The sequence below is a fragment of the Stegodyphus dumicola genome, chromosome 10 (assembly GCF_044657685.1).
Source record: "Stegodyphus dumicola isolate Sdum_Otavi_A_Nest chromosome 10, ASM4465768v1".
NCBI classification, from domain to species: domain Eukaryota; kingdom Metazoa; phylum Arthropoda; class Arachnida; order Araneae; family Eresidae; genus Stegodyphus; species Stegodyphus dumicola.
This window is the reverse complement of record NC_140777.1, coordinates 176257971-176371030: the sequence shown is the minus strand read 5'-3', so window position 1 is coordinate 176371030 and position 113060 is coordinate 176257971. Positions and strand designations below refer to the sequence as shown.

The 113060-nt window shown below is 32.9% G+C and overlaps 1 protein-coding gene across 3 annotated transcripts; it reads right to left on the bottom strand.

Moving 5' to 3' along the window:
• Positions 1-1561: 1561 nt before the first annotated feature.
• LOC118199281 (uncharacterized) lies at positions 1562-89446 on the bottom strand. 3 transcript variants are annotated; one of them, XM_085825911.1, is made up of 11 exons: positions 89189-89446; positions 70882-70935; positions 65091-67265; positions 58318-58596; positions 53574-54197; positions 38908-39100; positions 37298-37456; positions 29725-29909; positions 16633-16800; positions 16428-16521; positions 1562-2939 (listed from the first exon to the last, which is right to left on the bottom strand). In XM_085825911.1, exons 1-11 carry the CDS (start codon positions 89249-89251, stop codon positions 2914-2916), a joined length of 4020 nt encoding a protein of 1339 aa, XP_085682037.1. In that variant the 5' UTR covers positions 89252-89446; the 3' UTR covers positions 1562-2913. The 3 variants fall into 3 exon arrangements, with proteins under 3 accessions (XP_085682037.1, XP_085682036.1, XP_035226988.1); XM_085825910.1 differs by lacking the exon at positions 1562-2939 and adding an exon at positions 10286-16331 and having other exon boundaries at positions 70882-70951; XM_035371097.2 differs by lacking the exon at positions 1562-2939 and adding an exon at positions 10286-16331.
• Between the last annotated feature and the right edge of the window lie 23614 nt (positions 89447-113060).

The window sequence follows — 113060 nt, the reverse complement described above, 5'->3', positions numbered from 1 at the left end:
GATATCTGCGTCGGTGGATTTTCTCTTGTTTAACTTTAGAAACAGTGCGAGGTATTCTTTTAAGATCAGAGCAAGTCTGTGATTTCTTTCAAGAGTTATCTTTTCGTTCAACGATTTAACTATAGAGACATCAGAAACAGTACGTACTTACTCCGGGTATTTGTTTAAGATCAAGGCAAGAGTTTCTTTTTATGTAGAAGTAATGATTGATGGTTTTTCCCTTAGCAATAATATGTTACACTTCGAAATTTTAGTACCATAAATTTCTTAGCGTTTTTACTATGAAATAGGAATATTTCTTTTTAAATAATACTATTCCATAATTATCTTTCAATGCGCAAAAATTCTCCTTCAATCAACAGCTTGTTTACATGCGACATTTTGAAAGAAGAACAAGTTTGATGATAATTCAGATGATAGTTCTCATTTCAAATAATAATCTGTTGCCAGAATGTTTTACTCCAAAACAATTTTTTTTTAAATTCTTTATCGAAATCATTCTAAAAATATCTAAACACCTTCCGTATATAGATTAAAAAAATTACGAAACTTCTCATGAAATAGTTAGCGATTTAAAGTATGAAGTAAATTTTTTATGTGGAAGCGTGGTAACTGACGGAGAGATTACAAAGTAAGAAAGAGACATTACGCACACATGCTCCCACAAAGTTTTTAAATCAAATTCAAGAAAGGTGTTGGCAAAACATTTACCTTAAAACATATTTCAGTGAAGCATTTAGGATTGTGGTAAGTAAGTTATTTTAAGAGAGATGAACTGAAATTGATTATGAAAAAACTCACAATTTAAAAAATAACTGAGAACATCTGCTAAAAAAGTAGAAATCGGGCATCTAATATTGAACCTAACTTATTTTAGAAGTACTTTGCACAAATAGAAGATGTACCTTATTAAAGGCCAAACCAAAATTATTAATTAGCTTTAAAATGCATTGTAGGTGAACATCTAGAACCTATTAGGCTTTCCTGAGCAAGAGAAGTGAAGAATCAGTTATGCTGTCACATTTCAGGGGTTCAAACCATGGATCTTCCATTTGTTAGATGGGCATGCTATCAATTATACCCTGAAAGCATGTATGAGGGAATGCATTAATTCCTTAAAAACTTATAGCCGAAGTCAAAATAAATGTCACATATCACTTCCATTTTTCCAAACATCATTGTGTTCTGTAGATGAAACAAGCCGGCTAATATACAAGTTATTTATATTAAAGGTACTCTTTTCGGTACAATCGGGCACAGATAACCAGTCAGTGAAACGCCATTCAAATTTGGTGCACAACATGGTACGAATATGAAACAGATTAATAATAAAAAACATATATGACAAAAGAAAGTATTTACCAAAAACCGCTCTGCCAGATAAGGTCATGCTAGTTCGACCTGGATAATTTCTTCTGCTTATCAAGTGCTACTACTTTAACGGTAAGAATGCCATTCTTGTACTTACTGACATCTCAAAAATTTTGGAAAAGATGGTATCGGAGAAAGAATCAATGTGATGCATATTTCATCGATTTTGAGGACACAGATACTGATCACATTTTATTTAACAAGTTTCATTTATTCAAGTAAACAATTATTTACTACCACAAAAGTTACATAACAAGTTGAAACAGCCACAGTTTAACAATATTGTGAAAATACTCCAGGTTTAGAGAGTATTTTGTTATTCTACAGTCACAGTTGCAACACAAAGTCGTTTTAAAGGATACTGCACAAGGTAATTCCTCTAAAAGTAATCAGTATTTAGAGTTGAAATCTGGAGATACAGCTCTTGGATGATCTGACGTACTCCAAATGCATGGCATAACTGCGAACCTTAAAAATACAGATCACAGGAAGGTTCACACACCCACACACCCAAACGGGAGATTCTGGCAGGTTTACGCGCTGTGCGACGGCGCCATTTCAAAAGAACTCCAAACTGAAACCAGCTTTATAATGCATGATTCAGATTATTCAGTTATTTATACTATGACTACGATGTAAAGTATATTCATATTTATTAGACATTCTGAATTTCATGTCCTTTAGTTAATTTCATTTTGCAGTTGTGTTATACAAGCTGAGAAAATCCTAAGTAGTGAATTAAAGCTTTAATTTATCACAGTACTTTTAAACACAATACATGTAACTGTGCGAATACACCTGAAAATATTCATGTAATACAAAATTAAATAAATGTTAACTGATTAAACATTACATGAATCTTCATATATAATCCTACAAATATCTACAATAAATTAAGATATTTCAGATGAAGAATTTAATAAGAACGCTGAAAATCACTGAGGGTGGGAGAATGAAGTTTGCACAGTTAAAGTTTCACTAATTCAATAAATTTAATTTAGTTATTACTCGGATAAAAAGAAATAAAGAAACACTTTCATAAGTAAAGACTAAAAAACTTAATAACCGGGTTACTGGAAAATGTAACGGAAATCCGAAAGAATTGCCGGCTATGTCACGGTAATAAAATATAAATTACCACTTAATATTTTTATGAAATGATGAGATTCATTCACATATATGGAAAATGATAACTATATAGAATTGTCCCTGAGGTATATCTTCATCTATTCACCAAGATAAAGTCCCTATTTATCGAAAATTACAGTTGCAATAACAGAAGTTTACCTTATGGACATTTCTAAAGATCACAGTTTTGATAGTCTATTTTTCTTGGAATAAAATCAGCGATTTGAGTCAGTAATTTAATCGGTTATCGCAGACCTTTACGTCGATAACTTGGAAAGCATTTAATCAGATTTAACTCTCTGGAACAGTTTAAGGCAGGAGGCAGTCGGTACCGTTTTATATCAGAAGTGCTGAGGTGAAGCTGCTACAGTAGCAATTTCCTGATTGGTGTATTGTCCATTTTGCTTGCTCGAATCAAAAAAAATCTGCATTCAGTGAACCTGAAACAAGAGTAATTTTCATATGTGTATCAAATAAGAAAACTCACCGTTAAACAGCTTACAAATAATTATTTGTGGCAAAATACATGATACACGGAATTGGTTAGGTTAACTGATGAAGGCAACTATCTGCTTATAGACAGAGATGCCTTCGTGGAGGACTTTTTACGGACACTGGCTCGCATCCACGTTACACATGAGGAAAATCATGAAAACCCACTATGCAGCAAGCCCGTTTGACGGGATGCGATCCCAGGTCGAAGTACCAGTATTCAGCGACTTTACCACTCGACCGCTAGTGGGTCTGACACGTATGGCATTAGAAACATAGTTTAGTAGTTAGAGTACTAGAGAAAACGTTTATAAGAATTACTAATTAGGTATATTAAAAATTATGTCAATTAAATTAATTATATCTTTTATATATATTATTAAAAAGAAGGAAAAGCAAAGGATTTTGCACCGAAATATGAAATAAATGGCATAAGAAACATCCTTTGTTAAGTACAATAATGCTGCAAAAATTTATACAGGGTGGACAAAATAAAATTGGCCCCGAAAATGTGTATAATTCTGGCACTAAATTTACGCTTGATAATGAATAAAATTGCGCTGTGGAACAGAGTCCGTTTCGTGCCATTTTGTCACTAAGTTTCTCACTGAATACTTTGCAGGAGGTTTTTGTCAAGGCATTTCCATTTTTAAACTGTTGCGCAAACAGTTCAACGCAAGTTTTTCACAAATTGTGTTTCGCATAACCCTCAGTAATGAACCTGTTTTGTTTTATCCGCAGAACAATTTTTTTTTTTTTTTTTTTTTTTTTTTTTTTTTTTTTTTTTTGTATTCAACTTATCACTAAACAACGTCTGTTACAATTTCTAATGATCTTTTTGATGTAGAGTAAATTTTCAAGAAACTGCAAAAACACTTTTCCAAGCCAGTTTTATTTTGGTCATCCTATAATAATCAATAGCACCTATTATACATTAAATGTATTTTAAATAACATAAGTATGATATATTACTAAGAAAAAAGATTCGTATTAAAAAGAAAGGTAGTTATTGCTTTTAAATTAATATTCAGTTTGTTAAACAATTCACTTACAATTTGAAAAAGAACTTAAGTGACATCAAATGACAGGCCAGATTTTTGCTAGACCACATAAAAGATCTTATTTATAGCTTGTGCAACGGTCGCACTTGCCAAGTTGTGTGGATAACAAATGAAATGGTAGCAATACAAAGTATTATAATACAACAAGCCCAAATAATTTGGAAAGACTATTCTAAAATCAAAAATTAAATAAAGATATAAATTATAAAGAGCACTTTTTCATTTTTTAATGACACGGTTTGTTAAAAGTGATAATTTGAATGATAAATTAGAGATTTTATAATTGATACAATGATAACATTTTTCTAAATCGCATAAACGGCACAGTGGCATAATGACTCTAAAAATTTGGCAAGATTTCATTACACAAATTTCTGTCAAAAAATTATCTTTCAATTAGGGAAGTAGTGATAATTTCACTTTCTACAGTATAATCTAAAATATTTTCGAATACTCCAAATTCAAAATGAAAAAAAAAGTCGCTCAATATATTTAATACACTAAAAAGTAAATGTAATATTAAAATAGCTGAAATCATGTTCTAGCATACATAACTAGGAAGAGGAAACCAGTCTGATGAAAAGTGCAGGTCATAAAATCTAAAAACGGATAAAATAACAATGTGTTAAAATATATATCTTAATGTACACTGAAAAAGTGAAACATTATGACCATCTATCTAACAATTTTTGGCTTATCCTTAGCTTACACAACAGGTTCGAGCAGGAATGGACTGGCTGAGCTTGTGCCCGCAAGCAGAATATACCGAATGTGAAGCCACAGGTCCGTTAGTTTGCATAAATTACGCGGCGGTGGATAATGAGCTCGAAGAAGCCATTCCACAGATGGTCAAATGGATTGAGGTCTGGGGAATTAAGCAGCCAGGAAAGTAGTTGAGGCTTTGTGGCATTGTCCTACTGGAAAAAAATCCATCACCAAAGTAGACACAATGAATGAATGTAATTAGTTCGCAATAGCATTCATGTTATCCATAACTTTCATGATTTTGCTACGGCAACTACATGACCTAGGGCTAACCATGTAAACGTCCTCCGCCAGCAAAACTCAACCACCACCGGTTTGGGTTATACCTGGCGTACCTTTACGAATTTCGGCGCTGCAACTGATATGATGAAAGAGTACTGAGTTTTGTCAGACTAGAAAACACGTTTGCACTGTTCAATGGTCGAATGACGATGCCCACATCCCCACTGCCATCAAAACGGCGATGGCGTGGTGTCAACAACGAAACCTTGGTAATCGATCATAAAGAGAAAAAAATGGTGGAGAGAGAAGAAGACCGAACAGAAAAAATATGTGTGGTGTCAACATGTAACTGGCGGTATTCTAAAAATGATAATTACATTATTTCTTATTTAGTAAAATAAAACGTTCGAAAAAGAATTGTTCTGTACTTACGGGTTCGTAATGAATTGAATGCACACAAAACGGATGATAGCTTGGTAAAAATTATTTTTCCAAAAGAAACGCTGTACAGTTCTGCAACTTTCCACAAATGTACTCGTACAGTTCTTCTCTGTATGACACAAAGCACAAGCAGTAGTTAGCATCTCAAACAACTAAGAACGTTAAACAAAGTGCAAAGTGCATCTAAAGAGACAGAAACTCTCAATACTCAACCGTCACAGCCTCTTGATCAGGGTATAAAGCATTTTCTCCCTACTTTCTGCATGCCTTTGTGGTATAATGGGTTAGGTTAGGTTATTTACGGCAAAGCCTCGAGGGAGGCCTAAGGGGAGGGATGCCTTCGTGGAGGACTTTCTAAGGGAAACTGGCTCGTATACACGTTACACATGGGGAAAACCACGAAAACACCCATGCAGCCAGCCCGTTCGCGGGATTCGAACCTCGGACCCAACTACCAGTGTTCAGCGCTCGGCCGCTGGTGGGCATGTGGTATAATGGGAAGCATACTCGAAGCACATTCCAGGGTTCGAGTCTTCGGGAGGGCATTGCACATATTTCACCTCTTCTGATTCAAAAACCTAATGATTCTACAAGGGATAGGATGCGCTTCACGCTGTATCGGGTCTTCATCTTCTCCGTCGACATGTTGACTCGCTCTCGTGCAAAATTGTGCATTACTTCAAATCGCACCTGGAGAACTTAAATGTACTCCTCGGGTCATGATGGCTTAGAAAGGCCGCCGTCTTTTGGAGGGCGACCAAACAAGGGATCACAAGGCAGACGAAGGTCTTGATTGAAGAACATCTGAGATGGGGAATACCTGGTAGTCTCGTGAGGTATTTCGCTGGTAGTCTTGTCCCAGTCCTGTTGGTTTCTGGAAACCACCAACGAGAGTTTATTAAGGATGGTTTGATTAAATATCTCGACCATGCCGTCAGACTGAAGATGTAAAGGTGTTTGGGTTTTGTCGATGCTGAGTAGTTTGCAGTGTTCCTTAATTACAGCGGATGCAAAATTTCTGCCTTGATCGGAATATAACTGAAATAGCACTCCAAACCTGGAAATGCAATGCTGTATCTTTACTTTTGCTACCGTGACAGCTTCCTGATCAGGAATAGGATACGCTTCAGGCCACTTGATAAAGTAATGAATGACAACAAGGATGTATTTATTGCCATCAGCAATTCGTGGCAAAGGTACCATGATGTCAAAGGCGATGCGTTCGAAAGGCGCTCCTACACTGTAATGTTGCAGCTTCCCTTGGCTGCGTCTTTTCGGTTCTTTCCGACTCGCACAGGCATCACAAGATGGGCACCACTTTTGCACGTCAGCCCTTGCATTACTTCAGTAAAAGCGCTCTCGAACTCTGTGTAAAGTCTTGATTATTCCGAAGTGGCCTCCTATGGGACTGCTAGGCAGTTCTTTAAGGAAGCTCGAGATCCGAGATCTTGGAAATAATAACTGCCGTTGGAATGCTTTTCGATCATTCGATTTGAACATCAGCTTCAAGAATCAGTTTCGAATATGGAGTGAATTCCACAATGTCGCTGTCTTCTAACTGGTATTTGACTTCTTCGAAACTGCAGTGGTCTGGGTCAGATGATACTGAATTTTTAATCTGACATACTTGACAGGTATTTCGTTTCGATCCTGGAACAATATTGGCAGCTTTCTGGGCATAGTCTTATAGACATGGCGTCGGTGTTTTCACGTGATGGTTATTTCAATTAACGGATAGTAATGTCATATTCCTAGAGTTTCTGTATTCACGTGGCTATTTGGCATTCGGGATTCTTTAAATTTAACGGCCAAGTAAGTCATCGATGCATGATTTGTGCGGAGCAGGAATTTTCTGGCCTAGAGATAGTGGAAATGTTTTACGGTTATAACTACGGCAAGCAACTCTTTTCGGATGACACATTAATTTCTCTCCGGTTTAGATAGACATTTGCTCCAGTATACTATGACACATTCTTGAGATATAACAGCACTGACACTCTTATTGCTCGCATTTGTGCCAAGAATAAATAGTTTGTCCAGCTGTGGACACGTCAAGATTTTCGCAGTTGCCAAAGAATTCTTCAGTTTGTACAATGCATCTTCACATTCTCTTGTCCACAAGAACTTCTGTTTGCTGTCTGCCAGCTTGTGAAGGAAGGTAAGTCCTTCCCAAATCTCCTATAATAGGTGCAAAGTCCCAAGAAACTTCTTAGCTGATACAAATTTTCGGGGCATCTTCAATTTTTAACTGGGGACACATTTTTTAGATTTGTACACATACCTTCGGCAGAGATGACATGTCCGAAGTAAGTAACTTCATGTCTGAACAATTTACATTTAGCAGGACTTAACTTTAGATTGGCTTCCTTCAATTTCTGAAGCACCTTCTTAATATTTGTTAAACGCTCTTCAAAACTTTTCCCGGCGAAACTTCGAAACTGCAGTGGGCGAAAGGTAGGATACACATTGTATAATCCACACGGAACCATCTTCAATTGTCAAAATTCTTATCTGGTAATAAACACCGTCTTTTCCCGGTTACCAGGGGTTCGTCAGAAATTTGTTAGATACTCGGGGGCTTACCGGTTTATTATTATGTCAGAAGAAAAAGATCATGAGGATCTTTTTCTTCGAACATCTTCTTTCTTCGAAGGGCTTCTTTCTTTCTTCGAAAGGGCTGCATCTCTGAAAAGTAATGCTTTTATGTATAGTGACACTACAAAGGTACTTTATGTTATGAATTGCTGCCATCAATTCAGATAATAAATTTAGAAAATAGTATTCTCAAATGTCCATTTTAGAAGCAGAAATCGAAGCAAAGCCTGTAGAACTGACCAATCACTGAGGAGTTCCTTGAACTATGGGGTTGAGCGTGAGCCACCTCCAGTTTGATGAATGTCAGACAAAGACTCACTGAATATGGCTGGGATATGCTGTGTCAGTCCCCATATTCACTAGACCTTGCCTCCTCAGATTTTCATCTCTTCAGACCAATTCAAAATTCCCCGAATGGCCTGGAATTCACTTCTTTGGAGATCGCCAAACAGCAGCTTGATAATTTCGTCATGAATGAACCTATAATATTTAGATATTTAAAAAAAGTGATTTTCCAGCTGCCAGAGAGATAGCAAAATAATGCTTATGTGATTCAATGAAATTTTCTTATGTTTTCGTACTGCTTCATTTCTATTTCACATTTTTAAAAAATGCAGAAATTTTTATATGACCTGATATATATCATGTATTATTCAGTACATTAAGTTTTGAACTTGGGAATGCTTTCAGTTAAAAATAATATACTGATGTTTATGAAAATTGCAACACTGAAGAAATCAACTGAACAGTCATGTGAGGCATATAAACAAAAGCTTGTTCATTATCTGGATGCTTTATTTCAACAGTCACTACGTTAAAACTGTCAACATGAAAGAGCTCCACATAAACAAATAATAGATTACCAATAAATTCAAATTATCAGCCTAGTTGAAGAAGGATTTTCACACCTTAACATTATTGCTCATATAGGATATGATGTCTTGACAATGATGGAAAAAATGTAGCAGAATCCACAGGCATCTCGTCCACATGACAGTGAAGAATTGCACGGCTTGTTCTCAGATGCTAGAACAGTACTATAGCACTGCTGCAGGTGTGGCATTATTTATTTCCTGAATCCTATAGAATCTGTTGTATAAAAGACTGTACCTAAATATTTCTTTGTAGAGGATTTCCTTAACCATGAACCATTAATGACTCAGGTTACAATGGTACAAGAACATAGACAGTGGTGTGCAAATTATTTACTGACTGATTCTTAATTTAATCTGAACTAGAATATGGTTATATGTCCATAATATTTCTGTAATACCTGAACATCTTCCAACATACATTCTAGAATGCTACACTAAATGAATCAGAAATGTGAGAGAAAGGGCTGCGAGTGGTTAATTAGGCATCTTGATTGTTATAAATTGCATTGTATGTCAATATAAGAATTGCCTCTCAACAACCATATTATCATGGAAATTGTAGAAGCTAAACTCATACATTTTCTTAAGGGCTCTTTGGCGCTATCTCTACATATAATAAAAGAAAGAATCTGTGTGTGTGTCTTTCGTTCATGCTGCGCATAAGCTAATAGACCAACAGCTACGAAATTTGGTACATAGGTGCATCTAGACAAGAGCCAGTGCACCTCGAAGCGATTTTTTCGAAATTCGAATTTTTTTTATTTTATGTTTTGTGAAGAAATCACGTCGTTTTGAGACATAATGGGCTATAGGAAATCAAGATTTTACTCTACACACTCCATTTTCACATTGTCATGAAACGTAGCCACTTAGCTATTTTACGAACTTAAAATAAATTTCGTGTTTCAATAAATCGATTAAATACGAATTTATTTAACAAAGGGAGCTTAACACATTTTCAACGGGTTTTTTTCTAAAAAGTTTATTTTTAAAAATGTACAGTTTATTTTTCTTCGATTTTTGGACATGTTAAACATTCATCCTTGCGACTGCTTTTACAAAAGGAAATTTGGAAAAATGATAATATTTTGTATTTTTAAAAAAAAATTTAAATGAAGCTTCCGAGTATACTTCTCACATCTTTAAAAATGTGATTTTGGCAATAATTTTCCTGTCTTATTGTTGTTGATAGATTTTTGATGAAATCACATCATTTTGAATAGTTTCATTCTTTTAGAAATAGGGGTTTGGCAACAATGTTTCATACTATTCTTTATGTCACTGTTTTTAAGAGATTGGCATATTTCGTTGTCATTTTTAGATATATATAATACATTTTTATTGATTTTTTTTTTTTTTTTTTTTTTTTTTTTTTGATAAAGTTGTTCTGCAGAGTAAAATTCTGCACGGAATTTTATGTTTTTTGAGTTGCTTTCATGCTATTTTTTGCTTATTTCACTGTTTGTAAGATATTGAAAAGTTTTGCATGATTTTTTTTTCAACGGAAAATTGGTTAATTTTTTAATTAGGATAATTAATATTTGTATTAAGGGATAGCTTATTCCATTGTAATTTTTTTCGCTTGAAAATATAAGATAAAATATTAATTATACTTTGCTTTTCAGAATTTTTTGCATTCCTTTATATTATTTATTGCTCATTTCACTGTCTTTAAGATACTGAAAAGTTTTGAGTGATTTTTTTAGGAAACAAAGTTCTTAACCTTCTTTATATATTTGAATTCTTAAGATTTTGAAAAGGGAAGTTGGTTAATTTATGTATTAGGATAATTAATATTTGTATTACGGGATATTGCTTATTTCATTGTAATTTTGTTATATGTAATAACTTTTTTTTGTGTGAAGTTGTTCTGCAGAGTAAAATTCTATGCAGTTTTTAAATTTAACGTTTGGTTACCCTTCAGCCATTTTTCCGGTACTTAAAAGCCAGACAAAGGCTGGCAGTGAAGCCACTAGTTATTAAATTAAATCATGCTTGTATTGTCTAGGTCCTTAGTATAGTTATTTCACGGTAGATCTAAAAGCGAAATTAATTATTTGAAATTCATTCACATACTAGTAATAATCTGAAGTTTGGAAGTTATTGACTGAAGCAACATGCCGAAAAATATAAATTTATTATACTCTTTCAAAAAGTGTAAACACATGTAGAAGGGAAAGTACTTTTGTCAAATATTTTACAGTAACTTAACAAGTTACTGCATAATACTTTTAATATGCTTCAGAGAATCAAATATATAAATTGTCATTCCATAAAAATTCTTACCCGGCCTTCATTTCTGCAACCATTGGTCCATATGTACTCCCAGTTACAAAAATGTTTTAAATGACACAAAAATTCATGCTTTTATATTTTTTTATTTAAAAAAAATTGTATCGAATATGAAATAACTTTTTGCATGTTTCTGCAAACCTTATACCAATATTTAAAAATATACTGTTTTCATTATACAAAATAAAACACAAAAAGTTTTACACTTGCAAAATAAAAGCTGTAACGAGATATTTAATTTCAAAATTTGCTTTGAGGGGGTCAGTCATAAATTTCAATAATTGGAGGTGTTTTTTTCCCCCTCTTTAAATGTCATTCAATGACTTAGTAGTGTCTTTGTTAATAATTTTGTTACATCTCATATGCCAAACGAATTTTTACACAATTTTTAAGTTTCCAAAGTCAAAAAATATATTATTAATATTTTAATAAATTTTTATTACTTTAGAATCATCTGGTACTAATAAAAAATTTCATTAAAGTGCAAATATTTTTCATTTTTAGTTAATGCAAATAATATTAAGAATTGGTTACATGCAACTGCCACAGTTTTCTAGAAATGAATTGTATAAGATTCTATCAATAAGATATAAATTTTGAAAAATTTTATACTGATCAATATTTTTCAAAATAAACTGCACAGAAATGCTCATCACACAGTTTCTTGACATAAGAAGTCTTTTTCCACAAAATATTTTATTTTTAGTTACATACAAACACAAATATTTCGCTCTTCAATTTCTGCACAAAGCCTGAATATTATTCCTGATTTTAATATGAAATACCTCAGTCAAAATTTGTCATACAGAAGTCAAAGATTTTGTATTTTAGTTTTTTTAACAAGTACAAAATTTCCCTTAACATAAGTATAGGGACCGCAGGAGGATGTAAAAAACTGTATTTTGCATTTTATATAATTTTTTTTAAATATAAAAATACAAAAACATGAATCTTTTTTGTCCTTCAAAATATTTTTATATTTGGAACTCTATGACCAACAGCAGTGAAAATGGAGACAAGGTATATGATACAACATATTAAGTTTTTAATATTTTATATTATTTTGAGGATTAACATATTAAAAACATATTAAGTTTGTAGTAGTTAAGAGCTCTGTAAATGAAAGTATGAACTAATAAAAAATACTGCGATCTTTTAGAAGGTATTCAGTATTTCAATATTATGCATATATTCCACGTGTTGATTCCTAGCACAATACAGTTACCAGAGCGTTTTCTATTTTGAAAACAATTTACAAAAAGAAACACAGAATGTCAGAATAATATAAATATTTTATTTCTTATACATATAAATTTAAATGATTACAAACATTTTACTTCTTTGCACATATATATTACAGAAATGCTCATTTAAAAAATACAAATGTCTTGAAAACAACACATGACTATGTCAGTTAAATATATTTACAAGTAGAAACTAAACATAAAAACTCATCACAATTATGCAAATTATCCAGACTTCTCTGAGTGATGTCACTGGAACTATCTAAGTTTGTGCATTTCTCATATAACTGCAGAAATAATAACTTCTCTTATATCTTATTTATAGAAACAGTTGATGGTCCTTCACACCAACACTGCTGATTTGTTAAGTACTTTGATTTTTCATTTTTCAAGTAACCTCCTTTTATATGCAGTATTAATTAAAATGAATGACTATTTTCATAGCATTTGTTTAGTTTCCCTTAAAAAAAGTTTCTTTTCCTCAGTAATTTGCTTTTTTCTCAATTAACTTTTATGGATTTGTTACACTGAACTACTTTGCATGCTAATCATTCCATATGCTATTGTGACTGATTATTCAGTTGTACAGATCTGAATTATTAAACTGGACCATCTCTAAGACTGAAACTTTTATGAAGATTAATATGGCAATTCTAGAGATTAATATGTTTGCACAATAATTGTAAATTAGACAACTAATTCATATAGATATATAATCTTTAGCATTTAAGTATCTGACCATTACGTATCATAAATAACAAAATAAGGAATGAATATTTTGTGACTTATTTTTTATTGTTGTTACCAAAATCTTAATCACCTGGCAATGGTTTGCCAAATATTATTGAATACAGGTATTCATTTATTAAATAAAAATAATTAAATTATTTTTATTGTGATATTACAAACACATAATTAACAATATATAGCCAATAGATGTATAAAGGTTAAGAACCACCTTAGGACTACATACTAAAGAAGAATTTAGGAAACAATTTTCAGATGTGAAGGAACCACAGTAAAATTGCAGATAATTTAAAGAAAAGAGGTAACAGGAAACAAGTATTCTATGTGACTACATGACAAAAAATTAAACCAATCAATTAAAATAAAAGGAAACCAGCAAGCAATGAACAACTTGACTGCATATATGAAAAATATCTTCATAAAGAGAAAATCTTGATATTATCATTTCATTGAGCCAACCGAAGTAGAATGAAATACTCACATGAAAAAAAAAGGGGATTGAAATAATGTAATAAATACTTTTTTACTTTTATTTTATTTACTTTGCATAACAGCATTTTTTAACAAATGTTCATTGAAAAGCATAAAAGCAAACTATAAAATGTTAAAATATTCTGTTCAAATTCTTAGGACCTAAACTAATGCTCTTTTCTTTAGAAATGGTTTTCTTAACTATGCATAAACAGGAAAAAAAAAAAAAAGTAAATACACTATCTTAATAATTTGTATCATAGCATTTCCAAAGCTTTTTCTAAGGAGTAAAAATGATAATCTGTGGGGTGGGGGACAGACTTCTTTCAATAACATTTTATATTTTGCATAAATTTAGCAATAAAAACAAATGTGTTTCTTTTCTCATTAATAATCAGAAAAATAATCTTCTACTTTAAATAAACACCATTATTTATTTTAAACTTCAATGAGAAATACAATTTTTACCTCACAATGCCTCTTCACCTTTTTCTCAACTTTAAGCTTTGGTTGATAAACACTGCAAGTTTTGTAAGGTGCTGCTATAATTTACACAAGCATACAATTTTTATGCCTGTACTTCCATGTACTATATAGCCACAATATATCTAAATTACACCAAACCTTGTTATTAGGAAAGTGAGAATATGCAAATAGTTCCTTTCCTAATTCATAGCACAGAACACTATCACAATTCTCTTAATTGAAATTAAACCACTTTAATTACTTTGGGCACTTTTAAAATTATCTACGTATTCAAAAGCTTCATAAATATTGCTGAAAAATTGGAGTTTGAAGTTCTTAACAAATGTGGAAAAAACTACAAAGCATCTGATTTAGACAATGTGGTTAAAAATCATAATTATGAATTGCTAACTGTCATTTAGATTCAGCTGATTAGATGCAATGTCAGAAACATCTACATGAAAATTATTTTTTCTTAATAAATCTTTCAATGTATTACTTTTAATATATTGACAAGAAGTCTATTTCTTAAATCAATCCAACTGTACATCATCAAATAATTTTTTTTTAATTCTGCAAAGCGTATATACAAATCTTATATATTTATATACACATTTAGTCATCATAATACAATTTACAGGTATATCAAAAGCCATTTTTGAAAATTAAAACATTCATTTAACATCCTATTTAGAGCTTTTTGCTAATATTAACAAACAATATTACATATTTCAAAGAACCAAGGGATGGCAAAAATAAGAAACTTGATAACGATTACCATCTTTTGCTCACAGAGCATCTTTTAATGTTTTTTTTCAACAATAAAACAACCTCAATGCAAATTATAAAAAAAGAAAATTAACTAGATGCATTCAAATTAAACTTATTGGATCTATAATATTTATAAGAGCTTGATTTACCTCACAGGCAAAACATTTACAGCAATTATAAGAAAATAATATGTAATTTTTTTTTAAATGATAAAAGAAGATAGTTGTAAAGAAAATAGGAAAAGATATATAACATTTGGTCTTTAAATGTATGTTTTTCTTTGCATATGCTCAATACATTTAATCTCATACTTTCACCTCCCCCCCCTTTTTTTTTAATTCTTCTAGAATAATATATGTTATGTGACATAATAATAAGCAATTTCTATTATCAAATAAAAGAAATCTGACATTTTCTTTAGTTTAAAGCAACCTATGGTGAAACCCAAATTTTTAAACACATACATACCACATTATTACATATTTTATTACAATCTGTTAAGATTAATAAGGATGCAGGGAAAACTTCATTCTTCAAAATTTTCTTGAATTGCAAAGAATTGAGTTCAACATCCTCAAACGGTTATATTTTTAATTCCTGAATCAGTTTGGAAATACTATCATATATAATATTATGAAAATTTAACTTAAATCTAACAAAACACTAAAAAATAATAATAAATCCATGAATCTTACTATACACTTATAAAACATCCTCTTAATTTTACTATAACTCTTTTAACATGTAATATAAAATTCTTCAAACTTTTTACAAAATAAATGTTGGATCTATTAAGGAATACAATATACATATTTAAAAACACTTCAATCACAGAAACAAACAATTTGTAATAAACAGAATTTTACTATTAGACATTCGATGTGTGTTATTATTTCCTAAAACAAAATAATGTTGACTGAAGGACAGAAATTTATACTTCAAATAGTTCATATGTTTGCATTTGGTGCATGTTAAAAGTGATTTATGAATTATAAAAATAGAAGTACCTCTTTGATAAAAGTCAAAATGACAATGTAATATATATACATATTAAGAAGACTGAAGGAGTTGTTCTGGTGAAGGTAAATCAGAACTGCTATCACTCTCCTCATTAATAACAACTGGTTGCTTAGTTTCTTTTGTATGTTTTAACTTTTCACTTAATGCACTTTTTAAATCCTTAACAACAACTGGTTGCATAGCTTCATTTGAGTGTGTTAGTTTTTCACTTAATGCACTTTTATAATTCTGCATATTATCTCTTTTTAAATCAGATGAACATTTTAAGTCTCCAGAATTACAGTCAGGCTCAGTAGATGCATCAGAACTGATATACACCATTTCGTTGCAAACTATTCCCTGCTTTTTGAGACTGGGAAATTCATCACTGCCTGAAATTTTTTTTTGTTTTAGTTAAGAAATATGGAAAATAATATCCAGATAATTTTGTTTAATTATTTTAAATTAATAATAAAATTAATACTAACCAGAAGAATTGGGATCAGTATCAGGTAAATCAGTTGACTTGATTAACTCCATTGTTTCTTGATTATTATATTCAAATCCTTCGGATAATCTGACCTATTTTAAAAAAGAATTTGAGTTAAAAGCAATTATATATTTATTAAAAAATTATACAATAAATATACTTCTAATAAATTTAAAATTATGGAGAAAGGACAAATGGTGTACCTCTGCAGGCATTTTTTGTAGATCAGTACCAACATCTACCTTTTTAATATTCGAATCAGAAATAACAGTCTCTATCTTTTTTGATACATCTGTTTCTTTTTCTGAATGTTCATCATCAGATTCCAATTCTGAAGCCTCAGGTTGTTTTTCAGCATATTTATCAATTATCTGTTGGATGAGAGAGAAACAAAATTATTTCATTCTTATCATAAATAAACAATCAGTTTAAAAAAATGAATCAATTTAAAGCATTTACAAAATTTGCCCAGCACATGCCTTAGAACTATCATTAATTGAAGCTCTAATTTTATGATACAGCCAAATTCCTCTATAATGATCTCCCGTTCGCAATATAATACGTGAACCTTTTGGCTCTACCCAGTTTCCGATTGACTTAGTCCTATTTTATGAATGAACCGCCAAGAGCCAAAAAAAAACTGGATATAATGAACTGTATGGATGCCCTCAATTGAAATGGTTTTTGAACTTTTTACATTTTTCTAAGAATTTCTGCACGTTTAAAAAAAAAAGAACTAATTGTTAGAATTATCCACATTCCATCCATACAGAAAAACAACTTCGTGTTATTTTTCTTTTATTCTCATCCCACTTTTCTCTGTGTTCTAAGCAAAGACTGCAAGACAGTCTAGAAGAACAAGAATAAAATAAACACATCTTAGGACACTATATGGTGTAAAACCAAAAACGTATTCAAATTCTTTGTCTCCAGACAGAACTCTATACAAGGCTGATTTGTGTGTGTGTGTGTTTTTTTTTTCCTTTTCTTTGTGTATGATTTCATTGTATTATTGAAAATTAATGTTATTACTTACACTTTTGGCTTTTTTTACTTACGATTTGTAAGTCTTGTGTGATACTTTGTGGTGCACGAGAATTTCTTTTCTTTTTCTTTTCTTTCTTTTTTAAAAAAAAAGAGCCTGATTTTCTGATGGAAATTTTGAAATTTTCACCTTTCAAAAAAAAGAGAACGTCATGAAGCTTACAAGCTTGCAATTTTACAATTTGTTCTTTTTTTAGGGAATGACAGACTTTTTAATCTTTTGTTTGAGTATAAATGCTCTCAATATTCTTTCTCCAAATAGGAATTTTGCATTCTGTAGATCTTTTGCTACACATTCCCCCCAATAAATGTTACTGAAGCTTTGGTCTCCAACCATACATATGCAAACTACTTTAACTACTTTAGGAACTTTTAAAATTACTTATTATTTAGTATTCAGAAGTTTCACAAATATTACTGAAAAATGGGAGTTCTTCAAAGATGTTCACTGAAAAGTTCTTCACAGATGTGTGTGGGGGGGGGGGGGGAACTATAAAGCATCTGATTTAGATAATGTGTCAGAGATCACATTATGAACTGTTATTTAGATTTAGATGATTAGTTGCAATGTCAGAAACCTCTACATGAAAATTCTTTATTCTCATTAAAGCTTTCAATGTATTAGTTATAATATATTGGCAAGAAGTATATTTCTTATCTAAAAATTTGCATATAAGTTGAGAAAGATGAAACAAACAGGACTGAAGAATCACTGCTGAAACAGTTTGCCATTTAGAGAAACCATATCAGCCAATATCTGGACAAATGTCAATGCTTTTGCCAAAAGATTAGAAAAGAAAGAATAACAAATTTAAAACCAGTGCATAATAATAATTATTGCAATTTAATCTTAATATGATTTTTTAATTAAGATTTATTTACACTTCTTTTGGTAGCTATGACAATGTTTATCAGTTTTTTCTTCATTCATCATTTAGTTTTTTGTATACTTTTGTAAGATAATCTGGCTTTCTATCAGATTGGCTATAGCAAACTAAACTTCAGGTCCCTTAAAAGTTTGTTATAGTGGGGTTCACTGTAGTTTTAATACAGTTGGAAATTTTAAATGCACCTGTGAAAACTTTCCATTTAAGGATTTTCTCCTTCTCCTCCTCCTCATTCAAAAAACTGGAAAATGGCCACTGTTGTAAAGACCATTCCAAAGAATGTTGTAAAGAAGAAATGATGGAAATGTTGTAAAGAAGAAAGATGATGAAACAATAGCAATACTGATAGCATGAAAAGTCCTTATAGGCTGATGGAAGTACGTATTTTATTCACACTGAGAAGACCAATGATCTTCAATCATTTGCTTGATTTGTCTACTTTAAGGATTTGTATCCTTACTTTCTCAAAACTGTCTTTTTAGCATGAACATTAGCTGCTAAAGAGTCTTGTATTATTAGAAGGTTCTAGCAGCTGCTACACAAGATTATCTGAATCTTGTGGATCAATCTGCATATTGGAAGACAGGTAAATAGAATAAACTGAAAGTAAGATACCTGATTTTTATCTGGACAGCAATAGCTTGGACGTTTATTGTTAAAAGATGCAAACTGGAAGTATAATCAAGTGAGGTAAGAACACCAATGTCCCCACTGACATACTTGCCACAAGTAATATCTTTCCACATAAAACGGAACCTCTGAAATTTAAGACACTGTTGACGTTTCAGTAGAGTTTCTTGCATTGCCAAGCACACACAGTTATAGATATTGAGCCAACCTTTCACATGAGATTTTGGTGAAAGCTTCGGTAGTTCCGTGAAATGAGGGTGTTTATTTTTTTAGAGCTGTTTTTAGTTTTACGTGGCAGTGAATGCTTCGAAATAACTAGCTCCTCTTCCACGTCCATTTCAAAATCTAGATACTCTGAGATAATACTCTAAAAAGAAGCTTGTATTTTGATAATTTGAAGATTTTAGAATAGTCAATAGTCTTATTTCGGTTCTATTTTCTGTTTTCATTTTCTTTATTTCTTTGTTATTTGGTGGCTTTTCTACGTTTTTTGCATTACTTTTGGTAGCCAATTTTGGATTGCCTGACTCTTTTGAATTTAAAATTGAGTACCTACTGAAATTAACAATTACTAAACTTTACTAATTTTGTTGCATTGGCATAAGATAAATTTTTGTGTGGCTATATATCTCTACTAATTTTCTTGTTTCTGCAAATGTGATAGTTTTAGTTATGTTTATTGCTTGTACTTTCTTTTCAGATTTCCACTTTATTCATAGCTGGGAAAGAGCTGAGTGCTCCCCTTTGCGGCACCCACATAGTGCACTGGTGATGCAATTATCACTGTTGTGGTACTCAACAGAGCAATAATCACATGTAAGTTTGCTATGGCAGGACATTTCCAAATCCCCAAAAAACTAGCACTGCAAGCATCGCAAAGGGTATGGTCTGGCAGGGCAGTACAAATACCCACCCATAATACTTTTCAACAGATCAGGCAAACTGAAGATCAGGTTCACATGCTTTGTATTGATTAATTGGCTTCTTTATGCACCTTGATATTCATAGACATTCTAGTCATACAATTCAAAGACTATTTCCTCTCCCAATATGAAGAGAGGAAGCCAATCTCGAAGATACAATACGACAAAAATTTAAGTGTTTTAAATGCTGATACTTTAATGTCAACTTACCAAAACATTTCTGGTATCAGGAGTATAACAGAAATGGTTTTAGAGAAGGTTTTCCAAATACATCTGTTTGGTGGTCCTTTGATTAATCTTGTAGAAGACTATATAGGGTTAGTCAAAATGAATGTCCCAATTTCATAGGTGTACTATGCAAAATGTAATAAATGTATTCGTTAAAACAGGGTTTGTACACATTTCTGCACATGGAAATTAAGTACTTTTAACCCCTTACTCATCGTGCCCATGTCTCATACAGGCAACGAATACGAATAAATTTTCTCACGTCCGTGTCTCACATGGGATCTGCTTTTGCAATAAGAAGGTCAAAGAATACCAATTTTTATCGTGCCCGTATCAATTCTATTTACACAGATGGCAGCACAATACTTGTAAGTTGATTAGATAACAGTAGTATGTAAATTCAGACTATTTTTTCCGTTAGAACATATTTTGAAAGGATGCAGTTTCAGTGCTCATCGCTTTTTCGTGTTTAATGTTTGTAAAATGAGAATTCAAGTGAACAAGAGGATTTAAGTCTTGAAGAATCGGGAAGTGATTCAGAAGGAAGCTTTTTTTCAGATGCTTTTGATTCTGAAGTATTGGATTTTGAAGATAGTGACGATCCAGCACATTTTTTACCAGGGCTCCAATGGAACCAAATTATGTCGGATGTCCCAGATATTTGTCATCCACGTTTTCAGTTCATATTGTTGTCTGAAGTGAATATTTCATTTCAAACCAGTGCAGTGATTTTACAATATTATGAACACTTTATAAATGATGAAATAGTGGATGTAATTGTAAAAGGAACTAATCGTTATGCTGAGCAATCAGGTAATATTGTTGGGAAAAGAAAACTGAAAGGCAGAATAAAATGGAAACCCGTATCGGCACGTGAAATCTATTTGCTCCTTGCACTTTCAGTTTTACAAGGTATTGTAAAAAAATCTGAAGAAAGCATGTATTGGACTAAGAAAACATCAGTAGAAACTCCTCTTTTGCATAAGATAATGTCATATAATCGATACTGTGAAATCAAAAAATACTTGCATTTTGTGAACAATGATTTATGATCCAGAAAATCATCCTAACCAGAAACTCTACAAAATTTGGCCTATCTGTGAGCATTTGAATAAAGTATATCAAAAAACAATTACTCCAGAAAGAGATATTACCATAGATGAAACCTGATGTCACACAAAGGACATTTATCATGGCGCTAATACATACCCTTGAAAAAAGCAAAATTTGTTATCAAAACATACATGCTAAGCGAATCTAGTTTTGGTTATATATGGTTATTTATCATATATACCGAGAAAGGTACTTTGTTTCATCCTAAATTTCGATCTCTCTTGGTACCTTCAACAAAGTTGTTATGACTCTGATGATGCCATTATTGAAACAACGTTACTGCATCACCTTAGATAATTATTATACTTCACCAGAATTATATATCCTTTTGACTTATCAAACAGATGTGGTTGGAACTGTTAGACAAAACAAAAAAGATTTACCTTTAGCTTTGAAAAATAAAAAATTAAAAACTGGCGAAGTTATATCATTTAGATGCAGCAAAATCCTCGCTCTCAAATGTAAAAGCAAAAAGGAAGTAACTATGTTATCATCTTTTCATCATTCTGACACTGTCGAAGTAAAGACCAAAAGTAAAAAACTGAAAATAAAACCAAAGGGTAATTGACTACAATAAAACAATGGGAGGTGTGGATCTTATAGATCAGTATCGTTCTAGTTATCAAGTAGCAAGAAACGGTAGGGAAAAATATTATAAAAAAATATTCTTTCACTTTTTAAACCAAGACGTTTTCAATACTTTTTAAGTTAATATAAATGTAGGTGGAAAAAAGTCACATCTAAAGTTTAGACTGGATTTAATCGATGAAATAATTGACAAATACCATACTTTTATCAGTTTTTCAAGACAAGGTCGTCCATCAAGTGAAACGCCATAAAATTGTTTATTTCAACAACTTTTTTTAGAACCTATATCACCTACAGAAAAAAAAAAAAAGAAAACCCTTCCAGAGAATGTAAAGTGTGTTCATCAAAGAAGAATGCAAATGGAAAACGAATTAGGAGACAAAAGAGATATTATTGTAAAGATTGCAATGTAGGACTGTGCATACCATGTTTCGAAATTTACCATACCCAGAAAAATTATTAATTTTTGAAAAAAATATTACACTATTATTTATGTTGAATAAAATCTTTACCATTTGCAGATAATAGTATGCGTTATTTAAACGTACGTGATTTTTCTCTCTCCAAAATTTACATGTAATCTTAAAGGCCTGCATTGAAGCTTTTCTGTCTACTTGGGTGTAAGAGGAACACCAAATATAAAGTAAAACAAGGTAAGTTAATAAACAATTTTACATATTTAAAAAAACTGTTAACTTTAATAAAAAATATAGTGTTTTTTATATGAATTTATTTTAAATTTCATAATCATTAAAAAACATTAATTAAATAATTGATGATCTTTGAGTAAATTTTGTGACGAGAAAGGGGTTAAGGACGATTCATGAAAAAAAATAAGGACCTATGAGCAAATGGGAAATGAATAAATTCAAATAAAAATATTATTCTATGCCTGAATTTCACTTTTGTAAAACCATCCTAAAAATAAAATAGATCCCTAAGTAGTATGCATTATCACTAAACATAAATTAATTAGCATACTTGTTAATAAGTTTGAGAATAAAATAAACTTTATGCAAGTAGCATTAAATATTTTACACTTATAATAGTTGGACAATATTTGGAAGACGATAAGTGACATTTACGTTTTACTACTAGTTAGCTTTATGTTGATTTTTTATGTCTTATTTTGTCACACTCTTGGTCAGTCTAGAGGGTTAGTAAATAGTAGGTATAAGATTTTATGTCAAGCGGCATAGGTTAAAATGACAAGTAAGATCATAATCAGCATGATTCATAACAAAAGACTGAATGTTGTCACCGCTGCTGATTGTCCAGAGAGAGACATGCTGATTCGAACAGACCTGAAAGGCCTGATGTAGGCACGGTTGGCAAGTTTTGAAATTTAATCAGGCCCTGTTTGATGCAGTTAGCTTTGTGTACAGTTCCGAAGGTTGTAACCCAGTTAATATACTTTAAAGTCCCAATAAACCATTAAAGCACCAGAGCTGATAAGTTGTTTTGTATTATTTTAAATCTCACTAGATGCAAAAAATAAGTTTCACTTGAATTTTTATATTTTTGTGTTTTACCTCGTGACCACAGTGAGTATTAAACTCTCTTTAATATGTAAAGATAATTTTTAAGGGTAAGCAGTTAACTGTAAATTATTAAATTACGTAATTAGATAACCTTAGTCATCATGGATTTACATGGCCACTATTAAATTTTATTTTTTAACAATATTTGTTAAAAAAGCCCTTTTAAAATCATAATCTAATAGAATTTCACAGTATAAAATACGTTTAATTTATGACATTGATTCTTAAATGATATTAGGATAATTACACATTAAAAGCTACAAAACATTTATGTTTTGAAACAACACCACTCAACAAAATATTTATCCATAATTTTAATTTGAAGCCTTTCCAAACATTTTGGCTAGTTTATATCGAATTCTTTCTCTTTAAGCATCTTTTCTAACAATGGGAGATTTGTCTCAATACGCAAACCAATGCTATCACTAGTTTCTGCGTACTTTATCTCCTAACTTATCAACCTCTCCACAATGTACCTATGAGGGTTTACTTGATCTGGTAAAGGTTAAATAGTCCCAAACCCCAGACAGATGTGAAGCAAATTATTGCTATGTCTGAAAGTAACTACAATATCAGACAAAGGTTTAAATAAGCCTTTTATTTAAAAAGAACTTAGAACATAAAGGCACGTTCTGATGCTAACAAAATCAATTACAGCTCACAGCGACGTAATTAAACAAGAGCAGTCACATTCAAATCAAAATGTGGACTAGTGGTCAAAGATTATACAATTTAATTTTCATTTAATCTGGCTCAGTAACTCTTATCATTTGAGGAAATCGAAATGGGAAATTATAGTTAAGGCTGAACTCATAAATAATTAGGTAATTTACATAATAATAACTGCACATATCTTTGAAGAATAATTTTCTTTGTGTATTCAGTTTCTTTCTTCAACACGTTTCCTTTTCATTTTAGAATTTTGGGATTTAATTAAGGATTTCTGTTATTCTAATAAACTCTAAATGCATTTAGAATATATAAAGTGTGAAAAAAAGCTTATTTTATTTCTTTAGTAATATAAATATTCAGAAGAAATATAAAATATATATAGCCGGTTACAGAGCAGGTGTGGTAGAATTTTTAGAATTTACTGACACACAGAACAACAAAATCTAGAAATGGAAAAACTCTTAGAATTTAGGTGGTGTTGTGTGGTGTATTTAATTATGGCAAAGCACACTAGGGCTATCTGCCTAAAGGCAAGGATGCGTTCGTGGAGGACTTTCTAAGGGAAACTGGCTCATATACATGTTACACATGGGGAAAACCACGAAAACACCCATGCAGCCAGCCCGTTCGCGGGATTCGAACTTCGGACCGAAGTACCAGTGTTCAGCGACTTTACCGCTCGGCTGCTAGTGGGCCCTTTAGAATTTAGAGCAGGCATTGGAAGCAGAATTTAAAAAGGCACTAGGCAGCAGAATTTAGGATTCACAGAGATTGCATCAGGTGGGAAAATGCCTAGTGCCCACTCTGTGTATGATGCACTAAGGTATATTAGATGAAACAAGACATATTAGATGAATCTTTTAAATTGTAAGTTTTCTATTTCTTTATTAATAAAAAAATCCCTGCCCAAGTTGATAAGATTAGAAGCATTTTTGATATTTTTCATGCTTGCGTCTAGCGAAAAGTAGTGAAAATAAAGGGAAGATAAACAAACATGTTAAGAAAAAGATTCTAGTATCAGGAGTAAAACATTCAAATATTATGTTTTCATTGTTCTTCCAGACATTCTCCAAAAAGTAAGAAATTCATCGCAAACATTCTGTAAAATACATGCATTACGTGTATTGCCATGCATTACGTGTATTGCCATGGAGATATTTTTCATTTTGCCACATATTTCTCGAATCTTCTAGAATCGTGGATCTATAAATCTTGCCTTCAAATCCTTCTAAACTTTCCAAGCTGCAATGTCTAAAATGCTAAAGAAAAATTATCCACCAATACCAATTCTGTAACAGCAAAATGCCAGAAATATTTTGGGGGAAAAAAAAAAAAAAAAAAAGGGAAAAAGTGCAAAATTAATTTTGTAGAGGAAACTGAAGCATTTTCTGAGAATTTTGAATATTCTGAGACAATTAAACGCTTACTATGAAAAAATTAAAAAGAAGACATTTTTAATTAATTACATAGCTAATTTTGCTTTTGCTAAGAGCTGTTTTGTAAGTTATGCTTTATATCATTATACCTTGTTTATTTTTCAGATTCAAAATATTGTATAAAAAGTTGCCAAAATGAAACTTTATAATATGACAGCAAAAAATAAAAATGTTTTAATGTTATTTTTTAAATATAATTTCAATATGTTACCATTATTTTAGTGAAATTTATCAATGTTATGATGTTTTAAAAAAATCGTAGAAAAATTTTCAGATCTCGGATTTAAAAATATTCTATAGAAACTGATCTTAAAATCGCCAAAATGTTGACAAGTCGCTAAATTTAGAAATGTTTAATAAAAGAATTCACATCCCCAAAAGCGAAAGCTTGTTTAAGAGCTCTTTTTTAGACGAGCTCTTTAAAAAGCTTTTGCTTAAACAAGCTTTATTAGAAAAAATGAATTTTGAAATGCTTATGTTTCACTTCTTGCTTAGAAACTCGAGTATTGCATCATTTATATCAGAAATAGAAACAAATTATAACCCATGAACCTATTCAAAAGATAACCATATATGTCAGTGAATCCCCAAAAATACTCCTCCAAAATGCTAATCACACTCAAAATGGCAGTCATAAAAAAAGACAGAAATTTCAGATGATTAAAATTAAGGACCTTCTGCTGATTCTGGCCAAAATTTAGGACTTTTAAAAACCAAAAATCGATTCCAAAAAATCTAAGGACTCTTAAGGACCGCACGAACACTGTTCAAAGGAAAAGCATAATTCAGGTATTCAACTATATATCTTTTTTTTTTTTTTTTTTTTTTTTTTTTTGTAAAATAACATACATCAATACTTAATTAGATATTTTAAAGTTTATGGTCTTTGAATTATTTCATTTTGTAATTTTCTTAATTGAATCAATCAGTGAATTGCCAAATGACCAAAAATCAGTGAATCACCAAAAATGCAGGGTGTTTCAAAAAGAATACATGTATTACAAAGTGTTATTTTCTCTACACTATTGATCACTGCACCTCGGCTCAGCTATTGGCGAAACGAATACATAGTCTAGTTTATATTAATAGCCGCTAGATGTCAGTTGTCTTCTGTTTTGCGTGGTAACCATCACATGTTTAAAATGGCTACTCTGCAGGAGAAATCATTTTGTGTTCTCGAGTTTGCGAAGTGCAATTCCGTGATTACAGTGCAAAGACATTTCAAGTTCAGGTACCAAAGTGATCATTCGAATGGGTGGAACATTCGCAGATGGTATTGACAGTTTGTAAATACAGGATGTGAGGAAAGAGTTCTGGCCGCCCTCGTGTTCCCGATGAAAATGTTGCACAAATTCAAACTGCTTTCCAATCTAGCCCTTCAAAATCAACTCGTCGTGCCAGTCGTGAGTTTCAATTGCCTACAACAACAATTTGGCATGTTTTGAGATGTTGGTTGGTTAACTTGTTACAGGCTCTACATCCTGATGACAAACGCAAATGTCCTGATGGCAAATGCATTTTGTAACGAGATTACTGATGCTATTGACAATGATAATACTTTCGCACAACCCATCGTGTTCAGTGATGAAGCGACTTTTCATGTGCAGTCACCGCACAGGACGGAGGTTTTGCATCGCTAAGCCCAATTTTATAAAAAAAATCAGAAAAAAAAAAGTTCCACTTCTAGTATCATAATTTTTGGTATCATTTTAGATTATTACTTAAGCTCTTATGTATGTTTAAATTAGCACTTAATAACCTTTTCTTTTCTTTATTTTACATGATAATATATTTAAAAAATTGCTTACCTTGTAAAATACTTTTCGGAAGCGCTATTCAAATCATTCCAAAATTTTAATTGACAAAATCCATCAATAAAGTTTAAGATTAATAAAACAACACAATACAGACTATTTACAGTAAGAAGTAACAAAATTTAAAATGAAGACTGAGTGTGGTAAATCTCAAAGCACAAAGAAGTATCACTTTTTAACTCTTGGAAAAAGTGACACTTTCAAACTCTTTAGAAAATGAATCATCACTCTCATCTGTGTTAGTAAATGGTTCATTAACGAGTGTATTCTTCCTCTGATAAGTAGTGCTTTTGTGCCATAATAGACTGTATGTGAGGCTTTCCGAAATAAAAAGAGAAGGACCTGAAATATACCTGAAGGCAATGCAAAATGTAAAAGAACTTCACATAGTAACCCTAAAAGACCATACATGGTAGAGAAAAAAATGGAATAAAAAAAGGAATTGGATATAAATCAGACAGGCGAATGTTTACATTAGCATGCCCCAATTTAAAGAGCCCATTTCTGTTTACACTTTCCCTCCCCCCACCAGCACAACAGTAGATAAGTGCAATACCAAAGTCAGGCAGAATATATCAAACTCAAGGGCAGGAACCTAAAACTGCGTTCATTTCAAAAGTAGTGGACATAGAATGCCATCCTAGTGGCCTTCGGAAAAATCTTCCAGCTTAAAATGTGTATACGCATCACCCGTCCTCTGAATGCAATCTCTAGTGATGCGTGGATGGGATGCCCAGCTGTAAGAAACTTACTTATGGAATGCATATATGGGACACCCATCCAGAAAGGGTTAATACAAATTAAATGAAACAGAAAAATCAAACAAACGTTATGTAATCATTAATCTGACAGAAAACAGAAATACATCTGATTTTCATCCTTTACGAAGCAAATAGACTAGATAAGTAATCTTAAGAAAGAAATTTACGAGGGTTGGAACTTTAATAGTGGCAACACAGCTGAAAAAACGCTACGCATCAAAACCAAAGAATATCGCGTGTACCACACGTAAACTACATACCTACCTTACCTCTCAGCAAAAAGACTCGTCCTGCCTACTTCACGCGCATGCGGAGTGAGTGACGCAAAGAACGGATCCTTGTATTAGCTCGCGGTCTAAAGTAAGTGTTGTTAGGATGTTTTCAAAACAAGAACAACGATGTTGGATAAAAATTAAATGTGCCAGAGGTCGTACAGCACGACAGTGTCATCAAGGGCTTCAAGAGGCTTGCGAGGAATCTGCATTGCCTTACAGAACCGTAGCAAGATGAGTGAAAGCATTCAATGAAGGACGGCAAAACGTGGCAGACATGCTGCGGCCAGGTCGTCCGAGTGTCAGCGATGCAGACGTGCAAGCTGTTGCCTCACTAATGTACAGTGATCGCCATCAAACGATTCGTCAGCTGGCCGGACAAACCGGATTAGCGCATACGACTGTGCTGCACATTCTGAAGGAATGCCTGTCCATGAGAAAAATTGCTTCACGATGGGTTCCATATCAATTGACGGAAATGCAGAAATGGCTACGATACGATGCTGCCCGAACCCACCTGGAGCGCTATGAGCGCGAAGGAGATGCTTTTTTACGCCGTATCATTACGCTGGATGAGACTTGGACCCGATCGTACCAGCCAGAACTGAAACGCCAATCAAACGAATGGCGTCATCACGGGTCACCACGACTTTCGAAATTTCGTCAGAACCTCAGCAATGTGAAAGTTATGGTGATTCTCTTGTACGACAGTGATGGTGTCATCCTAACGCATACCGTTTCCCCACAGCAGACCGTCAATGCACAGTATTACTGCTCATTTTTGGAGCACAATCTCCGACCAGCTTTGAGAAAAAACCGGTGACACTTTCTGCAGAATGCTCCTCTCATTTTGCATGACAATGCTCGGCCGCATGCAGCGCAAGCTGTGACTGATTTGTTCAAGCGATGGGGCTGGGAATTGCTTTACCATCCACCATACTCCCCAGATCTAAGCTCTTGTGACTATGACTTAATTCCTAAGATGAAGGAACCACTTCGTGGCACTCGCTTCCAAACTGTTCCTGAGATTCTTGCGCCAGTAGACCGGTCCATTCAAACTATCAACAAAACAGGCGCTGCTACAGGTATTCTGCGACTTCCACATTGTTGGAAACGGGTTGTACACAATGCTGGCGACTATATTGAAGGATTGTAAAACATGGTGACATGAGTCACTTTTGTATTCCTTGTAAATAAATAGTTGCCACTATTAAAGTTCCAACCCTCGTATTAAAATACACATAATAATTAAAAATTCACAGTTTGACTAAAAGTTGTATACTTAAAAAAATTAATAAATAAATAAAAAAAATATTAAATAATCAGGTTTTAAAGAAATATCCAATTAGCTTCAGTTTTTGAATAGTATAATAAGAAACTACACACCTCAGCAATCCTTTTTTCACCAGCTGCAATACTCAAACTCAACTTTTCCTTCAATGTCTCATCATGTTCAGCTGGATCATTTGCTAGATCTATATTATCTGTGAGATAGCATCCCAAAACTTGTTCATCATCTCGTTCTCTTCTGGCCTTTAATTCCAAAACCACATCTTGAAAAACTTTTTTTGCTTAAATAAAAATTTTGCAGTCATTAATCTTTCTATTATACCTCTTTCCATGTGCATTTAATTCATGTAAATAACCATAATATGGGGGGAAGGTGCTTTAGAAATAAACATTTTAATAAGAATCACATAAAAACAAAAAGAGATTAAAAACAAGATACATACAGATAAGCAAATCTTATTTAAAGCCATTTTGCCTCTGACCACAGATGTAGCATGTATAGTGGGTACTGCTGAATAAAATAAATCACTGTTATAAAATCAACCACCTTTTTAAAATCAAAACCCAAGGAACAAATTCAAATGAATATCATTATAAAATATGCACTTAATAAAAATAAACCAATGCTACTGCTAATAAAACCAATGCTACTGCTTAAAAAAAATTTAATTTCTTTCAAAATTCTAAAATCAAAAGCCCAAATTTGTCTTACAAGTTAGTGATTTTGTTTAAAGTCGATTCACTTTTGTATGTGGATGTGCGAATGCTAGAATTTTCTTATCTGGAATCATCAAAAACTCCAAGTCTGTGTTTCAAGGCCTGTGATTTCATTCAAGATTGATTCACTTTTACAGGTGGAGCAGCAAAAGCTAGAATTTTCTTATCTAGACCAATCATGTGTGGACATTTGTCAGAACTGGCTCAGACCAGTTGGGGGAAAGAGGAAACATACAAAAAGACATGGGAAAGAATCTGTACAAAAAAACTGTCTTTTTCTACTCACACAGTATATTCCGTTCACTCATCCACATCTCGCTTTTGTTGTTTGGTTGTGCCTCAAAATGTCCAAATGTAAGGACTTAGGCTTAGAAGATGAAGAAGAACTGTTGATGCAATACGATGCTTTACAAAATGCAGCCAATATGAAACTTCTGTACAGCTTGGAATTTCACAATCTGCATTAAGTACATTGTTGAAAAGAAAGGAGGCAATTTCGGATGAACATATGGCAAGTGCAAATGTCTCACGTAAGTGGAAAGTCTATCGATGCAGAAAACTGCCCTTTTGAGGTAGTTTCAAAATGCTGGAAGAAGAATGCCACAATGTCGTGAGAAATCTGTATCAAAAGGCAACAGAATTCGCCAAAATGTGGGGAGAGGAATTTGTCCTCACTGTTCGATGGCTCTTAAGATGAAAAGAAACAAACAGTATCGTTTTCAGAAAATTACATGGACAGAAATAAGATGCAGACTTTAATAAAGCCAATAATTGAATAGAAAAGAACTTAGCTGGACTTCTGCAAGAATACAGACAGCATCAAAATTTTAACACTGATAAGACTGGTCTTTATATATCAAGGCCTATGACAGCATTCTTGAATGTTTAAAAATGAGTCGTCATCTGGCTGTAAAACAATTAAACAACATATTACTGTGCTATTAACGATTAATGTGGACAAACAGTTAAAAAGAGTCCATTACTCATTGGTTCAAGGTAAAACCCACGTTGTCTGAAGAGCATATAGCCTGTGACTTATTACAACAATAAAAATGTTTGGATGACATGTAATATTTTTAGTGATTTTCTTACGAAGTAGGATAAAGAACTTTTAGCAAGCAAAGTAGCACTCTTGTTACATAACTCTGTTGCCCATACAACTGATCTCTCGTTGAAGAATATAAAATTAGTTTTCCTTTCTCCTAACACGACTCCCATTCTTCAGCCTCTTGAATGCTCTTATCAGGGTGTTATAAGAGCATTCAAGAGTCATTACAGGAATCAAGTGGTTCAAAATGTTATTAATTAAATTGATATAACTGATGCAGTTTATTTTTCTAAAGAAACTATGAAGTCAATTTCTCTCTTAGATGCCATGCATATTATTTTAAATGCGTGGGATGAAGTAACTTTTCAAACGATTTCAAATTGTTTTAAAAAAGCCTGCTTCCATCCAAAGCAAATTTCTGGAAACTCTGAAAATATGCCAGAAGACAATGACGATGAATGATGAGACTTTCCTCGAAAGCTAGAGAATCGACAGAAATATCCAGACTTGCTATGAAAAAGACATATAGAGATCATCAAAGTTATCAAAGAAAACAAAAGAATAAATGAAAATGAAAAACCTCGATCCTGTACCAACAGCAGCAGAGTCTCAACAAACGTTGAACATTTTGAGAAGAACGCTCGAACTTAAAGCTACAAGCTATACAGAAAGTTCGAAGCAATGTTGTATCTTGGAGACTGCCATTGAAAAGCTACTAACAAGAAATATGCAATGAACTCGAATGGGTAAATTTTTAAATAATGTTTGATATGCTTACATATTGTATTAATCTGTGTAACACATTGAAATAATTTACAGTTTTTCTGGATTAAGAAGGCTTTTGTCATTCATGGGAAAAAATACCGAAAAGTTTTATAAAAAAAAAAAAAAGTGTACATAACTTACATATTAAACAACATATCAAAAAAAGAGTATTAATCTCAATAAATAGGCCGTATCCAAGGAGAGAGAGTATTAATCTCAACATTTGGACAGTATCCAAGGAGAGAGAGGTTCAGGTATGCACACATTTAATTCATAAATATTTATTAAAATTTTATATAAAATACGTCTACTTTAAAAAATTTTATTTTCACACACCTCTAAAATATCCAACCTTATATCCCTCCCTGAAACGAAATTCTGTATGCCCCAGTATCGCATATAAAATTCAACCACTTTATACAATCAAATAAGGTTGGAATGGACGTGATCATATTAAGCGGTACCCACTTTAGATTTGCGTGCACAAACACTCGATTTAATTCTCTACTTAAAAGACCATATTCACAAATTGTTGTGACTATTATGGAAATGCTCTACAACTCCCATACATGGATTCATGACATGGAAAACCAGGATTTTCTCAAGTAACAATGATTCTGCTTCAAGACAATGTATTACCATACATTGCTGCTCTGTACCACTAGCAAAAGTATCTAAAATTGACAGGACAGAACAAACAAACAAAACCTTGTATCGATTGCGGTCTTAAGTAGCATGTGACTATTGAGTATTCTCAATACCAAAAGATACCCTAGCTCTTTAAATGAGGAAGCAAAAACTGCCACAGCTGCAGTGCTAAAAAGGTGGTCCTAAAAGAGTAATTCCATTCATGTTTTTGAGCTATCCAGAGCCTCAGGTGACTTTAAACAAAATAATTCACAATTTTCCAATCACACCTTGCATGTAACAAAATTAATATAAAACTTTAAAAAATTTATTTAATTCATTGTAGGCAATGAAGCTCTTATACTCAGATAAAACTGCGTATAAGAATATATCTTTTCCTTACCAGATAATCATAATACATTACACAGTGGTCTTCAAACTTCATCAACTTGAGGAATAGAATTATAATGTTTTTCAGGCAACCCCATCCTACCCTTAGAAGAATATATTTTAAAATAATATTTAAAGTACATCAATATGTAATAGGTACTTTATATAAAAATAATTTAAAAAAAGTATTGTATTGAAAAAAATTAACATAAAATTAATTTAATTTACTCTTTAATCTCATACACTCGTGTTCCAGGTGTCTCCAACTCTTGCATTATATTTAGTGATAGGGGTGTGCTTGCATTTTTTGCACAGATTGTTCAAGTCTAGCTCTATTGATGTTATCTGCAGTTGCATTTCATGTTCTACATTTAATTTGTTTCTATATCTTGTTTATATTGCCACATGCATTGAGAAAGAATTTTCACTTAACTACATTGTTCCATATAGAATTAAAATATTAATATGTATTAGTGTAAGAAACTTCTAGGTATTCTGCATGAATCTAAAACTAAAATTTTAGGAGCTGCTCCTGTTTAAATTTAGATGTTGAATCTGTTGATATGTTGTTCCCTTTCCTTCACTGGCATACATTTGATTTATCAGAGAACTCAAGTGGATTTTTTATCCAGTTATGCTTCGTTTTTTGCTTCTAGGAAATATTCTCTTACAATTTTCTTCAATCGAAAAAGGTGCTGTTTTGTATAAATTTTAATACTCTCATTTAAATTCAATTCATTTTCCATTAGAAAACTGTTTAGTTTTGCAAAGCATAGCATGTCATTCTATTTGACGTATGATGTTAAGATTTAAAACTAATTTGTAGCTAAATACATCTTTATGTTTTTTAGTTAATGTCAACTAGTGTGAATGCTTTACAGTTTTCTTCCCAAATTTTTATTTTGACTTGTGGAACCTTAGGGTTTGATTCGGGGAACACCAGATTTCCACAGAACACAGTTTGAAGACCACTATATTACAGCATTTCATAAAATAACAATTCTGAAAGGGAAGTCAAATTTGCTCCTTCCTTTTTAAACAGCTTTTTGGTGTTATATAAATAAGTTTTAAAAAGGTAATACTCATAATACCACTTTTTATAAAGATGAAAAATGCACATTTTAAAAAATTCTGCAAACATCTTTTTAAATTATTCACTTTCATAGACTTTGATATTATTTTTATTAACATATAGTTATATTACTTCAGAAGGTTAACAGCTTTATAATTTTAATTTGGCTTTATTTATTATTTTTTCGGTCTAAGCTTCACTTTGTTGACTAAATTTATATAAATTAGTAATTAAAGAGACAAAGTTAAGAAAATACAGTATTATGTTATTGATTTAGTTCTCACTTTGATAAGAAGTTCCTAATCCCAGTCCCACATATGCTTGCCTTAGTAGACTTTATTTATGACTGATTTAAAATAAAAAAATATCCTGGATGGGAAAATAATTAAATTACTTTATATGGGAAAAGTTTAGTGGTTAAATATATAAGTTTTTCATTTACAGAATATAGTTCAATATGATAATCTGCATTTATCAGTCTACACATCTCAAATGGCTTTTAGCTGGTAAATGTAAATGGTTTTGAATGAAAACAAAATGGAACATAGAAAGAAGAAATAAAGCAGAATATTCTTTATAACACATAAAGCACTGGAGATAGCCTAAAATGCAATTCATGCGTGCAAAAAAAATTACACCGGCAGCTGTATAGAACTTTAATAAATGTTTTGAAGACAATGGAACTTAATATATTGCAAATTTTCAAAAAGTTCACATTTATGAATTTCATCGGGAAAAAATTACTGTTGTCAGTGATAAGAATATGCAAATATCAAACATTATGACCCAAAATTACATACGCCTAAAAATATGCAAATAAGCACAGAGATAAAAATAACTCATTTCAAAAGTTACAATGCATAAGAAATATTTCTAAATGACATTTGCAATGACTATGGATTACATAAGCCTCATTATGGTCCAAATAAAATTATTTTAAATGCTGGGGAATTTGAGACTGGAACATCCAATAAGAAAGTTGCAAATCTATTTCCAGAAACAATTTCAAATAAGTAGGACAGACAGCCAGAAACCTATTTAAAGCATACTTGCTAGCATCATGAGAGCAAAAATCAGAAGGTTTCTAGAAAAAATTCAGAAATGCAAGCAAAATATAAAATAACAAAGAACTACAGCCCAGCCTTGTATTACTATATAAAGAAAGACAGATACCCTGTAATAAGTGTGAAAGTGAAGATTCACAGTTGCTACTGAAAGAGGAATAATTTGCCAATCTTTGCAGAATGGAAGGGCAAGGATGTTCATTTTTTCAATGGTAAATCTGGCAGCTAAGTTGCTCCAAACAGTTGGTTGTCCTAAATTGAAATATATTTGATAATGTTTTGAGATGTCTTTCAAAGAACCATTTATGTCAATAAATATCATTGCTGCCCTTCTATAGGAAAAAAAGCAGCTACAACCCAGTAATTTAGGTAGGCAATCACAATCCAGTGACCTAAATCATCATACTTAAAAGAGAGAATGTTGAAGTGAAGCTCATGTTAAAGTATGAGAAGTTCATATTCTGTATTACGAGGGCCATCCAGGAAGTAGATTACGTTTCCGTCTGTGTCCGCTAGGGGCGGGGCTAGCGCGGCCATCTTGGGGTCAGAGTGTTGCGCAGCTCAGTCTGCATCTAGCCGTGCTAGTGAGAGGTTCGTGCTGTGCTCCGTTCAGATACTGTGACGGTTTGAAATGTCTGCGTTAATTGAAAATCCCGCGAGCTGCGAGGTGCGCTCAGTAATAAGGTTTCTGACTGCAAAAAACTGTAAACCGATAGAAATCTATCGGCAGCTTCGTGAAGTGTATGGGGACAACATTATCACTGAAGGTGGAGTGCGTCAGTGGGTCATAAGATTTCAAAATGGCCGAACCAATGTTCACGACGAAGATCGAAGTGGGAGACCCAGCATAGTGACCGCCGAACTTCTTGAAAAAGGTCGATGCTAAAGTCCGTGAAAATCGAAATTTCACAATAACGGAACTTTCTTTGAGTTTTCCACAAATTTCGCAAAGTTTGTTGCACGAAATCATCAGCGAAAAGCTTGGTTACCACAAGTTTTGTGCAAGATGGAAGGCAAGAAGAGGTAACGAAGTGGTTGAAGGCGCAGGCGGCCGAATTTTTCGACGAAGGAATTTCCAAGCTCGTACATCGCTACGATAAATGCCTTAATTTGTATGGTGACTATGTAGAAAAGTAGTATTTGAGTGTGGCTTTCATCTGTATATAATAAAATTTGTTTCCTATACTTTGTTTATTTTTTTATTCCAAAACGTAATCTACTTTCTGGATAGCCCTCGTACTTTTGAGCTTTTATATAATGAATATTGAAAATTAGCCAAATTTTGTGAAGCAGGCACTAAGGAGTTAAAATATGTCTAAATAATATAATACATATATATTTAAATATATATAATATAAATAATATAACATATTTAAAATATATCTAAATAATTCTTTTTAATTTTGTTATATTTAAAAAATTTCAACTGACTACCTTTATCAAATTTGGATTCAGTATAAGCAAAGCATTTTTACTACACCAAATTTACTGCTATAATGCTTAACGTTGCAGAAGGCAGTGTAAATATAAAAATAAGAATTTTATTAATTTGGTTTTGAATAAAAATGAGGTATATTTATTTTAATACTTTAGAGTAACTATCTTTGAAGCATTAAAATAAACTCAAATTTCACATGGATTGAATGCAGGATATGAAAGCAACTGTGCAGCTGAAATATATATTTTTAACAAAAAAAAAAAAAATTAATTAAACTTTTAAATTTCACTTACTAAATATTTGTCAAAACACATATAAATAATAATAATAATCATGCAAATGAAAAAAATTCACTTTATTTTTGTCTCAAATCTATGAACACAGTCTATGAGCACAGTATTTATAACAAATACATAACTGAAATGCATTCATTGACCATGTAAAATAACTTCAGGGGCCAGATGGGGGCCCTTATGCTGCTAGTTTGAGATCACTACTTTAGAAGACATAAGTTTATAAATGGAAAACATATTTAAAAGTCTACATACCTAATTTAGTGACAAAAGGTTCATCTAAACCTAAAAACTCAGTATCATTAATATTTTTCACAAGCTTATAAATCTCAATATAATTCGGAAATTTTTCCGAAGGTTTTCGTTTATTGATCATCTTTTCAACCGCATGATTTAGACATGTGTACCTTGAACCTATAAAAAAAGGTGGAAATATTAATAGCATGGTCAATTAATAGAGAGATACATTTAATAACTGCTTCCCAATAACATTTGAACTAACTCATTGTAACAGAAATTAATCATATCAATCACTAATTCTTTCTGTCAGAATCAGCTCCAAGGCAACAATTTTTGGAAGGCTCTAAATAAGTTAATTCACAAGTGACAAATAAATGAAGGCATATTTTGCTTTTAATTACTAATATGTTTAATTTATAACAGATGCCCAAAATACTGCAGCCAGATCTGCTTCCTGTGAGTTAAGTTGTTTTTTCATATGATATTATTACTTATGATAAAATCAAAGTTATGAAGTTACCAAATTACATTTCAGAACTCTCATCAGAAGTTTAAAAAAAAAACTGTACTATATAAAGAGCATTATAAAAATTAATTCAATATCAGATATGCCTCCGTTTATATGCCTTGGTTTCAATACTTGTAAAAAGACATCCTTTCTAACTTCTTATGTAGATCATAATGTTGTATCAATTGTTAATGCAACAACAATAACTACAAAATAAAATATGCAAATCCTTTTAAGAAATTATTTGCCAATAAAACTTATAAAGCCAAGGAGCACAAATTTTCAAACAGATTTTTTACTAAATTCTAAAATGGCTCACATTTTTACAGTTAAATGATACACATAAACGTGCTTGATAAAACAATGCACAATATCTATTCTAAAGATTATTAAAATTGCAATCTATGTATGTCCAAATCTGATATTAATGTTTTTAAACCAACAGGCAGTAAACTAGCCAATGTAGGTTTGACATAATCAATCAGCCAGTACATAAGCTTTTTCTCCACTGCCAATTTCCTGGTAGCCAATATAATTTGGCCACATAATTAGCTACTAGGATATTCCAACAACATATTTATAAGACTATGCCAGAATTTTCCAGTTAAACAAACAGAATTACTAAGATATAAAATAGGTTTCCTGTTTGTTAATCAAGTGTCATAAAATGAAAGTCAAATTCAAAATAATTCTAGGAAGCAATTTGCTATAATTTTATTAGCATTAATCATTATAATTATTATAATCTTTATAAAAGTTTTTTATAAATATTTTATTGCATTTATAAATTATAGGTCCAAAGCTCATACAGAAAAATGAGGTTCAAAATGCTAAATCTTTGTTTCATATGAAGAGCATGCATAGATACTAAATTTCATTCCTAAATTAATATTTGCTCAAAAAATCCTTCACTCTCTAGAAAGTTATAAAAATCTGGTTAATGGAGTAAATGCCTAAAATGCCAAGCTGGAAAAGATTCTTTTTAATTGTAGACAGGAATGCATTTTAGACATGAAAAATACAGCACATACACTTTTATGCATTTACATGCCGGGCCTTTAAATGCAGTTGCAAGAATATTCCATAATAATTTTTTTATACTAAATATATAACTAACCTTCATATTTGAAAGTTTTTTCCATTTCTCTTCCAGTTCGTCGAGATCGCTGTTTTATTTTACAAAGCTCATTCCAAACTTTATTAAATTTCTGCTTATACTTATCTTCCATAATATATGTTGAATCTTCATCATCCAGATCCTCTAAAGAAAGTTCCTTTGTCTGAAGTTTACGAATTTTTTTATCTAAGTGCTGCAAAATACATAAAATACATGCTTTTATTTAATCAATAACATATATAAAGATACACATAAATGTAGCAAACTCTCCAACTTTTTATTTTCATCATTCTTCAATTTAATAAAATCTCCCACTTTTTAATTTTCACCCTTTACTAATGAAAATGTTTTTTCCCAGTAATAAATGAAACTTATATTGTGGAAATTTCAGTCCTCACCCCCCTAGCATTATTTTTCTTAATAAATTTTATTTTATACGATTTATCTTAGTTTATTGTAGACATCTGTAGAACTTTATATGAAGATTTATGTACTATTTAATCAGTTAATATTTATTTAATTTTACATGAAGATACGTTTATGTTATTTACTTAATTTTATATGAAGATATTGTTACGAAATGTACAGGCGCGGTGAGATGGGGAAGCCATCAAAGGAGTTCCCCTCAAAGGAGTTTTAGGGTTGCCATAAAATGGCACCAGAAAAAGAAGGGTTGCCACATTTGGCGAAAAATCGACCATTTGGCGACATGCCATGGGCAGATGGAAAACCTTCTGGAACGAATTCTTACCGGTTTAGTCCAGAATGTTCTCGAACCCAAGCCGAAAGCTATATAAACCCTGCTGGTCCACAGTCACTGAGTGTATATGCCTCGTCTAGCGATCTGATAGTCAGTCATTGAGCGAGTGTCTCGAAGTCTAGCGAGAGAGACTTTTAGTGTATCGCGAATTAGTGCATCGTTGAGTTTTGTCTTAGACTGTGCTGAGTCGAGAACTATACTCTTGTGTATCGTCGAGTGCATCACGAGTTGTAGCGTGGAGAGTACGTGGAGTTCTGAGAACGACCAAGCAGAGTCGGGAGCTGTACTCAACAACAACTGGTGTCAGAAAAGAAAAACGCAACAATTGGTATCAGAAGTGGTATTTAAGGGTGAATGCCAGTGACAAGAGCGATGGAAGAACAATTAAGACGCTTGTGACTGCCTTTGCTGCAATCCAAGAAAAGATGGAAGCTGGACAGAAAAAGATGGAAGCTGGACAGGAAGAGATGAAAGCCAGACAGAAAGAGATGAAAGTCGGACAGGAGGAGATAAAGAGCGAAATAAAAGCCATTCAAGAAAAGATGCAAGAGAAATTCGAACAGATGGAAGTGGAACAAGAAAAGATTAAAAGCGAGATCATGGAGCTTAGAGAGGATACCGGAGCAAAAATAGCAGCTGTGGAAGAATGATTTGAAGAAAAATTGAGAGAATTCCGGAAAGAAGTACATGTTTCGAAAGAAAACCGGACTGAGCCCAACGAAGCTGAAGATTTCAAGGTTCCCCCAGTGTACTCTCATATGTTAATCAAACCCAAGCACATACGATGGAAAATCCTCATGGAGTGTATTTAAGACCCAGTTTTCCATCGTGGCGGAAAATAACAAGTGGGACTCCTCCATGAAGGCTTCGCAGTTGGCTGCGTCACTCCGAGGAGATGCTGCAGACATCTTAGGGGTCCTCTCCAAAGACCAGATTTCAAACTTCAATACCCTCTTGAATGCTCTGGAAATGAGATTCCGGGAAAAGTGTGCGAAGGGCTGTAGCCGTCTGCAGTTGAAATCTCGCCAGCAGAAAATCACGGAAAGCCTTCATGAACTGGCGACTGACATCGAGAGGCTGGCGCATCAAGCATATCCGGACCGTCCACCTGATGTCCATCAAAATCTAGCCTTGATGCATTTCGTCGATACCGTTAAGGATGTGGAAATTCAGAGAGCTCTCAGATGAGCAGATCTGAAAGACCTAAAATCTGCCTTGGTCTACGCTATGAAGTTCGAGTCAGCTCAACAAGTGACTCAAAGAGATCGACATCCTGTTAGAGCAGCTCAACAAGTGACTCAAAGAGATCGACATCCTGTTTAGAGCAGCTCAAAATCCAAATTTTGATGATCCAAATTTTGATGTCTCGAAATTAAAAAAAGAAATAAGAGAGATTTGGGAGGCGTTAAGAAGACCTAATAAGAACAATACTGGGAAGAAAATCGTTAAGTGCTGGAACTGTGGATCGGAAGGACATCTCAGCAGGAACCGTCACGTGAATCAAGACTGGGAGAAAGCTCCCGCGAAAGAAAACCAGGGAAACTAAAGTGTGGCAATTTCACGGGGCGGAGGTTGTCAGGCAAATATGCAGTTCCTCTGAAAGTTCTTCAAATCTCTTCAATGAGCGGTGGAGATAACGGACTGTTCGTTGAAGGATACATGAATACGCATCCTTGTAAAATGATCATAGATATAGGAGCAAATGTAACCATCATAAGAACAGATGTAGCTCGAAAATTGAGCGAAACGTTGCGCTGGACTCCGCCCTGTGTGACTTTGCAAACAATGACAGGTGGTAAGATTCCCATTGAAGGTAAAATTAACATCATCATTACCTTCGGGAATGAGACCTACCAGCACTTAGCTTTCGTCGCTAACATTGCAGATGAATTAATACTCGGACTGGACTTTTTGCGGAAGTACGACTTTACGTTGGACTTTAAACATAACGAAATGCACTCTGCAAAAGAAGATATAACTATGTTTGAAATGAAGAGCAACATTCCCTCAGCTCACCAAGTAACAACAAAAACAGATGTCACCATCCCTCCGATGACTGAATTATTAACAGCCGGCTCCATAGAAAAGAATAGCTTCAGATTTGGACTAATTGAATACCCTGAAAATAGCCCAAGAGAGGTATTAGTGGCCTCCTCATTACTAGATCTTTCGAAAGATTTCATTCCTGTGAGAGTGATGAATGTTAGTCACAAACCAAGAAACATCCAAAAGGGTGAAGTGATAGCAGCATGCACTCCAGTTACTTGCGTTTACAAAGCCCCACTTGAAATTTCGACTAAGGCAACTAGGAAATTAATAGAAGAACTTCTGCAGAGTGCAAATTTAAACCCATGAACAAAGATGTGCAGCAGAGAAAACAATTAAAGAATTTGAAGATCTAATATTTTCTAGGTCATCCAGAGATGTTGGCCGCACAAAATTGACGCAACATCAAATTGATACGGGGGATCACTCTCCGATAAAGCAGCATCCCAGACGTTTACCATTCACAAAACAGGAAGAGGTTAGAAATCTTCTGAAGGAGATGCAAGAAAATGATATCATCGAACCATCCACAAGTCCATGGGCATCTCCTATATTTCTCGTCTGAAAGAAAGATGCCTCGACAAGATTTTGTGTCGACTACCGGAGACTAAATAATGTCATTAAGAAAGACAGTTACCCTCTTCCCAGGATTGACGATACTCTAGACACAGGACACAAGTGGTTTTCCAGCCTGGACCTCAAGAGTGGATACTGCCAAGTGGAAATTCATCAGGGAGAAAACTGGTTGACTACCGGTCAAGGACTCTGGCAGTTCAAAGTTATGCCTTTTGTACTCTGTAATGCCCCTGCAACGCTTGAACACCTGATGGAGACAGTGCTTTGTGGTCTATCTTAGGCCCATATCACACGGCGTTTGTTTCATACGAACAACTGTTTCGGACAATTTTTCTGCCTGGTTTACTACTGAAAGAAAGACGTGCGACTTTTTCCTTCCTTTCGAAAAAAGTTGCAAATTGTTCGTTTTCAACCAATCAGCTATCAGCGCCGAATGCTGTTAGCTTGTTTGTAATGGACAACCAGTTTTCCCTGTGTTAACCCCAAAGTGAGCTATGGTGATTGGCTGTTGTGGTGACAAAGCAGAAAAATTGTTCCAAACAGTTGTTCTTTCGAAACAAACCGACGTGTGATAGCAGCCTTACGAATCCTATCTGGTCTACTTAGACGACATCATTATAGTGGGACGCACTTTCAAGGAACATCTAGAAAATATCAGGAAGGTGTTCCAGAAATTGAGAGATGCCAGCCTTAAACTGAGTCCTTCGAAATGCAAGTTGTTCCACAGTAAAGTTACCTATCTCAGGCCCGTCATCTCTGCTGAAGGTGTCCGCACAAATCCAGAAAAGGTGTCGGCAGTTAAGGACTGGGAACATCCTGTGGATATTCATCAACTACGGAGCTTCCTGGGACTCTGTACTTATTACAGAAGATTCGTGAAGGGGTTCTCCAACATCGCAAGGCCTCTGCATAAATTAACAGAAGGTAAACAAAAATTCGTATGGACTGAGGATTGCGAGAAGTCCTTTAATCAGTTCAAGGTGGCATTAACATCTACGCCCGTGCTCGCGTATCCCCAGACCGACAAACAATTTATATTAGACATAGATGCAAGCAACGAAAGTGTGAGAGCTGTCCTTTCTCAAATGCTTAATGGTCAAGAGTGAGTAATAGCCTATTGGAGCAAATGCTTGTCCAAAGCAAAAAGGAATTATTGCATCACCAGTAAAGAATTGCTTGCTATCGTAAAAGCCATACAACATTTCCATCATTATCTCTATGGCAGAAAATTCTCATTGCGAACCGACCATGCTTCTCTAACCTGGCTACTGAATGTCAAAAATCCTGAAAGACAAATAGCCAGATGGATTCAAAGACTGCAGGAATATGACTTTGAGATAAAACATCGTAAATGCTCCTTCCACGGAAATGCAGATGCTTTATCCAGGAAGCCTTATCTTGCACACTGCAGCCATTGTTCAAGAGCTGAGGCTAAGTACGGGTTGGCGAATCCGAGTATCTGGCAGGTAACATCTTCAACACCAAATGATCCAGATCCATGGAGTGATGAAAAAGTTAGAGAAGACCAATCAGCGGATCCTGACATTAGGCCAATAATAGAACTGAAGGAATCCTCCAGTACAAAACCCAAGTGGCAAGACATTTCCATTTTCAGTCCTGCAACTAAAAGGTACTGGGCTCTCTGGGATTCACTCCACTTCCAAAATGAAGTCTTATATCGACTATGGGAAAGCGACGATGGAACTAATAAGAGATGGTAGCTGGTGCTTCCTCGAAACCGAATACCTGATGTTTTGAAGGAAATACACATCAGCTCAACAGGAGGGCATTTCGGCTGTATGAAGACACTAAACAAGGTACGATAGCACTTCATCTGGAGTTCGGCGAGAAATGATGTTGAGAAGTGGTGCCGATCTTGTGATGCTTGTGCAGCCAGGAAAGGAGGGACGTAGCCATGGAAGGCTGCAGCAATACAATGTATAGGAGCGCCTTTAGAGCGAATTACCCTCGACATGCTTGGACCTTTTCCACGGAACACGGATGTTAAAAAATACATCCTCATTATCATGGATTACTTTACGAAGTGGCCCGAAGCTTACCCAGTTCCAGGTCAAGAGGCTGTCACGACAGCTGAAGTTCTGTTACAGAATTGGGTGTCCAGATTTGGGACGCCCCGCCCTCCAGATTCCTTCCGACCAAGGCAGGAACTTCACTTTAGCTGTGTTCAAGGGACTCTGCGACTTGTTGGAAATCAAGAAAACGCAGACGACCCCGCTACATCTGCAGTCTGATGGCATGGTGGAGAGATTTAACCGTACAATCCTGAGCCACCTCTCGCTCATGGTTTCCAAAAACCAAGAAGAAAGGGATCGCAAGCTGCCCCTGTTCCTGCTTGCTTACCGTAGTGCCATCCACGAAAGCACCAGCTATTCTCCATCACAGATGCTCTTCGATTGCGATCTCCGTCTGCCAAGTGACCTGCTTTTCGACCGCCCTCCGGATGTACATTCCTCACCTGAGGAGTACGTGCAAGACCTCAAGGCCTGGTTGGAAACAGTACACAAGTTTGCTCGAGTGTGGATCAACATCTCGACAGACAGGATGAAGAAGAGATACGATGCAAGAGCCACCGAACATCAATTCCAGGAAAATGACAAGGTTTGGCTGTGGAATCCAAGTCATCGTAAGGGCGTTTCTCCCAAACTGCAGTCGCATTGGGAGGATCCCTACACAGTCCTTAACAGATTGAACAACGTTGTGATACGGATCAATAAATTCCCCAATTCCAAACCCAAGGTCGTTCATTATGACAGATTAGCCCCATACTATGGCCATAGTACTCAGTGCTTCTCATTCTTAGGGGTACCCATAATTCTTGTGCATGAATTTTCTTACTTAGTTTCTGTGTAAAGTTTGTATGTAGTGTAAATGTTTCTTTAGTTATGTTATTTGTTTGTATCGAATTATGCTTCTGACCAACGATTGTACTGCCTGGGATGTCCATTTGGCAACAAAATTGGCTATATGCCATGGATGGAGAACCTTCTGGAATGAATTCTTACCGGTTTAGCCCAGAATGTTCTTGAACACAAGCCAAAAGCTATATAAACCCTGCTTGTCCGCAGTCACTGAGTGTGTGTGCCTCATCTAGTGAGCTGATAGTCAGTCATTGAGCGAGTGTCTCGAAGTCTAGCGCTGAGTTGGTCGTCGAGTGCAACGAGAAAGTCTTTTAGTGTATCGTGAATTAATGCATCGTCGAGTTTTGTCTTAGACTGTAACCCACAAAATGGTACATATCATGCTTGAAAGTACTTTGACAGATTAAAGCTTTCCTTCCCTGCCTTGCCCAGATTTCCTCAGTTTAAAAGGGCAAGACACAAAATGAAATTGACTAACTAAAAAATATAAAATTTAGACAATCTAATTAAATATTATTGTATTTTACATCAGAATCATATTATACATAGTTGAATAACCTAAATTGGTGGTATTCAGATCTTATGGCAGTGCAACCCCATCAAAATTGCAAATAACCTCAAAAAACAATTTTGTGATCCCAATCAGAGCATCAAACCTTAGTTATATAGCAGAAATTCATATTTTTAAAGATTTTTATCCATCTTGTGAACCTGCTACAAATTTTTGTAACCCACAGTATGAATACCATCGATTTAAATCATGTATACTGATGTTAATTTGATGTACTTTTGAAATGGCACCATCACATAGCAAAGAAAATTCCTGGTTTTTTGTATTTCAAGGTTGAGAGTTATAATAAAAAAGACCATATAAAACCTATTTTTTGAAAGTCTAAAAGCACTCGGAATTACTAAAAAAATCCAGCTAATGATAGCATATTTAAAATGTAATACAAAAATTAATTACTAATTAGTGATGCATTTTTCATTTATGCACTGTTTCATCTTTGTTGTTGTTCATCACTGTTCATGTTAATAAAGTATTTCATTTATACAAGACTGTATTATATTTTTAAAAATTATTTTTTACACAGTCTTGTATAAAAACTCATTTATACAAGATTGTGTTATATTTTGTTCCTGTTATGACTCCATCAACATTTCATTTTGCACCTCAAATACATTTTTCAGAAGTATTTCTTTGATTTGGATGTTGCATATGGGGATAAAGGGGAGGGGTGATGTGGGATATCTCAGAGAGTTACAGATGCCTATATGCAGTTATGTAAGGAAGATGTCACTTAAAGGGATGGAGTAAACAATAAAGTGTACCGACCAAAGTAAGTCTGCTGTAGAAAGAAATTTTATTGCTGTGCTCATTTGGAAAATAAATTTTACCTTGGCTGTTATGTGTCCTCTGAGTTGTCTTTAATGTTAAAATGATGAAACAAATGGCACTAAAAGAGTGCCATTCAAAGAGACTATTTGATAAGAATACAAGACTTACCACAGTAAAATACTGTATATTCTTGCAGTTTTTATGATACAATAGATTCTGATTGTAGAAAAATAGAAAAGCAGGTTCAGCTTTGGAGAAAAGCTGATTCAAAGAAGTTGCATATCTAAGGCAAAAATTTACCAAGATCATGGACATCTTCTGGAAGTTTTTCATTCAACATGCTGCATCAAATACTTCAGTAAATGGCAAAAGAAAAAGCATTAGCAATATATTGGCTTATGACACTGACTGCCATAATGATAGGCACGGGTTCAAATTCCAGAAAAAGCATAGATGTTTGTAAGTGCATAGCGCCTGAGTGATGACAGGGCAATCAAAATAACCAGAGAGCTGAAAGTCCTCTCGAGAGACTGTGGTAAGGGAAGAAGGATAGCAGAGCCTCGGACTGCCCTCCCCAGTTGTTCTTCAAAATTAGGGTGAAATTGCACAGTTGGTATGGTGGAAAACTGCATGACCAATGGTGAAATTTTGGTGTCCTGCCCACTTCTGTCTGTACCTGTCATGGCCTAAGTAGAAAATCCAAAGATATTTTAGCTAACTTTAATGAGAAATAGTTCAAGAAATTATCCAACAAAAGTAAGAAATATCAGCTGAAAGACATTGCAATCTTTAAAAGTAATTGACAGCAGAGACAAGAAAAACTTGCTTCACTATTTTTCTCTAATTTACATGCAAATGCTAAAGAAATGAAAAAAATATGATTCCTTTAGTTATGGTAAAGCCAAGACATTCAAAGTTTTGAAATTGTGTCATTATGATACAAAATAAACAAAGCATAAACAAAATTAGATAACTTTTATAGAATGACTCAAGAAAATGGACAAAGGGACGAGAAGGAAAAATCATAATGGACAAAGGGATGAGAAGGAAAAATCACAATAGACAAAGGGATGAGATGAAAATAATCATCAAATTTTATTTTTATAGATTAGTGTCGACCCATTCACAACTGGTTGTTTAAAAAATATGAAATTTTCTTCTCTAAACTGTATGAATGCACAGAGGCTTTCAGAACTAAGAATAATCTAAAATTTAAAAAATACACTATAGCAGTGGTTCTCAATCTTTTGAATAATGCACACCATCTAAAAACTTTAGCACCACTACTACATTTTGCAATGATTATTTTTCAGTTTCTCTATAGAAATATTTTTAAAAAAATATATTTTGCCATTTGCACAACCTATTGGCTGTTAGTATTAAATATGCACACATAAAAAATATTAGATTAAAAATTGGTTACAATTTTAATTATCAAAATTTAGGTTATAATACTTTAATTCTAAAATTTAGTGTGAAATTTGGGCCCATTTAAAAGAGATCAATTTCTTTATGTCTGTCTTATTTCCCAGCGGGAAATAAGACAGACATAAAGAAATTTAAAAGAAAAGAAATTTAGACATAAAGCTATTTATTATTGAACCATAAACTGGGATCTACTTTTAATTTTGTTCTGTATTTATTCTTCAAATATAACATGGTAGAAAATCCTTGTTCACACAAATAGGTTGTGCAAAAAGACAATAAAAATTTAATAGCTTTCTTTGAAATGCCTTTAAATTCTTTTTTTTGGGGGGGGGGAGGTCAGCCAAAAGTTAACAAGTGTGTTATTTTTTTAAATCTTCAGTTAATGTTTGATCACAGGAAATTTCTATAAATTGTTTTTTTCTTCACAAGATAAAATTTCAGGTACATTTGAACAAAATGGATTTCTAATCCAATATTCTTTTTCATAATCTTCAGGAAAATACATATTGAAATTACTTATCAATGAAAAACAATGATTTTTAATCTTGAATCGTAATTCTTTTATTTTCAAATTATTTTTGGTTAGAACACTTTCTAAAAGTGGTAAAAAGCTTAAAATATTATTAGCCAATTCTTTGATAATCAGTTCGAGCTTTTTTATCATTAGATTTATTTTATCCCTAATGATACTTTTCCTTATAATCACTTTTTTAAATAACACTTTTCCTTATAATCCTAAATTTAATTAATTTAACTTTCCAAAAATATCAGCTAAATATGGTAAATGCACCAACCATAATTCACTAAATAAACACTTTTGCAATTCAAATTTTGAATCACAGAAGAAAATTTGAATTTCGGATCCAAGTTCAAAAAGACGATTTAAACGTTGCCTCTGGACAACCACCTTACTTTGGAATATAAAATATTTCATGTTCATTGCCCATCTTCTGCCATAAAATCAAAAATATTCTTGAATTTTAAGCTTGGATTTTAATAAAATTAACTATTTTCACAGCTTGATTCAAAATAATTTTCAGATTTTCGGGGATTATTTTAGTTACTAAAGCTTCACGAAGAATGGAGTAGTGAGTAAATTTAGTTTGAGGTGCAACTTTTTTATTTGAGAAATAACACGGAATGTTTTCCTGTTAAAACCTGAGCTCTGTCACTGAACATTTTCCAAGGAATATCATTCTCAGACCTAACACTGTCAATTACTTTGAAAATTTCATTTGCTGTTGCTCTATCATGAACAGATTGATAAAATAAACACTCTTAGGCAATTTGTTAACCTTCTTCGAAATGTACGTAAACTAATAATTGAACAAGGTTCATTATATCATCCAATTGCAATGCAAAATACTCACTGTGTTTTATTTTCTGAATAAATGTATCTTTTATGGAATTTGCCATTTCATGAATTTGTCATTTTACTGTACCATTCGATAACAAAATTTTATTAAGTTCATTAGCTGAATGGGCTGGCTGCATGCTTTTCATGACTTCCCCAAGTGCAACATGAATATGAGCAACTTTCCTTTCAAAAAGTGTGCCACAAAGCCATTCTTCAATTAGGCACATAGCCTCCATGTGATTAGCCATATTTAATTAACCAATCAACCTAATTTATGTACAGTTTCTAAAGTAAAACCAGAAACTCACAGAAGTGTAGTTAGTTATCCAATCGGGAGGATTATGATAGATACACTGCCAGTGGTTGAATTACCAATGTCACTTAATTTGTACATTTTGGCAGAGTTGATAGAAAGAGTAGAAATTCAGGTATTAAAATTTTGATTGATATAATTAGCAATATATCACAAAAGGGGAACCTTTTTTCAAATCTTGACAAATCATAATTTGACTTTTAAAAATCTTTTATTCTAAATCCTATTAATTTAGAAGTCAAACAACAAAAATCAGCGTTATATTTGCAAATCTTCACAGTTAAAAAATTGGGAAAACACTTACTGAAAAAACCATACAATCACAAAATGGCGAACCATGTGGTGTGTTTGCCATTTTGTGATTGTATAAGTTTCAGTAAGTGTTTTTTCAGTTTTTTAACTGTGAAAATTAACAAATATAATGCTGATTTTTGTTGTTTGATTTCCAAATTAATACTTGTTCAGCATGTTTTTTTATCTTATCTAAATCTGATGTTTACATAAATATATTTTGCTTTGAAAAACATCATCTTTGATGAAGTTCAAGGCACTTTCAAATGTAAAACCCAATTACGAAGAGCTTTATTATGAGAAGAAGAATGTTTAAGAACTTTATTATGCAGTAAAGGCCACAAAATCTCTTTGGACATAAAACAGCTTTTAAAAAAAAAATTGTTTTTGTTTTGTTGTTGTCTTTGCTATATACTGAAAAGAACATAAAAATCTTATACAGTCAAAAGTCTTTAATCCGGACTCGTCGGGACTTCGCCGATTCCAGATTATCGGTTTTTCCGGATTATAGATCATCAATTTAAATCTGGTAAGATGGCATGCAGAAATTATTAAATTAAAAATATGAAACGATAATTTATGAAATAAAGAGCAATTATAATCTAAAGGGTATCAAAATTTACAAAAATAAAGCTTGATATTTATTTGTTTACTTTATTAAACATTTCTTTCAATGCACGCATGTGTAAAGCATACATTACGCATAGTCGATTATGCTAAAATTTTGAAACCCAATTTTTTTAAAACTACTCAGGTGAAACTTAGCACTTTGGCATAATTTGAGGTATAGGATTGAAATATATAGATATGTGCGTATGTGTAAAAGATTATATTAGCAGCTTAAATTCCCTTCTATGTTCTAAAAATAGTAACCTCTATTTGCACTGCCTCATTTCGAGACTACTCTATGTCATATGATTCTTACGTAATTCTAATGATGTAAATGGAACTAAAACTCAAACAGCCAATAGTAATTTTACAGCAATATTAAATATACAATCAAAATGCATTGAGAACCAAAACTAACTCAGTCTGAATTAAAATTTCTCCATGAACATAATGCACTTGCTTTCTATGCTTTGTCTCGGCTACACTGCAGTCTGTATGCTCCTTCTTTCTTATTGCAAATTAAATTTCTTTGGAATAGGCACAATTAATGCACCAACTTCATTGTGGCTGCAACATGTTTACTTAAATAAAAGTTGAATTAAATATACCTGGACTGCCAAATTTCTTATTCATAGTGGATCGGCGTTTCAGCATTCTACGACACCAACATTCCCACTGTTCATTATGGATTCAACCGCCTGTGTTCTACTACAGAATCTATTACATATATATGTTATGGTGAAACACCGAAATCTGGAGAATGTCAACATTCACATAGTCTCTTGGTGTAGGTCCGAAATATTTTCCAAATACTCTTATTTCTGACTTACCCCGGTCAATGTCGACATTCACCATGTACTAATGGTGAATGTTGAGCATATAACAATATTATATTTACTTCTCCGTAATTCAGTCGCGAATAAACGCACTTGAAACTTGAAATAAGAACTTAAGAAGATGAGAACCTAAAACACACAATACATTCAAAATGAGAAAGGAAAATAATAGAAGTTAAAAACTTATTTAATTATACAGTACGTTCTAAATGAGAAAATAAAATGACAGTAATAAAAAACTTACTAAACTATGTGATTCAAATCTTATTTATTGCAACAACTTAAACTATTATGGCGCTTTATGACCTCTCTTTACGACTTTCACCAGAGCATATCTGTGATTGTCGGCATACACCGGTGAGGGTCTGAATATACAAGAATGTAGTAAAATATTCGGTCTTTCACCGACATATTTGGTGAATGTTGATATTCTCCGGTGAAAGTCGACATTCTCCAATTTCGGTCTTTCACGGTAACATATATATAAAATGGTACATCATTTCAGAAAAAGTTCCATTTTGTGTCAAAATAGATATGTTATATATATTTTATATGTATTTTAACTCACCCTTTCGAGATATGAAAAACATGGCTCAGTAGAACAAGATATATAAAACTGTCCCATCTTCCCCCCTGAATGTATATTTTCATCTGAAATATCTTAAAACATAAGTCTAAGAATTATTTATTTTTTGTTAGCCTTGTTTAAAAACTCTTTGCACTTCCGTACACAGTATTTTTTTCCTATCATCACATGCACTTGAATATACATCAATTGTTGGTGGTACTTATTGTTTTGCTAGACATCTCAGAAATAAAAAGGACACTTTATGATTTGCTTTACAATTGATAAACTACAGCAGTTTCTTGAGCAAAATGGACTTTTTTAGAAAGTTATTTCTGTACTTAAATGATTTACCATTTTGTATTTTTTAACACACAAATATATTTTTTGCATATATTGTGAATTTTGCCTATATAATTAAGATCATTTCTTCTAATTTAAGACGTAGTTCAAAATTATGCTATACTGATGCACAAATTATTACGGATTTCAGAAAAAGTTGTTAAAGCATACACTGCTATGATTAAGATTGTTTTATTATACACTAAAGTGTATACATTAAAGTGATATTTCTAAATAAAAGACTTAAATTGATTTATATATTAAGCAATATTAATACATTTAAATATTTATCAAGTTACAAAAATAGTTATGATGCAACCCACAATGTTACCAAAAAGTATTTACATAGTAACCTAGATATGGGAATGGCACACGTCTGTTTAACCACACATGGATTTGCACTTTTGAAAGTTAACCATCATTTTTCTCATTCGTGTTTCCTTTTGTATGAAGTACATTTGTTTTTCTTGTAACAGGATTGTTGTAACAGGATGTAAGTTATCTCCTTTTTGATAATTCAGTATTTTAATGTGTGTGAAGATTATTACTTTTTTGTTATGCTTAAGTTAAGCAAAATTATCCTATTTTATTAAATAAAGATTTCGTAGTTAACTTTTTGACTTATGAATCTTTAATGAAAACTGTGCTTGAGGAAACGTACTCATTACGTCTTCAGTGCTAATGCACAATCCAAATATCTTGCTTCAAATCAGTTTCCTTAGTAATAACCCGATTTGTCCTCTTAATTTCCCATTCAAATCATCTTTTTTTTTTTTTTTTTTTTTTTTTTTTTTTTTTTTTTCCCGATGTAAATTACTAAATAACTTTATTAAAATAACAATAAAAATAAATTAGCAAAAATTAAAATAAATTAGAAAAATAAGCAGTCTAAAGACTAAAACAAACATGTAAAACTTAAAGTACATGTAACATAAGAAATTTAAAATTAAAGAATAAAATTAACTAAACTTAACATTAAATTTATTACACAAATGAAATAATATCATAAGTCAACATCTCTAAAGGGGGGACGCACAGAATTTATTTAGATGAAAGGCATTTAAAATATGTTCCCATTTCTATTTATTGAATGATATATAACAAATTTAATTCCATTAAAAAACTGTTTGCACAATGCAGATGAAAAAACTTTAGTTAACTATGCACAGGACGATTTAAAAACATTTCATAATATTTTGCACAAGATAGATTTCTCCGATCCCTTTTTTAAGTTATGTTTTATTTTCAAAAATTTTAACATAAAATTAAGTTTATAAAAGAAAAACAGATAATTTAAGTATTTAATAATAAAAGAAAAAACTCACATGAAGTAGCCTCTCCAGTCTTTTGACTTGAAGTTCTTGACGGGCATCAGCATCAAGTTTAGAATTTTTTGAATCAGATTTATTGTTTTTTTGCTCTTTAGATGTATCAGCCTGAAAATTACTAATCTCTGACACAGCACTGAAGTTTCTGGAACGATCTTGTTCACTGGTGCTTAGCTCAATAAATATTTCCTTTGTTGTAGAACAGTCTGGTTTCTCAGACTCAATTATTAGATTCTTTTGCAAGTTTTGTCCAACTTCAGTAAAATTATTTGAAGTTGAAGAACTGATTTTATTCCCATATTGATCTAATGATACACTAGATGAATTTTGATTGGAAGCATTTATTTTAATTGCTTCAGCTGTTGATTTATGATCAGCAGCACTATTAATATTCTTTTTCTGCTTATGGGCTTTTAATTCAAGTTGCAAATAATTAAGATGCACAAATACCTTATCGGAGTCTTTTATAATGTTTTCTCTGGTTAAGGTTATAAGGTCGCTAAATTCATTACTGATCACAAAATTCTGATGAGCATAATTTAAATGTTTGAGCAAGTTGTTCTGGATTTTTTTTTCCTCATCTTCTGTTAGTTTCATATACGGTTTGCAAAACTCTAAAAGCTGAAAGGAAATAAATTACATCAGTCAGAATTTCAGTTGCACTAAATTGAAATTATGCAGCTATATTAATGCCTTAAATTTTCTATCTGGTCATTTAAAAGTGTTCTATCACACATGTTAATGATTCACTTACCAGTTTTAAAAAAAATCGCAGTTTTTATGGGATGTTTCAGTTTTACATAAAGGATAATTATAGTTGACAACCTTAAAAGAAAACACAAAGAAATGTGGAGGTTGTCACACTACGAGGCAGCACCATTTCAAAGGAATTCCTAATTGACTTAAATTCACTTTATAATGCATGATTCAGGTTACTGAACTATTTATAATATAATTGTCACTATAAAATATATTATCATTTAATAAGATATTTTAAATTTATGTTATTTGAGTAATTTCATTATTAATATTCTTAATAACTAATCATAATTTTTAATAATTCTTAATTTTTTTAACATTCTTACACTTTCATACTGAGGAAATCCCAAATTGAAGAAGGAAAGCTTTAATTTAATTAAAGTACTTTTAAAATGATGAAAATAAAATTAATAATCAACATCCATAATACTTGCATGGATAAACTTTATAATATACCATATACTAAAGTAAAACAAAATTAAACACAAATATTAACCAATTAAACATTAATTCAGTCTTCATATCATAAGTTCTATCAACGTCTACAGTGGATTGAGACAATTCAGATCAAATGAAATTTTAATACAAAAAAATAATAATAATAATAATATAAATCAAATTTAATAGGTAAAATATCATAAAATGTGATTAAAAAATAATACAATTTAAATAAAATAAATCTGCAATTCACTAGATGTGGGGGAATGCAATTCGTACAATTTTAAGTTTTATTAATTCAATAAATTTCATTTATCATAGGAAAACAATTTTCTTAGTAAAAACTAAAAAATATAAGCCAGGATACCTGACAATCTACTGAGAGATGTGTTAAAAACCAGGAGAGTTGGCAACTATGGGATATATACACACAAAAATCATGGAAGTGTTTCATTTTTAATTTAAATGCAATCAAAAGTAAATATAACTAATCAAAACATAGAACCCCGCATATGATAAAAATGAACAGTTAAACAGGGAAGTACAAGTTTGGTTCATAAATGTCTATGAAAGTGTGAAATACTTTAAAGAATCACTAAAATCTGGACAAACTAATGCTACTAATAATTACATTTTGACTAAGTTATGAAGAATCAAACCTTTCTAATACACACATAATATAGCCAATTAATTTTCAATGACAGACAAAATTGCATCTAACCAGCTCCAAGCAATAAATAAAATTCTGATAAATGGATTCCCATCAATTTATTCAGGATCAATAAACAGCAAAATTTAGTAATTTGTTCTGTTTTGCTCTAATAGCATGAAAGGGAAACATTATTCAATTGAATTACAAGTTATAAAGAAAAATAAATTCTTTTATGATAATACTCATTTATCTAGATGATTGTAATCAAAACAGCAAATCCTTCAATCTTAAAAGGTTTACCATGTTACTTTTTGGAGTTGTAACACACTATGGTAGACTATACTCAAATACTATAATCTACAAAAGAATGCACACTAAACTACGAGGGTGAGTCCTCTAGTTTTCCCCAGGAAATCAAACAGCAGTGGGGGAAGAAGACAGCAGTAGAACACAAAAGACATCCAAACACCGTTGGGTGTCATTCAACTGCGATTAAGCATATGGCACTTTGGAAAAGCCTGTGCAAAACGGAGACGAGTCTCTCCTCTCAGACTGGTCCCAGTAGATATAGAGAGAAGGTGCATTTTGAATTTGTGGTCAAAAATGGAAGTGAGAGTGGCTGTCCGCTATGAATGGACATGTGGAGTATCGGGAGTAGAAATCCATAACTGCCTCGTCTATGGGTCAGATGTGATATCGAAAGAAATGGTGCGGAGATGGTACCACAGATTCAGTGAGGGATGTCAGCAGGTGCTAGACAAACAGAGACTTGGACGGACGTGCATGGGCACTACGAACGAAAAATGTCAGGATGGTGGATGGCATGATTAAAGTGATCACCACCGATGAAGTCGCGGAAAAATTTGTAATTGGACATGCACGAGCTCATAAGATCATTCCCGACATTCTTCGATACCAGAAAGTGTCAGCACGATGGGATGCCCTGACAACTGACTACGCACCACATGGAACAACACATGGCAGCCAGCTTGGAACATCTCGTGCATTACCATCGTGATGGCAATGAATTTCTGTTTCAGATTGTGATGAGGGATGAAATGTTGGCAATCATTTCAAGTACGAATCGAAAGCTGCATCTATGGAGTGAAAATATCCATCATCACCGGTCTGAAAAAAGCTCAAACAATTCCTTCTGCAGGTAAAGTGCTCTTCGTAGCTTTCTGGGATGCCCAAGGAGTTTTGTTGTTGGACGTTTTGGAGGTTGGAACCATCAATGCTATGCAGTACTGTCACACCCTGTAGAAAGTGAAAGTGGCTATTAAAAAAAAAGTCGGTATTCTGATGCTGGATGATAATGTGAGACCACACTCAGCAACAGCAACGCAAAACTGTACTGAAACTGTTCGTTGAGACTTGACCATCTGCCATACAGTCCTGATCTTGCACCTGGAGACTCTCATCTGTTTCTGGCTTTGAAGAAGAATCTTTGCGAAAGGCACTTTGGAAGCAATGCTGTAGTCAGACAAGTCGTTCAATGCTTCTTCTGTATGCAGAGCGTTGGGTAAGTTTTTTTTTTTTTTTTTTTTTTTTTAAATAAAGTTACGTTTTCTCATATTTTTTTGTCTTTCATACACACCTCTGTCCACGGTCGTCGGGGGAAACTTATTTTTGTACTCTTCCTCATACAACCATTACTTAATTAAAAGGAAAGAAAAATAATTCGTAAGCCTTAATACAGTTATCTCTCCCAAAACCTCACCAATGGAATATAATTTTTCCATTTATTAGACAGTCATGTGTAACAGATAGCTCATTATGAAAGGCTCTTGGAACAAGAATTGGTACAATTTCTTTTTACCGCAAACTTCAGAATGGCATTTTTATATGGCCAAAATACTAATAAGATGCTATGCATTTTAGTAAAATTCATTTTAAACAGCAAAGCTGTTTTGTAGGGAATAAAAAAAAATATTTGTACTATAAATTTGTTCATACAGCAAAATGCTGACAATAGCCTATTATATGCCAATAAACTTGCTATATCCAGAAGAAAATAAATTAAACAAATTTATCAAAATCCTTAATTCCTATATTTTGTCAAAACATGAAAAAAATTAAGTAATACTACAAAGAAAATCCATGTGGTCACTGCATGACTTTTTTACATGGGCTATTAAATTATACACATTTTTTTGCTGTATTTCAAATAAATTTATTTCCCTGAATTATTTCAACTTAATTAACCTATTTGTCAAGAAAAGTTGAAAATGACATAAAAAAACAGCAAATTTTGAAATTAAATATTCCAGTCAATTTTTATTATATGGAAGACAGGCTTCTTATAATTTTATTTTTTCATGACGAGTATAAATCTTTACCAAATTTGAGTATAGGAAACAGGAAATCGCATTAAAACTTAGATCTCATTATTTGTTGAAAATTATTTTTTTTTTTTTTTTTTTAATTTGACATTGCTAAAACATGAATAACATTTTAAACACTTCTATAACTGGAAGTATATAACAACAATTAACAACTGCAAAAATGTTTGGGACTGCCAACTGCAATAAAAAAAAGGAGGTACATAACTAGATGTTATAGCAGTTCCATATACAAAATATTAACATTCCTATGGATAGACTAAGTTATGAAAGATACATACGTACATAATTAGGTATGCACAAAAAATTCCCTTTTAATTCATTTTATAATCTGTTTCAGAAAAATGAGTCCTTTATTCTATCCAAACAAACAAAAGCCACATACACATACCCCCCCCCCAAAAAAAAGAGCCAATGGATGGGGAATTATCAAAATGGACATTTCCTTTGAAATATAATATGCGAAATTTTTTGTGATTACAATATTAGCTTTACTTCATACAAGGAAATAAAGATAATATAAAATATGAACCTTTACAAATTTACAAACCTTTACAAATTTTCCCTTGTTATCTACAGGAAATTTACATGAATTCTCAGTTGGCTCTTTTTTCTTTTGCTCCGCAACTAGCTTTCCATTACATAAAACATTATTTGGGTTAGTTATACACTTCCTAGGATCATCTTCAACATCTGAAGTACTTCTTTTTCGTTTCAGTGAAAGTTTCGTTGAAGTAGCTGGGTTATTTATACACTCCTTTGTATCATCTTCAATATCCAAAGCACTAGAGCTTTTCTTTCGTTCTAGTGAAAGTTTAGTTGAAATAGCCTAAATCAAATAACAAAATAATTACTACAAACTTTATTTCAAAATGACAAAATTTTTATCAAAAATGTATAAAAGTAACAGTTCTGGAATTTAAAAATAAATATTAGTTAAGATTAAAATAATTCTATCTAAAAAAAAATAGACAGTTTGTCAAAAATTATCAAATACACTATAATTTGATTTTTAGAGCAGTATTAATTTAACAGTGGATAAAATATAATTAACAATCTAAATTTGAATTAATCACCACAAAAGTTGATATAATTACAGAGATTAGCATAAAATTCTTTCTAATATGCCCTTTTTACCCATAATATGTACATCTATAAAAACGGGATGCTTCTTAGAATCCCTGTTTTCTTCCCTTCTAACTCCTTCATTCTAAAGATACCACTGTTTTTCAAATCTAATTACTGCTATCCCTCAACTCCTTTTGAAAATGAAGTATTTCTAGTCCTTCCAGAAGTGAAACTATTATTGAAGTTACTTATGATTCTTAGATTTGCCATTAATAAGATGCAATATCATTATGCTAAATAAAAATCATTCACTCCAAAACTAGCAATCTTAAACCACAAGCCATGGTAAATATTGTGAGCTAAACATGTTTTAAAGTAGAAACATTTCATATGTGAGATTTTGACAAAGGAACAAAGGTGAATTTTACATTTTCTAAGTGATGAAGATTAAATTCTTCAGGAAAAGAAATGATCTGTAGTAAAAGAATTCATTTACATAATCACAATTATATTCTACAACAGAGATTTATTTTGAATATATTGTTAGAAGTTGCCACTGCTATTTCAGGCTACATTTCAAGCCAATTATAACATTCTTGTGACAACCGCTACCCCTTTAGTATAAAAATACTGGAACTGTTAACTTCCATTATGACCAGAACTAAAAATACTATATTGCTGGCAAATCAGAATAGCAAGTGTTAAGTAAATCAATGGTTTTTCTAACGGGTACTAGTGTAAAACTAATTTAGAGCAACAAAACCTCATGACTAATCAGGACGTAACTACTATATCTAATTTGAAAAAAAAAAAAAGAGAGAGAGAGAGCTACTCATACTAGATTATTTCAAAATCTAAAACTATTCTTCAGACCTTTGAAAGCTGTAAAAAAAAAATTACTTTTTTTTTTTTTTTTACCTTTATATTCTTTATCGACAAAATTATATCTTTATAATGTACATTTCTCTATAAAAAAAAGTAAAAGAAAAACTGTTTATATGTGCTCTATTTTAATTATTTTCACTTATCTTTTACGTCGTAGCTAATAATTTTTTTTAAATGACCTGAAATCCAACTCTAAAATCTGTATAACCACAGGTCATACAATCTTATGGCCGATGCAACTAGTATGACTGCAATTGGGCAGCAAAATTTACCGGTACCAAATTTTTAGAATTAAAGGAACCATTGAGCGGTATAATTTACAAGCCAGAGCTTGCACAAGGCAGCAAAATGTCTAGCACCTGCCTTGTATGTTGTATAGATTTTTTTTTTATCCTTCCCTGTATTAATTAGTTAAAAATTATTTGAATTGAATGAGCTAAAATCATAGCTTGAAAATAAAACCTTCATTGTAAAAATATATTTCAATCATTACTAGAAAGGAAGATAATGTGTTAATTAAAACTATGTGTAGTTCTGTAAGATGCACTATACATACATTTGTCCCCTTGCCAAATTAAAGTATTTTCAAAACTGAAAATCAGTGGAAAAGAAATCGTAACTGTTTTTTTCATTCTTAAATGCATTTTGGTTGCCCCAAAATATTTAGACATGAATATTAGCAACAGGAAAGTAATACACTGCTATATATACAAAAGCACAAGAAAATGGAACAAAAACTATCAATCCTCCCCTCCTTAGTTCATTGCATTAACCTTTTATTTGTTATATTCAGCATAAGGGGTTCTAATTAAAAACAAAATGGGGGGAGGGAAATTATAAAAAAGTATGGGTCTCCTCTCTATAAATGCATGTTAATAATACAGAAAGATGATGTCACACAGATTAGCTTTGAACAATGCAAAAGCTTTTTTTTTTTTTTCAATGTCTCAACTTCTCTACATATCAGCCTATAATGAAAATAAATACGATTTTTGATAAAATATTTTAATTCCAGGTAATGACATAACCAGTATTAAAAAATATACAAAAATACAGTATAATCTTTCTTAACCGTCAACAATGGAACCTTGCCAATTCTGGATAAGAGATTTTTTCAGATAATTGAACATATACGCCTAGAACTTACTTCTTTGTGTTTTATGATGCCACCTGTAGAAATTGTGATATGCAAAGTGCTTTGGTTGTGTTTTCAGATCCATAATTAAATAAAAAAATATAAAATTGTACAAATTATTTAATATTAAAAAAAATATGTACATGATTTTATATTTTAGAAAACCAGAATTAAACAACATTTTAAAATCACCTTGTGTTTTATTACATGAAAGTTATGAATTTCTTAATGTGACAGCATGGAACATTGAATATCTGCCTGCTGACAAGACTCACAAGAAAATTTGCTCCATATACTATGACATACTTCATAATATCAAGTCCTAACATAGAAACATAGTCATTTTGTCGAGAAAATAACAGCGTTATTTTCTTGACAAAATTAATGAAAATCTGCAATCATCTGTCTGCTTCTTTTCATGTAAATTTCTTGCTCTGTGTGTGGTTGTCATCTTCATCCTTTCCCTCCTTGTCATCATACTTCTCCTTTTCCATTCTATGTCTAATTATTTCATAGCCATCTTGAGAAAGTGTGGCAGGCATAGAATTGTCTATATCCACCCAAACCAACTCTTCACTAACATTCTTCAAACATATAACTATATCCAAGATGTAAGCCATGAGCTCTGAACGTATTTTAATACCAACACAATTTTTGTCACATTTTTCTCAGCAAAAGATAATAAAGTTAAATCTGGCCTCTTTCGATGTCAATTGTTTCTGAGAACCATGTATACTACTTTTAAAATTCAGTTATCGAAGACATAAAAAAAGGACTGATAAATCTTTATATTCTACAAAATTTCTTGATTCATTGGCTACATTTGGTGGCACAAGTAAAAAACAAAATCTTTTCATATTTAAGCCATCAGTTTGTTAGGTGATTACATATTTTTTTATCTCATTGGCCTAAATTTCGGATTTCAATTTAGACCTTCAAAATTGCTGTTATTTTTATGTTACCGATTAATTGAAATGGAAGATTTATGGTAATGTAATTAGCAACCAAAAATATTAAATGAAAATTTAAAATATAAAACTGAAAATAAAGAAAATTCCAATAAAACAACAATTTGAAAATAAAAATGAAAAATGTCTTGTTTTCAACTATCTTTTCATTCCTAAATATTTTTAGCTAATTTTTTATTTTTTCCTTTGACATGAATGTTGTATAATTTTAAAACATATGATGATGGCAATCAATATATATTATGGTTATATTAGCTTTTAGGTTCTTTTACAATAAAGTAGCCACTGTGCTTATTTGATAAAGTTGGCAAACTTAATCACTCAATCTGTAACATGCAAATTTTAAATGTAGCCCAAGTTTCATAAGGTGGACACTTTAATAAAGAAGTACAAATTTTTATAATCAATGTACAAAGCAGTACTGAAAATTATAGGGTCATTAAAAAAACAATAAAATCATTAAAAAACTCAATCTCTTTTAGGGAATGAAATTTTGAATTGCATATAATAATATGCAATAAATAAAAGTAGGGATATTATTTATACAATATATGCTAAAATATATTCCCTATTTCATTAGACTAGATTATAGCAAAGCACGCATGGGTTACATTCTTATACGGAAAAGAATGCCTTTGTGGAGGTCTTTTTAAGGGAAACTCGTTTCTATTCATTTACACAGGGGTTTTCATAAATACTCTTATGCAACCATTTACACACGGGTCCTAAAAACTCTTATGCAATCAGCTCTTTAGCTGGGATTCAAACCTGCATTAAACTAGTCATGTTCAATGATTTTATCACTCGATCACTGGTGAGCAAATAAAATTAAATAAGAGAAACTTTGTTGTTAATAAAAACACAAAGAACCTTTATCTCAAATAAAGAGGGAGGAAAACAAATGAAAAACAATGATTCTATTATGCTTTTGACTGTCATCAGGAAGCATTAAATCATTATCAAAATCAGCCATTTTTTTAAATTCTTTTTTTGCATGGATTCTATTTCTATATGAATTTCTTCCTTTACTAAGAAAATTCATCTTGAAAAGAATTTTTTTTAATGAGAAAGTTCATCCAGAAATGGAATAGAAAAAAGACTGATTTCCATAATGCTTGGCTTCTCAATGAAAATCGAAATATTATCAAAATCCTCCTTCCTTTTCCCATGTGTCCTTCTCCCACTCTATTTAAATTTTTAAATTTTGTCTTTTAATTTGTAGCCATTAAAGCTTCTTTAACTTGCATTCCATAAACTAGAGAATTTCTGCATCCTTTGGATAAAAATACCTTTGATTATCTACAGCAAAAATAGGCAAACTTTTCAATTTTTTAAACTTCCATTCTTATTGTTTTAAATTAAATAAAAAATATATATTTCCAGTATTTTATTGACAAATACACTGGTGTAAGAAATCAAGAGAATTTTCATATTTGATCTACGATCTCCAGAACTACTGGACAGAGTTTAATAAAATTTGGTGTGAACATAGGTTGATATAATACAAACAAAATAAACATTCAACAGTTATAATAGACACACATGTTTGTGTGTAACACTCATGGGAATCTGAAGGTCTGAAACAGCGGTTGCAGAAGACACAAAAGAAATCAGTTAATAGGGGGTACGGTTCCCTCTTACAGCCATACAGGCCTTGCAGTGTGATGTCATATTGGAAATAAGGCAGTTTATCAGTGCCTGTGGCAATTGGTCCCAATGCTGTTTTCAGTTACTGGATGGTTCTCGAAAGGGGGTTGCAAGTTGCAATTGCCCTCCCCAGAGCATCCCAAACATACTCTAAAGGGTTGAGGTCTGGAGACTTGGCTGGCCAATCCATCCGGCGAATATCCTCACTCTCGAGAAATTCGTTGACCAGAACTCTATGTGGCCTCGCGTTATCGTCCTCTAAGATGAATCAGGGCCCACTGCACCCCGGAAAAGGTGAACATAGGGCTCCAAGACCTCATCCCTATACCTCACACCAGTCACAGAGCCTCTGTCAAAGACGTGGTGAGGTGTGCGGCAATCCAACATAATGCCTGCCCAGATCATTACACCGCCACCATCATAATTGTTGATTTCGCAGACATTGGAGGGTAGGTAGTGGGTCCCTGGCTTTCACCATATGAAACTACGGCGAGAATCGGTGTTTAGGCTAAAACGGGACTCGTCGGTGAACAGAAAGGTCGCCCATTGCTCCGTACTCCAATCACTATGCTGCCTGCACCATGCTAATTGGACACTCCTGTCCGTAGACGTGAGCGAACAGCCAATATTCTGGCAAACAACTCTCTCTCATTCAGTCTTTTGGAAACGGTCCCCTTTGTCACGTGGGTTCCAGTGGCTGCATACAGGTCCCGAGAGAGCTCAGAAGCTAAAGCCCTTCTGTTACGCCTCACAAAAATGGACAAATAGCAATCTTTTCTGGCCGTCGGGGCTCTTGGATGACCTTGCCCAGGCTTTCTCTCGATAAATCCAGTATCCTAGAACTGTTTCCATAGGTTACACACGATGCTGGGCGTTAAATTAAACTCTCTGCATATCTGGACTTGTGATTGGCCTTCCTCTAGCCTCCCCACAATTCGCCACCTCATTCCGTCATCTAAACATTGGTGGTTACTTATTTTTACTGTTCCAATGTGAATTTAACCGATTGCTGCAAGATAACACCAATAAATTCGACGAGGTGTGCTCGCGAATGCAATTCGTCTTACCTTACACATGCTTATAAATCCTGTTTTTCTGCTGGCTACGCTACACACATGTGTATGCTTATGTATTTGCCGTACAAGATTTGTATTTTTATCTAGAAGCAGTGGTTTTTCCTTCAGTTCAGTTCTTTTTGAGCAATTCGATAAAATATGCAAATTCTCTTAATTTATTTCACCAGTGCATATGAAATCTTAATTAATTTGTACCTACTCTATCCCCCAAAATATTATCTTTTCATGAAATCAATGAATGCACTAAAAATTTAATCAAATTGTATTAACTTTGATAAATATTTATGAATTAAGTGCTAATGCATCACTTGGCCTTTAAACACTATACAGCCCACAATTATCTCTGCCTGTAGCTATAAAAAAATTGACTACTATTATTTCCCCAATCTTAAATGTTGCAAAAGTGCTAATTTTTATAAATAATTTACATCCCGAGCATACAATTTACAAACTAAGAGCAAATAAACAGTTAATAAATTCAAATTTGGCTATTTTTTAATTAACTAAAAATGTTTGAATTATTTATTTCTACATAAAAATGTACCTCAAAAGAACTTCTTTGCCCCTCAGAATGACTTGACTTAATTTCATCTATTGCTCTAACTCTATCAACAGAATTTAGAGCTTCATGCAAAGCTTCTACATGAACATCTTTAGAAGAATTCTCTTTAACTAAAGTAACAGTTCCTACTTTCACAGCTTTTGCTTCTTGTATGCCTTCAGATACTGCTAGTTCGTCTTTCTGAGCACCAGTGCAAACATTCTTTTGGATGCTGGAACTTCCTTGATGATTTAGATTTTTATTAACAACTTTAATGCTAGAACTCTCAAAACGAGATAATAAAGCATCAATTGGCAATGTTTCCTTTACATGCAAATCTTTTGTACCATTCTCCTTAGTTTCAGTTATAAATGACTTCATTTCTTCAGCATCTGCATCTTTCAAAGCTACACAATTTAGGGATTCCTTGCTGGAAATAGTAAAGTTACTCTTTGAAGAAGTTTCTGCTAAAGCTCTAGTTTCCAATGACGAAAAAGTTTTAGAATCATACATGTCAGATAAAATCTTGGACTTATCATTTTCTTCAGAATTTAGCTGTGGTAAATCACTTGCAGGTTGAGTATTTTTATTGCTAGCTGCAGATATCTCTGCAAATTTATTTACATTAATAATCTCATCTGGTGACAAAGTCTTACTTGAATCAACTAAAAATTCTGGTTCCTTACAATCTGTATTTCCCAGCAAAGAATTTGTTTTATCTGCTAATGATTCAACAGACAATATTTTAATAGAACTTTTTTTAGATTTTACATTTGTATTTTCTAAATCTGATTTCCTTTTTGATGGAAAAGAAAGATTCTCATATGATTCAGGAATTTTATCATTACTAGAATTATTTTTTCCTTTGGAAACAGGAGTAATTAACAGGCCTTCAAAATGAAAGCTTCGTTTTTTTTTATGGCAATTTTTCTGATTCACCTTATTCAACAGAGCTTGACATTCTTTAGGATCCTTAAATGTTAATATTTTACTGTGATTATTATTTAAACTGTTTGCTTTAACACCAGTCCCTGAAACAGACGTAGATGATTTAAAATTTTTATGTGGTGCTTTTGCATCTTTATTCGTACTATCTAAGCCAGAAGATTTATCGTTTATATGTTCCCTGTAATTACAGTTTGAAGATTCTCTGCTAGAAGCTGATCTATTATTAATTAATTGTATACTTAGACCACCTTTTTCAAGATTGCTAATACCTTGTAACATTTCATGGCTTTTTATTTTAGAAACTTCAGTATTTGGCTCAGAACTTTTAAAGTTTGAAGTATTTGAGCATGGTAGTTCAATCCGAGTTTTCTGAACTGCATTGAAAATGCTTACTCCACGGCTTGTAAGATCATTTTTTAGAGATTTAGGAATAATGTGTTTTTTTGAATGAGTTAATGAAGTTTGTTTACCATTTAAAACTACAGTATTTTGAGCAGATTCTTTAATTTCACTTTCACTGTTCTTTTTTGAATGCACACTGTTCACAACTGACAAAGAATGCACTGTTTTTGGTAATGCTTTGGCTTCTTCACCAACTACAGTCCTTAAAGCCTGAGGTGAAGCACAGAGTTTCTTTTGACTTACAGCAGATATTTTAACACCAGACTTTTGGTGATTTAACAAAGAGGAAACTGTTGCAGAAGCATGCTGAACACTGTTTACTTCAGTATTGTGATTTCTAACCATGGGATTTAAAGTCTGCTTTATTTTATGTTTTGCCTTCATACAACTATCTTTGCAAGGAACTTCAGAATTTTCAGAACACAATTTTTTACTTTGAAAAGTCACTAATGATCCTGATGCAGGTTTTTCTGGTTTATTTGGTTTCGGAGTTGATGTTACAGGGATAGATGCATCATACTTTGCTGTACACAAATCCCTACTTTCTGAAATAGATTTACAATTTTGTACATGCTTTGATGAGTTACTAGTTAAAGATTTTCTTGCATTATTTTGTCTATGTTGAGAAACAGATACATGATTTTTCTTTTTCTTTGACGAATTATTTCCATTAACTAAGGATTTTCTTGCAGTAAATTTCGGAAACAATTTTGTTGCAATTTGAGAAACAGATATGTGACTTTGTATATCATCTGCCAACATATTTGTTAACGATTTCCTTGCAGTAAATTTCTGTGGGCTACTTTCCACTTTGGAAGTTGCAGAATCCTATTGCAAAGGAAAATACAATTGCACATCAGGAGATTTAAAAAAAAAATAAATAAATAAAAAAAAAAAATAAGAAGTAAAATAAGAAAAAAGCCTCAAAGAATCATATAATAACCTACAGCTTAAATGAAACATCAAAATCCACACATAAAACAGTTATTAAATTTTACATAAAAATGTTGATTAAATTACACATTAAAGGTATGATGCACTAAAAGGCCAGTTTAATTGTAAAATCACTTCAGAATTTAAAAGGCAAATTTTACTTCCTTGGGGGGATGGGGGGGGGAACTTGAATATTGAACTGTTACATATTGACATAAATATAAATGTAAGTTCTGAAAATATTTGGTTATGATGAAGTTTTTCTTATTATCTAAAATGGTGCACTTCTCTTATTATAAAATATTTTCTTTTAGTTATTTACACCATTTAAAGACCATTTAAAGGTCATAATTAATTTTAGTTGCCTTTTGAGATGCTTTCAGCAGTTATAAGCTCAAAAAATGAAAAAGATGTTGGAAACAAATATTGTTCTTCAACTGTAACTTCATTCGTACTAAATATGGCATCTATTTATATGTTATGGAAAGTAAAATCACAATTTAGTGAAAAATAGCAAAACAGGGCATATAAAACTGTAACTGTATCTTCCGGAAGATATTTTGACCAAAAGAATATATCTTACTTTTTTTTGGGGGGGGGGGTCTTGTTAACTCTAATTTCAACTCCTTGTGTGCCATAAAGTATACCACGAGGCTTGCATAAATAATTTATAGCAGTAACAAAAGAACCAAATGTTCGATAACATTGCAAATGAGGAAGAATTATTTTTTAAAAAGTTATAAAATAAAGAGAACTCAATAATCTAACTTGAGAATGGAATTCTAAAAAGCAGAAATAGTCTCTTTAGTCTGAGAAATTTCAGAAAAAATTGGTGGCAAAGATACAGACAGGCACTTCAGAGTTGCCTGAAATATCTTCCTTTACTGGACATGATGAACGTACCCAAGAAGAGTATGCTTTACATTTTCCCCGCAGCTGCACAAATCATTTGAAGCAAGTCCAAGTTTCCTTAAATAGCTCTTGTAATTGCCATGTCCAGATAAAAAATGAGTAACTTTTAGTCTGTAAAAAATTACAGGGAAAAAAACAAAACATTTTCGTCAATTGTGCTTTTGGTGAGGCCAGATATCCTCTGCTCCAAATACTGCATTTCTATAAAAGTGCTTCCAGTGAGAAACAGGAGCATGGAGATTTAAATCAATGTGAAGTTTTGTGGCTAGCTTTGCTACACCAGCCTACTCATTTTCAAAATCTTCAGTGTCCATGAATGTAAGCAAAATGAGTATCAAGACGATGCAAAGTCTAAATAATAACCTGAATTTCAACAGCAAGTTTTTCTGAAACACTATTTTATTTTGTAATAGTTGTAGCGAAGAAAGAGAATCACTACATATTAAAATGTGCATTGATCTCAAACCACCACAAAAAATTTAGAATCTTTTTCACAGCAAGGTTTAACCATAGCAACTCAGTCTGAAAAACAGAACACTTATCATTAACTCTGTACTGTCTGAAGTTTCTTTCTTATTTACCTGTGTAAACAACTAAAGCAAGGCCTACCTTATTTTTCATCTTACTTCTGTACAAACAAATTAATTTGCACTCTTTAAGAACAGCATTAAAATAGCCAACAACTGATATAGGATTCCTGTTAAATGCATGCAGCAGAGAAGAAACTGGAAGATTGCTGTCAAGAAAATTTGATGATGATTGCCTGCAAATCCTTTCACCCATCACAATATTGCACAATATTTCAATATCTATGGGTAGAATATCAGGAACAGTAAAAAGTGCCTTGTAACTAATAATTCTGCAGCTATGAACAAGTCTTAGAAATCTTCTTTGAATCTTCCTTAGAAGCTTGCAGTTTACCTTTTTCAGTTGATACTATTAAACTTCAAATTTTACATATTTGATGATTTTGATTGAGTATGCCTTTTAATTAGCTATATTAATATGAACATATTTCTTCAGATTCTGATGAAAAATACCATTTTACGTAATATTTCAGTCCTCAAACAAATTAGAAGCAGAAAATTTTCAAAATCAACAAAATTTCTCAAAATATCTATTGAATTTTTTCACAAATTACTGCTATTCTTAACTTCCTTTTAATGCTTAATTCCAAAATCAGCTAGAAATTACATATTTTTAGCTGAAACAAGATCATATATATCTTCTTTTAAATATAACTGCCATTATTTAAAGGGAAAATAAACCAATACACTATTAACCAGATGTGTATGTTTTCATATATTATGTAGTATACTTTTTCTATATAGAAATATATTCTATATAGAAAATAATTCAATTCTATATAGAAAAATCTTTGTAAACATTTCTAGTTATGTACTGACACAACTGATAATTATGATACAGCTAATGATAAAATACAGCTTTTCAACAGATATATCCAATAAATATACCTTTCTTCTGTCACAACCAAAGAAAAATAATACACAGATCATAATATTAAGATCATCATCTGTTTATCTATTTTATGCCACTTTTACTTCTTTTGGAAACACCTTTTGTTTACTTACTGTAAGACTTGTCTAATTTATTTCTGCAGCAGTAAAAAAATCTTCATAAATTTTTAATTCAGTATCACAATGATGACATCAATAAGAATATACAGCTTTTAACAAACATATCATTAATTGGCTAATACATCTTTTATTTGCCAAGAACAACAGTTTCGTGAAAATGAATAGAAATGAAGTAAGATAATGTTGAACTTCCAATTTCTCTAGGTTAAATCTAGAACTGTTCTGGCAAAGCTTGCAATAATGGTAAATTGATGTGTATTTCAGGCTTCCGTTATATATTTACATAAAGAAATCAGTTGAGTTTTAGATGCTGTTATCGCAATTTCAGATGCTACAGTATTAGCATAGCATTCTATCAATGATGAATATCCCTTTTATTTGCGATTCTCCGATTAGCAACTCCCCTTTCAAAAAAAAACCTGATGCGATCCATCAGCCAGCACTTTTTGTTGAGACTTTTTCTTTTCCTCAGAAATGTTCCGTGATCAGAATTTTCAGAAAACTTCTGGTACAGAATTCTCATTTATAAAAACTGCTTCACTAGCAAGATATTCGAAACCAAAATTATTATTACAAAATTAGTATTAAAATTAGTATTATCACCAAAATATATTGTTTCATACTAATCATTCCTTAAATCACACAAAACCCACTAAGCACTAGGCTCTTTTATAACGTCCTTCCAATGTGTTAGTTATTCCAGAGTTTTCAAAACTGCATCCCTCTAAACAACAGAGAAAACATTCAATTCTGACAATACTTGATGACACAAACCATATTTCAATACAATAAATTTTTCTTCCTTTATAAAATTTTTAAAGCTTTTATAGATTTTGGGGACATTTAATTCTTTATGGTACGAAAGATTACTTTATATGCGATAAAATAATATGTGTAAACTAAATGTTCACTGTCATAATACACAATTTTATACAAAATGTTCTCAAATAAATGAACAGAAGACAAAGAAAATAAAACAAAATGAAAAGCTAATTACTCACAATTAATGGTGAATCTGTATTCTCCTTTTCCATACATTTTTCTGCAGTATCTTTCTGCAAATACAAAATACTGTTGATCTTTAACAAAGACAACTGTTTTAATCGGATGCAAAAGGGAAAATTTAAAAATGTTAAGTTAATTAGGAAAACAGTACAAAATGTATGAAATCAAAATATCCATTTCCAAATGCATACTAAACACTAATAGAGTAAAACAAGGGGGGGAAGACAAAAGAGAGAAAAATAAAATCTAGAAAAGCTTAATGTTTTGTCATACCACAACAAATAATATATTTGTAAAGTATATTTCATGTTAATTAAGACATCTTTTAATGATTTCAAACATAACTATTACTTCTCCTTTTCATTAACCGTCACCAAGATGTAAACGAATAAAGAATATTTCAATAGAAATTCTTGACAATTTTAGACAGAAAACTTTTGGCAGCAATGCTTACACTAGTACTATTATTACCTCACCTAGCTCTATTACATTAGTTATCTGGCATTAACCAATTTCCTAGCTGAAGTAAACTATGCACTTAGTCATTTGAGCGAATACTTAATAAGGCTGGTGTGTAGTAGTTGTCAGCCCAAGTTCAGCTTTCTGTTAACTAATAATGTGTAAGCTGCAGAGTTTCAATTTGTAAGTACAAATTGTGCCTTTGTTCACTTTACAGCTTTTAATAAAGAGATTTGTTTAAACTTTCTAAATGCTCAAAAACAGACGTGAAAACTCACTTGCTCGCCTTGGTAAGATTAAGAACTTTTAGTAAATTTCTGATAGTAATCCCATATACAGTCAAAAGTCGTTAATTCGGACACCCATAATTCGGAATGATCTATAATCCGGACCTCAAAACTAAAAACTTTCTGCGCATGTGCCGCGTTGACACATGCGCATAGGCGTTTACGCGTGCGCGTAAGACCTTTTACGACTGCGCATATGAGTGTGCGCAAGTGCAGAATACGTTTTCGCGTGCGCGTTTTATGTATAATGGACGTATAAGCTAAAATTATCTAATTATCTATTTCAGTTAATGTTGATGATTGCGTGGTTCCTTAATTTTCGAATTGGATCCGGCTTATTATTTTTTGCAGACTGCAAGAGCAATTTTATAAAAGTAAGCTTAAACTTTCGATTATATCAAATAGAATTTCCGATATATATTTGTTAATATGTAAAGGATCTAAAGCGAAAGTATGTTTTGAAATCCGAAATCTGTTTATCAATTTCACGCTGCTCGGCGGGGGGGGGGGATCGCCGCGGCGGGCGCGTAATGAATTGGAAGTTGATCTATCAACACTATCCTTATCTTCAGCGCAGATGTTTTTATTTTATTTGGCTTATAATTCCTTACCAAATGTAGTATTTCATCTCGATATGCTCCGTCTTTGATATGATTTAAAACAAGTTCCTCGTCATTATAATTCGCTTTCGATAGCGAAGAAAGTGACAGAGGTTATTGAAAACGAAAAAATTTCGATTGACAAATTAATCGGTGTTCTAGACACAGCAATTATAGGACTTGAACAGCGGAACTTTGTAACTGAACAAGAAATTATGTCTGTTTAATAGAATTAAAGAGAAAGTATTATCACATGAAACGAAGCAAAACTTAAACAACTTACATTGAAAGAAATGTTTAATAAAGTAAACAAATAAGTATTAAGCTTTTTCTTTTTGCAAATTTTGATACCCTTTAGATCATAATTGTTCTTTATTTCATAAATTACGGTTTCATATTTTTAATTTTAGAATTTCTGCATGCCATCTTACGAGATTTAAACTGATGATCTATAATCCGGAAAAATCGATAATCCGGAATCGCCGAAGTCCCGACGAGTCCAGATTAACGACTTTTGACTGTATTATGAAACAGCACACATTAAATACCACTTATTATATTTACTAATAAGTGGTATTTAATGTGTGCTGTTAATTATTAAAACTATTAATAAAATTAAATGTATTAAGAATATATTAAAATTTTAATTAAAACTTTAATCTATCATTCTGGACCCCACCCTCACTCCCCCAAAAATTAAAATCTACAGAAGGCCTATAATAAAATAAAGCGAATCACATTAAATAAATAATTAAAATGAAATGCAGAACATGATTAAAATACTAATTTCCCAAAAGCATACCAAATTCATTTTTAGAATGACAAATACATATATTCTACACCAAAAAATGAGAGCTATACGTAGTTTTCCCCCCCCCAACCTCCGATCGCACAGTATGATGGCCAGGTATGTGGCAGGTGGTTGGTGTAGTAGCGTAGTAGGCGACTGCACATCTCCCCCTCCACACGCTCTGTCACTGGCGTATTCAACACGCCATTTTCTGTTGAGTTGCAGTCACGTAAACATGGCTGTCGCTATTGATTCTCCCGCCAAGTGTGAATTCCGAGCTGTTATTCGTTTCTTGCTGGCAGAAGAGAACAGTGCAGCGGAAATTCATCGAAGAATGAGTCGAGTGTATGGAAACAGCTTTATGAGTGATGGCATTGTTCGTGAACGGTGTCAAAAGTTTAAAGATGGCCGAACTGATATGCATGATGAATTAGGTCAAGGACGCAAATCGATCGCTACAGTCGACATTGTTCAACGAGTTGACCAAGCGGTTAAGCAAAATCGAAGGTTCACCATAAGTGAATTATCGATGAAATTTCCGGAAGTTTCAAGATCTTCCCTGTACTCTATCGTTACTGAACAGTTGCGCTACAGAAAAGTTTGCACTCGCTGGGTCCGACAAATTCAAAAGTTGACTGACGACCACAAAACTCGCTGAATGGTTGTAGCGGTTGAGTTTCTTGACCGTTACAGTACTGACGGAGAAGAGTTTTTGAAATCTATTGTGACAGGTGATGAGACATGGGTTCAATATGACATGCCCGAAACGAAACGACAATCACAACAATGGATGCACACAAATTCTTCAAAGAGACCCACAAAATTCAAACGAACCTTTAACAACCGTAAGGTTATGGCAACTGTTTTTTGGGACCAAAAAGGCGTGTTGCTTGTGGAGTTTATGCAGCCTGGAACAACAATCAATGCAGATTCATATTGTGAAACTTTGCGACGCTTACGGAGAGCTATTCAAAACAAACAAAGAGGCATGCTGACTTCTGGAATTGTTCTGATCCACAACAATGCTTGTCCTCACAGCGCTCGTGTAACCCAACGGCTCCGTCTGCAATTTCAATGGGACATTTTTGAACATCCACCATATAGTCTCGACCCAGCGCCGAGTGACTTTCATCTGTTCCCTGAACTGAAGCAGTGGCTTGGCGGGAAGTGCTTCCAAAATGACGTGGAGCTGAAAGAAAGCTTAAAGCAAGATTCCCTCCCCCAAGCAAATGCTATACTGAGATTAACTAAACTAAGTTAAGATTAGGCTAAGAATGCAAGCCAAGCCTGGTTCACAAAAGTACTTCAGATAAGAATATCTAGCTGCACATCGTAAATAAACAGAATGAATTCCAAAACAGCATAGTGCCGGTACAGCACACATCGAGCATATGTATCAAACCTTCCGGGCGACATAGCAGTGCCACTCGAGTGGACACTTCAAATTGGCCGTGCACCTTAGCGTCGCCACTCGAATGCATGTATCAAACCTCCCAGGCCCTGCAGTAGCACTACTCAAGTAGATGCTTCAAATTGGCCAGGTGACGCTGCATGGATGCTTCAAACCTCCCGAGCACCATAGCGGCACTACTTGAGTGGATGCTTCAAATTAGTTGGACACCATATTGGTGCCACTCATGTCTAATGGTCTTCATCAGTTGCATTTTGTCAAGTTTTTTTAATTAACAACAATACATCATTTAGAATGCTAGAGATGCACCTGAATCTTGAGCACCATCTTTTCGGTGTACTTGCACTTGGAATACATAGTTGTTCTTTCCAAAAGTCGTATGATTTTACAGACAATGATCTGATTACTATGCTCTTTGAAATGTCATCTGGAGACTATTTAATTCACCTTTTTTTCTTTTTTTTTTTTTTTCTTTTTTTTTTTTTTTTTTTCATTGATGCTTTTATTTAAGTTTCAGTAAATATGCTTTGAATATAAGTTTTTATTTTTCTTAGTTTTTCATTTTCTTAATTATTTTTTTAATTTCTTTCCTCGGTTTCTAATATTAGCTTTCTGTTTCTAAACAAAACCTTTTTCTTTGCTGGGAGATAGTTTTTGACTGCTGCTTTCTCTCAGTCTGTGAAACAGAAACCTTATTCACAAAAGCTAATAGTTTTATCATTAAATCATTCAAGTTTTTTGGAGGTTGAAACAATTACAACACTTCTGAGTAACATTACTTTACTCAGTTCCTCATAGCTATTATTGTTAGCATTTTGAAATTCCAGACATACCATTTTGGGACTTAAATTCTCAATTCTATCAAATGCACTTTGTAATTTTTTTCTTTTTTGTTGCCTTGATGTATTCTGATAAATAACCAAGGTCAATTAACAGCTGGGATAACAGACTTCAGAACCTTTTTTCTCAGTAACCCTAACAACCTAATTTTCACATCATCCTCAGAATCAGATTCATTGAAGTGACTATTCCACATCTGAGCATTCTTTTTATTGACAATATACGCTCTTCGATAACTGTGCAGCCATTCTTTTGTTAACTGGATGTTTTTATACAGAAAATGATAAAATATCACGTTAGTTTCTTTCGTGTTATGATATGTATTACTGCAAGGTAGCAATGGCACATGACACCATTTTTTCAGTGTTTTCTCATTAAAAGCATTTTCTAAATATAAAATCCCATTAAAAGTACCCTGAATTATAATTTTCAAGTTAAAAAAAAAAACTCTGGCCAAGGAGAAACAATTGTGACACGTGCTCAAACACAAGTCAATGAATATTGGGAACTGGACACTCAACCATGCCATAAGCACCTTCTTCCATAGTTTTTTTTTAAATCTGTTTCCATCCTCTCCATTACAGCACACATAACTTCCCACTGTTCTGAAATTTAGTAATTATCTTTTTCAAACCTTGTCTCGACACAGTCAATTTTCGTAAGCCTCTCATATGTCAATATTCTTGCAGTGCAGTTAAAAATTACTGCTATTCTAATAAAACAAATCTATTTTTTCTATAAAGGTATGTCAAGAATGGTTTTACGCATTCACTACTGAAATTTTAAAATGCTCTAAATTTACATAACATCCTTTCTACGTGGCATGAAAAGCACCATCTTACAATCAAAACCTATAATATACATTTTTAAAGCAATTTTCATTTCCCCATGGTGCATATAACGTATATGCCAAGTTTCAATGAAATAGGTATGCCAGAATGGACTCTGCAGAAGTCTAAAAAAGGTAACTTTACTTATGATTACGCTATAAATATATATAATATCAGACAAAAAGGTGGAAAATAACAAATCTTTCTGTTTCTGAAACTTTATAATTCAAAAGATGACATGTGAACGTTCATATCTGGTTTTAACGAAAGTTTCCCGCCAACACAAATACTGTCTGCACAAACAGTTTGTGTTCCCATGGTTAATCATATTTTGTCAAAAAATTTTCAGCATTTGAAAGAAATAGAATTGATTTAGAAAACTGTCTTGTGAAGTTTCTAAAAAAATATCGTTATCATTAAGTAAAAGATGTCTGAAATGGAATTATAAAGCTACCAAATTACAGCCGTCATTTATTTCCAGTTCTATTGCAAAAAGTCAGCTACAGGATGTCACCAAATCGTGTGTACAGCTTTAAGTACACTTCAGGGAAAATAGACCAGTTCTATATCTCCCATTCTACTGGTCCGACTGACGAAATTCAAATTGCATTTTTCAGGTCTCGAAAGCGTGACTTGGGATATGTACGAAATTTATATATAGCATAGCATTGTTCTAATATAGGTATTTTGACACAAAATCGGACTTTTCCTGAAATGATATACCAATTTTTTTTCATATTTTGATTCTACAACTCAAATTATGCCAAACTGCCAAGTTTTGTAAAAATCGCATGAGTTGTTTTTACAAAATTAGCTCTCAAAATTTTAGCTCCTCAATGTTAATTGAATTTGGTATATATTTGTAAATACCTCTTATTTTATTAAACTTATTTGATTCTTCCTTTCACATTTCGAAATTTAGGTTCACTCCAAATTCATTTCGTCCATTTTTTATGATTTATTTTTAAATAATTTTTACAAATTTTTCAGAAAAAATTTTGAATTATAACCTATAAAATTTTTAACATCATCTTAAAGTAGTAGTATGTATTTCTAGGCACACCTGCAAAAAATTAAGAGTTTTTGATTCAAAATTTTCTAAGATATACATGAATTTACATATTGGCGTGTTTTGAAATTTGGCACATTTGTTATAAGCGATACTAACGCCAAATGTGGTTAACGCACTTTGTTAAAATTATTTGAAAGTATGAATGATGACTTTTTCCGCTCATCTGCAATGAAAAAAAGGAAAGGAAAATAGGTTCTTATAAATTAAGAAGTTCACCAAGTGAATTATTCTTGGCGCAAACTGAAAAAAAATGTGTTAAATTTTAGAATTTCCCCACGAATTCACCAAAATTTAATAAATTTAGTATTTAGGCATAATTTGAGTCATAGAATTGAAATATGAAAAACATTGGCATGTCATTTCAGAAAAAGTTCGATTTTGTGTCAAAATACCTACATTAGAACAATATAAAGGTCAAGATAAGTATCCAACTAATCAGTAAGAAGATCCGAATTCCACTTAGCTTTGTTTCCAAAATGCATTATAATAGTAAGGTACATAATAATAATTAACACTAAAACAAAAAGTGAACCCAAATTGCGTTAAGTACTAAAAAGTAGACAAACAAAAAAGGTAAACAAGAAAACATAAATGCATATGTTAATCTCTTTTATTTGGAGCTTCACAACAGAACTTGTCAAGGAAAAGTGTTTTGAAGCTTCATACAAAGTTGATCAACCAGGCCAGCTAAAACAAGTTTTATTCCAACTAATTCACCGACAGTTAGAATAGTAGAACGTATCTGGAAAAAGGTCAAACCTTTGACAATAAGGTGTACAGCGAGATGGTAGTCCGTGATGCAGCTGCTTTCAAGGAAAAAAGTTGAATAGAGTTATGGCACAAAAAGGTAATGCAAGATTCAAATGGGATCTTTTGCACACCCACCATATAGCTTTAATATCACTCCTTCAGACTTTTACCATTTTTCACACATTCACACATGCAGGTACATCTTGCTGGTGCTATCTTCCATTCTGCACAAGATGTCCGAAATGAGGTGACCTGTTTTTAGACTCACTGCCACCAAGTTTCTGGGAAAAAAAACTCTGAAAAACTGTCAAAACTTTGTCAGAAAATCATAGATTTAGGTGATGACTACTACCTGCACTAATAGTACTACTTTTGTATTCCCCCTAACTTTATTAAGAATGTTTTTAGGAGGAAAACTTTCACCACAACTAGATACAGTCAAAAATCTTTAATCCAGACGTCCATAATCCTGAATGATCTATAATCTGAACCTCAAAGCTACAAACTTTCTGCGCTTGCGTTTACGCTTGTGCATAATATGTTTACGCATGTGCATTTAATGTATAACGGACAATATATGCTAAGCTAAAATTATCTAATTATCTATTTCAGTTAACCCCTTAACTGCCGCGGAAAACATACGAGATTCATTTCCCGGTGCCACGGTTTTCCACAAAGGCGCGCATAGTTTTGCGACGTATTAGGGGGAAAATAAGTGCAAGTTTTATTTTCTAAAAACTGTTTACTTTCACAAAATAAAGGAAAAAAAATTAATGCACAATATTTAATGTTTTGAGTAAAAGTATAATAAAAATGATGCTCTTTTACAATAAAAAAAGATCCCTAAAATGGAGTTTCGATCAATTTAATTTTAGACCAGTAAAGTGTAATATCAGGTTTCAGTGTTATACCTTGTGAAATCAGTATGCCTAAAAAAACATTCTTCTGAAATGGTTGAATGCCACAATTTTGTTCTCGATTTTTCGTTTGCAAGGTATTGGTTCATATACTTGTTTACAAAACGGTTAGTTTCAGTAACAAAATGAAACACGAGCGGTTCATCAAAAAATAATTCAAAAAAGATTACATGGGTTTGAAATATCCGTTATATCTTTCTTTATTCCTGGAACCTACTACAAAAAGTAAACGAAAACAGAGGACACAGAATAAAAAAAAAAAGTTTTACTCAAACAACACCAGCCAATACCGCGCAGTCATTACTTTCACTGCTTTAGACACACCCCTCTCTGCAATTTCTTCTCACACTGCTCTGAAATAGTATCCTCCTTCTCATACTTTGTCAAGGTCATTGTGGTGTTGCATTCTAAAGCTTTGCGAATAATTTTACGGGTAGCAGCACAAAGCAAATGATAGTATTTTGGAAGAGCGTATATATATGCCCGAGGCAATTAACGCATCGGCTGAGCAAGGCGTATATATACGCCCGTGGCAGTTAAGGGGTTAATGTTGCAGATTGCGTTGTTCCTTAATCTTCTAATTGGATCCGGCTAATTATTTTTTGCAGACTGTTAGAGCAATTTTATAAAAGTAAGCTTGAACTTTCGATTATGTCAAAAAGAATTTCCGATTCTGGAGCTGCCAAAGGATCTACAAAGCGAAAGCATGTTTCGATGACCATCAAACAAAAAGTGGAATTGCTGCAAAATTATATAAAGGCATATCGTTTCTTTCTCTAACCATTAAGAAATCTGTTTATCAATTTCACTCTGCTCTGGGGGGGGGGCGTAGCGGCGCGCAATTAACTGGAAGTTGATTTGTCAGCACTATCCTTATCTTCAGGGCAGATGTTTTTATTTTATTCGACTTATAATTCCTTACTAAATGTAGTATTTCATTTCGATGTGCTCTGTCTTTGATACGATTTAAATCAAATTCCTGGTCATTGTAAATATCATGAATACACATCAAATAGCTTTCCGGTTGCAAATTTTTTAATTTTGACTATGCGTAATGTATGCTTTACGCATGTGTGTGTTGAAAGAAATGTTTAATAAACAAATAAATATTAGGCTTCTTTTTTTTTTTTTTTTTTTTTTTTTTTTTTTTTTGTGTGTGTGTGTAAATTTTAATAACCCTTTAGAACATAATTGCTCTTTATTTCAGAAATTACGGTTTCATATTTTTAATTTTATAATTTCTGCATGAAATCTTACCAGATTCAAACTGATGATCTATAATCCGGGAAAACCGATAATCCGGAATTGCCAAAGTCCCAACGAGTCCGGATTAAAGACTTTTGACTGTATATATGTTTAAAAGTATTATCTTTGATATTTTCAACTACGCATGCTGGTATCTTCAAATGTATTCAACGGTTACAGTAGCATTTATATTAAAGAAAAAGACTTTAAGTACAAATTGCAAACGACATTTTGGAATTAAAATCAGGGAAATAACTTTCACTTGTGGTCTTCTGGGCAAATTTAGGAGCTCAGGGTCAAATCCCTGGCTGCTTGGAGGGTTGAGATATTATTTAGATAATTAAGTAAAGTAAGGAAATTAAATATTTAAAATAATGTGGCAATATACAGACAACGATGAAAAATCTCACGACTGGATAAAAGTGATCATGCAGAGTAGAACTAAGTTTTGAAGAAAAGCATGTTAATTTTAGTATTTTGTTACATTTCACTTAACTTCTTTAAAAGTATATAAATAAATTTAAACATTATTTATTAGCATTTCAAAAGTCTAGGTCAAACATGTTCATATGGTCTTAAACAAGTTATTTTTTAACTGTTCTTAGAAAGAAAAACCTAAGAAAAATAACACTTTAAAAAGGGCAACCATATTTCCTGCTGATCCACTCTCCTGCTATCAACATATTGTACAATTGTTGAGTTCATAGAAGATTTTCACCTGATAACAGTCAATCCATACACATATGTGCTTAATATTTAACCAAGCAGTATCTGCTATCTGTAAAAATGTGAATGTTGACCATGTACACTGCTAAAAAAAATGGGACAGTTCTATATCTCCCGTTATACTGGGCTGATTGACAAAATTCAAATTGTGTTTTTCATGTTTGGAAACACAGAGAATAAAACGTCTGTAAAAATAACACAGACAATTTTTCTTAATTCTTCTTTCACAGTTCATTCTCCATGGGGATGGAAAATATCATGACAGTTAATACACTCAATGTGGTCACCATTACAGAGGGTGAAAATTATTACATCTCTCAACAGGATAGTTACAGCTGCCTAATGTCTCTTCTTGATACATTTAATGATGAGATGGCTATACATTCCTCCTGAGCTTTGTTTTAAGTAAAATACTCATTATGACATTGTTTAATCATTTCTGTTAGGCCAGACTTGCCAAAACCAAAATGACAATAAAGCTTCCACCTGACTCATAATGACTACCTGGAGTCAGATACGCCAGTACCAGAAGATATCATGATAAGACAATTATGACAATATGCATCTCTGGCTAACTATGGGACATATAATGCATATTTTTATAGCTAAAAAATAATTTTCCTCAGCCTCCATCCCTACGTCTTTATTTGCATCCTTGGTTTAAACATAAGCAGATTCATAGTGAATTAAAATCATGAGTGAATTAAAATGTAATCTACAAAGCCATGGATACAGTAACACAATTCATTCGATCTCTAATAATTGTATCTTTGAAAATGATTTTTCATCACCATGTTTTTCAATCTACTATCATCATATGATGTAGTACCTGGCTTTCATATTCTACTGAAGCAATTATTTTGAAAAGTAAGGTTATTACAATACTGTCTCAATATATTGAACTATTTGGGAATATTTCAGTTAATAATAAATTGCCTTCATACATTAATATTCTGCATCTCTATAAAAAGTTGCCACTCAAATGCTGACTGCGAACTACAGAGAGATATTTGCTTTGTTATCTTTGTAGCTCATAGGGCTTCTCGTATTCATGCTTAATAATAGAAAGAAGTATTTTTTAATAAAAAAGAAATTTTATGAGATAAAACAAAAATGTACTCTGCCAAAAAAAGGACAGTTCTATATCTCCTGTTCTACTGGGATGATTGACGAAATTCAATTTGCGTTTTTAATGTCTCGAAAAAACGACTTATGATATGCATTAGATTTATATATAGCATTGTTTTAATATATAGGTTTTTTGACACAAAATCGAGTTTTTCTGAAATGACATGCCAATTTTTTTTTCCATATTTCAATTCTAAGACTCAAATTATGCTAAACTACCAAGTTCTGTAAAAATCACAAGCATAAAACTTACTTGATTCCTTCTTCCAGAATTCGAAATTTAGGCTTAAGCCAAATATAATTTGCACATTTTTTATGATTTGTATTTTAAATAGTTCTTATAAATTTTGTGAGAAAAATTTTGTATTATAACCTATAAAATTTTTAACATCATCTTAAAGTAGATGTGGTTGATCTTTACAAAATGGTAACTGGTAGTTTGGCGACATTTTGGAGGCGATAAAGGTTACTACCTGGGACTTCGGTAATAATGTGAGCAGTACTCAGTTCCGATTACGCATTATTTTGTGTGAGGGAAATGAGAGATCATGGGATATGTCATGTGATATTAATGGACGAATTACGGTTCTTTAATCAGAAAAGGGGGGAAATCGGGAAAAAATCTGGAAATTTTGTATTTGGCTTTATTCTGTGTTGTGTGAAACAGTGTTCATGAATTTTTGGATCCCATGGCCGTAACTAAAGTGAATTCGAAATGGGTATTTATGTACGTATTAATTTAATGTATGTGCTCATTTATATTTTAAGTAGTGTTTTTGAATTTAATTATATTTTAATTAAATGATAGTTATTTTGTGAATTTTATGTTAGTAGGAATTTGGTATACGTTTTAGTTGAAGTAAACGTGCATGGAAATAATTTAAATATCTGGCACTAAGTATTTGTAATGGTTGCGGTATGAATTCGTTGGTGATGTGTATAATGTAATAGATGATTTAGAGGTAAAAGTTTTTGAATATTTTATTTATTTTATATGTGGAAATGTTCATATTTGGAAAGGGTAAATACTTTTTCGCGATCAGGTAATTTCATATATGTTCTTTTTACCGGGTTTAAAGATTGAGAAAATTGTCATGTATTTTCGTGAAATTTTTCTAATTTATGAGAAAAAAGCAGTGTACATGGATATAGTGAAGAGTGTGCGCAATGCCATTTTTGTGCAACTCTGGCATGTTTTTTAAGTAAAAATAAGTCGACGTGTACATGGTTTAGTGATATTTTAATTAAATGATAGTTATTTTGTGAATTTTATCTTTGTAGGAATTTGGTACACGTTTAAGTTGAAGTAAACGTGCATGGAAATAATTTAAATTTTTGATACTAAGTATTTGTAATGCTTGCGGTATGAATTCGTTGGTGACGTGTATAATGTAATAGATGATTTAGAGGTTTTTGGATATTTTATTTATTTTATATGTGGAAATGTTCATATTTGGAAAGGGTAAATACTTTTTCGCGATCAGGTAATTTCATATATGTTCTTTTTACCGGGTTTAAAGATTGAGAAAATTGTCATGTATTTTCGTGAAATTTTTCTAATTTATGAGAAAAAAGCAGTGTACATGGATATAGTGAAGAGTGTGAGCAATGCCATTTTTGTGCAATTCTGGGATGTTTTTTTAAGTAAAAATAAGTCGGCGTGTACATGGTTTATGTGTATGTGTTATTTTGAAAAACGCGTAAGGAGTATGGTATTGTGCACTTTTTCCCAATTTGGCAGTGAATATTTGTCATGATTAAGCAGTTTTGTTAGATAAAATTTCTAGCATAAGTGTAATTCGGCTAGTAGATTGTTGGAAGAAGTGTTCAGTAGATAAAAAGAAAAGAAACATGTCTTTACTTCGTGAAGACAAAATGGCGGCGGGAAAAAAAAATAGAGGGTTGCTGTAGGAGAGTTGGTCGCCAAATTTTCGCCAAAAAAACGCCAAGTTACCATAATGTAAAGATCAACCGTAGATGTATTTCTAAGCATACCTGCAAAAAATTAGAGATTTGTATTCAAAATTTATTAAGATATACGTGACTTTACATTTTGGCGAGTTTTGAAGTTATAAGCGATGTGGTTTCAGTGTTGAAGCGATTTTTGCTCCAGCAAAAATCGCCGCTACACAAAGCCAAAATAACTAGACAAAACAATTGCACAAACTCGGTATCGATGCACACATCAATTTATTTTCACTTAAAAAAAATCCCCGAATTGCACAAAAATGGCATTGCGCACTCCTTTGACTTTATCCATGTACACATCGACCTATTTTCACTTTAAAAAAAAATTCCCGAATTGCACAAATGTGCATTGCGCACTCCCTTTACTTTTGTCCATGTACACATCGATATATTTTCACTTAAAAAGTCAAAGGAGCACCACATTCTACAATATAGGCAAACAAAAAATGCATAATCTCAATAAAATACCCTTTAAACCAAACAATAAAATAACATAAAAAAGGAAAAACATGTTATACAGTTAAGCACTACCAAAAGTAAATATTCACTTACCATGATTTTCGAGTTTGCTTCATACACCCAGAGCCTTGTAAAAATCAAAATATCAATCATACTCAAATGACTTTTTTCAAACCAGGTACTCTTTCTGATTAAGCGCTTCACATAGCGACCATCTGAACCTTTCTTCCTACAAACCCATTCAAATCCATCTAAACGGTTTTTACGTTCGACTAGACACATATCCTTCCTACATACAGGACACTTATAATGATAGCTACGATTACGCATTATTTTGTGTGAGGGAAATGAGAGGAATTTGTGTGAGGAAAATTTATAGGTACTTATAATGATAGCTACTTATAATGATGGCTACTAAGTAAACCTTCATTTACACACCAGTCAAATAAAGCTCTTTTTCCCTTTCGCTCCAAATCGTACGAAACTTCAAATTAATCTTACTACATTCGGCCATTCTACCGTCTAAAGAATCAAACAAACACACACAACAACAACGCTTATGAAACATCCCATGGTTCAAAATTTCCCAGAATCATGTACCCGATTACGTCACAATAGGGTTTCCATAACATTCAACTACTCAGGCTACCATAAATGAAACAGCAACTTGGCGATAAATCAAACAACAATTTCGCTATAATACAAGGGGTACCTTAAAGTCTACTCTACCCCTTTCTTTATTTCCAAAAGCACAAACTTCTGCTACAAGAAAAGTGGAAATTTTTTTCCAGTTGTTTTAAATTAGTAATACAGTCAAAAGTCGTTAATCCGGACTCGTCGGAACTTCAGCGATTCCGGATTATCGATTTTTCCGGATTATAGATCATCAGTTTAAATCTCGTAAGATGGCATGCAGAAATTCTAAAATTAAAAATATGAAACCGTAATTTATGAAATAAAGAACAATTATGATCTAAAGGGTATCAAAATTTGCAAAAAGAAAAAGCTTAATATTTATTTGTTTACTTTATTAAACATTTCTTTCAATGTAAGTTGTTTAAGTTTTGCTTCGTTTCATGTGATAATACTTTCTCTTTAATTCTATTAAACAGACATAATTTCTTGTTCAGTTACAAAGTTCCGCTGTTCAAGTCCTATAATTGCTGTGTCGAGAATACCGACTAATTTGTCAATCGAAATTTTTTCGTTTTCAATAACCTCTGTTACTTTCTTCGCTATCGGAAGCGAATTATAATGACGAGGAACTTGTTTTAAATCATATCAAAGACGGAGCATATCGAGATGAAATACTACATTTGGTAAGGAATTATTATGTGCAGTCGTAAAAGGTCTTACGCGCACGCGTAAACGCCTATGCGCATGCGTCAACGCGGCACACGTGCAGAAAGTTTTTAGGTTTGAGGTCCGGATTATAGATCATTCCGAATTATGGGTGTCCGAATTAATGACTTTTGACTGTAGTAGTTAATATGACATCAAATATATTATTATCATTGCTTTTACAATGCCTGCCACATGAACGCAGCCAGGTATAACTTAAGATGTTGATAACAAGGCTGTCTTATTCCATGGACCCACTAAACACTTGCCTAAGGGTCTCACGAACATAAAGAGTCCCATGTTAATCCATCATTTTGTTTCTAGGGATGGTTGTCATAATGGCCCCAGCATAATGGTTTACCCAGTGGCCCATAATACTGTTAAGGCAGCACTGCCACCCATATGGGATATTGATTAGTGTCTCTGACTGCCATACAATAAGATCCAGGTACAAACCCCAAAGAAGACATGGATGTTTGTAAGCAGTAAATCCACTTAAACCTTGCCTTCTCACTTAATGTGCTATTCACATGTGTCTGTACAGAAAAGGAACACTCAAAATAAATGCAGAGCTAAAACCCTCTTGAGATGTTTGTGAGAGGGAAAGAAAGGTGGAAGTCCTAGAAGTTCCTTTCCCCATCCTTGGCATCCCATCTAGATCAAAACTGAACAGTTAGCTAGGTTCAGCAATACCTCAATCACCTACAGAACTACAGAGGTGCTGCCCTAGCTTCTACCTATACATGGGAAAACAGCACTGGTTGGTGAGCTGTACCATGTGGTTTTTATTTCTCCACTTCACAGTATCCCACGTTCATTCAATGCTTTGCCTACGTCTGCAAGTTCCCAGATCAATAAATCAGTAGACTTGAAAAACTTTGTCTTCTAGCAGATTTCATACTACAGTCAAAAGTCGTTAATTCGGACACCCATAATCCGGAAAGATCTATAATCCGGACCTCAAAGCTACAAACTTTCTGCGCATGCGTTGCGTAGGCATTTACGAGTGCGCGTAAGACCTTTACGGCTGCGAATATGTGTGTGCGCATGCATGTTTAATGTGTAACGAACGGTATAAGCTAAGCTAAAATTATCTAATTCAATTAATGTTGCAGATTGCATTGTTTCTTAATCTTCGAATTGGATCCGGCTTATTATTTTTTGCAGCCTGTTAGAGCAATTTTATAAAAGTAAGCTTGAACTTTCGATTATGTCAAATAGAATTTCCGATATATATTTCCTAATATGTAAAAGATCTACAAAGCGAAAGTATGCTTTGAAATCCGAAATCTGTTTATCAATTTCGCTCGTAATGAATTGGAAGTTGATCTGTCAACACTATCCTTATCTTCAGGGCAGATGTTTTTATTTTATTTAGCTTATAATTCCTTACTAAATGTAGTATTTGATCTCAATGTACTCCGTCTTTGATATGATTTAAATCAAGTTCCTCGTCATTATAATTCGCTTCCGATAGTGAAAAAAGTGACCCAGAGGTTATTGAAAATGAAAATATTTCGATTGACAAATTAGTCGGTATTCACAACACAGCAATTATAGGACTTCAAGAGCGGAACTTTGTAACTAAACAAGAAATTATGTCTGTTTAATAGAATTAAAGAGAAGGTATTATCACATGAAACAAAGCAACTTAAACAACTTACATTGAAAGAAATGTTTAATAAAGTAAACAAATAAATATTAAGCTTTCTCTTTTTGAAAATTTTCATATTCTTTAGATCATAATTGTTCTTTATTTCATAACTTACGGTTTCATATTTTTAATTTTGTAATTTCTGCATGCCATCTTACCAGATTTAAACTGATGATCTATAATCCGGAAAAATCTATAATCCGGAATCGCCGAAGTCCCGACGAGTCCGGATTAACGACTTTTGACTGTACATCTCTATATGGCTTTTGCAGTGATCTATAACATCAGTTTATCCCAATTTTTACAAAGTCATATAGAGGATAAAATATTATTATATATCCCTCTATGGAAGAATGCAACAGTTGACTTTCATTGATGGTAAACTGAAAATTGCCATCACTTAACATGAAACAAAAATTATTTAATACGACAAAAAATAATTTCACAGTTCTTATTACGGGGTTTTAGTGTTGATTTTTAAATTGCAAGGATAAATGTGGTTAATCTTCGGATTATGGTAACTTGGCGATTTTTTGGCGAAAATTTGACGACTAACCCTGCTACAGCAACCTACTAGTTTTTATTTTGCACGCCATTATGTTTTCACAAAGTAAAGGCATGTTTATTTTTTTTTTTTTTTTAACTCGACATTTTTTTCCAACAATCTGCTAGCCGAATTACGCGTATGTTAGCACTTTTATGGAACAAAAGTGCTTAATCATGACGAAGATTAGGTGCGAAATTGAGAGAAAGTACAGAATCGCCCACTGCTTGCCACGTTTTTAAGAATTGCACATACATAGTATCCATCTACTCGTCGACATATTTTCACTTTAAAAAAAATCCCAGAACTGCAAATGGCATTGCGCACACTCTTGACTTTATCCATGTACACTGCTAAAGTCCTAGCTAGTAACCTTTATCGCCTTACCAAAATGTCGCCAAACTACCAGTTACCACATTCCAAAGATTAGCCATAAATGTTTACTCACTAACATGAAAATGGACAAACTGTAGACAAATATGAAATTTAAAACAATTGTGCCAATTAGTATTACAAAAGAATGCGATGAAAAAAATGCTACTTGGCTTCAATTATGATTTGGGATTTGCTGTATCTTTTAGCAATAAATGCTAACAAACTGGGTAACTATTCATTGGTTACCACTAAAATTGACAACTAACACTTCTTAAATCCATGTATGTGACTCGCAAAAACCATGCTTAGCAGTACACCTAGAAAACATTAACAGTATAACAAAAAAAAAAGTGATTCTTAACATTCACATTGTCATGTACATATGCAGAGGATTGATGTAAGAAGTAAAAGATTAAAATGACAATATATTACCAAAATATCTGTATTATTTAATAATATTCACATATATTTTTTTAACTATATGATATCAAAAATCAACATTTATTTTCAAGGAATAAATAATCAAATTCAGAAGTTTTACCAGTCTGAAATATATAAATTGCTATATATATCAACTCTAATTTGTAAACAACCTAAAGACTACCTAATCTATAAACTATTTCACAGATCAACTAACTTACAGCAAATAGCCCAAAACCATCTGTAATGTAAGCTACTATGGTGTTTTATTACATATCACAGTTCACAGCTTTGACAACGAACAATGTAACAATTCAGATTTGATAGACTTCAATATAAGTTTATCATATTCACATATGAAAACGGTATATATTCTCAACTAAATCTGCAACGATTCACGGTATTTCAATTTCAAGATTATTTTAAATCTTATTTTAGTGCACATAAAGCCACATTAAATGTGATGATTATTTTAATAACAATCTTACCTTGGACTGGGTGTCTTCGTCAGATGATGATAAAGTTATAACCTCTATATTATTTACTGACATATTTTGTATATCTGTTAGAACTTAAAATTTATGCAGAAAGCTAAATCCGTTATTCCAGAACCATCAGGTTAAATCACATCACCTGCAATTCTGGATTTATTAAAATAAAGCCAAGTATTACGCTCAACATATTTCCTACTTCGAAAAACCATACCACGAATTACCAGAATTGTAAACTCAACTTGCCATGGAAATACCATTGCCATTTTTAAATTCGAAACTCTGACAAGACAGACCAAGCAAGGAGGTTAGAATAGAGAGAGGGAAGGTTCAACTCAAACGGTGAAGCTTGGCGACCATGTTACTGTTATCGTTGTGACTTGTGCAAGGAAGTCTGTAATTGTAACATTTTTTTTTTTTTTTTTTCCTTTTCTTTTTGAAGCATGTCAGCTTATATTGCATATGGATGCACAAATAAATTTTCGAAAAATATTCCTGTGATTGTTCACTCGTAAGTATTGATTTTCTTTTTTTTTTATGTAATTTCATAAATATGTTAAAAAATATCACAATGTCATGTTGTTTTCTTTCCAGATGTGACAAAAAAGACTTAATAATAATCGAAACATGTTAAATATATTTTAATGTTTTTGCTTACAGGTGGTATCTTCATTCCTTAACACACAATGATATATGCTAGGATTTAAACTGTATAATTTGAACTCTTAGATAATTAGTTTTATAATTTTCATGAAAAGTAAGAAATCAATTGTTACTATTTTTATGAATTGTAAAGGTGTTAAATAAAGCAACGCTTTTCTTTATGTATTAATTATTATTCATTCTTAAGTTTTGTGAACTGTTACGAATATAATTTGTACATTTGATCAAGATAAACTGTTCTGTTGTTAAAATGTTTTTGCATAAGCTTACAAATTTCTAGGCAGTATAGCGATAAACTTAAGTAAAATATTTACACAATTGAACATGTGAAAAGATATATCCAAAAATTTTATATAGGTATATGTCTGTAATTCAGCTTAATTCAAGGTAATTTCATTAAGATTCATAAATATGAAACGCGCATAAACTGAAATCTTTGAATTCACATAAATCTGTTTTATTTTATTAATATTTATTTTCTTGATGATATAAGGTTGTTGGTTGTGAAAAGAATCTATTTAAAACTTTCATTTAAAAAAAAGCAACATGTTACCACTTTTTTAGATAATTATCTGCTATTAATTTCAGGTAAAAATGATTCTTTAATAAATTATACCGAGAAGTTGCTAATAAAACCTAAACAAATTCTTGAACTTATGCAGAAACATAATTTTTAAAGGCTTTAATGTTATGCACATGCATCAGATTTCGAAATATTTCTTAATGATTTTCTGTACTTAGTAAATTACAGATATCATCTTTATAACTTTAAAACAAAAAACTAACAATAGCGAAGCATTTCATTATAAATTTAACATATTTTTACTGGAAAATTCATGCACAGAACAGCTTACAAACACGTACGTTTCTCTACCGTATTGCAATGTTTTGAAATAACAAACATGGACGCCGCTTGTTCCGTGGAGTTTCATTCCCCAATAGTGGAGGAAACTGCGAACACTCCCTTCTTCTATTCTAACCTCCTTGAGACCAAGGCGATTAGAAAGAGGGAAAGTTCAACTCACACGGTGAAACTTGGCGGCCATGTTACTGTTATCGCTGTGACTTGTACACACAGATCGTATTTTATTCTCACACAGATCGTATTTTATTCTCGAGTGTCAAGATGTAGAAATATCTTTTTACTCGACTTCTGATAAAGATCGGGTGGGAGGAAAAAGAGAAGGGTGAAAGGAGTGTGGGAGGCGGATGAAAGAGAGTGAGGTCCGCACTAGCGGCGGCGAAAAAAAGGGGGGTGTCAAGTTCAGTGTCGTTATAAGATGTAGCCGCGGGTGGTAAAATCGCAGAGTCAGTTTGGCCTGAATGAGTCAATTAAGGTTGTAATTCTTATGTGGGAAGGACGTCACAAGGGTAACGATGTTTTTCTCAGGGACGCGGGGAGTGTCTGAGAGTGTTAATAAGGCTATTACTGTGGGTTTGTACTGAATAAAAGAAGTTGACCGCTAATCGTTTAATATACTCTAAGTTCGATTCGAAGGTCTCTGTGAATATAGATGTTGGGAATATACCAAGGAGCATAGATAATTTCTCCTAGAATTTTATTTTGTAGAATTTGTAATTCTTTAATATTGGTTTTAGCTGCATGTCCCCAGATCGGTGCTGCATAAAGAAGAGCTGGGCGCAGTATGGAGCGATGTAGAATTAATTTGTTTGTAGTAGATAAGTTGCTTTATCTACCAAGAAGAGGTCGAATAGTAGCTGTGGTGATTTTAAATTTTTGTACTACGGATCGGAAATGGGTTCTGAAGGTAAGTTTTTGGTCAAGGGTGACTCCAAGGTATTTGGTTTCATTAATCCAGTCTATTTCTTCATCAAATATTTCAGGGGGTGGATGATAGTATTTCATGTTTCCTTTACGGAAAATTATTGCCTTAGTTTTATCAGTGTTAATTTTAATCCTCCAAAGGGTAAGCCATTTTTCCAGTTTTATGAGATAGCTTTGGAGATGGTTTCTTACGGCGATAACTGTGCAGGCTTTAGTAAGTATGGGGGTGTCATCGGCAAAGAGTGCAAGATGAACAGAAGGGTCTTTAGGGATGTCTTGTGTATAAATATTAAAAAGGTACAACGAAAGTGCCGACCCCTGTGGGACACCAGCATTTATTACTCTGGTGGTAGAGTAAGCAGTATCGATTTTGATTCTGAATGTTTTGTTGCTGAGAAAAGAGGCTATTAAGCGAATAAAATGATCTGGAAAATTAAGAGTGATTAGTTTGTAAATAAGGCCTAGATTCCATACCCTGTCAAAAGCTTTCGCAATATCGAAAAATATAGCACCGGTCGGAAGCTTGCAGTTGTAGCCTTCAGTGATAATGTTGATAACTCTGAGAAGTTGGTGGCGAGTGCTATGATGATTACGAAAACCGAATTGTTCTTCTGGGAGAAAATTCATGGAAGGGTGAATTTTTTGGATATGGAAAAGTAGTATTTTCTCAGTAACTTTAGACAGGTGGCTAAGTAAACTGATAGGGCGATAGTTCTGTGGGAGAGTTGGATTTTGTTGCGGTTTCGCAAAAACAATTATTATGGCTTGCTTCCATGAGTTAGGAAAATGAGCGAATTTGATAATGTTGTTGATTATCTTAGTTAGGCAGGTAAGAGCGTTGATCGGAAGATGCTTCAGTGCTTTGGTCGAGATGCCATCATGCCCTGGGGCTTTCTTCGTTTGTAAGGCGCTGATGGTGTTGGCAACGATTGTTGGGGTAGTCAGGAAAGTGAAGTTGTACGGAGCAGGGGTATTAAGGAAGTTATTGACCACCTGGTTGACCCGTTCAATATGGTTATTGTCGTACGGAGTGGGATTAAGAGTGAATGTATCTTCCATATAGTTCGCAAAAGATTTAGCTTTATCTTCTTCTGTATATGAAGTTCCACTAGGTCCATGGATAGGTGGAATAGGTTAAGGTTTCTTGAATTTGCGGGAAATGTCAAATAGGGAATTGTCCTCTATAGCTAGGTTATTTAGGAAATTGGTCCATTTTTAGTTTTTAAAGTTCTTGATTCTTCTGTTCATTTCTTTTTGCGTAGAGTTTAGTTCGTGTTTGAGTTGTGGATCCCTGGTGGTTTGCCATCTTTTACGGATCCGCTTTTTCTCTTTAATCCTATTTCTTATATCGGCAGGCAGGGGAAGGAAAGACTTGTTCACATAAAAAGAATTGGTGGCTTCCTTTAAAGCAGAATTGGTGCTGTTGGTAAATTTTGAGACTTCGTGTTCTAAATCTTCTATGTTGTTTATGCATGGGTTACCTTGTATGGAGTTATTCAGAACTTCAGAGTATTTGATCCAATTTGTAACTCCTATACTTCTGTCAAGTGAGGGGAGGTATTTATTAATGGGGATTTCAAATACAATGGGGTTGTGGTCGGAAGATAGGGCTGAAATTACAGACAGGGCTGATATTGCATCTGTTAGTAATGTTATCAGGTTCAGTGTTCCGCCTTACTTGCTTTGGGAACATGCAAAGACCTGACTCGGAACAGGGAGCTTACTAAAGCTATGTTCAATAAATGTGAGAAGTAGATAAGATACACAAGAAGAGTATACGAAACCCTTTATTTTTCACTCTTTACAATAATTTCCGGACTTCGGAATACAGAGACCAACCACTTGTGGTCTGAACGTAAGAATATAAAAAATATTAACTAAACTCTAACTTAACTTTGGAATAATAAACAAGGGCCTACGTGGAAGATAGGCCGTATATTAACAGGAAGCCGTATGTAGTACAGAGAACTGCTAACACTACAATACGTTTAAAATTATTAAGAGGATTAAACCTCTGGCCTGGAAGGCAACCAGCAACCGAGTAAAACTGCTAAGGCAAGCGGCCTGCTTCTACTAACTCCTTCCTCTCTTTTTCGCTTGGCAAAAAGCCACAACTTAAGTACTTAACGTTCGCCAGACAAATTTGCATAAATAAGTTAAAGCTTTTAATTCTGGCCGGAAGTAGAAAATAAGAAGTGATAGTAAAGATTTAAAATAAAATAAACTTAAAACGTTAGTTAATAAACGTTAGTAAAACTTAAGATCCTTACAATGTTATTTGAGATGAAGAAGTCAATTGTGGTGGCGCTATTGTACCCGTAATGGTTGTGCTCGTCTGGAGCATGAATGTTATAATTATTTGATTGAATAAGTTTAAATATGTCATTTCCTTTTTTGTTAGCAGGGCCTCGGTTCCAGTAGGGGTGTTTGGCGTTGAAGTCCTCTCCGACAATGGTAGAAGTATTAGAATTAAGGAGGTGAATCAATTCTTGTGCGCTGGGATTATTATTTGGTGGGATGTATATATTCGAAATTTTGATTTTTTTATGTTCTATTACAATTTCTATTGTGTTACTTTCGAAAGTGGTACTGGAATTAGGAATTTGATGGTGTTTTATGCTCCTTTTAACAAATGTGATGATGCCACCGCCTCTTCCTGTCTCACGATCCGTACGGTAGGTGTTATAATTAGCATAAAGTACTTTGAGTACTGGTTTAAGGTGAGTCTCTTGTATGAGTATTACGTCAGGCTCAATTTCAATAATGAGGTTGGATAATTCATCTTTTTTATGGTAAAGACCGTTAGCGTTCCAAGAGAGGATTTTTATGTTGCATCTGTTCTTGAATTTATTAGCATTAAAGATGATTTCCTATTTTTTCAATGATTTCGACTACTGCGATTATTTTATCAAGAGGTGATTTCTTGGTTTTAATGTTTTTGAGTCCTTGTATCACTATTGTCCAGATTGTTTTTAGCGAAGAGAAGTCAAAGAGGTCTGACAGGGAGGATTCTTCGGTGCTGGTAGTTTCTTCTCTTAGAATTTCGTTTTGAATGGAGGTTTGAGCGATATTTTCGTTACTGATTGATGTCAGCGGAGGAAAATCTTGTCTTCTGTTAGTCCAGGGATTGGTTGCTGGTGGAGGACTGGGTTGGAACTGAACTTGTTTGTTTCTTGGTCTGGCCGGGCAATTTGAGAAGTTGGCTGTGTGAGGACCTTTGCAGTGATAACATATGTCTGGCTGGTCGCGGCTACGGGTGCATTCTATAGGTTTGTGATTGCCTCCGCAACGGACGCATACCCAGTCTCTGGTGCAGAGCAGGGAACTGTGAAAAAATCCCTGGCATCTATAGCATTGTGGAGGGCCAGGTTTCTTGTGTAATGATTCTATTGTTACGTTCATATAACCTATGCGTTTGATTTTGAATATTTCCTCATTTTCTTCTGATTTTGGTATATGTACTAAGAAAAGCGGCATTGGTTTATTTTCTTTTCTGCTTCTTAATAGTGTAATAAAGTTAACCTTGAATCCTTTGTCAAGAAGTTCTTGAGTGATGGTTTGGGGATCTGTGGTGATAGGTAAGCCTCTTATTATGACTTTTAAAACTTTATCTTCGGGCAATAAGTAGGTGTGGGCTTTAAACTTTTTTCTTCGACTATTTTGCGAATGAATCGATGTGAGTCAGAGTCTGCAGGCTGTATTTCAAGGCGGCGTCCTTTTAAGGTGCCAGTTATCTCTTTTCCGGTTTGCTTGTTTAAGTTTTTTAAGAATTCACCCGCTTTTGGTGCGTCATCTACGACAATAATTGGCACTTTATCAATTCTGCTTGTTTTGGGGTTGGAGTTTGGTTTTCGATTTGCTGGAATGGTGTCACTTTTGTTTGTTTGGTCTTTTGGGGTGATAGTGAGCTGAGTGGCTGATTCATCTTCGTTGTCCAAATACATGTCGTCTATTTGGTTCTCTAATTGTTTATATCGATTGCTGGTTTTGAGGGAAGGCTCCTCCTCGGAGTCAGAATCCGTTTGTCTATGGCGCAATTTTCTTTTTCTTTGTTCTTTGAAACCACTAGTGGATTGAAGTATGTCGCAGAAGTTTTTGATCTATTCAAATTGTTTAGTGAGCTTTTCGTTAGAGGTTTGTAATTCGTTTATTTTTGCATTGGCCATCTCGTTTTCCTGCATACGCAGTTGATTGATGGCTTTTACAAGGAGAAAGTTTAGTTCTTTTTTATCACTAGCGGACATAATCACATTTGGGTCGTTACGGATATCTTGGATATCTTCCACCAAGGATCTGGTAGTTTCGACGTCATTGGATAAAGTAATTTTGTGACTTAATGTTTGGAGAACGTTGGGTTCATCATTGAGATGTCTCATTGAGGATTTTCTGAGTTTGGAGGTGAATTTTCCATGTTTATGTTATTATTAGTTACAGTTATGTTTGTTGTGTCATATTGATTAATCATGTGAGGCAAATAAGTTGGAAAAAGGCCTTACTAAAGGCCGTACCCGAAGGTACCCTTATCAGCACGGTGAATAAAGAAAATCAGAAGAAAGAATAAAATACGACCTGTTTTATCCAGCGAAGGGTGCAGCAGTGCAGTTAAGGCGACGCTTTTGCGAGGCGAAAGCCAAAGAAGAAACAACCCAGAGCCCGTGAGGCGAGGTCGATGAACTCGGTACAGTAGCGAGGGGGGTAGCAACGCAAGGAAACGGAGAGCGAAGCGATAAGACGTCTATCTCGAACGCTGTCCCACCTCGGAATGATTTTTTTTTATTCTCGAGTGTCAAGATGTAGAAACATCTTTTTACTCGGGTTCTGATAAAGATCGGGGGGGAGAAAGAGAAGGGTGAAAGGAGTGATGGAGAGGGAGAAGAGAGGGAGGTCCGTACTAGCGGCGGCGAAAAAAAAGGTGGGGGTGTGTCAAGTTCAGTGTCGTTATAAGATGTAGCCGCGGGTGGTAAAACCGCAGAGTCAGTATAGCGTGAATGAGTCAATTAAGGTTGTGATTCTTATGTGGGAAGGATATCACATGGGTAACGATGTTTTTCTCTGGGACGCGGGGAGTGTCTGAGAGTGCTAATAAGGCTATTACTGTGGGTTGTGACTTGTACAAGGAAGTCTGTAATTACAACATTTTTCTCTTTTCTTTCTGAAGCATGTCAGCTTGTGTTGCATATGGATGCACAAATAGATTTTCGAAAAAGATTCCTGGGGTTACTTTTCCGTGTAAGTATTGATTTTCTTTTTTTATGTAATTTGATAAATATGTTAAAAAATATCACAATGTCATGTTGTTTCCTTTCCAGATTTGAAAAAAAAAGTGTTGGGTAGAGGCGAGCGAACGTTTTTTCTTATGCGCATGCGTATGATGGCGCAGCTGTCTCTTCTACCGACACATCCGTCATTCGAGCTTCGAGCGTATGGAGATGGTGAGATGTTACTTGCTGTGTGATGGTCAATACGATTTCCTGTGTGATGGTCAATACGATTTCCTGTGTGATCCTTTTATTCATTATACGTGTAAATAAAGTGTGTTGTCCTAAATCGATGCCTTCTTTACTGTAAATATTGGCCTCTGAACAACAAATGGTAGCAGCTCCGTGGTTTTGTCAAGAAGAATTGGATATAAGAGACCAAGTCGAAACCGAAACTGTCTTAGTGGAAGCCAAAAATGGAGAAGTGGAACGTTCCCGAATTAACTGGAGAGAACTATTTTATTTGGGCATTAAAAATTAAAGCTGCCTTATCACTGAAAAGACTTGACTCGGTAATTTCAACAGTAAAACCAGAAAATTTAGACGAGAAAGATGAAAGATTGTGGAATGAGAAAAACGCTGACGCCATAGCATATATAAAACTTTCATTATCGGATCAACAGGCACTTCAGTTCTCCACAGAAGAGAATGCAAAAATTCTTTGGGAAAAAATAAAGTCAACATTTACCGGACAAGCCGAAGATCGAAAAATAGATGCTGGTAATGAGTTAAAAAATTTAGAAATGAAGTTGCATGAGTCGGCTAATGATTATATCGCAAGAGCGAAAGGAATAGCAACTAAGTGTCAATCGCTAAGCCTAGATGTAATCTCCTCGAGAACTGGTGTTTTACACAGTCCGTGGACTTCGTGGGAAATTCTCTCGAATTAGGGAAATTGTAAAAACTCAGAGTGAAAAAACGATTGATGAAGTACTCGAGATACTCCGTGAGGAAGAGTCCGTTCACAATTCAACGAATGGGAAACGACCTGATGGAAACAACGCAGAGGCGTTCATATCAAGAAGGAATAAAAACTATAAGCCAAGAATTTGTTACATTTGCCGACGACCTGGTCACATCGCGAAGGACTGCTTTTACAGAAACAAGAATCCAAAAAGTGAGTTATCCAAAGATAACAAGGAAGGAATGAAGTTACAACCTACAAGTGTGAACGTTTCATCTCGTTCTGGTGAAAGAGAAAATGATTTTGCTCTTCAACTTACGCGTGGAAAAAATGATGAATGTGATAAAATTTGGTTGCTGGATAATGGTGCAACCGGACACATGGCAAAAGACTTATTTTGGTTTCAGAATATTACACCAGAGGTGAGGGAAATTTACCAGGCAGGTAAACACTCAAAAATATATTCAGAAGGTATTGGTACTGTTAAAGCAAAAGCTATAAATACCAAGAATTCTAGTTTTATTAATTTAACTATTAGTAATGTTAGTTATATTCCTGATTTAAGAAATAACTTATTGTCACTCACTGCCTTAATGGATAAAGGATGTAAAATTGAATCAAGGAATAATTCTGTATTAGTTTTTAGTAAGTGTAGTGAATTACTTTTTAAAGCATTTAAGAATAACGGTAGGCTTGAAGTTAATTTAGAACCATATTATAATTCTGAATCTTGCATTGCTAATGATTGTACTGGTAATAATTATGAACTTTGGTATAGTAGATTGTGCCATTTAAATCCAAAATACATGCTTAAAATGAAAGAATACATTGATATTAATGATGTAAATGATTTTAAGTGTGAAACCTGTGACATAAGTAAAATAACTAGAAAAAGTCACCCAAATATTGACATTAATCAGAGTTCAGAAATTTTAGAATTAATTCATTCGGATCTATGTGGCCCTGTTCAAACTGAATCAATTGGTGGGTCTAAATATTTTATGATCTTAGTGGATGATTTTTCTGGAATGTATTTTACTTATTTTCTTAAAAGTAAAAGTGAAGTGTTTGACGCATTTTGTAAATTTAAAGCTAAGTATGAAAATTTAACTGGTAAAAGAATTAAACGTTTGAGAACAGACAATGGTTTAGAATTTGTAAATCAACAATTAGATAATTATCTTGCTAATTCGGGTATTTTTCATGAAAAAACAATTCCATATAACAGTGAGAGTAATGGAAAAGCTGAACGGGCAAACAGAGTTCTTTTAGAAAGAGCTAGAACATTAATACATGAGAGTGGGCTTACGGTAAAATTCTGGCCAGAAGCAATTAATTTTAGTACTCAAGTATCAAATTTAACACCCCGGAAAGGAAAAGAAAAAATTCCTTTAGAAATTTGGACTGGTAAAAAACCCATATTAAACTGTCTAAAAAGGTTTGGATGTGTGGCATACTTTTACATTCCGAAAGTAATGCGAAACAAATTTGACATACCAGGGAAAAGAGGGATAATGTTAGGATATGCTAGAGAAAGAAAAGGATATCGTATTTATGATATAGCAAGTAACAAAATAATTGAAGAACGATCAGTTAAATTTAACGAATCTTTAAAGGGTATTAATTATATGGGAAAAATAAAACCTTAGAAAATTGGGATATTGAAGAATTAGAAAGAAAAGGAAACGAATTAGATCAAAAACCACACCTCGAATTGGTTGTTACGGTAAATACTCAAGCAAGCGAATATGATGACTCATCGAATTTCGAAATCGGCGACATGAGCCGTTGTAGCGGGGTGATGACAGGGGGAATAAAGTCCAAACATCTGATAGCTATGAAAAAAGTAATAAATATGGAAATGAAATACCATTAAGACGATCGGAGAGGCTAAAATCAAAACAACTAGCATCAAGTATAATCAGTAATGTTCCGAATGATTTTTCAGAAGCAAAACAAAGTGCGAATTGGTATGACTGGAAATCCGCAATGGAAAATGAATTAGATTCATTACATAAACACAAAGTTTGGGAAATAGTAAATAGGCCTGAAAAAACAAAATTAGTAAAAAGTAAGTGGGTGTATACTTTGAAGGAAGGAGACTCTGGGGAAGTAAAATATAAAGCGCGATTAGTAGCGGCTGGGTTTAATCAAATAAAAAATAAGGATTATACCGAATCATATTCACCAGTAGTTAACATTGAATGTTTTAGATTATTGCTTGCACTTTCAGCTAAATTAAACTTGACTGTTAAATTTTATGATGTAAAAACAGCGTACTTGCACAGTGACTTAAACGAGGATGTGTATATGACTCCTCCACCTGGTTATGAAAAACTGATTGGAGAAGGTAAAGTATGTAAATTGAAGAAAAGTATTTATGGGTTGCCTCAATCCGGTAGAAATTGGTATATGAAAATAAAAAATGAATTAGAAAAACTTGGGCTGGTACAGTTAGCATCTGATAATTGTATATTCATTTATAATGATTCCAAAAACATTTTTATATTGTGTTTGTATGTTGATGATTTAGCTGTATTCTGTAATAATAAAGAAATGCTTGAAAATATTGTTTCTAAAATAAAAAATGTATTTGAGTTACATGAAAATACTAATTCAAAATTTTTAGGAATGCAAAAAGAAAAACTTGAAAATGGTATATGTTTGTCTCAAACAGAATATATTGAATCTTTATTGACTAAACACAATTTGGAAAATTGTAAAGCAGTGAAAACGCCAATCGTTAAAGGGGCAGATAAAGGTTTTTCATGTACAAATGAAAAAATTGATGCAATTTTGTATCAGGAATTAATTGGGGAACTTTTATATTTAGCGAATAGAACACGTCCTGATATATCATTTGTAACAACTTATTTGTCACAATTTAATCATGTACCAGAAAAAAGGCATTATCTTTTGGCTAAAAGGGTATTAAGGTATTTAAAAGGTACAAAAAATAAAAAACTTTTGTATAGCAATGATTTTGGAGTTTTAAATGCATATGCTGATGCTAGCTGGGGAAATGCAAAAAATGGTAAGTCATTTTCTGGTGGTACTATTTTACTAGGTGATTCAATGATTTCTTGGAGATGTCGTAAGCAGAGAAGTGTTCGTCTGTCTACTTGTGAAGCAGAATTATTTTCTATTTCTGAAATTTGTAAGGATATTATTTGGACTGTAAATTTATTATCAGAATTAAAATGTAAACAATTTTTGAATGGTGCAGTGGTCTTGAATACAGACAGTCAAGCTGCCATCCAGTGGATCAACTGTGCAAGATCTTCTACGAAATCCAGACACATGAACTTACGTTTCCATTTTATGAAGAACTTAAGGACAATGTTATTAAGTTGGAATATTCACAAACTGATAATATTATTGCAGATTTTCTTACTAAGAGTGTCAACGAAGAAAAATTAATGTATACATTGAAAGTAATTTCCTTAATTTCTTAATGTAATGTGTTATATATTGTTTGTATTTCATTTTTGTATTGAAAAATGTTGCTCGCAGGAGCGGTGTGTTGGGTAGAGGCAAGCGAACGTTTTTTCTTATGCGCATGCGTATGATGGCGCAGCTGTCTCTTCTACCGACACATCCATCATTCGAGCTTCGAGCGTATGGAGATGGTGAGATGTTACTTGCTGTGTGATGGTCAATACGATTTCCTGTGTGATCCTTTTATTCATTATACGTGTAAATAAAGTGTGTTGTCCTAAATCGATGCCTTCTTTACTGTAAATATTGGCCTCTGAACAACAAAAAGATAATAAAAAAGGATAATCAAAATACAATGTATGTAAAATATATTTTAATGTTTATGTTTATAGCTATCTTCGTATGTTATATGCTAGGATATAATTTGAACGTTTTAGGTAATTCGTTTCACATGAAAATTAAGAAATCAATTGTTACTATTTTTATGAATTGTAAAGGTGTTAAATAAAGCAATACTCTTCTTTATGTATTAATTAATATTTGTTTTTAAGTTTCGTGAACTGTTATGAATATAATTTGTGCTAATTTGATCAAAATAAACTGCTTTGTTGTTAAAAATTATTTGCATAAACTTACAAGGTACAACTCTGATAAACGCCCTAATTTCACCAAATGTGGCGATATGTGTTTTGCGCTGGTTTTTGGCACGATTGCGTGTTGTATGGCAACCATGTCGATGTTGAAAAATCTTTTGGTGGAGTAGTTTAATTGCTAGTTGGTTCGTGTCGCGTGTGTTTTTGAAATGGCCTATGTTGCGATGAAAGACGTGGTGGGAAGGTTTCAGCCGCGTATTTTAGATTGTGTGCAGAGTAAATTTAGTAGGAAAAGGTACGATGGTGGAGTTTTTAACGAGTCTTTTATTCACGGATGTATTTATGGGGATCGTAGTGTATTTTTGGAATTTCTGTGGGAGTCGGGACTTTTAAAACGGAGTTTGACGTGTCCGAAATGCGGAGCTGATATGAGAACTCGGACGAAAAATGGTGTTTCTGATAGACTTGTGTGGGTTTGCAGTAAAATTGTTGCTAATAAAGTATGTGGGTGTCAGCGGAGTTTAAAGTTTGGATCTTGGTTTTCGTGTAACAAGTTAACGTTGGAGGAAGTTTTTATTGTTACTTTCGAAATTTTGAATCGTAAGAAGGCATGTGATATAGCAAAATCGTGGAAGTTTTCTTCAGAGACGTTGTGTGACTGGCGAAATTTTATTAACGAATGTATTTTGGACTTTGTATGCTCTGTATCTGAGAAGATAGGGGGGAAAGATATTTCTGCTTTTAAAAGAAGCTTTCATTATGGTAAGTGCATCTTATTTTATTGTTTATATTTTGTAGAATGTTATATTCATTGTTTTTTGTATGCATTTCTGTTTTTATTGTTGTTTTTTGAGTTGTCTGAAATTTATTTTAGTTTATTTTCTTGATTTGTTTTTAGTGTAGATTGTGCAATTCATAGATGTTTTTTAAAGTTGAAACAGAACGCTGTGTACATGGTATTCTTTGAAATTTATTGTTGTTATGTTAATTTATTAAAGCGAGGTGTGCGTAGTTCGTAGATTCGTTCGTTGCCTACAGTGAGCCATTCGTAGGTGTTTTTTTAAGTTAAAGCATGTCGCTGTGTACATGGATTCTTGTCAAATATTTTTGGTTAGAAACTTTACGTTTTTGCTATCTAAATTTTTTGTTTTTGTTTCGGATTTTTAGCTTAAATCGTGTGTTCAAAACGTAGTTTTTGCATGTGCGAAAACCGTGTTTTTGGAGACATTTTAGGCTTAAAGTTCGAAATGTAGACAAAAAATTTAGATAGTAATATGGCAGCGTGAAGTTTCTCGACAAAAATATTTGGCGAGAAATTTGGCGACTTGACGGCGCATATCAGAGTAGTTCCACTTACAAATTTCTGGGCAAGTATACCGATAAAAGTAAGTAAAATATTAACACAATTGAACATGTGGAAAGACATATCCAAGAATCTATATAGGTATCTTTTCTGTAATTCAGCTTAATTCAAGGCAATTTCTTTGACATAAACTGATATCATTAAATTCCCATAAATCTGTTTTATTTTATTAATATTTATTTTCTTGTTGTTGGTTCTGAAAAGGATATATTTAAAACTTTGATTTAAAAAAATGCAAACTGTGACTATTTTTTAGATAATTATTGCTTAAATATGTGAATTTCTGTTTTAGTGTATTGCAGCTTAAATCTGAAGTATTTAAGCATACTAAAATAAAATAACTTTCTTTCCTATCTCTTGTATATGAAATGATTCTTTAATTAATTATGATAATATTGTGAATAAATCAGAAATATCACTTCTTAAAGGAAAAATTGGAAAAGTACTCCCAACAGGTTGCTAACAGAACATAAACAAATCCTTGAAATATGCAGAAACATCATTTTTAAAGTATTTAATCTTATACACATGCGTTTAGATTTCGAACTATTCCTTAATAATTTTCTGTACATAGTAAATTATGGATATCATCTTTATTACTTTAAAACAAATATTTAACAATAGTGAAGCATTTCGTAATAAATTTAACATATTTTTACTGGAAAATTCATGCACGGAACAGCTTAGAAACATGTACGTTTCACTGCCATAATATTTTGAAGTTACAAACATGGACGCCGCTTGGTCGGTGGAGTTTCTTTCCCCGATCGTAGAAGAAACTGCAAACTCTACCTCCTGACAGACAAAGTAAACCAACGAGATATATACGAGATCCGTTCTACTGAGCTGATTCTCGAAATTCAAATTGCGTTCTTCATATCTCGAAAGCGCGACTTAGGATATATATTAGATTTATATATAGCACTATTGTAACATAGGTATTTTGACACAAAACTGAACTTTTTCTGAAATTACATACCAATTTTTTTACATATTTCGATTCTACGATTCAAATTAAGCCTAAATATTAAATTTTGTAAAATTTGGAGGGAAATTTACGGAGAAATTCAACAATTTATATTGTCGCTTTTTATTTAGTTTGCGCCAAAATTAATTCACTTGGCGAACTTCTTAATATGTGGCAACCTATTTTTACATAGTGCGTGAGAGGAAAAAAGACTCAATCGTTCCTTCTTTCAAATAATGTTCTTTATCTTAATAAATTTTATTAATTTTAAGCAATTTTTTTCTTTTTCGAATTTATTTTAATTGTTTACGTTGCATAGTTTCTTTCGAATAATTGTTTTAAAAATTTCTATTTACTCATTCGAACTGCGTAGTTTAAATCAAAGGCGCATTGTATATTTTTTTCAAATAGTTTTAAAATTTTTAGACGTGTATTTTAATTGTTAGTGTTGCATTGTCTCTTCAGATAATTATTTTAAAATTTTCTATTTATTCATTCGAACTGAGCATTTTAAATATATTTATTAATATAAATTTTCCTGAATTTGATTTTATTTATTTGAATTGCGTTTCTTTCGGAAGAATACTTTGTGACCCAGACTACGGTGCATTTGAAAACTGCATATATTAAAAGAGAAAATATAAATTTTCCAGAATTTAATTTTATTTATTTGAATTGCGTTTCTTTCGGAAGAATACTTTGTAACCCAGACTACGATGCATTTGAAAACTGCATATATTAAAAGAGAAAATACAGTAAAGCACACTTAACACGCCTTTCAATGTTCCGTTCAGAAAAGATGTATAACCGACATTTTAACTTAGGATGACTTGCACACACTGTTTTAAACAGTTTTATCATTGTGCTCATCGCTTTACACAATTTTATCCTACATTTGGTTTCTTAAAATGTGATTCATATTTTAGTCAAATATTTTATTTTTGCAATCGTAAGAATCAAATATCATAAGATTAAAAAGTTTTAAATTAAAAAAAAAGTACAAATACTAAATTTTACGCAAAAATTTATTTTTTCTTCTCTTTTTCTTCAGGCATTCTGCTTCATTCTTGCTTTTTTTTCTTTAGACATTCTGCAAATACATTAAAAAGCATCCAACTTTTCGAAACATCTTGGTATTTCTGACAATCATTTTAAATAAAGTTATCGCCTTCCATTTAAAAAAGGCCCACAAACGGCCGAGCGGTAAAGTCGTTGAACACTAGTAGTTGATTCCGGGGTTCGAATCCCGGTAAACGGGCTGGTTGCATGGGCATTTTCGTGGATTTTTCTCATGTGTAACGTGTATGCCAGCTGGTTTCCCTTAGAAATTTCTTCACGAAGGCATCCTTCCTTTTAGGCAGATAGCCCCTCTTTGCCGTAACTTAATAATCCAATTAAATCCATTTCATCAGAGACTTTATCAATCTTTAGAAGCTAAGCATTTTGAAGGTATGAGATAAGAGGAAAGACTGGTTTCATCAAGAGGTTTTGGTTTATTTAATTATGACAAAGCACAGTAGGGCTATCTGTCTAAGGGGAGGGATGCCTTCGTGGAGGACTTTCTAAGGGAAACTGGCTTGTATACACGTTACACATGGGGAAACCACGAAAACGCCCATGCAGGCAGCCCTTTCACGGGATTCGAACCTCGGACCGAACTACCAGTGTTCAGCGACTTTATCGCTCGGTCGCTGTTTCATCAGGAGAAAAAAAAAGTCTTTAGGTGACATCCACATACATCACTGGATAAACTCCTGAATCTTCAACTAATTCGACTTGAGAAATCATGGGATTCTCCGTTTATGATACGATATGATGTTTTATAACGTAATTTAAATTTATACAACGATACAGTCTAAAACCAGTCGCTCTTCACTTTAATCTGCAATGATATCGTTTTTGTCTTTTCTGTTAGCCCCACAAGCTCAATTGATGGTATTTGCTGGTGTACACGTCCAAGTGTTTTTTTCTTTGAACACCTGACGGTATTTGCTAGTTTTCTTTGAGCACCTAAATTCTTTGAAGCATCCTGTATCTTCAAAAGCGTCCAAATTTTTCAAACATCTTGGTATGTCTGACAGCCAAATTTACATGTAAATTTTTGCTTACTTTTCTTCCTAATTTTCTTCTTTCCTTCTACAGTTATTTTCAGTGCTCACACAAGAAGATTAAGAATTTTCGATTGCTAGACTTCCATAAATTTTGCATTCTTGACATTTTTTTTTAAAATGTCAGTTACATGAATTACGTTTCAGCTGAAGACAGTTTTTCATTTTCTAGTCATTTTAACTATAAATAAAGATTAAAGCGAAGTCCAAAGGATAAATATTTTAATTAAAAGATCTTTTGCTAAATGACAAAGAAATAAAACAGTCCAACAGTGTTTATTCTATACCACCGAGTGACCCGATTTTTATATCGGCTGAAACAATTTAAATCATATTCAAGATCATGTTTTTTATACAATCTATAAGGCGAGAGAAAAATTAGCGTCTTAAAACATTCTTTCTAAGAGTATTAATACAAAAATTTATATTTAAATATATATTTTTAAAGCTGGGACTTTAACCAAACTGTCAAACTTTTAAAGTTTAATTTACATGGTGGTTATAATTAAAGTTCCACTTTGGTCATAAAAGGAAAACTACCAGACCAAATGTTATCACACTTGGGAATCGTGCAAAGGAGGTTATGGGAATTTATTTTCCGCGGGAAACAAAAGAGTTCAAAAACTCACCACCAGGCGAAAAATAATGCTGTATGTAATATTGTTAAATGAAATAAGACATGAACGCATCGGTTTAAAATGTGTTTAATCGTTTCCGAATCGTGTTACAAAGCATGTTCAATGTAGCGTCCAGTATTTTCCGAAAGCAAGTTAAATCCTGCTACTGCATTCTCAACAGCAGCTCTTAGCATATCAGGAGGAATGTTACGGACATATCGGTGTATCACATTTTTCATTTCTGCCAAATTTTTTAGATTATCACCATAAACAGTGCTTTTGAAATAACCCCATAGCTAAGAGTCACTGGGTTGAGGTCTGGTGAGAAGAGGGGAAGCGTCGGCCTATAAGACGTTCATTCGTGAAATATTGCCTAAGTAACTGTGCGACACATGTGAGATGGGGTCTAGCCTGCTATGCAATGGAAATAGGTAGATAACATAAGGGATTTCTTTGGCCCAAATCGATTAAAAGCGTTTTGAATCAGTATCTTCATGTTTTAGGGCCGAATTCAGGCTTCAAAAATTACAAATTAGCGATCTGTAAGAAAACGATTTCCAGATTGTACGCACTTGTGCGGGTGATTTGCGATCTCACATTTTCTAATCGCTAATTCGTGGTTTTCACGGACGAATTTCTCCCTTACACGGATGGCGCACTCGACTTTTATCGAATTTAACGTCTTTAAATGGTAATTTTCTTACTTCAAGGTTTCTTAAGGGTATACAACATATTAAACCCGTGTAACAAAAGGTTAAGTTAGATTCCGACCCATATTTCGTCTAACAATATTGCATACAACGCCATTTCCCCCTGGTGGTGAGGTTTCGAACTTTCCGTTTTTCGCAGAAAATAAATTCCCATGACCTCCTTGACACGGTTACCAAGTTTGATAACACTTGATCCAGTAGTTTTCATTTTATGACCGTTTTAAAGTGGAACTTTAATTAAAACCACCTTGTATATTATTACATTTTAATTGAAACTATGCGTTATATGTATACCATGCGTAAGATTTTCGCTTTCATGGAAAAAATAAAGAATCGAAGAAATATACTTAGGATAATGGACCAAAACTGAAAAAATTTCCCCTCTCTCCGAAAATAAAATATTTAAACTTCGACCTTGAATTTATTGGATTATCGAAATATTCAATTTGACTTATCTTCTAAGTCCTAGTTCCACCAGCAATTCCGTCAAAAATTCCGAATGACTGAAGCTGAAGTAAAAGGTTTAGTATATATTCACTGTATGTTAATAAAGTAATCAGAGTGTAATAAAAATGCATTATAGAATTTACGCTGATCCAGCTTTTTGTCTGAATGAACAACATGTAATGGAAGAGAAGGCTTGTAAAGATCTATTTTCGACATACCTCTAAAAGTAAATGTCATACTCCTTTTGTCTCTTCAATGTCAAAAAACTTTCCTTTGAGAGGCAACTTTAGTTTTTGAGAAAGAAAAAAAAATCACAAGAAGACAAATTTGAAGAACATGCAGTACGATTGAGTACACAGCCTGATGTTCGGAATACAAGCGGTCTCCGATTGGTTATTGAATAATGAAAAGATGCATTGCCATGCAATACAAAACATTTGGAATACGTTTTCTGACTGAATAACGTAAGATTAAAAGTCATCTACTTAATTCACAGCCATTTACAAGTCAACTACTCGGGCAATTGCAGAATCGTTTTGATTTTGAGCTTGTAAGACAGACATAATATCACTGGATTTGAACACTTCTTTAATATTCCGAGAACATTTCTTCCTTAGCTCATATTCCAAGAATATTAAGCGAATACAATTATTGCAAAAGAAATGTAATATTCATTTGCACTACGGTTTCGTAGTTTACTAACGAGTTAAAAAAACTTAAATTCTGCTTTTTGTGTCTAACAATATCTTAAATATTTACAAATAAAATATTAAATTGGAAATTTAATTGGAGCCTCACCAGTTGCTTAGCATTTGAAGATTGTTAAATACCAATTGTTTGTTGGGAAGACTAACCCAGGCTGCGTGGTTGGTTTTTGTAGTTTTTTAGGTTCTCTTTACAAAGGTTCTCTATGAAAGCATCTGAACCAAATAGCTCCCATGTTCTTTCTATGTTCAAATAACCAACTAACCTAGTTTAAGCGCGATTTCCAAGTGAAGTTACTAGCAAAACCCGAATACTCATTAAAAATCATTTAGCTTGCCAATCGGGAGTAACATGAAAGATACGGCGCTAATAATTGAATTGCTGTTACCGTACGCCGTTTCTAAACTTAGATGGTCATTCCTTAATTAAATATAATTTATTTGTAACTTCTACTAGAGCTGACGGTAAGAATTGAAGTGCAAATAAATAATATCGTGTGCAATTTTGATAAATATAAAATTAGAAATATTTGCAATTTTTTTATAAGAAGGATTTATTAATAACCGTAATAATTACTTATTATATTACTGATGATTAGAATTCAGTTCTTGACAATTACATTCTAAATTAGAATTTTAAGGATATAATGAAAATACGCTACGCATAAAAATACATTTTAGGATAAAAAATGAGTTAATTTTTTATGTTTAAAAACTTCTTAAATTCATTTAATAAACATCGTGCCCCCCGTCGTTAATTGAATCCAGAATGTGGATGTCGTTTGTATAATTATTCTTACTTGTCCACAGAACCTGGTGACTTATCCAGCCATTAAGTAGCTGCAGATCATTTCTACATAACCATTGAACTTCCATTAATTCAGTCTCTAGAGGGTTGTATGTTTATATCATAATTTGACTTTTATAAAAATGATTATTCTAAATCTTATGTTTCTATAAAAATATACTGTGCTTTACAAATATGGATGATAGTATCAGCCGCTCTTTCACCACTTCATAAGCAACAGCTTGTTTAGAAATAAATTATGCAGTTAATGTCACAAAATATTTTCGTAAAATTCAAATAAACATCAAACGAAGGTTCTCTGTTTTAGACAATTCGATTTAAACGAAATTAAAGTAAAGTAGCAGACGATAAAACGCCGAAGATAAAATTTACGCTTACAAATATTTCTTTAAAAAAAGGAAGAAAGAGAGAAATTTAAAAAATAGTTAAAAATTTTAATAATATCATCTATAATTTAAAAAAATATCTTTTTATATAGTATTAATAAATATTTATTACGCATCATTGAGGGAAAAAATTTCATATAAGTAATTCTCCGTAAAATTTTACTTGAAATTTAAGGTTAAAAATAGCTGTGGCAATTCACTGTAACAAAAATCCATAAGCCAAACTTGGCGTTATTATCGCTCAAAATATGCCAAATTTCAAAACGCGAAAATATGTAAGTTAGTGTATATCTTAAAATTGTGAATAAAAAAGTCTAATTTTTTGCAGGTATGCTTAGAAATGCACCCACTTTAAGATGATGATAAAAATTTTATAGGTTATAATTCAAAATTTTTTTCGAAAAATTTATAAAAATTATTTAAAAATAGAAATTTAAAAAATAAAACACAAAAAAGGGTGAATTTTATTTGGAATGAACCTAAATTTCGAAATGTGAAAGGAAAAATAACAAAAGTTTAATAAAAAAGAGAAATTAATAAATATTTGCCAAATTCAATTAACATTGAGGAGCTAAAATTTTGAGAGCTAATATTTTAAAAACTACTCGTACGATTATCACAAAACTTGGTATTCTGGCATAATTTGAGTCGTAGAATCGAAATGTGGGAAAAAAATTGGTATGTTATTTGTTAAAGGTCCGATTTTGTGTCAAAATACCTATGTTAGAATAGTGTTATATATAAATCTAATATATATCCTAAGTCGGGCTTTCGAGACCTGAAAAACGCAGTTTGAATTTTGTCAATCGACCCAGTAGAACGGGAGATATAGCACTGTCCCCCCCTTTTTTTAGTAGTGTACATGAGATACTTGTCTTGATTTCATCATTTACTAAGATAATGTACACACAACTGTTATCCCAAAAGTTTAATGTGTGTTTAATAAAAATATATATACAGTACTTTTATCACATAAACTATAATTCTTAATCTTACTAAATCAACTGCCGGGACTAGTAATGCATTCTGATGGTTGAAGCAAGACCGGCACTTTGCATCCAAGAGGCATATTAGGTATTGTGGGGTCTTGCTAATTGCTGAGCTCAGCGCCGGCGCAAGGTCATCCGGCGTCGGCCTGCAAGATAGCTGATGTCACTCCCCCTTTCTTTAAATTTTTGTATAGGCGAAGGAAGTTGTGAAGAAAACATCTGCTGAAATTTTTTAAAACAATTTATTGAGAATATTTATTTTTCTGCATTTCATATTTTAAAATTTTTTTTAATAATTTCTTTTGCATCTATCTCTTAGCAGATTTCATTTTCAATGGCAATCAAAGTTAGTTTTGTGAGTCTTTACTGCGATATACTTGATTGTAAACATGTCTTGATCAATTTTAATTTGGAGAATGGTCTTTCGTTACTAGCAATACTAAGAAGAATGCTAAGTATTATTCTCAATATGATCTCCAAGATCTGGAAGAACAAATTATTTGACACAATTAAAGTTCAGAATATCGAATGGATCATTTATACTGGCTGTAAAAATGTCTTTTGAAACTACTATTTCGTCATAGAAGTTCTTCTGCATTTATATCTTTATTGTCACCCTACTGTAATATTTTTCTAATTTACTGCATTTTATTTTCAAATTTGCATTATCGATTTTTGATAAATTACCCAGAAAACTAAAATTATTTCAGTCAATTTTCATTGCCTCCAATTTTTCATTTAATGATACCCAAGCATTATCCGAAATTAAAAAAGAAAAAGAAAAAAAAAAAAAAAAGAAGACATTTACCTTAAACCTTTCTTCAGGAGATTAGGGGGATTCGTCAGCACGCTCGTAATCTAAATGACATTTCTTTTTCCTTCGCCGGACTTCTTCCAAAAGTTTTAAACTGTGGCTCACCATCCACTTCTCCCCTCAGTTTTTTACTTTCACAAGAATACTTCACTTCTATATTCTTCAATGAAAATTTTTAAGTTATTTATTGCCTTTAAGGGTACTGTTATACTTAAACCACTTTCTTGCAATTAGGTGATAGGATTAATTATGTTGTAGAGATATTAGGTATTTTGGAAGCAGGAGAGATGAAAAGTAAGCAACGCATTCGCCAGGAATCGAACCCCAGGCTTCTGGAATACGCGCCCAGCGTGCAGTCCACCACACCACGAAGGCATGCGAAGAAGGCGGGAGAAATACCTTATATACTCCCACTTTTAAAGGCGACTGGGGTTTTTAGAGGACCCAATCGCCAAATCCTGGGTGGGGAGAATCATCATCCACCACCCTTTTAGTTCGGGCGCCATTGTAGAGATATTAGGTATTTTTTTAAATGGGGAGAAGTGGAAAGTATACAACGCCTTCGCCAGGAATTGAACCGCGGACCTCTGAAATACGCTCCTAACATGCAGACCACTACACCACGAAGGCACGTCAAGAAAGCGGGATAAATACCTTATATACCCTCCTTTTAAAGGGCGACTGGGGTTTTTAGTGGACACAATCGCCAAACCCTGACTGTAGAGAGTCATCATCCACCACCCTTTTATTTCGAACGCCACTGTATAGTAAATAGGTTATTTTTAAAGCAAAAGAGATGAAAAATAAGCAATGCCTTTGCCGGGAATCGAACCACGGACATCTGGATTACGCACTCAGCGTGCAGATCACCACACCAAGAAGCCGGGACAAATACCTAATACTGTTGGGTTATAGATTTCTCCTAATTTTGCTTTCTTATCGAGTGTTTGAGAGGGGTTTTAAGGTTAAACTGGAAATGTGTTCAAAAACTGTCCATCGCTTAGGAGAAGAAAATAAATTGTATAATTCTTAAATTGTCAGAAAAAAAATAACTGTATCTGCATTTACCTTTGCTGCATAGTTAATCATTAAATTTAAACTATGAACTTCACAAAAAAAATTAATTAATTAATTAATTAATTAATTAATAAATAAAACTCACGAGAATTTATTTTTAAGATATATTTTGAAGATCATTTTTTTTCCCATTTCATATTTGTGCCTTTGTAATATCTCTGGCCTCTCATATCATCAAGGGGAATGTTCCACATTTTCAACATTTCCATTACTGCTGCTCACATAGGCCGTTACCTG

Bases quoted from the DNA above. Each gene is read 5' to 3' on its own strand.
- LOC118199281 (XM_035371097.2), bottom strand. From the start codon at position 89,251: ATGTCAGTAAATAATATAGAGGTTATAACTTTATCATCATCTGACGAA. The intron at 70,936-89,188 runs GTAAGATTGTTA...TTGTATTTGCAG, and splicing joins ACGAAGACACCCAGTCCAAG to AAAGATACTGCAGAAAAATG. The intron at 16,801-29,724 runs GTGTGTAGTTTC...CTCATCCAACAG, and splicing joins GTGAAAAAAGGATTGCTGAG to ATAATTGATAAATATGCTGA.